Source organism: Molothrus ater, chromosome 1 (genome assembly GCF_012460135.2).
Source record: "Molothrus ater isolate BHLD 08-10-18 breed brown headed cowbird chromosome 1, BPBGC_Mater_1.1, whole genome shotgun sequence".
Classification (NCBI taxonomy): domain Eukaryota; kingdom Metazoa; phylum Chordata; class Aves; order Passeriformes; family Icteridae; genus Molothrus; species Molothrus ater.
In genome coordinates this window covers 121,576,559-121,720,737 of record NC_050478.2, presented here as the reverse complement: position 1 = coordinate 121,720,737, position 144,179 = coordinate 121,576,559, and the positions used below count along the sequence as shown (strand labels likewise).

Genomic DNA, 144,179 nt, shown 5'->3' with positions numbered 1-144,179 from the left:
TATTCTCAGATTGGCTATCTCAGAGCTTTGATTATGTTTGAAAGCATCACCTTGTTCCTTCAGACAAAATCAATGCTCAAAAAATAAATTATCATCTGCATTTACTTTGGGGTCTTTTCCAAATGCCATTTTAAGGTTTCTACTCCCAAATGACTGCTGCTGCTACTGCATGCTATTTGAATATTACTAGTTCTTGCTTGCTATTACTAAGAATAAAAATTAAATATTTTGCATAACAAAAGTGTTCTCAGTAGTAAGACAGAATTTCATTACCTACAAAATTAAAGATAATAAAAAGAAATATTTCAGGATGAGTTAGAACTTTGAAACAAGTTCTGATCAGTTGATTTCCCAGGCATACCTCAAAAATACAGCAATCAAGGAATAAAACACTCCAGGCAGTGCATACTGGTATGATTACTGCATGCCTCATGTGGTTCTCTAAAACTTACAGTTTTGAACTTGAACCACCCAAGAAGAAGAATTACTCCATCAGCATTGCCTGGGAAGTCAGCATGCTGTTGGGGAGAAACTAAAACATACCTATTGTATGCATTCAGTTATAAGCAGCTTATGAAATATTACTTTCTGTTTTCTTTTTTTTTTTGAAGAGATGTAATAAAACCATAAAACACACATTTTATGCGTGTAAAACTAGACAATGATTAGGGCACAGTGGTTTGAAATTACCTGTTTAAAGAAATAAAGAGCTAATCAGGAAGACATTGAATGTCCAGCATGGGACTCTAATGTGAGAGATCACTCTAATGTACTCCAACTGTGAGCTAATTGCAATTTCCAACAGAACAAGCCTGAGTTGGACTCAGTTCAGGAAAGGAGAGCTCTCTCTGGAGTGTACCTGAACTCCTGCTTAGTCTTGAGCAGAAAAACAGGTCTCCAATCTTTCCAAGAATGAAATTTAAAGCTCTGTTACATGACAGGACTTCAAATGGCAACAAACATTTGTGTTTGTGGTATGAGGCCATACTTGCTTTCAGAGCCTTTACTCTCAGTGCTTTGACTTTTAGATTAGAGGAGAAAGGAATTCTGATAGGATAGAAAGAAGGAGAGACACGACAAAGCTTAGAAAACCCCTGCTGACCTCCAGGATCATCTCCAGATTGCTCTGGGCACTTCCAGCTGCTCTTGTCTGATCTTAGTTCTCAACAGCTGTAGGGAGTAGAACACAAGATACTTCATGTGCAAATACAGGTGCAAATATGAAAGTAAAGAGTCACTTGAGAAAATTGAGTAAAAGTCATTTGTCTCAGAGTCAAATAGTTCTTGATAGCATTTGGTACAACTGCATTAAATTAGAAGTAGTGCAACAAATGCAACAGCAAAAATACCAGGCCCTTCTTATTCACCAGAACCTATCAATTTAATAAAATAATAGAAAAATGGCAATGGCCCCTGCAAATCTCTTTTCATAGTGGGTTGATAAAAGTTGAATAAAGACTTTGCTGAATTAAACTCAGCCATCAAGTGACAAAAGCTATGCTGGCCTCTCCAGGATTATCAGCATTGCTTGGTTTTCTATTCTCTTTGGCGCAAATTACAGTCTACTTCAATCTGCAATTATTTTCCACATGATGAGCGTCAAAAAAAAAAAAAACAAAGTGATATAAATCAATTAGATATTGGCATAAAAAGAAATCTTCAACATCTTAATATTTATTAAATTTGCACTCTAAGCAGGAAATTGGAGTCATATGAAAAAGAAAGTGAGAGTCATGGAAGCTAAGAACCTTGTTCAGCCTCCACATCCCTAGACAACTTGTTCCAATGTTTGACAACCATTTTGGTTAATAACTAATACCCTACCTAAACCTCCCCTGGCACAACTTTGCAGTATTTCTTCCCATCTTCTCACTTGTTACCTGGGATCCCCACCCTGGCTACAACCTCCTGTCAGGCAGTTGTAGAGAGAGGTCTCTCGTGAGCCTCCTTTTCTCCAGACTAAATAATCACATCTCCCTCAACCACCCCTTGTAAGACTTGTGCTCCAGACCCTCCACCAGTTCTGTTTCCCTTCTCTGGACAGGCTCCAGCACCTCAAAGTCTTTTTCTGTAGTGAGGAGCCCAGAACTGAACACAGTCCTTGAGGTGTGGCCTCACCAGTACTGAGCACAAGGAATGACCTTTGCCTGTTCCTGCTGGCCATACCATTGCTGATATAGGCCAGGGATGCCATTGGCCTTCTTGGCCACCTGGGCTCAGCTGGATCATGTTCAGCTGCTGTTGACCAGCACCCTCAGGTCCTTTTCCACTGGGCAGCTTTTCAGCCACTCTGTCCCCAGCCTGTAGCACTGCCTTGGCTTGTTGTGACCCAAGTGCAGGACACAGCACTTAACCTTGTTGAACCTCTTATAATTGGCCTTGGCCCATTGATCAGCCCATCTAGACCCTTCTGGTGCTCCAGCAGACCTCCACTCCTACCAAAATTTAAGTGGATATTAACTCCATTCACCACCACCCTCTGGACTCAGACATCCAGCCAGTTTTTTATCTAGCAAACTGCACCTTTCCGAGCCATGAGCAGCCATTTTCTCAAGGAGAATGCTCAGGACAATGATGTTTCCCTAAAGTCCAGGTGAACAACACCCACAGCCTTTCCTTCACTCACTTGTCATAGAAGCAGATCAGGTTGGTCAGGTAGGACCTGACCTTCATAAACACAGACTGACTAGTGCCAGTCCCTTGTCCTGTATGTGCCATGTGATGACACTCAAGATAATTTGCTCTGTTATCTTCCTTGGCATTAGGGTCAGACTGACAGTGCCCTGGATCTTCATTCTTGTAGATGAGCATTACATTTGCTTTCTGTCACCTGGGATCTCGCCAGTTAGCCAGGTCCAATGACAAATTATTGCCTTTTTTAAAATTTTACCTTAATAGAGGAATGTTAGACAAATCAATTTGCAGCAGACTGATTTGGAGGAAAGGATTAAATTTTTTCATCATTTTTAAAGTTTTTTAAATACTGTCTAAGCAAGCCAAGACATGTCACAACAAAATAGCTAAATGCCAGATTTCAGGCTATTTGTATCTCACCTGTACCATGCTAACCTTGAACTACCTGCTCAGGACCACAGCCAAGGATGCGGGGATAAGGATTAAAGGATGTGTACAGGGCCAACAAAAGGGTTTATTTTTTATAGTTGTATTGTTCACAACATTACAAGTGTGGGTCCTACCTAGGATTCTCATGCTTTCATGTAACTCTGGATAGAGAGGGGCATATTTGTATTTCCCTTCCTTCTTCATCAAATTAAAGATTCTAGCCTCTACAGCTCTGTGCAGTCACTTTTTTAATTTTTCACGCAATGAAACTCTGCATCATATTAATTATATCCATATTCATGCTTCCTTTGATCCTAGGATACAAGATTAACAGGTATATCAGAGAACGGGCAACAACTTGAATTAATCAGCAACATACAAAAGAATGAAATTCAAGGCTGTTTCAAATAAGCCAATTACTATAAATTATCACACAGGTTAACATTAGGCACAAATAAATAAGGAATCACATTCAACCGGTCCATAGGCATGATCATCAGAAAATGGACAAGCCATGTTATGGCTCTTGTGAGTTATGGCTCTTATGAGTTCAAATGAATGTTGGTATGTGTCCTGTTAAACCATTTTCTTTGGTAGCATTCACATGCATGAACCACAAAAAGACTGATGTAAGTGCAGTGATGGTACATCCAAATTGCATTTCCTCCTGGGAGACTGCAATCTGTTACTGATGATCTGTTGAGAAAATCTGCCATCACCAGCATGGTAGTTTCATCAGAGGACAGGACACAAAGGGACATGCAGTTCTGCAGAACATTTCATTAAATGAGAAGAGAATAACAGAAGTTTCAAGGTGTTCTGAAAAGGATAAATTAGTGAGAATTCTGATGCAAACACTGTGTGGATTGACAAATGCACTAGTCAAAAACGTCCTCAGCTCACCCCGATCATATTAGGTACTCTGGTTTCACAAGTAAGAAAGCCTGTTGGAGAAACAGCTGGACTGTTCTTACTCCATCTGACTCTCACTTTTTTATCATAAGACTCCACCACCAGGTTCAGTTACCACATTTCAGTGAAATAAAGTGCCTCAGATGAGCTGCCAGAACAGGCCAGGAGCAACTTTCAAACTCTATCTTGCAGCAGTTAATTGTGTTCACTGGAACATCTTGATTACAGAATCACAGAACATTCTGAGTTGGAAAGGACCCACAAAGACCATCTCCTAAATGAATGGCCCATACAGGAATCGAGCCCACAACCTTGGCACAATTAGCATCATGCTCTGACCAACTGAGCAGATCTTCATCACAGTTTGAGGGCATTTTTTAGCTTGCATTTATGATGGGCTGGGAACACTACCCAAAATGGGTGCTGCCATTCAGCTGATGAGATATGCAAGCACTCTAACTTCATCCAGTTTGAGTCCTGGAAGCTCTAGGACACAAACATCACTTAGTTTAAAAAACCCCAGCAAATAGTGATTACTGAACTCAAAGGTTATAGGAAAAGATTATAAATGGAAAGCAAAACCAGAGGAAATCTCAATATGTATGTGAAGCAAGAGTACTACGAGCAAAAAAAAAAAGTGCATTCAGACTATTTATTTTTTGTACAGCAGCATACCAAGGAGATTCCCACTTCCACATCTCAGATGAAGGATGCTGAACTAGTTGCAACATCAGCAAAATAGAGAATAGAAAGAAGAATACTTTTCTCAGGGGTAAAGTAAGCCTTCTGTGCAGTAGATATATATTTTAAATGAAACAAACAATGAGGCCCTAGACAGGATTATAGTGGCCTAGGTGTAAAAAAGGCTGAGTTACACATTGGTCCTGCTATGGAGAGATTTTAGGAAACTGCAAACTCCAGCACACAATCCCTTAGTCTGTATGTAGGTACAGACTGTAAACATGTCAACAATGAATTAAGAAATTGACTGAGAAAATCCCCCATCTGTTGTTTCTTTTTTCTTCACCTTTATTTCCTTAGATGCTACAAGATTATAAAGTTGCAAGTCTTTTGCTGCAAGGAATTTAATCAAAATTCAGGTTTGAAATCATTTAGCTTCTCTATCATCATCTTGCAATTACTCTGTTTAATCCATACTATGTTAACTAAGCACAGATGTTTCCCTTGGCTCATCAGTGATTCTTCCTGAACTTATGTTCCTCTTCAGAGGAGCTGAACCCTTCCTGGAAAGCAGAGCACAATTTCCATTTATCATGTTTCTCTCCAAGAAAGTGTTGCTGTTGATAAGTATCAGAGAACTTGACTGTTCAAACACCACATGTTCCTGCACTTTGCTCTGAAATTATGTTTTTCTAAACCAAAGCTTGGTTTCATTGATGATAACTTCAATTCAAAAAGATGATCTAAACTGTCAAAGATTGCATGACAAAGATAAGTATTTTATAGCTTCTTGTGGCATCTTTCAGGATGGGATCTTAGACCTTAAACCATTTATGCTTACTTAAACTTTACCCTTCTATGAGGGAACAAACACCTTAAAGATGAATAAGTGAAGACAAAAAACATTTACTGTCCATGAGATATGTGCAGCTTGAAAAGAAAATCAGTGAGATTGTGACAATTTGAGGAAAAATATCTCTTTTAAATGTGTAAGCCTGACCTCGAAGCATTTAGCAAGACTATTTAATTCCTAACATATTTTATTTTAATCACACACTGGTTTCAACCCATAAATAGTCAACATCCAGCTTGAGAAAAGGATTTCTTAAAAAGTATTCTTAAAATAAATGCACCACTTGCAGTCTCACTTGTTTGCCTCAATCTTTGGTTAATCAGAGGAAGACAAAGGATTCTTCAGACTAAAAAAGAAAACATGGAAGAAAAAAATTGAAGAATTTTTTGTAGTCACCCATATCAATTCCAAACTGGCTTTTCCCCATGTTACCTTATATTTTTGATATATTGATATATTTCTTATAAATTTACATATCCTCACAAAACGTACAGAAAGTACAAGTGAAATAATTTTTCAATTTAACAGCAAGAGCTGATCATTAATGAGCCTTTCCCTTATGAGCAGTCAAGTCTATCATTAACTATCTCTAAGGCAATAGAAGTACTCAGTTTGTTGCCAGCTGTTGGTGTTACTTGCTATCAAGTTGACTAATGAGAATCAAGCACAAATAAATTCACTCCAGCACTGGAAAATAACAAGAGTGATATCTTTCTTTTCCTTTAAATAAGATACATCAATGAGAAAAAGAAGGGGAAAAAAAGGAAAGGGAGATTTGAAAAAGGGAGAAAAGTTTGAAATACAAACTAACATTATTCTCACATGTCATGGCAGAAATAATTACTACAGCACTGCAATTGTATTTTCTTACACCAGAATACAGTGGGAGAGCATGTTGGCAATTTGTGATAGGGAATGCATTCTTAAATTTCTACTTAAAATCCACACGTCATTCCATTCTTACTGGCAGAAAATGGGATAAAGGCAATACATACTGACAAAACAAGGTCATGCCACACTAGTGTATTTTCCAAAGGAAGAAGGAAGTTGCACTTTATAAAAAAGCATATCTTGGCTTTTGTTAGTTATTTGTTAGTTATAATGCTAACATTCAGGCATGAAGAAATACAATACAGTGAAATTATTATAGGTTACATTAACTTGTTCAAGCTGTCATGAGAAAATAGAACATGTATGGGTTTGTTTGCAAGGACTTAAGGTATCACCCACAAAATAAAGAAGAAACCATTTCCTTATAAACAACATAGGAGCTGATTGCTTCAGCTGGCAGCTGCAGGTGGGATTAGAGAAAATTTAGTCTCAAACTAGTGTAAAGGAATGTCAGCTCTCTACTGAGAACGGAACTTGTAGCTACTGTCTGAAAACCTGATTAATCAGCCTGTTAAATGATTCTATAGTTTGCAAAGAGTTCTTAGAAAATCCTCTCTGGTGAAAGAGTAAGATGAGGTGATCCTTTGACACTAGATTAAAATAATGTGCGTGAATTCAACTGGCCATATAAATTCAGTTTTCCTAGTGAAAATCTGGGCTAACTTCACTGAGTTTTGGAAAGTTACACTCACATAACCAAAAGCTGCTGGCTGCCTACCTATGACTTAGGAGGCATGTCATAAGGAGGAAAGCAATCCATTATTTTTATCTGTCACTGACATCATAAACCATAGGCTTCAACTCATAGCAGAGACTAGTTTAAAATTTCACTTTATTAGTAGAAACAAATAACAAATACTCAATTGCCAATATTAATGTGGACTTTTTTATCTACAAGGGATCTATTTCACAATAGGGGTTCATTAAAGAACCCATTTTCAGCTTTGTCCAGTCCAGTCTTAAAAGAAGGGTCCTCAAAGCTTCTGTCTCTTCAGGGTCTCTCAAGGAGTATATCTTTATGTACCAGGTTTTTACTGCTCCTGAAAAAGGAATTTGCAGTTTTATTATTAGTAGCCCAACTTTCCATTCTTATATAATATATCAATTAAGGCACTTGATATAAAACTTGCAGCTATGTCTTTTGGCTGAGTTCCTGCTTAGAGCCCAAAGGCCCTCAAAAGGAGAGACATACTTCTCTGAAGTAACTTTCCGTATTTGAAGTTGCTGTCAACACATGTTGAAGTTTTTTTTCCACTGCTTTTTCCCTAGCAAGTGTGAAGGGCCTTAAAGCCATCAAGTGGAAGACTCAAAACAAACAAAAGTAGAGAGTTCATACACTAAATGTGTAAGTTACAAAACTGCTTAACGCAGGATAGTGACAGCCAGAAGTGTACATAGGGATAAAAAGGCACTGACATGTACATGCACAAGAATTTCACAAGGGGTATTAAACACAGAAACCATTTCTGCCTCAGAAAATCCCTGTGCCACAAGCCATTGTCAGCTGGGACCTTTCTCAGAGCAATTTTCATTGCATCATTTCTCTAATCTTATCTTTTTTTCTAGACATGTGCTTGAGACCATTGCTCAAGACAAGAGAGTGACCTAATACAGCCTCAGTTCGCTGATGTCCATTGGCTTTTCACATAAAAAGCATAAAATGGGATTTAAAACAACAAATACTAGAACAGATGCTTAAGTCATGGCCTGCTTCTCCTCTCTTCCCAAGACTTATCTGTTCTGTACATCAAGTGAGATAGCTTCTAAGTCCAGACTCCTCAGTTTCTGGGCTTTCTTTCCTTGGAAGGAGTTAAGAGGGAGGTCAAGCCCTCTTCTCTCTTGGTTATGTAACTGTCTTTAAATGTTTACCAAGATATGGCTTATCTCTGGCAGTTTTTTCTTCATTTGGTCTTCTTACAGCCCAGTGTTTAACTAAACAAAGAGCCCAACAGTCATCCCAACGGTCATGTCAATACAGTGTATTCATTAACTACTTTTCCAGCTCCTCATCCATCACTGTGGTTCCTAGAGCTTGACCTGGACATGGAAGTCATTGCCTTTAAGGACAAGCATCTGTGTGGTTTCATGCTCATTCAACGGAGTGGGTTTGAAGTGATGATAAGCACAGCTGGGCTTATTTAAATGTGGAAGATTCTAATCTAAAACACACTTCAAATAAGCAGGTTCAGATCTTCATTTTTCAGAAGTGCAATTAACTACTGAAAATGGGCTAGCAAAGGAAGAAAGAGACTGTCTGTTTCCTGGGAACTTTATGGCTAGTTAGATGGGAATGGTTCAGTCAAACATTTGAGATACAAATGTTATTTGTATCACAGGAGGAAAGGGATGAAGGGGTAAGATGACTGATGCATTATGCTTTACCACAGGGGACATTGAAATGATCCATTCTGGCCTAAATAAAATATTTTGATTTTAAAATCATGTTAGTATAATGTAACAACAATATGTGAGATTTCTAAGTGTATTTTTCTTGCACTAGGGAGTTGCATATGATGAAACAGAATGAAAAAAGCTTTTTTTTTTTTTTTTCATTTTACTGTAAGTGGAAACAGCATTTGCACCCGCAACACTGCTCAATACTTGCTCTTTAAACTTTCACATGAGGCAGGAGATCATCCTTCCTCAGCTAAGGGAGTGCTCCAGTACAACCCAACTAGAACTAACTGCACTGGAGTGGGCAGGAGCAGGGACACAGCTCCATATCCCAGTCACTGGTGTCTTCCAGGCACCCAAGACTGGACTGGACTGGGGAAGGGACAAGTCATGTGCCAATTAGCAGAAAAATTTGACGAGAAAGGGTTAGAAATCCACAGGGAGTAAAAAACTGAAAATGGCACCGTGTACATAATAAATAGAGCATAATGGAAATAGAGGCAAAAGTTGGGTTCTAATAGTAGGTTATGAGATTTATTTAGATGTCACTAAAATGAAATATGATTTTTTTCCTTTTGAGGAGAAGGATTATGTGTGTTTGTTCTACAAAGCAAAAAGAAATCAAAATTTACACACTCATCAAAGCATAGTATCCAAAGGAATTCCAACCCAAAGACTATTTTCTTACTTTCTACTATTAAATATATCATATTTTTTCTAAAACTGTGAAAAAACAAATACTTCACATTTCCATAGTGGAAAATACTTAATGTGAATAGGTCCTTGAAGTGCAATCTAGTTCAATGGCAGATATTCCAAAACAGTCATATATTGAAAAATATATTTATACCTACTCTGTAATGAAGTACAGATAATAAATGTGCTTTACTTCTGTATTTTATTAAATCTTAAGTATTCATAGATGAAGCCATGCTGTGCAGATTTCTCATTACAAAAATACCTTTTAGGGAAAAGCATTTTTCCTGTGTACAGCCAAGAGGGAATGTCTTGGCACAGCAAAAGAACTGGAGAAGCATTAATTTTCTATTCGTCCATACACTTAACAGTGATAGCTGTTTTCTGACAATGAGTTCCTTGCCAGACATGCCTCTTCTTGTGAGTCTGACCTGTGCTTTTTAACCCATTGCACTAAATTCAATCCTGAGCAAAGCTCACAGGCCTGAGCATTGACATGTTGGGCTTTGATTTACTTGCTCTGAGGGCAGAATTTCTGATCCATTGACCCAAACAATGCTCCCCACCGAAGTGAGAAACAGCCTGGTGCACTCTGGCCAGTTCCAGGTCAGCATGCATGACACCAGGGCAGTGGAGACTGGGACAAGGTGACTGACCCTCAGCTGGTGTGTCACTGCATCTGTTGTGCCACTGGCTGCAGGGATTCAGCACACAAGTCACAAGGCACCATGTCTGCAGAAAGAGAAAGCCCTGGCCAGAAACACATCTACAGCCTTCTCCTGCAGAGCTCTGTTGTGCTGATGACAGTCACGCAGGAGTGTCCCTGTCCCAGCCTTGGTGGCCTGCTGCCACAGTTCCCTTAGGGGTGTCCATATCCTCCCCCACAGCAGCACTCCATTCTGATTCCAAAAGACACCTGCTGAGGGGCCCATGGGCTCCTCCAGCTGCCCTAAGTTGTGGCGCACACCGGGGCGTTCATGCCAGTCCCAGAACCATCTGTGGCTGGCACAGGGCAGTTCACGGCCCCCAGAGCCTCCTGCTGCCCACACCCTGCCAATCATGGCCAGCAAAGCATCTGTAAAATGGCCAAACTGAAGAGCAAAAGAAAAGTGACCCTTTCTTAATGGCGGGATCAAGCAAAGGAGCGTGGTTGTGCCGTGATCACCCAGCTCAGGGACATGGATCTCCCATGGTCACCCAGCTCCTGCTGTATTTATGAAGGGACTCTCCTCAGCCTGTTCTTCAAGACTCCAGAGCAGTTCAGGCTTATTCAGTGGTCCCAGCTGATGCCCCATGGCCTCAGGAGGGATTACTGAGAAGAAGTATTAATGGGTTTTGATAATCTGGAAATTAATTACAAAGTAATATAATTTATTGCTAAACTAGGACTGAAACTATGTGGTCGTGGCTGGTATACAGTACTCCGAGGCTGCCAATGTCACTGACACATGATATCATCTTCTGGGCCAGAGGGAAGCTTTCAAAAGTAGACTCAGAAACTACAATTTTTATTTTAATAATTCATCACAGTTTTCTTCATGGTCAAGAATGCCTTGTGTGAATGATCACATTGTGGGGATAATTAGAACAATATGAAATAAATGGGATGAGTAAATGTGTTTTTCTAACAAAAATCAGAGTTGAACAAGGAATACTCTTTTTTGACTGGGTTTCTACATACAGCAAGGGTGTTTATTGCAGTACAAATGGCTTGTGATTCAACCTTAATTTACGTTTCTGGCTGGATCATACTCTGTATCAACAGGAATTATAGTTTTAATACCAGTCCTGTATTTAATTCCAAAACTGGTGGAGTTGTGTGTTTGTTTACATATTTTGATCCAAGATAAAATCTCAATGACAGTAAATAAACAGTGTCATGAAATCACTATTTATTTATCACTGCTAAGAGAATTCATTTGTGTTGAACTGTTTTTCTAAAAGGGTTTTTAAGGGTTTTGTGGGTTGCTTTTATTTTGTTTTCTGTTGGTTTCTTTTTTTTCTTTTACAAGTATTTTAACCTTATTACCATGTTACTGAAAATGCTGGCTTTGCAGTGAATACTGCTCTCACTTGTGTACTCCTGTGACTTTTAGTTAGTAAACACACTTTGAAAATAAGTGTTCCAAGTACTGGTATTTGCTTACAATCTCACCTTTGGAGAAAATATTTATTGGGGTAGGGCATCCTGTGGAAATTTTCTTTTCTCCTTCTGCAAAATATATCATTTTAATAGTTTTAGTCTACTATTTTGTTCTGCTATTTTTATAGGGCAATTATTGCATATAGATACATGATGGAATATACACCAGGAAGAAGGAAAACTTGCTTAAACTGTAACAACATTAGTGATACCCAAGAACAACTGGGTACAACTGAGCTATGAAATTTGGAAATAACCTTAGTTTCAAAATCTTAACCATCAGAAAACCAAGGTTATGCTTATTTTTGCAATAAATAATAGAGGGCAAAAAGACAAATTTATTTTAAGACACAAACTGGCAGAAAATTTTGACAACAGATGAGTTTTCTTGGAGGAGGAGGAGATGATTTTACGGGATAAATGAAACAGGTTTCTTCCATGGTAGCAGTTTCCAAACTAACCTGTACAAAGAGCCAAGACTTTTCTGAATATGAACTGGGAGGCCTTGTTTTTAAGCCCTTATATCTTCAATCTCCACAACTGAGTATGAAATAGACTTTTACAAAGGCTTGTAAAAAGGAGGGCGGAAGACATAAGTTTCACAATGACACAAAGATGGGAATTTAAGGAGGCATAATTCAGTAGTTTCATAGTCTATGCTATGTTTTCCCTGGATATGAAGGTAGGAAAAAGAGGAGTTCAACAGAGCTAAGAATGCCTTAAACAGCCTGTGCTAAGGATATAAACTATTGTAATGAGAAAGAAGAAAAAAATGCACCAAGATCACTCCAGGCAGATCAAAAGCTCTCGAATGTCTTCAAAATACAAGGAAGCATCCAAATAAGGCCAAACTGCCACCAGTATTAACTAATAGTGTAAGGATTTAGGCCCAATTCATGGAATAAAATATCTCTTGCTCTTGTTAGTTATGTCAAAGGTTATCAGAAGATAGTTTTAGTTGAAATTATGAAGCAGGGGCTATTCATTCATTCTGCTCGGTTCTGCTTTTTCTGTTAAAGGTAGCAAAGAGAAGTTTTTAAGGAGCCATACCTTCTATTCCTCTGCATACACCAAATCATTCAGACTGCAGAAATTAAAGGAAAAATAGTGTATCATATGTAAAAATTCTCTGTTTTAAACATGACCATTAAGGTTCATATTCTAACAGAGGGACTACCATTTGGAAAATCATCTAGTGTTTTCTTAAAGATACTTAGGCAAACAGTGTGGAGTCACTGACACTTGAGAAAATTATGCAAATGTCTTACCCAAACACTGTTGACCATAAGCCATGTATTTGTACTGAGCTCCTTTCAATAAAGCACAGTGACCACACTTCATCAGCAGAAATTCAAGTGTAGGCAAGTAAACTCCCTAAACATTTGGCATGTCTGAGCTAGAAAGGAAAATTCCACTAGTTGCACTCACCTGAAATTTAGCTGTCTCACAAGTTATACAAAGTAAAATAAATAGCACCTGTAGGAGCTTACTGACCTTTCCTCCAGCTTGAGGAAGGAGTCAATTTATGTTCCCAAACAGCTAACTATCTCTTCTGGTGCTTGGGGATTTTTCAATCTATCCTATGTTCAATATTTCTTTGAAAGTGCAGAAGTGAAAATTTTTAAAGTACAAACTAGAGAAGTAAGCATTTGCACTCCTGTAGAGTCTTCCACCAGGTGATGATCTGGGACAATGGTAGAATGACTGAAATACTATTGCTAAGTATTTTAAAATACTTCCTAATCAGACCACTTAAATGACTTGAGTAAGACCCACTGATAAAAAAATTTACAATTGTTTCCCAGTGAATCACCTGGCAAAGGTTTAATATTAAGATTTTCTGAATATGAGAGTCAAAAGATAAACCACAAAAATGTTAGTGCAACTATAAAAGAAATAAAATTTTCCATAATGTGAAAACTTTCACACTTTCTGTGTGAAGTGAAACATCTCCTTCTGGGTAAGGAGATCACCCATCTACCGATCCCTGCCTTACTGTGCTCTCTCAGATATGCCCATATAAGCAATTGGTTTAAGGAATTTTACATTTGTAAATAACCTGATTCTAAACCTTATCTGTCTAAATAGACCACATTAGATATGTGGTCCATATATGTGGACATCAACTGTGGACCTGATTCAGATGTCCTAACTTCCCACAGTCTTACTGAGTCAGATGAGAGCTGTAAGTTCTCACAGGTTTTAAGACATAAACTCATTAATTCTAACAGGCAGTCTCAAACAGACCATTGTATTACAGATGAAGTATTCATGATACTAAATGTATCTCTGTAATTTAATGTCTGAAAAATTGCCATTTTCTTTTGCAGATTACCTCACAAAACTTGTAGTTATAAATATAAGTGGTGGAATTGGAGCCTACAGTGTTGAAATAAGTCAAAAAATATGCATATGTTTTCCTCGTGGAAAGCTAGTCAGTACCAAAACTATCTGTTGCATCAATTATAGCTGATGCCGAGCAGCTACTATTACTAAAACCATGCTTCAGAGCACATAAAGCTTGATAAATTCTTTGCTTTCTTGAGCTCAGCAAGCAAGGTGGCCATGAAGGCCAATGGCATCCTGGCCTGTATCAAAAATAGTGATGCCAGCAGGACCAGAGCAGTGATCATCCCTTTGTATTTGGAACTGGTGAGGCCACACCTTAAATATTGTGTGGAGTTTGGGGTCACTCACTACAAGAAAGGCATTGAGGTGCAGGAGCGTGTCCAGAGAAGGGCAATGAAGCTGGTGGAAGGTCTGGAGGACAAGTCTTACAAGGAGCAGCTGCAGTTGTTTAGCCTGGAGAAAAGGAGTCTCAGGGAGGACCTAAAACTACCTGAAAGGCAGTGCTAACAAAGCAAGATGGGGGTCAGTCTCTTCTCCCAAGTAATAAGTGATAGGACAAGAGAAAATGGCCTCAAGTTCCACTGGGGAGCTTCTTGGGCTATTGGGAAAAACTTTTTCATTGAAGGAGTAGTCAAGAACTGGAGCAGACCGCCCAGGGAAGGGCTGAGTCACCATCCCTGGGAGTATTTAAATATGTATAGGTGTTAAACTCAGGGACATGGCCTGGTGGTGGACTTGGCAGTGCTGGTTTAACAGCTGGATTCGATGATCTTAAAGGTCTTTTCCAACCTAAACGATTCTACCTAAACTTTACACAAAGTGTCTACAGCCAGCAGGAGCCTGAGGAGCGGCAGGTTATACAGCAAACAGCCCAGATTAGAACCAGTCCTGTACAAACAAACATGAGATGAAGGACTGCAGTGTAGGAGAACAAAACTACTTTTGAGGCAAGGTCGTGTGGTGAGATTAATTATAATACATGAAAAAACATAAAATTTGGTAATACCTAATAAATTGTTAATGGAGGCAAACAGGGAAATTACTGCTATCTTGAATTAGTGTTTTCAGCTGTAACTGAAGTACAGAATCTCTAGTTAAACAGAATCATTATGGAATGAGTCAATGAACCAGGTAATAATAATGCTTGTCTCCTCACATATTTCATCCCCAGCAGAGGTGTTCAGATAAACTGTCATGCACAGAAAGCAAAGTCTCTACTCCTTCATCAACAGGCAACATCTTGTGATTGCATTTCCTTCTCAACACCAATGTACACATTGAAGTTTAGCACTTTATCATGCTTGGGCTTATTTTTTAATTAAAAGCCAAACTAACAAAACCAAATGAAGCATAAACCTTAGGATATCAGTATATTTTAATATAATATCCCATTTATATTTCTATATAAAATTGTATTTATATATAGAAATATATATATAGATATCTTTATGTAATTATATATCTATTCCCTCCTCTCACCAAGAGGTCCTTTCTGAGTCTCCATTACTACCTTCCCTGTCCCTTTTCTCTCCCATAAAATCATGGTGCTGAAGCAGGTCAGTGTGAAGCGTGAGGCTAAAGACCACATTTCAGAATTAATTCTTGATGAGAGCAGAGTATGAATATGATTTTCTTCACAAATACATCTTCATTTTCCATACAAATTTAAGAAAAACTTTTCCCTGATTCCAGAACTCCCTGTGTAAGTTTTCTCCAATACATTACCCCTGGACTAACAACTGGTACAGTCATTCATAATGTGTCAACACCAAGGTACTCTCTAAATCCAAGTTAGACAGAGATGCTAGGAACACATTTGACATCTATCTGCAACCAGCTTGAGGGACTTCTGAGTTCAATCGTAGCCACTTCTTGCATTGGGTTTGAAGCTTGGTTTGCTTCTCCTCCCACTTGTCACAGAGGGCTGTTGGATTGCAATGAGCCTCTTTCAGCTGCTGCTGGACTTCCACTTCTGTGGGTTGCTGTGGGTGTGGAACTGCAGCCTCAGCCAATGTAGCCAATGTTGCTGTTCTGCCAGCCACTTTGGGAGTATTTCCATCTCTTACTTTGTATGAAAAAGACACTGTTAATTTCTTATTACACACAAGAGGCAGAATTCTTATCCAATATGCTTTACCTAAGAAAATTAAATAAGCAGAGTTGGTTTTTGTATATTATATATATATATGTATGTATGTATGCATAAAAGAGAAGTATGTTATCTTTTTATTTGCTGGAGCTTCCTTGTATCACAGTTACAATTGGCAGTTAGCAACAGAAAAATTAAGTCAGCTATAGATTTTTGGTTCTCTTTCAAATCCAAAGAATAAAAAAATTTATGATGCTGTTCTGGAATCAGTCCTAAACATACATTCTTGGACTTGTTTTAAAAGAATTCTTTATTCCAAAAATAACTCCATATTCCAAAAATTTTGACTCAGTATATACTGCCCATATTAAAAGCTTACACAGCTTTTAATATATTAAGTTATGCATATTTCCTTTGCTTCAGAAAGATACCGTACAGCTTTCATTGTCTCTTAACAAATAGGTTGATTAAAACAAAACTTGTCAAGGCAAAGTTGTAAAATGTGATTCATGGCATAATGACTTTAAAATCAAATTCAGATCCCATGTAAGTAGATGCACCACTACATTTTTCATAGCAATGACTCATTCCAGTTCTGAATTTGGCTCTCTGTTAGAAACTGAAATCTTGATACCTCCATTACTGCAACATCAGCCAATTTTGTTTCCTCTGTAAATTTTAGTAGATTCTGTGTTTTAGAGCTGTCTTTAATTCAGAACAATAGAAAGGTGCACAAATTCTTAAGGTGCAAAACTTGGACAAAGAGCATCTGGCACAGACTTCCTGTGAGATCTTTGTCTCTGGAAGTATTTCTGTTTGAAGACCTAAAAATTCAAACAATAGGTCTTTCTATTTTTACTGCCTCTGACTCTGGGATGCAATCCAGACCTCTAATTTGAATTTTTCTAGTTTGGTGTCTAGGCTTGTGTAAAGGTGTTTGAGGAGAGTTACATAGTTCAAAACATATGCTTTCACAGTACCTGTCTGAACAGTGATCCAACTTAAATATCTGTATCAGGAAGCTGGCTTCACTATGTATTCAACTGAGACAGATATTTCTTTTTCCTTTCATTGATTTCAGTTGTACAGTTGAAGTGAGTTACAACAGTATGTCCTCAGAAGCAGCAATCCAAAAGCCTCTCTCCACCTGCAGAAAAGCCACCCAGAGCTTAGATCACAAGTCACACTGATGGAACTTCTCTGGACAGTTTTTCCTTGGTTTCATTTAGGCTCCAGAGTCTGCAATTCCTTCCTTTCCCCAAACCTGTGTTATGTACCTAAAGACATCCTTTCCAAGACCTTTATATTTGCCAGCTCCTTCTGGCTTTTAAACATAACTGGCAGAGGAAGCTGTGTGGCAGGCCCTGCTCTCCATCAAGATGCTGAGTGACTGACAGTCTCAGCCTCCACATGTCCAAACTACCTTTTGTCAAAGGAATGGCCTCTGATTTCTGAAAACGCAGATGTGATTTGCGCTGAGAAAGACGGAGCCTGACTCTGCAACCTACTGCACAGGGCCTGTATCTATGAGGGAGGAATTTTTGTCTCTACCACCGTTTTACCTATTTCCAATACCAAGTGAGGGAGAAGGACTCCACTTTCTGTAAGGTGAATGCCTCAGCCAGCAGGTGACAGAAGCAGTGGTCCCCTCCCATCTGGTCTGGCCCTATGAATGCTCTGTTTTCTGCTGCTTACAGAAACACAGGCATCATCTGCTTAAACAAGTTAGGCAACCTTTCTGAAACAAGCCTTAAATAAGCAATTTTCAGGATGGCAATTGTTTCTCAACAGCTAAAGCTTTCTATTCAGTCCAAATGCAGTAGCATTCACATTCTGATCTGGATGATCAGCTAACATGAAGCAACAAATATGTTTGTGTATATTCTCAAGTCCCTACAGTCATGATGTAACCAATGTTTTCAAATACCCTTATAATGCTATCAGAGTAAATAAGGAAAAGGGAACACATCTCCTCATGGCAGGGGAGTTGGAACTAGATGCTCTTTAAAGTTCCTTGCGACCCAAAATTTTGTATGATTCTACAATTACATGGCTTTTTCATAATTTTACCTTTATAAATGAAAATTTATTTTATAAAGGCAAGTAATACTGTAAAATACATAATTCTCAATTAGCCACTTTTAGCAAATGAAATATGAAAGGGATAAATAGAGATACTATAGTGTATATGTTTATACAATAATAATATATATTAGTATATATCAAGTAGATTCATACTGACTTATGTTATTTTGTGTTAGCTTACACAATACACTTTTATATAATTATTTATGAGTGTTTAAAACTGTAGTAAATACTAATGCTGATGTAAAACACAGAAAGAGTTAGACCTTCAGCTCTGCAAATTCCAACAGATTCGTCCCCCAACGCTAAGCTTATCCACAGCCTAAATATTTTATGGTGCAACATTTTTAACTTCACATTAAATTAAGCATCATGATTGTAACTTAGAAAGGAAAACAGAAATAAAAAGGCTATTGAAGTATTGTATGAGTGTGTTAACAGTATTGTAAGAACTCTGGCTTCTGGAATTTCCTGAGTTTTGAGTGCCTGACTTTATGACTTGGTACTGCACCAAAACTAAAACTTTCTTTGTAAAGAAAAGAGGCAACAAAACCCAGCATATTTTCTTTGGGATTTTTCTACATGCTTTTGACTTCCTCAGTACATCTTATAAATTGCCTAAGCACAACCTTACACTTCTGTCTAACATTGGCTAAACAGAGAGATAAGAAGGAGGCCTCAGCAAACAATAATCTGTCATACACCATATTGCAGAGCACAGTGCTCTCCAGCTAGCTAGACCCACTACTTTTCACCTACTTTCCATCTGCTGCTCTCTCTAATCCTCATGCATTAGGGCATGCCAGTCTGCTCTCTAAATCTTGCACCTTGCTCCTATAAAATTCAGACTTAAGTAAAAAATGCCTTTAAAAATGTGACATGCAAAAGTGGATGTATGGCTTTGTGAATCTGGACAAGGAATTTATACTTACTGAACTTACCTTTGTATTCACTGTTGCCTCTTCTCTGTTTAGACATAAGCTTTCCACTGCAAGAGCTCTGTGCACACTTCTGATTAATGCTAGAGCATAAGGCCACTTCAAAGTTGGTGCACAGACTACAGTGTCATAATCTCCTGACACTCAAACCCTACCAGCTGTCTACTTATCCTAGCAGCTTCCCTGACTTTCAAAATACTGAGAGGCAATGCACACAAGCCTCACTTACTGATATTTATTCCTCTGCTTAACAAGGAAGGAGGCCCAATATAGACTCCTACAGTGCAAGAAAAAAAAGGGGGGCCTTAGCTCATGGCGAGACTAATACACATTTAGTCTCACCAAGGACAATGTCAGTGTGAACACAGCTTATGTGCTTGCCATGCACCTTACAGAAAGGAGTCCCAGCTGCTGCAGCTCAACAATGAATCAGGAACACACCCAGAAGTCAGGCGGGGTTGGATTTTTGGATTTTTTCTTTTAATGGATTAATAGAAAGTAAAAAACCTGCTTGCCCTCCTCATATTTTTAATTTTTTTTTAACTTTATCAAATAGCTTCTGTTGGACCTTATAGATATATACAGCTCAGACAGACAACCAAAGAAAATGTCATTGTTACTTGCTGTTTCCATATATATCCAAATCAATCTTTAAACTGGTTTAAAACTGTTCAAGGGCTTCTCTCCTTGAATAGCATCGGAGTCCTTACAGCAATACTGTGTAATTCTCAAATGTGCTTTGTTTTATAGCCACAGAAGATATAAACCAGACTAGAATGTGGCCTTAGAATCAATGTTTATTGTGTGGGTCCTACATAAAGATATTAAATATATCTGATGCATGATATGAGAGCAAATAGTAAATGTAAAATAGAAGATTGCTTCAGTACCCAATCAAAATAGTATCCAGAGCTACCAGAAAGAAAAAAAGCTAGGTTGAAAAGAAATTTTGCAAGCACAAAAGCTATCTTGCACAAAGAGCCAAATGCAGCATGTGTGCTTCTAAATCTCATCCTATTTTCAGGAATTTAATCATGGATAAGCCTTTTGCTGCCACCTGTACAGAAATCAATGCACAGAGTACTTCAGGGCAGTGAAAATAAGTAGGATACCAAACAGCTGAACTCACAGACATGAATCAAACTAGAGATCCAAACTTTTCCGCAATAAAAGTTTCATCCATGCTCATTCTTGCAGATGCAAGTTTAATTCTTGTTTAGTAACATTCATTTTTAGGTGAAATATTATTTCAACTTTGGCCTCTCATTTACCCAGTATAGAAACTACACAAGCATAAGTGGCAGGTGTCGGAAAACAAACCTGTGGTAGAACCACGCAGCTGTTTCCAGAGCTCTGGAGAGACTGCTAGTGCACTGAGGGTGCTCACAGCCCTCTTATGCTGAGATCACAAACTTTTTCTCTGTGAAAAGTAGTTCTCCTGCCTCAGAGGCATGCCAGAGCAGAGTCCTGGAGGACCACTGACATCTGGTGGCCACTTCACTCTAAAGAAGACAAAGTCATATATATTTAATTTTACTGTGACTTGATCAAATTACATTTTACAGGTGGTCTGACAGAAATACATGCCAGGGAAGCATTAAGTTACAGGTCTTACTCTGTCTTTATTAACTTAGTGGAATTTGATAGCTACAAGTAAATGCAGATGAACTGCAATACACAAACAACAAACTCAGTTAAGCTGCCAGTACATTAATAGTATTGTTGGATTAAACCCACTCTAGAGATAATAAATCTTTTCCAAATAGAGCACATTTAATTCAACAAGTTCTTGAGAACCACTGGATCATGAAATAGAATTATATAAAACTATCTTTTTTACAAATAAAAAAGCACATTGTCTCCTAGGTAAGATGTTTCTTATTACTGAAAAGGAGTAATGAGATTTAGGTCTACTTTTGCTAGACAACTAGCACAATATTAATTAATAAGCAGGAGTATCCAATAATTTTATCCATATTGATATGTGTAGATGGTGAGCCTGCCCAGCCAGATACTGCCTCAGTTCTCTCCAGCAAACTTGAGATGATCTTCTTGACACTTAAATGCAATTGTGCAGAGAGACCACACCCACCAGCACTGGACCTAAAATGTACTTAGGCCTGTTAGCACTGATTTTTGATAGGCAAACACTTAAAGCTATGCTTTCTTTGTGGCATCTATGTACAACTTGTAAACAAAACTCGGAGGCTTTCAAACATTCATCAAGCATACAAAAGTTTTATGAAACTGTCATGAGAATTTTCAGCCCTTCCCAAATGCTTTTTTGATGCAAAATGATTAAAAGTCTACCTTCAGGTAAATGTACATTTCTTATTGAAATGGGAGCTCAGTTCAAAACTAATAAAACTCACAGCATCTATTGAGTAAGAAGGAAGTAATCAAATTGTTTTTCTACACCTTTCCTCCATGCTACAATAGGGCAGTTTTGCAAAAAATCAGCAGTACAAATTGTCTCAAAACTTTCTGTATTTTTCACTTACCATCAACATGACCCCATCCATAAGTAAACAGATTGCTAAATTACAGCTTTACCTTCAATCTAGGCTACCTAACCAGACTGATAAATAGTGAACTATTTTTAATTACTTATACAAAAAGGCATTGCTTTGCGTATGTTTTCTAGTTGGCTGTGGCACGTTGTGGGCAAGCATTTTATACAGACATGTGCAATTGCTAATGCTGCCAAAAAGTGTGCAAAAAATAGCCAGTGCTCAGAGTGAAACACGGTACACAGGACACTCACATGGAGGCAACCGTATCAAGCCACCCCAAAGAAAGCAGCAAATGTGCACCAAGAGTGTTTGATTTGATTATGCCAGAATTTGAGGTTGAGCCCAAAAGGCTTTCAAAGGACAAGTGTCAGGGGTTTTGCTTCCATTTGTATTTCAGCAAAATTGTAGTATCTGTTGTCCAGTGATGCCTCTGGAGAATTTCTCTTGCATGGCACACAAAACCACTGATGTTCTTACCTGCTTCAGGTCTTTTCCTGAACTGCTGCATGAACATACACTGACAAAAGTGGCTTTACAAGATTATTTTTAACACATTCCTAAAGGTCCAACTGCAAATTAGCAGACAATAATCAGTACAGAGAAACTTGGTCCTGTACACAACAGGCACAATGTTCCAATTAAATCTTACTCTGAGCATTTAAAGTAAGAGCTATTTTCAGTATTTTAACAATGCTGGTTTCTTTACAATAATGCATTTCATCTACAGTGAAAAGCTGTCACATTGCTGCATATCTATTAAATAACAGCATTTTAATTAGGTCAGCTACTGGGTATAGGAGACAATAACCACTTTAACAAAGCACTGTCACAGTTATAGGCTCTTGGCTGAAAAGTACGTCTCTTCTTTCCTTTGTCATCCTCCCAACAAATATTTTTGAAAAATATCTCAGCATTGCCAACCCAATTAAACAGCAGCAGGAGATGATTACTCTGTGGCAATGTTCTAATTTGCAGACATAATCGTTCTTCTACATTTATATTTATTGAAGATATTTTCCTGGGGGCAGAGATGCCCTCCACTCACCACCAGGGACAGAGAAAGTCTAAAAATAGTTTTGCCTGGTTCTAATCGATAGCACCATGTTGGCAAATCTCTTCCGAAGACAGAGGAAAGCAAGGTAACCCAGCCCTGCCAGCATGCTGACCAGCAGGGTGGAGCCAAGAACCCTGGGAGCCCTCTTCTTGGCCACACGGAATGCTGTTGGCAGGACAGCTGAGATTAATATATTGTTGACGTGTCCCAAAACTTTGTAAAATGCTTTTCTCTTCACGACACGCTCATAATAAGCTTCCAAGTTGGGCCGCTTTCCATTTCCCCAGTTTCTTCTTGCTAATCCCAGAAACTTCAGGCGATGTAATGTGACAGCAAGTGACACATCTGCCAGACTGAAGAAATCACCACAGAGCCAAGGCTGATTTCCATCTTCTAAGCAGAGATAAAACATAAAGCATTAGGAACTAATGGAATATAAGCACATTTAGTTTAGTTGCTACTTCAAAGTAGCATCTAATAAAGAGCAACGACACTTCAGCTAAAATATTACTTTAATCAATAAATATTTTACTAATTCCTGTCCACTCTTTGCACAATCTTGTAAAGTCTTAGGCTCAGCAGCCTGACCTACATTTGTTAAGGAAAAAAAAAGATCCACATTCCAGGTTCATAAATCAAAACCCACAGTAAACACTTATTTTGCTCAACTAGATTTCTCAAATCTGGATTAAATTAAACAGGATTGGAAAGGAGGAAAGCAGTTTAGCTTTTACTGAAAAGCTACCACTTGTCTGAAGAATTTATCTTGCCTGTGTCACTCAGCTCAATGGCATTCACTCAAGAACTAACTCCAGCTAGCTTGTTGGAGGCTTTCAAGTCAAAAAGAAATGGATCAGATGACTGACTTGCACCAAACATATCAGCTCATTGAGATGACAGAATCTGTCTACCTGACCCTCTTTTGTGTCTCTTTGACCCCAAATCATGGGGGTTTTACACTGAGATGTTTGAGAAATGACTAATATTCATACTGCTCACCACTAGTCAGGAGCACAGATGGAGACCCCAGGTACCCTCTCCAGTCAAAGGAAAGAGGTGAATCTTCCTGGGATGGCTCAGAGCAGGCACTGCCAGGCAGCATCACACTTCACTGTCAGTGATCTGAACCACCACCACCTGAAAGGGCTCACATGTACTGACTATACCAAGAGCTTTTGAAACCCAGGATATGAAACTTGATAGCCAGCACAGCTATCATAGCTGCCAGCAAAGTACTCTGCTCTAGCCTAGATCTCAAATAGAGAGGACTATGCTGTTCCTGTCTCATTTGTAGCTTTTGCAGTTCGTCCCACACAGCAGGCATGGAAAAATGCTGGCATGAACACTCAGCAGCACCTCTCTGGAAACAGAGAAATTTTGCAATCTCCTTTCCAACACATTTTCCACTAGAGAAAAGCAACAGCTTGGCACAAAGTTGGTACCAGTCCATTTTGACTGGTTACACAGGTCTGGAAGAAAGGCCTCTGTAGAAAAGGAGCGTATCCTAGGTTGCTGAAAGGATACCTGGGAATTCATCCAGTGCATTAAATAAGATGATGGAAAAGACCAACAAATCTATCCTGCGTGAAAGAAAGATGCCTGCAGTGGCAGCAGTAGCAGTTGAGGGATTCAAGAAATTGCAAGAGAAGCAGGATCTCTGAGTTTTACTAGAATGTGGAGAAGTACAGACCACAAACCTCCAAAGTGGGACTACCTCAGACAAAATTCCAAGAGGCAATAGTCCCATGTTTCACAAAATCCAGCAATCCCAGAAGCTTTCATAAGCTCATCAATACTGCACCAGTTGACTCCTTGGAAAGGCTACTTAGCAGAGAAAGGAAAGGGCTTGCTGGAAATGGTGGCAGACATAGTTTGCTGAACAAAATCCTTCCATCCTTTATGAGTTAAAATATTTTCTGTGACTCTTTCACTGTTGAGTCAGTAGAAAATTTAATCTGGATTTTCAACTGCTGGTTCAAACCTACAGTTGTCATAGCAATCAGTAGTTATTACAACAGCTATTTATAGAGCCAAATGCAAAAAGTTATTGATTTGAGCAGATGCAGTTGATATTGACTGATGCTTCATGCAGTTTCCAGTGAAGTCAGGGGAAGGACTCCTACTAGCACCACTAGGAGTTGAACCACACTGAGAAAAAGAAGAAGGCTAATCCCATTTAAACAGAATTTAGGATGCTGACATGGTTAAGTGCCTGTGGGTATAGATCAGGGGGAAGGTCAGCATTGCAGATGTCCTTGCAGGAGTGTGTTACAGACCTGCTAGCCACCATGAAGAGGCAGATGATGCACTCTACAGGAGGCTGGCAGAAGTCTCTCAATTTCCAGCCCTTGTACTTGTGGGGACTTCAGCCTGCCAGATGCCAGCTGAAAATACAACATAGTGGAGAGGGGGCAGTCTAGGTGATTCCTGGAGTGTGTGGAGGAAAACTTACTCTCAACTGGAGAAGAACTCATGGGTGATGTGGTGGTCAGTGGCCATCTTGGGCCACAGTAACCATGAAATGATGGAGTTTTCAGTTCTGGGTGAAGTAAGGAAAGGCACCAGCAGAACTGCCACCTTGGATCTCTGCCAGGCAGACTTTGGACTGCTTAGGAGTTTGATTGACAGAGTTCCTTGGGAGTCAGTTCTGAAAGGCAAAGTCGTACAGGAAGGACAGGCAAGATTTAAGGAGGAATTCTTAACGGTACAGCAACAGATTGTCCTCATATGCTCTCAGGGACAAAGACCAGTGTGGGTAAACAGGGAGCTTAGGCTGGAACTCAGGGTAAAAAGGACTGTGTCTCACCTGTGGAAGGAAGGGGATAACTACAAGGATGCCATGAGATTATGCAGGAGAAAATCAGAAAGCCAAACGAACTTAATTTGGCACTGCAGTTAAAGACAACAAAAACAGTTTCAGTAAATACACTGGCAGCAAAAGGAGGGCTAAGGATTCTCAACCCTTTGCTGGATGAAAGGGAAAACATAATAGGGATAAGGAAAAGGCTGAAGTACTTAATGCCTTCTTTGTCACAGTCTTTAACATTAAAACCCATGGTCCTCAGGCTTTCCAGCTCCCAGAGCTGGAAGTTGTTGACTGGGACCTGAGTGAAACACCTACAACCCAGGAGAAAATGGTTAGCAACCTGTCATGTCATTTAGATATTCAGAAGTCTATGGGTCAAGATGGGATGTGCCCAAGAGTAAGACAAGAGCTGCCAAAACCTTGCCAATTATTTCAATCATTTACCAGCAATTCTGGTTAACCACAGAAATCTCTGTTGCCTGGAAATTAGCAAATGTCATACCCATCTACAAGAATGGTCAAGACCCAGGAAACTGCAGACCTGTCATCCAGACCTTGGTACTGGGAAACATCATGGAGCAGATTGTCCTGAGTGTCACTACATGGCATGTGCAAGACAACCAGGGGAACAGGCCCAGCCAGCATGAGTTTACAAAGGCAGGTCTTGTTTGGCCAACCTGACCTCCTTCCATGACCAGTGACATGTTTACTGGATGAGGGAAAGGCTGTGCATGTTATCTAAATAAAGATTTTGACCTGTCTCCCAGAGCATTCTCCTGGGCAAACTGGCTTGGGTGGGTGCATTCTTCATTGACTGAAAAACTGGCTGGATGTCCAAGGCCCAGGGAGTGGTGGTAAATGGAGTGACATCCAGTTGGTGGCTGGTCACTGGTGGAGTTCCCCAGGGCTCTGTATTTGGGCCAGAACTTTCTAACAGAATGAGAGGAAATGGCCCTAAGTTGAGCCAGAAGAGGTTCAGATTAGATATTAGAAATGTTTTTCACTGAGAGTGGTCAGGCATTGGAATATGTTGCCCAGGGCAGCAGACAGCAGGATATGGTTAGGTGTGGTTATGATGGTGCTGGGTTGACAGTCAGACTAGATCATCTTGAAAGTCTCTTGCAACATTGATGATTCTATGATTGTGTGAATAATTTGACTTTCATTTGGGTGGAAGCAGGTAAACAGGACTTCTTTCCAAGAGGGTGAGAGAAGAGGGTTGCCTAATGATTAAAGCAATTATTCAGATTGCTTATTCTGCATATACCACAAATATCAGCAGAGTATCTGCCCAAGATTATAATAAACCTGTGTTAGACATTAGGGTTGTGATCATTATAGTGAACTGAAGCCTACACCTATAACATCAACATTCTGTAGTAAATTTTTTTCTGATTTTGTTGATAAAAATACTAAAAAAATGTACAGCTAATTATACTAATTTTCCTGAAAATGTGATCAAGCACTCTCATGAGACAGTGAGAACTCACTGACTGAAACAGAAAAGTAAGCTAGTATTTAAAACAGTATTGATCCCTTCTGTGATGTATAGATAAATGCATACTAAAAGTATCAAATCCAACACATTAAAAATTGCTTTATAATGGTGCTGTCAACAAGTTTACCCAGTATCCTCAAACAGAAATATTAACAGGATTTAGCAAAAAAAATTCCTTACCTGGTGTTTCCTCATTTCGCCGCTGCAATTCAGTCTCAACCTGATCCAAAACTTTTTCCAGTTCATCCAATATTTTCTTTAGGTATTTTATATTATCATGATCCAGCAGTTTAGACTAAATAAACATACAGGTTAGTGTTTAATCATTGTACAGAGTTTATACTTTTATCAGAGAAGCTTATATTTAGGATAATACACAGTGTTTGTTCATAAACTGTGATCATTTTCTCCACATAGTCAGATGGATACTACATGGATGCTGGTGACAATTCAGAAAACAGAAGAAAACTTTAGAGATACCAGATATTAAGGTTTGCCTACCCCTGCAGGGTGCGCAACAGCCCAACACCAGCACTGATGTGTACTTACCTTTGAAGTCAGTGGGACCAGTCCAGTACTTCAGCACACACTTGAAGTGTGTAGCTGATCTGAGGACAGACTGTTTCATGCCTTGAAGGGTTAAACCACTGCATGACATTACTGGTAATGACAAGTGAAACAAATGTTTATATTATGACCAAAAAATCTAACACTAACAAGCTCATAATAAAGGGGCCCATACAAAGGGGTTTCTTACCTTAAGGCGCTTCTGTTTTGCTATATAGGCATCTTGAAGGTCTGGATTTTCTTCTGCAAGTTTCTTCAATTCTGATTCTGTGTTACTTATTTGGCCTAATTTAAAAATATTTTAAAAAAGAAGAAAAAAAAACCACAAAGGCAGACAAAAAAAGGAATGACAAATATTAGATATCCAAACATACTCATAATTCAATCCACAGGAACTGATCGATAGCCTGTGTACAAATATCATACCAAGGAAATCGGAAGTGCTGCTTCAATACAGCAACTACACTAGGTTGGGATTTAAATACATCACATTTTGGAAAACTTGAATGCTTTTTAAACTGACCCACCACACCTTCAGCTCATCAGTTGTGACAGAGCTGGTAGGCCCACACTGAGATTTCTTGTCACTGTAGGCCATAGGCATAATTTCACAGCAAAAGCCTAAATGCCACTGAATATGGAGCCAAGGTGTTTTCATTTAGCTAAAACCTGATGCCAGAGTCTGTGATCCTTTTGGAAATGTTCTTCAAGAACTGCCTGCATGTCCTAGAAGAACATGATTTAAAGAAGGAATGATGTGAAAAATTTAAGTTAATTTTACTGATTTCTACTATGCGTGTATAGCCTTTTCCTTAAAATGGGGCTTTACTTGAAAATGCCATACTCATAAACCAAAAATACCAAAAGACAGTGATTTATAAATCTTCTAAAAATAAGTATTTCTAATCACAAACCGAGAACAAAAGAATAATTATAGAGCATGAATCACCTCTCACTTGTACTTGATAATAAAGTTTAGTTACAATTAAGTCTAATAAATTAAACTGATAAAAATTCTTTCTAGAGAATAACAAACTCACTTTTTTATATTCATTTCAACATGACTGTGAAAGCCATCCTTCAATACAGTGTATGAAGAAATTGAAGGATGTACTCATACAACTAAAATTTTACATATGCATTTAATTACTTACTTGGATTTGGTATGCATGAACATAATACACAACCGGCTCATGCCTTATTATATCTAGCAGTCTGAAAATAAAGGTGTTTCAAGCTGAAAATGAAACCATCTCCAACCAGGAGAAGTTTGCACATGGAAAGGAATTGTTAAGAAACATCTACAGGCTTTTCAAAAAAATGTTTCAAATCAAAAAATTAGGCTATGCTTTAAGCATGAAAAGATAAGAAAATATCCCAAGTTAGATAAGCAATAATCTTAGCTCTGCCAGTATGGACATGTGCAAACTGAGAACAATTTACATGAACTAGAAGCTTGAGAAGAATACATACAGCAAGAAAAGCAGAGGACAATGTTGTAAAGTGAACTGTAATAAAAGCACTGATTATTACCATGTGAAAACAGAAAAACTACCCATAATGCCTATGAGTAAAGCACAATTGTTCAATAAACAGTTAGCATCCACATTTGGGGAAAAAAAAAAAATTAAAACCACCAAACGAGACAATGCACTGATTAAGAGAATAATTCATGTTCTTGGACAAGGGGAAGTGGCTTTAAACTGAAGGAAGTAGATTTAGATTAGATATGAAGGTGAAATTCTTTCCTGTGAGGGTGGTGAGGCACTGGAACAGATTGCCCAGAGAAACTGTGGACTCCCTATCCCTGGAAGTGTCCAAGGCCAGGCTGGATGGGGCTTGGAACAGGCTGATCTAGAGGAAGATGTTGAAACTGGGTGATCTTTAAGGTCCCTTCCAACCTAGGCCATTCTATGATTTCATGATCCTGTGATTCTATGTTACTTCAGGAACATCAACCATGCAACAATATGGAAAATGAACTGCCTGCCTTCACTTGTAACAACATAATAGTGTGTTACCAGAAATTTTAAGGAAGAGGATAAGACATTTTGTTGGAAATATTATTTCACAAGCTAACACAATATTACTATTTATGATATCATGGACTTACTAATAGTATAGATGTATTACATTTCAAAGACTCTGCAGTATTTGACGTTGTTCTACAGAGCATTCTAAAGCATCATACAAAAAAAAAAGAATCAACACTATATAAACCACTGATGTTGACAAAAAAAAATCAGAGATCCCAGAATGTAATAGTAAACAGGGAATCATCATCCAGCCATGCTGTCAGGAGTTGATACTTGTCCTGGAACTACTTAGTCTTTTGTAATACATTGAAGGAAGCATAAAGGTACCAATTAAAAGGTAGCTGTGGTACAAAAAATTATCTCCACAGACACCTCAAAAACAACATTTCCTCTTTCCCATTTCCAAATCCCAACAGAATACACAATCAATAAAAAGTATATGCACAAATCGTCAAGGACTGCAACTGAAATAAACTGTGCTCGGTATTTTGTATTTAAGGTGGACTTAAGGAAGAAGATGACTGTAATGCAGCAACCTACTAAGTCAGAGACATTCAGAGCTACACCAGTACATACTACGGATTCTGCTGGTAGCATAGGCTGGAATCATGGAGTCCACTGTTAACTCAGGGTGCAGGATGCAGCCATGTGTGTAGGCATCCATAGGCAAGGAATCTAAAAGCTCCCTGTAGTGCTGCACCCTTGGATAATACATGCTCCCCTCTTCTGGCATTAATCTTGGTACTTCCTCTGCAAAACAAAGTTAAAAAGAAAGTTAAGAAAAGAAGAATCATCTAATTGACCAAAGTTCATTCAGTCATGACCAGCTGGGACAGGTGACACAGCCACAGGTAAGAAATCTTCACTTGTTCCCCAGCATAACTCAGTGGTGTGATTGCAGCACAGAGAAATGTATATTTGTAGCTCATTTTAAATGTTTTATAATTCAATTATAAATGGATGCAAATGCAGCAACCCACACAAACATGTATTTAAGAGGCTTTCAAATCAGAAAACCACACTCAGCTCTGTTATGTACATCTAGGAATGCATGACCATGACATTCAACCCTATAATGCTCTCACAGCTGGGGACAGCTGAGATTGCAGGAAATTGTTATGGCTGAAATGTTACTGCTCCTGCAATGGTGTAAAAATTACAGCACAGGAATCCTGCACAAAGCGTGGCTGGAAGTATTCCTGCACATCAATGAGTTTTACCCTATCCTTGATCTACCTAGGCCCCAACTCCTTTTTTGACTAAAAGACAGCCCAAATCATGTCCACTCAACATTGAAGTTTTCTTCATGCCTCAGAAATCGCAGTGCTAAATCCCTGGAATACAAAATGCTGCCATCTTCACACCTATCAAAAAAACAGCTCTTCATTTCCTTCAAAAATTGAGGCAGGTTTCTTTGTTGGTGTTTGGTTTTTTGAGGTTTTTTAACAGTACAGGCACAAAGAACTTCAAAACCCTGCACATTATCACTTCGGAGGCTTCTCTTCCTGCTCTTTTACCTCTTAATTCCATTTTGTCACACCAGGGTCAGTGCAGCATGGTGCTGCTGCCATTTCTGGCCTCTCCATCCTTCCTGAAGGGCTAAGGAGGACAGTGGTAGGTTTTACTTATAAAGCTTCACTCATGAAGGTGCTGGAAAGCCTTCAGCTCATTTTAGAGGAACATGTTTTCAACCCAAACTGCTAGCTATTAAGAGAGCCTGTTTACTTGTGAGACTATAAACATATTCTGCCCCGAACGGAGAGTCCTGCAGTGACACAGAGCTGCCCCCAGCATTGCTGCAGCCTCCGGGGTGAGGGGAAGAGCCACACACTGAAATGCCCGTGGGATTACCATCTACAAACGTCGCTTCAAGGTAATCAATAATCTGTGTTGCCTCACAAATGACGTTTTCCCCATGGATCAGGACGGGTACTTCTCCAGAGGAGCTCAAGCGCATGAACCACGGCTCATTGTGCTCGCTCAGGGGCAGGTTCACATCGCGCTCTTCGCATTTCAGCGCCTTCTCGGCTATTGCCAGCCGCACCTGGAACGGCACCACCGGGGTCACCCGGGCAGCACGCCCGCCCGGGCGGCATCCCCGCCCGGCCCGCATCCCCGCCCGGCCCGCATCCCCGTCCGGCCAGCATCCCTGCCCGGACAGCATCCCCGCCCGGCCGGCATCCCTGCCCGGGCACCATCCCTGCCCGGACAGCATCCCCGCCCGGCCGGCATCCCTGCCCGGGCACCGTCCCTGCCCGGACAGCATCCCTGCCCGGGCACCATCCCTGCCCGGCCAGCATCCCTGCCCGGGCACCATCCCTGCCCGGGCACCATCCCCGCCCGGCCAGCATCCCCGCCCGGGCACCATCCCTGCCCGGGCACCATCCCCGCCCGGCCGCTCTCCAGCCCCGCCTCGGCGCACCCACGGCCGCCCCCCTCCATCCTCCATCCTCCATCTCTCCATCCCTCCATCCCCCACCCCTCCATCCTCCACCCCTCCCGCCCCGGGGCCACGGCGGGCGCGCAGGGGCTATGGGCACGGCGGGAAGCGGCGATCCAGGGCCCGGCTCCCTCGCCCACCCCTCACCTTCTGCGAAGAGAAGGACTGCGTCCAGTGGTACAGCACCAGCGGCGCCATGCCCGGCTCGGCTCGGCTCGGCCCGGCTGGGCCCGGCTCGGCCCACGGCGCCAGGCGGGGCAGGAGGCAGCGCGGAGCGGCGGCCGTGCCCGCCCCACGCCGATCCGCTCTTGGAAATTACCCGAAGGGGATGCCCGGGGGATGCGGGGGACAGCCCTCACTGCTCGAAGGACAGCCCTTCCGAAGGGGAAACCGCCTGCAAAGCCGTCTGCAGCATCCCCTAAGGAAGCGCAGGAAGATGGATGCGCAAGTAGGGAAGGTCACATGGCAGGATTTAGCCTTTTATATTTATTTGGGTTTGTTTTGTTTTGTTTTTCTTTTGGTTTTTTGTTGTTTGTTTTTTTTTTTTAACCAGTGCTTCCAGTATGAATTTCAGCATTTCAACATCGGCAACACGTGCCTGAGGAAAAAAAATTAAAAAAAAAAAAATAAAAATTACCGTAAATCATCCTGAATTGAACCCCGCGGGCAAAATGAGTCTATTGCAAAATGAGTCATAGCAAGAAGGAACAAAGCTTTTTAATAACTTCTTTTGCTTCCAGATGTGTTCTTTCAATCTAAAGAGAGAAAGTTTCTTAATTATTTTTTTCCTAGACAAAATTAGAAAATCTAACCATTTTGCAGGGTTTTTTTTATTTTCCCTGTGTGAAGCAAGGTCCTTTCTGAAAAGCATTTGATAACAAACAATGGCTTACATCATCAGGAAATGCCTCCTCTGTATCTTACACTGGAGATAGTTTAGAAATGCAATTGCTGATAGTACCATTAGACACTACCAGCAACAGCAGGCTGCTCCAGGTAAGCCTGATAACTCAGTCCCACGTGCCATTTCTATATAAGAGATGAACCTCATGATGAGTATCTTAGAGACCTGAAAATAGTATATTGAGAGCTGTAACACAATAACAAGAACATCAAGGGAAATTTTTACTAATGTCAAGCAAAGGAATGGATTTAAGTCACTGAGACAAGGTATTGGACAAATCTTATAAATAAAAAGGAAAGAAACAAAAAGCCCTGTGCTGATCATGGGAGTGGGCACAAGGGCAGGCCCATACCTTCCTCAGAGACCACTCCCTACTCCCTGCTCACAAGCCAAAATAATCTCTTCAGAAGGTCATTCATGGTGAGAGGCTTCTCACAAATCCCAGCTGATAACAATCTGTTACTGATGGTAAATCCCACATTTGGGGGAATTTAATTGTTATTCTTCAAAAAGTTAGAGAATGTGCTTAGAACTGACACCAAGAATGCAGTTGATGGCATTATGGCTGGATTAACTTCTCTTTAAGATACATGTCTAAGGTAAGAGTGATGGAATATCCTTTCATGCACAAGGGCTTTAACCTGTGACTCACCAATACATGGGAATTCTCACAGATCCCTGCCTAGGCTGCTGTACAGCTGTTCCTCACTGCTAGATCTTACAGTAACTCAAGGGGAAAAACTGGGGAACTGGGTTTTTTTTAAATTTACATGAACTAGGTTTTGCTTTTTTTTTCCCTTCATTTTGCCTTTAAATCAAAATGTTGTGTAGTCATTTTGTCAATTACCATATAGACCACTACCCTGCTTCTCTTAGTACAGCTAATTAATTTCATACCACACATGGACTACTGTGTTTGAGTTACATTGTGTTACCTGGTTTAAAGGTCTAGAAAGGCAAGGAAATGTATCTATCTTATAACACAATAAAGAAAGAAGGACTGAGCAGCTGCAATCATATACAGGTGATCCTTCTTCCTAACCTAGTCACTCATATTGCTATGAAATACAGGAAGGATACTGACCAGCTGGAGCGGGTCCAGAGGGACAGATGATTAGGGGGATGGAGCACCTCTCCTATGAGGAAATGGTAGAAGGATTAGGATTGTTCTCCCTGGAACAAAGAAGGCTCACAGCTTGCCAAATTGTGGCCTTCAGTACCTGAAGGGAGCCTACAGAAAAGACTAAGAGGGACTTTTTACAAAAGCATGTAGTGACAGGACAAGGGGGAATGGCTTCAAACCGAAAAGAGCGTAGGTTTAGGATAAGATTCTTTACTGTGAGGGTGGTGAGGCACTGGAATAGGTTGCCCAGAGAAGCTGGGAACTCTCCATCCCAAGAAATGTTAAGGCCAGATTGGAAGTGGCTCTGAACAACCTGGTCTAGTGAAGGTGTCCCTGCCCACGGCAGAGGTGTTGGAAGTGGATGATCTTTAAGGTCCCTTCCACCCTAAGCCATTCTATGATTCCCTGATAAATCCCACCCGATGTCCATGTTAATAGTCCTGGTTCCGCTGAAGGAGGGGGTGCCGGCGGCTGGGATCCCTCCAGCCCGACACGGCTGTTCCCACGGCTGACCACACGAGGCCTCCCTTTTCCAAAACACGGCGCATAGAACCTTCCTTCTTCCAGAGATGAAGAAAAAGGGACGAATGATTCCTTTCTCTTCAGAACCAGCACCTATCCATCCACCTATGTTTGCCCCTCCACCTTCTCATACCCACAGAAAAGCAAGCAAAAGGGCCAGATCATGAAAAAGCTCACCACAACCTGGAACACCTTGTTCCACAGGCATTTACTCAAGGCTTTACCCAAGTGAAAGAAGAGTCTCCTTAAGGCATGTTTAATTTGTGCCATAAATACACTAGCAGCACAAATGCAAATCTGACTGGCATCTTGGCAGCTTGTGGCTTCAAGCAGACCCCTAGCTCTGTGTGATAAATAATTTTTCCTACCACACTGATGTTCTTGCCCTGTTTCTCTGCATGGCCTCTCTTGGGCCTTTTTTAGCATCCTATACATGTTTACAAAAATATATGTATATATGCATGCCCCTCTACAAGTTTTTTTAATGCGCATATTTTTACATCATGGAAATAAACTAACATTTACAGCTAATGCTAAAAATAAAGAGCATTTTGATAAACAGTTATATAAAATGGGTGAAAGATCTGGAAATCAGTATTCTGGTAATCAGTTTTCTTCTTTACTTCACCTTTCACTCCATGTTATTAACAGGAAACACATAGGTCAGATGTGTCATTAAAGTAATATTTATGCAAGTTAAAAAACAACTTTTTTTTTTTCTTATCAGATCAATTCATTATGCATATTGAAACCCAAATGTATTAGACTACAGGAGGGAAAAAAAAAATCTTTTTTATTTTTCCTTTTCTATGCAGCCAGAGCCATTATAGCTGAAAATTAGCTGGATTCTGTTTATGAATCATTAGCAGATGCATTGGTTCTGTTCCAAACGCAGAACCAGCCTAATTGACAGTGTTGCAGGAGTTAATACTCGTTGGGAAAGTAAGGGCAGGTTCTGTTCTGGACCTTCTGTCATCAGTGGTTATTGAACTAAATTCCACTGGCAGATGCTGCTTTACTGGTGGTGATATGAGTCGAAACAACATAGCACTGAACTCAGGTACACAGCTGAGACTTAATACTGGCACAAGAATGCACAAGAACTTTCTTTAACATGACTGAAAAATTAGATATGCAACTCTTTAGAAAGAGTGAGAGCAGCATTATGTCTTGATAGTCACAGCTGAGACTATCTGTGCCCTAACTTAACTGTATATAAAACCATAGAGCGATGGCAATTGTAGATAGCTGATTCATGTTCTCAGGAAATATAATTTGTCAGTTACCATTTTACATCCAACAAAATCAACTTATAATAGAATTTATTTAGTCACTTTCAAAGTTACTTAACACATCATATTAGGTTTTTTTTAGGGATTTCACCACAAAATTCTGCCAAATTTTCCCTAAATATATAGTATTCCTGTTCCATGCAGGAGTTTCGTATGTAAATGCTTCAGAAATACTGTTTAATAATTAATTTTTATATAACATTTTTAGAATTTTTATAGTAAGCCTATTTCAAAAGAGTTATTAGTGATTTTGATGTAACAAATATATTAATTGTTCTAATGATATATAAATCTCAACAGTTTTGATTATTGCAATGAATTTTCCTGAAGTATTAGGCTTTTAATGCACACACAGAAAGAGATTTAATATATTTTCATAAGGTGAAAAAAATGCAGATTCTTAGACTTAAACCTTAAAATCTAGGTATTAACATTAAAGATGTATTGAGTCTATCCCTTCTCAAGCTTTTATGTAAACAGCATCTTTACTATAAATTCTAACATATCAGCCAAATTCAAACAATTTAAAACTTTTTTTTATACTTGCCCATGTTTGTTGTCTCCGTGCACATGTGTAATATGCTGGCTCACAAAATTGGATCATTACCAAGCTTTTAGGAACAATTCTGTGTCATCACTTCACATGTTTCTTCTTCCCTCACACTAATTTAGATGAGTAACCCAAAACAGTGAAAACCTTGTACTCCTGTGCATACCATCCAGGTGTTGATTTTTATTCTGGTTTTAATCTAACAGTGATGACATTTTGTTTGCACAGCACTGTCTGGCACAGTGGCTTTTGGCTGCCCATTAAAATTCACATATTACCAGAACACAAACAATGAATATAAGAAATATTCCAGCTTCCAGCTATTATTGCCTGTGGCCAAACCCAGAGTGCACAACTTTGACCTTGTAAAATAGATTGGACAGATGCTGAAGCAAAGTCCACCAAAGTTAGAGAGGTGATTTGTACTTGCTTCAGTGGGTCCTGTACCAGCTCTTAGAACAGTTCAAATTCTATTACACTGTAAAATATAAATATTCAGTAACTGGATGATACCCAAAGACAGAAAACCTTAAGAAAATCTAAGGAGTTAAATACAATTTTGTACAATATCATTTGAAGTCTTGTGGTATTTTCCATTTTTTGACTGGAAAACATTTTTTAAAATCTTTCCTGAAAAATTATAGAAATCAGATTCTTTCCATACCTTAAACAAACCCAAACTTTAATAATTTTCAAAAATTTCTAAAAAAACTTGTTAAACTTTCTATTGGAAATGTGAAGACTTTGATAAATTATTTAGTAAGTAAGTTTAAACATTTAATATTTTTCCAGCAAACTGCTCAGAAAAATAGCTTTAGGATGCTTTAAAGCATAATCATGTACTTCCCCACCTTGTGATTGACAAGTAAAAAAATAGAGGCCAATAAGGAAGATCCATTTCTTTAAACAACATTAATCAGGGTGACAACATAGAAATATAGCTCTTATTTAAATAAGGAAATTCTTGTTTCTTCAGCCTTAGTTCTTGCTATTTGCTCATTAAATTTGCGCAAGCTGGACTAAAACAGTAACACACAAAATACTTCAATTAGACTCCTTGAAATCTCACTTCACGTCAGACACCTGTGCTAGACAGAAGTAAAAAAAAAAAAAAAAAAGGTGTTTTGAAAAGCTTAGATCATCATCTGTCCCAGAGCACCCTGCACCAGCACAGCAGCAGGGATGGAGGCTGTTCTGTCCTGGGCCATCATGGGCTCCACACCACCACAGGAAAATCATGGTCACAAGTGCTCATGCTGGGGTGGGAGCCGTAAGTGTGTGTAGAATATTTTCTCTTGGTAAGACTTTTTTCCCCTCCATCTAAATCACATAATTTATGCATCACTATTGCATTGTGTTTTCAAATTATAGTACAGCAGAAACAACAAGGAAATTGTGGTCAATTATGATCCATCAATTTACAGTACATTTACTGAATTTTGAAAACTAATTAATTCTTATATCTTGAAATAAAAGAACAGCAGACTATAAAACAGCTGATTAAATTCACTATCAAATAGCATGCAAACATAACATTCACCTAACTCCTCTCAATAAGCAAGACCCTCATTTGCTAAAGTAAAAATAGGACAAGATACAGTTTTGGGCAGCAATAGATCTGGGCACTGAATCACTGTCTATGTTCTTTTGGCACTGACTGAAACATGCTGGCATGATTTTTTCTCAACTGCATAACGTCACTCACAAATAGAGAACAAATACCAGAGCTACTGCTCTGAAAACACACTTCCCCTATCACATTTAAAGAAATCCCAAATAGATTTTCTTCAGAAAAACAGAGGTAGGATATTAGTGCCAGCTGAAGGCAGGAATATTTGCAATTTAGCATTTATTGAGTTATCTGGAGAGAGAGAAAAAAAAAAGCACTATACAGAGAGAGGGATGAATTTAAATCCCGTGTGTGTAACTGATACAAATGAAAGTATGAAGTTGTCCCTGTGCCCTGTGCGAGCTCAGGGGAGAAGTGAGGGCAGCAGGCGATGGTATGTGTCTGAAATAACAAACCCTCTCCACTAACACCCCAGCTAATGCACCGCTGCGGGGGCAAAGCCAGAGGAGAGAAGCTGCAGAAGCTGAAACGAGCTTTTCAAATTTTACAGAGACGTGCAAACTGGTGGGGGGTGGAGGAAGACATGGAGCCTTGGCTTAATTCCTGTAGTGTCCCGTCAAGTGCATGGGGCAGAACACAAAGGCAGAAGTTGACCTGTATGTTACAGTCCTCAGAGAAAAATACAAACATTATAAAAGCACAGCAGTTACATTAACTTGAGTCAATATGAACAGAGCTTTGGGACCAGGCGGTAAGAATATTCTTTTGGCCCAGCGGGATAATCTGTCTTTTCAAGATGAAGAAATTGACAGGGTTTAATTCTTGGCCTTGAATAATGAAAATTTTGCCTCTAACATGCTAGATAGGCCACTGCCACAGACCTTCAGGGCTATCTAAATTCATTTCAATATACTGCACAAAGTGAGAAATAACTGAAACTGGAAAAAAATTTTTAATCTCAGCTTCTCTCTGATTTCGCTTTACAAGATACTTTAATTCCAGTTTTGACATTGTGTGTGACCCAAGACAGTTGAACAAAGAGCTATTTTTCAGTTCACCTTTCCTCCTCTACAAAAGCTTCATGCTTTAGCAGTTCTAAGTCACTGGAAACAAGCTAACACAAAACGGGAGTTTTAACAAGTACAGGGTTCATATCTTGGAACAGTGTTTTCATACTGTGATTAAATTTGTATTCCCCCTAAACTGCGTTTTGTTTGAACTCCATGCCTTGTGATCCCGTTTCCTCCCGTTTTCTTGATGTCAGCTACTTCAGTGCTGGCAGAAGATCCCTCTGAACTGCAGCTGCATTTGTAAATGTTTCATCAAAGGCCTGAAGGTCTGGTAAGCAGCAGAGCCGGTGGGTGCTACGAATGTGATCTGGGTCTATCTCGGGGAGGAACAGCATGACCGTATTTACTGCCGATGCTATTCTGGGGGCTGGATGACGTGCGTCTCCCCTCTGCCTGAGCAACACTTGCCCGTTCGTCTTTCAACACTCACTCCCAGCATGACAGGATGAAATAAAACAAAATTTACTGGTAGCGAGCGTACTTGCATATTGAAGACTTCCATTCTAACAACTTCATGCACACACATGTAGTCTTATTGAAATAATCATGTTAAAGATTTTGTACTCTAGGTAGATACAATTTTAGGTTCCATTTAAAAAAATAAAACCATAAGAAGATAAAGAAAAGTATTACCTCATAAAATAATTCAAATTATTATGGGGGCACAAGCTTATTTGTCCCCATAAATGAACTCCTAACTCAGGACGTGGCAACACAGTAGCTCCAGCTCTACACAACACTTCCAAATGTGGACAGCAGCTGTGTATCCCAAAAACTGTGAAAATAGGGGGGAAAATACTGTATTTGTTAAAACAATTGTGCAATTTTTTAAGCAATCGTGCACCTCTTCCAAAATCAGGCAAATAGTTTATAAACTGAAACTCACTCAATAGCCTGCAGAATGAGCCAGGCACTTCCAGTCATTGATTAAACCCGACCTATCTGTGCTAGACTTTGTAAGAGAAAGGAGGAAAAAATTTAAAAACCCAAACAAGTGAAAAACACGACAAAATTTCTGATTAAAATAACATGCACATTTTTCACACTTTTAAAGGGTTATCATTTTGTCTATATTTTTTTAAATCTAGAAACATGCCACTGACACCAAATGGCAGAGAAAAGATCACATTTCCTTTTTTTTTTTCTATTAAACCTATACAAATAATTTTCAGCAGTAGAACTGGAGAATCACAAAGCTGCATGATGCCAGATTCATTCCCTTTCTGGTTACTGAAATTTAAGGTAAGAACATCCTGACATCATAAATTTTCAAAATTGGCTGAAATTTTTTAAATATTTCATTTGGCTCAATTTTGAAAATATGCAACCAGCTGGTAAAAATAAAATATGATTTAAAGTTTCGTTAGACTTAGTTTGAGAACCTGCAGTCTCAAACTTAGATAAAACCAAAACTATATCCCTTTACAAGTGAAGACAAAACTGCAACCCTCAGCTTCTAACTTTAGCATGTTGTATCACAGAAATAGTCCTCCAGCTCTATTAAATTTTTGTTTTCAGGGCAGAACTTCTTATAAGCAAAAACAGCAGATAGATAACTGTGGGTGAATTAACATAATTTTTGCAATATTATCACATGAAATAAGGGAATTTCAAAATCAATTTTTCTTCTCAAATCGGCTGAAAAAAAACTTTGTACCTAACATAAAAAAATACTTTGTACCTAACAGAATGAAATACCATGCGGGTTAATGACAAATTTTTAAATTAACAACCTAAAATAGAAACTAAGGTGATCTCCACAATGGTGATTTTAGGCACACCTACAAGTGAACAATTTAGTGATGAATACATGCCCAACTAAACACAAATTATTATTCTGTAAGTCAATTACATTTATTATACATTCAGACATAAGAGAACATCATATAATTGTTTTTCAAGTACATTGTGTTATTAGGAACACATACATTCCCTGACTAGAGCAGACACTGTCCGAGATATTTTTATATTCTGCAGAAATCTTAGACTAAATTCCACCATTACATACTTAATACAAAGTATAGGTGATTTACAAAAACTCAAATAATGGATAATTTTTCATAAAGGACCTTTTGTACAAGATCATAAGCTTCTACATAAAAAGGATTTTACTTACTATGACAACCACAGTTTCTAAAGGATGATATTTTGATAAAAATCAAAGTACATACAAAAGTACATACAAAAAAATCTAAGTACATACAAAGATAAAAAATCTGGTTTAGACTCCACCTAGAGAAAAAAAAGAAGAAAAGATTACCTTTGAACAAAACTTAAGGCTTAAAATCCTCCAAATCACACAGTTTGTTTTTAGGAAAAAAATACTGCAAACACTAATTTATCCAATGTCTATCTTGTACTTGCCAGAAACACTCAACACAGATATACATAACTTATTCACATGCAGAGCAGCAAACACAGAATCACGTGAATTCACCAAGAGCATAAAAACTGTTCTGCACCTGCACAACACAGAGACAGACATTCAAAATTCTGCATTGTTGGTTGTGTCTTCCAAAGTGCAGAATCTATTCTTTAAGTGAAATTTCAGTGGACAAATAGAAAACCATTTTACAGCAAGAAAGCCAGTTTTCAAGATGCAGGGGGGGTCGATACTGTAATCCACACAGGGAAAGGGTTTCTTCATCATATAAAAACATCATGACATTATGTTATAAACAATGAAATGGCCAAAAGAAGAGGAGCAAATGAAGAATAAATGAAATCTCATACCAGCTGGGAGGTTTAATTAATTGGTTAGGCTGATTATGATGCACTCACCCTTGCTATATTCTTTTATATAAACTTAAATATCAAAATACATTAAGGTATTTGACTTGAATGTTAGCTGTGGTGAGAAAAATTTTCTTCCCTGGGACAAATATTCCTGAAGAAGCAGAAGAAACTTATCAACAGGGTGCACTTCTCAAGTCAGGCATAACAAGCATCTGTTTGTCTTTTACTGTTTTATCAAAAATCAGTTAGAGTAAGCCGCATTATCCTCACCAAAGTTTAAGCAGATTGAGGGAGTGGCTTTCTATTAATGGTCTTTGCAGCACAGCCTGCTTAGCCCTATGGTAATGTCCTCTAAAGCTCAATTCCTCCATTGCAGACTTTGTTAATGGAAACATATCTCAAAAGTGACTATACTGTGCCCAAAATATCCATATTACATTCAGTATCAAGCAAAACCCTCAGCTTTTGCACCTCTGGTAGCATTTGTCTTGTTTTCTCCATCTAAATTGAAAAAAAAAAAAAACAAACAAGATAAAAAACCCCAAAACCAAAACAACCACCAACAGACCCAGAACAGTGTCATATTTAGAATGACAATGACAATGATTGTCAATTAATTTTGCAAATAGATTCACTCAGAAGAACCAATTATCTGAGGTATAAGAAGCACCAACACCAATTCATTGGTGAAATGCAACAGTTGTTTGTTCTGATCCAGTACAGCAAAACAGGAGTGTGACATCAGCCAGAACCTTCAAAAGGTCTTTTAAAATTAGAAATATCATATCTAATTGCTATTTTAACATTAATTTATCACCACTCAATTACAAAAAAAATTCATTTTTATAAGAAAAAAAAACAAAGAAATTCATAGGACATCCTGTGTTAAGACAAGATTAGGTATGAGTGCAGACAGACATACAGACTCATCCCTATGTCTGATAAAATCTGCCTGATAAAATCAAGGCAGATCATAAGGAACTGCAAGCTCCAGGGCGTAGCTGAAGAACTGTGGTCCCTATGGAAGCTGGGATGGGTGCCTTCTTTCAGGTGCACTACCATTGCAAAGGTCTCCTGGTGTGACCTGCAGAGCTCTGGTCTCCTTCACTCGAGTCACATGAGACAGAAACACTGCAGAGCTGTCTGTCTGGTGAAGGAATTCTCTTTACCAGAGCTCTCTGAAGGTCTGTAATCACTGGTGATGAAAATGCTAACTAATAAAGGAGGACTTTCAATTAATAAGCGGCCTAAAACATGGCAAAAAGCCTAGATTTCTGGGAAGATATAAGTGGTATATAACTCTCAATAGAGGTATTCAGAAAAATAGCACCATGGTGAGCAGGAAGGCCACAGAACTGTTTTTTCCTAAGGTATTAAAGCAGCATGTATGAAAATTATTTAATTCACTAGCTAATTTACATGAAAATTACCAGAGAAATTAAGATCTCAAAAGAATGTTATTCCTACAACTTAAAAATAGCAAAGCCACAAAGTACACATCCAGGCAGAAGAGAGACGCTTTGCACATCACTAACAAATAAACATTAAACAACCCCAATTCCTACCTGATGTGAGAGTTAATATGAATCCTCCAAACAATTAGAAAAGCCTCAATCAGGTTTTGGTCCTCCTCAGGCGCCTTGAAAATCTGTAGGACATGGCAATGCAGGACTCAAGAGCTTTGGGTGCTGCTGCTAAATCGTCACAGCCCAGAAAAGGGTGAACATGGGGGGGGACTTCAACAACCGAGGGACCTGTTGGGAAGGTCCTACAGGATCATTACAGTACAGAATCATAAAATGGCTTGGGTTGGAAGGGTCCTTAAAAGACCACCCAGTTGCAGCCTCCCTGCCATGGGGAGAGGCACCTTCCACTAGGCCAGGTTGCTCAGAGCCACTTCCAACCTGGCCTTGAACATTTCAGAGGATGGGGAGTCCACAGCTCCTCTGGGCAACCTGTTCCAGTGCCTCACCAACCTCACAGTAAAGAATTTCTTCCTTTATCTAACTTAAACCTACTTTCTTTCAGTTTGAAGCCATTCCCCCTTGTCCTGTCAATACATACTCTAAGATAGTGTCCATGTTTCTTGTAGCCTTCCTTCAGGTACTGGAAGGCCATTGTACACAGAAAAGTTTTGTTACTGAGCAGATAAGTGACTACATCAAATCTGAAATATCTACTTTTTTTTAATCAACAGTGGGCAAACTGACTGGAAGTGCAAGACTGAGGGCAACTTGGGTGAAAGATTGTGGGGGAAATGTTATTTGTAATTCCTAGAAAAAGAGAATGGAATTACAAATAAACAAGGTGAACAGCCAGCTTTTCTGTATGCTTTGAATTGCATTAGGGCAATTGTTTGCATAGATGTTCTGCAAACAGAGCAAAGGATTCAGCTTTAGGAGCAAAATAAAAATAAATCTTTTTGCTGGATTATTTTTAAGCTGGATTGGTTTCGTGTTCCAAATCACAGCTCACTGAAGAAACAGTTGTGCTGGCAGCACAGAGGGTTGGGGGCATGAGAATATCTCAAGCCAATGTCTGGCCAAGACAGCCAAGACTGCCCTGTAAAAAAGACAAACTTAAGATTTGCTCTCTACTAGGCTTTATTTTATTATAAATTCCAAAGAGAGAAATCTGTAAATATAATGTGAATATAATGTGAAAATAGTGTGAAGGGCATAAACAGAAACTACCTCGATGAAAAGGAAAAATAAGATGAGTATCATAAGATAAACTTGACTAAATTGAGAGCTCTTCAAGGATCCCGAAACACTAGAAGAAGTATACACAAGTAAAAAGTAGGTCAGATTACTAAAGAATGAATTTTAGGGAAGAGTGCAAATATGTAGGGGCAAAATCAGAAAGGCCAAATCACAGAATGAGCCTTAGTTAGGAACAGAAAAGGAAACTGAGACAGCCCTAGAGGAGAAGGAGGACGGCGAAGGGAAGGGCTGTGCCACTGCTCAGTGGGGAGAAAAAGCTTTCAGCCACACCTGTGAGATAAAGCAAAGTGCTAAAAGCTTTTCTGTTTTAGCCTTCACTAAAAAAGATACTGTGTATTTTGACTTCAGCAAAGCTGCTGCTGTTTGTTAAACATTATCTATGTAAAGCTGTAAGAGAGTACACATTGTTTATAGCTATTAAGTAATGGTTATTAATTATTAAGTCCCAAGCCTGAAGGATGTATGAAATGCTAAATTTGTACCAAATGCCTTAATATTCAATACCTTCATGAATAACTTTGATCTTGGAAAAGTTCAGTTATTGCACATGCAAATGTGCAAACTGTTAAAAACCTGTGAGGAACTGCAATGTGGAATTAAAACTGAATATTAACTTAATTTAGGAATGTAATTTCAAAGGGGAAAAAAAGAGTGTGCTGGTGAAAGCCCGCTAAGTGAAATTCAACTTCACTAATAGAAAGTGGGAAGCAACTAGTTAAGCAGTATTCCATGGGAAAGGATTAGGACAACAGCAAATCACGAACTGAAGATGCATTTTGACACATCATCCTGTTGTATGGAGGAGAACAGAACCACCATCCTGCTGATTCCTGGCACCAGTGTAAAAAGACTAATGTCTTTTGGGAGTCACACAGAATTATTCTATTTTAATATGACACAGTATTAGCCAAATAGTGTGGTTTGTATTTGAAATCGGACTTCAGCAACTAATAACATAACATAATTAGATAAAGTCCAGACAACAGCAACTGTGACAATCATGAGGTCTACAAGAAAATAATGCATCACAGAGCCTCCTTAGGCTAAAGAAGAATACTCAAACAAGACTAGACAAGCAATCTTCAGAACTGGGAATTTACTCCAAAGAGAAATCCATAAACCTTTCTCATCCTCCTCAAGGAAGCTGCACAATTCCTATCACCATTTAGGAAAAATTTACTTGGGATAAATCTGATTTTCTAGATATCTTCCTATAATAATAACCTATATAATGTGAATGCTAATTTAGGGTAATCACTGATACAACATTTTTCCTTATATCAAGTCTTATAAAATAAAACACTTTTGGAGTTGTTTTTTTTTTTTTCTTTATAAATGGACTGAGGTATAGTGATCCACTCATTTTTGTTCTGTAGATATATATATATATAAAGACCCCAAACCAACCAACAACAGAACTCCAAATGTTGACAAGATCCAGGAACACTATATCATATTTTCCCACTATAATAGAATATTTTAATATCTTTAAACTTAAAAAAAAAAAATCAACACTTTGTGCCTTATTTGCATAGACAGTTCTGTTACTGTTACTGTTAAAATCACTTCAGAGATGAAGGTGTTCAACATAAATGCTGCATTTCCTTAAAAAAATAAACTGCATTTTTATTTCTAATCTAATTCAGTTGCTTGGAACAATGCTGAAAATAGAAGTCTGGGTACAGAACATACTCATCCTGTTTTCAAGTTAGAAGAGGATCTGTATTTTTGTTTTTTATAAGCTTTATCAGCACTCTTGCAATGAAAATAATAACTGTATTCACTCAGTAAGCATAATATCTCTGGAATTAAATATACTGCCTTACTGGCTAGGTCCCAGCTTCAACTGAGAGGTAGAACTGACACTGATACACCTAGGAGAGCAGATTCATAACACAGCGTTGCTCCAATATTATAGCAGATTTTTTTAAAAAAATTCCTCTAGAATTACTGCTTCAGTATTTACACTAACTTATATGGATTTACAGTGTATAAGGAAAAAGTGTTATGTTCCTGTTCTAGAAGTCAGACAAAATTATTTTTGTTAAAGTTATACAGAACTATGTTTAAAAACTTTAACATAGACTCCAAACACAAAACTTGGAAAAAAATTGTGTCTGCTCCTACAGAGCCAGAAAAGACCTATTTGCCTTTGAAATCTCTACACTGTGATTTTTGTACTACCTTTACTTCTGTATTTCTGCCTCCCACACAGCAGTTATGTGTGTGAACTCCAATACAACATGTGAAGCGTGGAGCTCATCAGTGAAACATCCTGCCTCCCTTATGCAAAACACTTGAGAACAGACTTCAGAGCTTTGCTTTATTTGAGCACAGATATCTTGCAGATGTTTAATTTAAAGCTCATGTGTAGTCCCACTGAAGTAAATGGGATTACTAAAGTACTTAAAGTAATTCCCTGCTGAATCGGGTTTTTAAGAGTAAGAATAAATGTGCCTAATTTTTATTCATGCATCAGATATCTATAGACTAATAGTTTAAACTCAGCAGTTGTGTATCCAATTAGTATTAGATGTCTGGAGTTAGTGTGTCTTCACCTGCTGCACCTACCATCCCTACAGCGAGGACCTTTTTAAATATAACCCTGCAGCACAGTTTTTGCATACATACCATGTCATCAGGCACTCAGGTTTTGCATACATATAATGTCATCAGACCTAGTGCTGTGATGACTTTTTGTAAATAATAAATTAACTGCACCTGGCCCTTGTATTTTTTGAGTGTTACATGCATGAAAGATTTCTGAAAAGAACTCCTGTAATGTAGATTAAAAAAGTAGTGGAATTAATTCCATTTACTTTGGACAAAAGAGCAACACATTCATACTCATAACTGCTTACTTCCTGCATCGATGGAGCTGTAGAATAATTTTAAATTTAATTCTGGGAAGAAGGAAAGGAAACAAAATCTGTGGATCCAAGGTATTTAACATATACATGCTAAAGGTTGAATATGAGCATTACTTACACTGTGGCCAGAAGCAGATATGATGTGGCCTGAACTAAAGTTGAGGCTTGTCAATGCAAAATCCGCCAGCAAAAAAAGAAATCCCAACCAAAAAAACAAATAATAAATCTACAGCTTCATCAGCAATGAGACACCTGTGGCTTCTTACATCATCAGACCTGGCTAAGTGATGCTGGGAGTTCTCTGCAAAGCACTTCTATTCTCACATCTATAAAAATGTATCCCCTGCTGAAAGTATAAGAGAAGGCTGGCAGTGATGAATTCATCTTGTCATCAAGCATCAAGTTCATTTAAACTGATCACCTCATTCAAATAAGCACACCTGGAAATATCAACCACATGCAAAATTACCACTGATTTTAGCATCATTTGCAGGTCACTGAAAAAGGACCCACTGACACGCATGTGATAACAAAAGAAAAATAATATGATTCCTTCCTGAAATTTTCACTGTTCATCTCTGGCCCACTTGATCTTGTTGGTTCAGCTCATCTAGGTTTAAAACCTGGAAAATTTAAACCAAAGGCAGACACCTATTTAATTTTTGCAATGGTACAACATCCTCTACTGTACACATGTAAGAACTTAAGGCAGCCTCAATTAGCTATAGGTTTGGGATACCCTAAGAGACAGAACATCAACAGCTTTAGGGATAAACAATTCATCACTAAGTAACAGTACAGTAACACATCAGGGGTGCAATTACCCAAGTCTTTACAACAGCAAATCCAGTTATTCACCAATACTGAGCCAAAAGTGATACCCAGCTTGGCAAAGGACTTGCACAACCATGATTATTGTCTAGGCTATTGGGCAAAGGGACACAGCTGGTCCTTCAAAGAGACAGCTCAGACCCACAGAGCAGCTGGGCAATAATGTCCCATTCCCTCACCAGACCCACCTCTTCCACTGCTGAGGTGCAGCAGTGTTGTCTGGATTTCCTAATCCATTTTCACACCCCACCTCTGCTCCACTCTGTGCTGGTTGCAGCTGCGCACAAGGCACAGAATTGCTGTCCAAGGCAATTCTGGCTTTACACCTCATTTATGCACACTGCACCCAGAAACACCATGCAAAGCAAGAGTAGCCCTATAACAAACATACCCAGTGCTCAGCAGCTCCAGTTCAATCATGACAACTTCAAAAAAGTCTACTCATACAATAATATGCACTTATGAACAGGCAACATCAATGCCTAGAAAATTTTACACCAGTATCCCCTATCAGGCATGATGATCTCCAACAGGTGGTTCCCCAAACCATATAAAGAGTTTCACTCTTCCGTAATTCTGTTCAAACATTACAGGGCTTTATCTTCTGTCAGAAGAAAGGAAACAGGAGATAAATTAATAGAGTGAAAATAGTAAACTCCTCAAAGCACATGTGTTGTCAGCACTACTGTTTCCATTTTTCTTGAGGAAGAAATCCAAGACATGTAGGGCATAAAACTCAGTAAGCTTAAGCAATACTCAAAGAATACTGCGCTGTATCTTCTTCAGAAATCCCACCCACTGCAACATTTTCAGACTTCCCCTCCATTCTCAATAACAGCTTTCCAAAAAGACCATGTTGCAGTGAAGGTCTGTCCTTAACTCCAGCACACTTCCTAGCCTTGTCCAATGATACGTGGAAGACTGCATGTCTGTGTTAGAGAAACATTTTTGTCTGGTTTTCTACACTTCTGGGCTCAAAGGGGCATTGAAAACTTCTCCATCTTCTTGTGAAAAGGCACAAGTCTTTGACTGTGTCTTTTTCTCTTTGTATGTATGTGTCCAAATGTGTTGCACTGACTTCCAACTCCACATGTTCAAGCAGAACTAGAAATCCTCTTACAGCACAGAAAGAAGGCTTTGAAGCACACACTTCTTATTGTGACAGGAGACAGCAGTATCAGTTATGGTGCCCAATCCTCCCCTAGAAAGAGCAGAAATACTTTGGCACTAAACTGTGTAAATGTGGCATAGAAATGTACACAGAAAACTGTGTAAAGCACAAAGTTTGAAAATTCATTCAAGTATGTTTAGTATGTGCAATACTTAATTTTCACTTAGGTTTAAGTCAAAACTCCTTCCATTTCAGCTGAATTTTGTAGATTTCTGAAGCGTAACTGTTTCAATTTCTAAAGTCTTGAATTCAAATCTTGCACTTGCAATTATATTTCTGCTTTTATTCATCACTACTAACATAGCCATTGTTATTTCTCTGCTTTTCCAAATAAGCTGTGTCCAGATAGTACCATGACCCACGATTAACAAATATGATTCATGCTTCTAACAAAATCCCCATTGAAGAGGAACGTTTTCTTTCATATTTCAGTCCTGGTCTGTAACTGTGAAGGAACAAAAAGCTAGGACACCGTGACAGCAGCTCTCAATCCCTTCCCTGCTATTCTCTCTGCACTTTCTACGCTTATGTGTTTCTCCTGTCATTTGCCCTTACAATTTTTTATCTGATTATCAAATATCTGGCAAAGAAGTACTTGGCAGGATTTAGAGCTCTTCAGTCGCCTGATGACCGCGCAGCTGATGGCATAATGAGAGGCTCCTAATGAAGTTCCCAGCCGTGATGTCCCTGAAAGGCCTCGATACCACCCACGTTCTTTTCGCCCCGTATTTCTCCACCCGTGGAACTTGGTGGTCTCCACACATGATTTGGAAAAGGGACAAAACACAACTCAGTTGTGCTCCTCATGCACAATTTCGGCTTAAACGTCGTCTTCAAGCTCAGGGCAAGTAAGAAATAAAAAAGAAAAAACCAAAACCGAAACAAAGAATCACAAGTAGCACTCGGAAGCCCTCTGGTTTTGCCTACTTGTTGCAGGTGCTAGCAGGTGTAGCAGCAACCTGCCCGGGAGCCCGAGGGGCGGGCAGCGCCGAGGCGAGGCGAGGCGGGGCACGGAGCCACCTCCGCCCTCCGGGCATCGCGGGGGCTCCGGCCCGGCCCGGCCCGGCCTGCGCGCTCCCGGCTCGCCCCGCCCCGGGCCGCGCGCGCCCCCGACCAGCGGGGGGCAGCTTTTCCCGGGAGCAGAAGGCACACGGAGACCTCCCCGCGAGAGAGCGAGCGGGTGAAGGCGGCTGCTCCCGCGGGCGCGGCCCCAGCCCCAGCCCGCCCCAGGGGCGCGCACCTGCCCCGCGGCAGCGGCGCGGCCACACCGGGGGCGGGCCCGGGCGGGAGCGGAGGGGCGGGCGGGGAGGAGCGGGGGGCGGGCGCCGCTCGCCGCCGCGGGGCTGCGGCTGGGCTGGGCGCGGGTGGCCGGCCGGCGGAGCGCTCGCAGTCGCGGGGAACGCCGGGGCTGTCGGTCGGGCGGCGGGCGGGAAGGGAAGGCAAGGCAAGGCAGGGCAGGCGGAGCAGGGAAGGGAGCGGAAGGCGGGCGGGAGGCGGCGGCGGCGCCGCGCTCGCCCCGCTGCCCTGGATGACGGGCGGCCGGTTCGACTTCGACGATGGCGGCACCTACTGCGGCGGCTGGGAGGACGGGAAAGCCCACGGGCACGGCATTTGCACCGGGCCCAAGGGGCAGGGCGAGTATGCCGGCTCCTGGTCCCACGGCTTCGAGGTGGCGGGCGGCTACACCTGGCCCAGCGGCAACACCTACCTGGGCTACTGGGCGCAGGGCAAGCGCCACGGGCTGGGCGTGGAGACGAAGGGCAGGTGGATGTACCGCGGCGAGTGGTCTCACGGTTTCAAGGGGCGCTACGGGGTGCGGCAGAGCCTCAGCACGCCGGCCCGCTACGAGGGCACCTGGAGCAACGGGCTGCAGGACGGATACGGCGTGGAGACCTACGGGGACGGAGGTGGGCGCCGGCGGGGGGCGCCCCGCGCGCGGCGGCGCCGGGGGGCGGGCGGGAAGGGGGGTGGGGGGTGCGCGCCTGCGTGGGCGCGCCGCGGGAAGGGCCCCTCCTTCCAGCCCCGCGCTCTCACCGCCGCCCTCACACCGGGGGCGCTTCTCTTGCTCCTGCCCGCGGCCGTGCGCCTTTCCCGGCGCCCTTCGCTCGGCGCCCCCGAGGCTCCGCTGGCGGCCGGGGAGCGCCACAGGTGCCTGGCGGCCGCCCCGCCCCACTCTGTGAGGAGCCGCCTGGCCCAGGCTGCGCTCCGAGCGCGCTGAGCTGTCCGGGCTCAGCGCTTTCTCCCGGCCAGCTGGTAGACATCCGCATTACGGCCGCCTGCAGACGGCTTTCCTTTCTCCCCGCCGAGGCGGCTCACGGGCTCCCTGCCCGAAGTGGCGATGGCCGGGTGGCCGCGCCCGGCTTGGGGAGCGAGCGAGGCGGGCGAGCCCCGGCAGCTTAACCCCTGAGCGCCGCGTTCGTGCGGGAACGGCAGGAACTTGTTCTAATAGCGCCCTTGTGCCCCGCTGATATGCGGGCTTTGTGCGCTCGATGCGCTCGGCTTGTAAACAGGAGGCTGGAGCTAATGGAGTGGGGACGCAGCTCGCGTAAAATCAATGAAACTTGGGTCCACCCTCATGTAATAACTCCCGTTTTTACAAAAATACGGGGTAGTTTAAAGCATCCTGCTCAAAGCAGGAGGTGTACAGTGCACTCACGCAGACCTGCCTCTCACACCCTTCCCCCGGCAAAGCCAATGTCCCATGGCTGAGCCTCACCGCGGTGGGCGTGCGGAGCGGCCGCGGCGATCCGCCCTCCGCTGAAGTCGGGAGCGGTCAAGTCAGGGTTCAGCGAGGTTAACGAGGGCCGGAGCTCACTTACAGTTCTTGTACCTCTGTCACTTCTTGCTCCGCACGATGAATAAGCCTGATACTCTTTAATTCAGCCTTTGCTGGTGTAATGTCATTGGCTTCGCTGGAAGTGCCACCTGCAACTTCTGCAGAGTTGTTCTTCAGCTAGGAGCAAGGGAGCGGGTTTGGTCTGTTCTAACAGGAGGAAAAACGGGTCTCAGTTTTAGGACTAGACAGTCGCTTTGATTTTTTGACAGAAATGCTGGTTGCTTCAGCGTTCAGAAGCATGTTCAGTTAACAGGCAGGTAATAGAATTTACCAAAATCAGAAGTACTGTTCACGTGATGTGACTAAAGGACTAACCCATGTATCAGCTCTCAACTGATGCTTTTGCTGGTTTCTTCTAGGAATTTTGTCACATCATCTCTGGTCAAACTTTCAGGAGAATGGGTATTTTTGTATTAAGCAGAAAATTAGATATTTGCAGTTGGGCTCCTATTTTTTTCTTTTCCAAAATAGAAAATGTAGCAAGTTGGTAAGATTCAGTTCCTTCAGACAAGGAAGTGTGCAGTGGGTTTTCTACCTTTCTGTCTCCTTGTTTAGAGATATTTGTAGCTGTCCAAAAATTGTTTCCTGGTGTGGAAATTTGTGATAATCAAAGACAGCTATGTTTTTGGATTAATAAAAACAACAACAAAAAAAAAAAAAAACCACCAAAATCAAAGTATGGAAGAGATCAGAATTTCAATTTCTCTTTCATCGCACAATGCACTTTTCAATTTTTATTATATTTGTTTTGGCTAAATACAAGCAGTGGCTTTCCTTTTTTTCCTCCCTTCCCTTTTGGAAAAGTAAATTGCCATTCCATTAAATCTTCTAGAAAATATTTTCTTAAAATAAAATTGATTTTATCCTTTTTTCTTTAGGCTTCTTGCAGCTTTTTAGAAAAGTCTTATATAGAATTGGTTATTGGAGATAAATTCTCTCAATATTTAGACTTGGAACAACATGTGAAGGATCCAGTTCACACTGTTAGCTGGAATCTGTTGTCATGACTCCAGTCTTTTGCATGTTGCAGCTCATACGAACAGAGGGTGTGAAGTCCCATTGATTTTAATGAAAGTACTCATGAATGAAGCAGAGCAGTACGTCATAGATGTTTGCAGATGTGCTTTTGTTTTCATGCTCTGGGAACAATAGATGTATTTGCACACCAGAGCAACATCTGAAATGGGTTTATAAGGAAACCAGATTTACACATGTATCTTTAACATAATTTAAAACAGTTGCAGGAAAGCTCTCTCTTCATGAATACCAGTGTAGAGAAATTACTCATTAGACTATGCCAACTGCCAGTTTATTTTCAAACTCACTATAATGCAGATTTCTTTGCTGCTAGCTTTTTCTGTGTTTTGGTTTGGTTTGGGTTTTTTTTTTGTATATCCCCAGTACATTGCTTTAAAGTGTATTGGTGGATTGGTGGTATTATGAGATGTCATTGAAGGAGGGAAAAGGAAAATGAGCATTGTCAGTGTTCCTCAGTTTTTGCACACAACACTTTTCATGACATGAGTAATACGTGTCATGCTGTGTTTAGATGCTTAAAATTGTCACTCAGTCAAATCTCTGAGGAAAACACTGTGAATTATAAACCATGATGCCTCATTCATTGCATGTGATTACATTGGGCTTTCAAGTGGCCCATCTATCTGTCCCCTGCAGCAATCTGGATTTTTGTGCCTCCTTTAAACTCCCTAGGTTTTGTTAATCTGTGTGAAGATGCCAAACCTACCGGAGGAGTGACTGTGGCCTTATTTGAAACTTCAGTATGTCTAAATTGGTTATTTATGGTCATTCCAACAACAGGAAAAACCAATTGCATGTTGTCATTCCACAAAGGGAGATCAGGGGAAAAAAGCACCCTGAAGCAAAGGTCACATATGCTCATTGATTTCTGAGAGGTCTTCTTTCTAGGTCTACACTTAGTTAACATTTGAGTGAGAAAAGCATGCAAAAATCTTAATGTAACAACAACTTTTTTAAACCACAGAATATCTGAGTAAAGGATAAGAGCAAGCAGAGTAGTTAAACTCCCAGGTTTTTTCACAGTGTAGTTTTAAATTTTAGCTGCGAGTGGGCAATGGCATTTACAGCTGTAAGATGTGCCAAGGGTGTTTTAGAAGGGATGGCACACTGTAACTAAGGAAACAGATTATGAAATTATATCTTAGAACAACTTGCCAACAAAAAGAAAAGGAAAAAAATACACTTTCTAATAGCTCCCAGGCTTAAAATATGAACACCTTTCCAGGAGAACCAATTAAACACCAGATGGATGGTCAGCAGTTGTGGCTAAATGTTTCTTCAGTTACAAAGGATAGCAAGCCCAGCTTTTGAAAAATTAGTGCTAAACAATGTTACTATTTTATGGTCAAATACAGTTTTAAGTTATCTTGGTAACTGCAGTTTTAATAAAAATTTTAATAATTGACTTTTAGAGGAACTGCTTTGAATAGTCAACTATGGTATAAGGTGAAACAGAATGTGGTGTGTTTGTTGATGTATCGTTCCTGTTTATCTCTAGCTAGAGAGATAGGTAAATACTGCATATGTTTTCATCTTCATATATGGGAAAAGCTTTTTCATCATGTCTTATACATTGTTGTGTTTAGTTATATTGCAGTATTGACATGTCTTGCTTGTTTAAAGATTTCTAAAATTCAATGAATAAGGTGATGCAGTTCAAGTCTGATATAGTCAGTCAAATTACTGTACAAGGTTCTTGTATTTACATTCTGGACACTGCTCTCCGTATTTCATTAAAATACTTTTCCTTTAAAATGTGAGTTGAAAAACCAAGGAAAATGAGTTGGCTTTTTAGCATTAGTATCAGAAGCGTTTCCATTGAGACATCTGTAATAATAGAAATCATAAGAGTTACCTGCTACACTGCATAAAATTCAGCCTAAATATCTCATACTTTTTAAGGATGAAATGAGTACGAATCTTCCATTTTCTTTTTTACTATTTTCTCTTTAGAAGAAGCTGGCATTGATTTTATTTCCCCAGTAGAAAGGAAAATTGGACTGGTGGATAGCAGCACATTAATTGTTCTTGTTTTAATACCCTTAAGGGCAGCTGCAAACACTTCCCTTCCTTCTAGAGTAGTGAAAAATACAAGTCCTTAATTAAGTATTTTTGAGCTTTTCATTAAACACATGTTTATTAATTAAAATATTAGTAAGAAAAAGATGCTGACCTTTTATTCTTCTTTAAAATTCTGTACTGAAATAGTAGATTATGCTTGAAGTCTGATGTTGTAAGCAGCATGGAGAGCCATAATTATGAGATGCTACTCTAATGTAATATTGTGGTATAATCAAAATTAGACTTAGATTTATTATTTCAAAATTAAATTAACTAGTGCAGAACAATAAAGGGGTTATAATATGTAGCAATAAGTGTATGTAGCCAGATTCTTAGTTCCAGCACATCATTACAGATCCCAGAATAATTAGGGACAAAATGAACTAATTTGTGCTCATAAAATATTAATGTATTTCCAGGAATTTTCTGTTTAACAAAACAAAAATTAGATTGTGGCTGTATATTTGCAGTATTTACAGAACATGTCATACCAGTGCTTTGTGCTCATGTTTCTATTTGTTCTTCCCCATATGCTGAGTTTTTTAAAATAATCATGTTCCTAGATTCAGCACCCTTACAACCAGTGCAGTAGTAGGTATCCAGGATACAGAGAATGAGAAAGAAACTAAGAAAGTTATTTGTTTGTGTCAGCAGCCATCTGTTAAAAACCTTCCACTTGGTAGAATTTTCTACCAACACGAAATAGTTACGTTTTGGAACCTATCTAGTATTATATAATAGTGAAAACAGACTTAGCAAATTTAATTGTGTGTTAACACTGAAATACACATTAGCAGAAGAGGTAATGAGTAAGGCAGTACTTGATAAATGGTGGACACGTACACAACCAAACCAGTATGTGTATATGGTAGAGATTGAATCTCAAAGCAAATTAATCTTGGATCTACATCTTTAACTGCAGGTACTGCATAAATATTTTCACAAAAATTTTATCAATCACTAAATTTGACATTTGATATTTAGTTCTCTGAATAGTTAATAGATGCTCCAATTGAAGTAGATCAAAATTTTAAAAAATAATTAAAGATTACTTATTCTCTGAAAAAATATTCAAAGTAGCTTTAAAAAAAAAAAAACAACCCAGCACTAGGTGAGTGAGCAACTTCATTTTGAGGAGCTTAAAGTAGTTTAAAGGGAATTAGAGTAAAATTACATCACAGAATAAGTTATCTTCTACTTGCTAGTTACGGTATCCATGCAACCTTCCTTTGGAGCCTCTGGTAGAAATGGCCTTCAGAGAGCAGACACTGGAAAGTGTCAAAATGAAAATGCCGTTCAAAAATACAAGAAGAACAATTACTGTAGTAATCTGATAAAGGTGGGGTTTAGCTCCAGTGCAACTTTGCATGGCATCCATGACTTTTCATACCGGGTACCATCTTCCCTCCTTACATTGCTGTTTAAAACTTTTTACAAGAGTAGTTGTGATTAAATGTTTGCTAGAACATTGTGCAGTACTGTGTTACTGCCTTGCCTTTCTTATACACTGCAGAACAAAAGAAAGGCAAAAAAAAGGGCTAAAGAATTCATGCTTTTGATCCCTCTGTCGGAACATAAGGCAGAATGCAGTGCATATTTATGTGCTGGGGATACTAGAAAGTGTTCGTATGAAGAGTTCATAAAGAGAAAGGAGTCCTAAGGTTTTGCTCTTTGATTCAAATCCACACAAAAAATTTAAAAATATTTAATTTTACAATGGAGGTTTATGACAGTGGATCCAAAAGCCCATCTGCAGACCATCTGTCAAATAGCTCCTGACAAGGAGAGGTCTATAGTCACCTTAAACCCACGATAACAGAATGGTTACTTTTCCTACTTGCTCTTTCTGTGGGCAGCTGGGCACAAGAGCTGTAAGTGTCTGGCTCTCTCCCTTCTCAGCTGACTACATATAATGTGTCTCTGTTTCTGCTGGCCACCTTCCTATCAGTCCACCTTAAAAAAATGTTGAGGGAGTCCTGCTTTAGAAATTTCTCTCAATTTTTTCCCCTGAACAGATCCATTAAAAAAAATGCTTATTATTATAGTTACTGTGTCTTAGTTACCAAAATAAATCAGCTGCGAAAGTGAAGGATTTGCTTCAAAATAATTTACAAGAAAAACATGTAACAAAAGTTTTATCTGTCTGTGTCGTGTGCATCTCTTCTTACCAAAATCAGAGCTTACAGTGTAGTGTTGCCTGTAGCATATTGGATGGAGTGGGCTAGGTCTTCTACAGCTTCCTAAATTTAACTTCTTATTACTTTGAAAGGTACGTACCAGGGGCAGTGGACAGGAGGGATGAGACATGGATACGGTGTACGTCAGAGTGTACCCTATGGCATGGCCACTGTGATCCGTTCACCTCTGCGAACATCTCTGGCGTCACTTCGAAGTGAGCAGAGCAATGGCACTGTTCTGCATGACGTCACTTCAGACAGTCCGGCTGGAACAAGAGGAGGATTTGTGCTCAATTTTCACAGTGATCCAGAAGCCATGGGCATTAAGAAGAAAGGAGGCTTATTCAGAAGAGGATCCCTTCTTGGTAGTATAAAACTTAGAAAATCGGAGTCTAGGTCATCGATATCTAGCAAACGGAGCTCTGTAAGGAGCGATGCTGCTATGAGCAGGATTAGTTCTAGTGATGCCAACTCTACTATTAGTTTTGGAGATGGTGACTGTGATTATAGCCCCCTGGAAGACCATGTTGATGCTACCACTACAGAAGCCTACATGGGTGAATGGAAGAACGACAAGCGCAGCGGTTTTGGTATCAGTGAGCGATCAAATGGTATGAAATATGAAGGAGAGTGGCTGAATAACAGGAGGCATGGATATGGATGTACCATGTTTCCAGATGGCACCAAAGAAGAGGGAAAGTACAAAAATAACATTTTGGTCCGTGGAATAAGAAAGCAACTTATACCAATACGAAACACAAAAACTAGAGAAAAGGTGGATAGAGCAATAGAGGGTGCACAGCGAGCAGCTGCCATGGCAAGAACCAAAGTGGAAATTGCAACCTCAAGGTAAGTTATCAAATTGAAGGTTGTAAACCTTTGTGGTAGTGAGCACTTGAGCACCTCTCAGTTTCATGTGTGTAGCTCTGTTGACTTTAGTGGCATTATGCATATGGAACTTAGAGCTTCAACTGGTTTGAGTAAAGAGTTGGTGTTTGTTCTGTAATATACTGTAAAAGTAAATTTCCATTCTTGATATATTTCTGCTTTCTCTCAAGAGCTGCTGCATTATGCCTTTAAAGCTGTTTGGAAAATAAAATTGGTGAGAAATGTAATGAATTATTTGGGGGAGATGAGGTAAAGTTTTAATCTTTTCCCATAACCATGCTCCAGTTATACTTACTGTATTGCCAATTCTTTTGGTAGCATCTGAAACTGACTGAAGTTGCCCGTTTGGGAATAGGCATCTTAAGATGCATCTCTTTGTCTGAGAAACTCTTGGTAGGAACAGCCTAAGAATAATGGTCAAGGATGTTGTGCTTAGAGGCTGCTGATTTGGTTGCCAGGGCAGTATCTGCCAAAAGAGTTCTTCATGAGGACTCTTCCATTTTGGAGCATGCTTCTCCTCAGCTCATCTGATCATACAACCACCACCTGAAATAGGGGTAGTCAGCTTCTCCCTCTGCCTCTGCCAAATGTTTGAGATGGGAGAAGTGTGTGGGTGTTGGTAGTGGAGGAAAGTCATTTTCACTTTCAACTGCTAACCAACAACCAAGCAAAGTTTCTTGAAATGGAATTGTTACAAATTAAATCAGTGCAAACAATTTTAATTGGTTATATTCTTAAGTTTGAGAACTCTTTAAAAAGCTATTTCATTTTTATTGCCTTCCAGTAAGTTTCTGTGGCAGTTTCTCTATTGATGGCTTTAGTTTGTTTCCTCAGGCAGGCTTTTCTTGAAATATGCTTTGAATAAAAAAAAAGAGTCCAGAATGTGCATGAAAGAAAATCTTCATGCTATTTTAGAAAGAGGATGTCACATTACTCTTTGAGCTGAACAACTGATTCCTAATTTAGTGTGGTCACTAGTGTGTCCCCAGTGACTACCCTTTTCCTGACAGTCATAAGAAGTACAGAAAATAAAAAAAACTGCTTAAGTAGGAGAGCTTGAATATATAAAATGCTCATAGCAAGAAGTAGTTGAGACACTAAGATGAAGAATGTAGCATACCATTAAAGGATTTTTCTGATAACTGGTCATGTAAGTAACTAAAGGGTGGCATATATTTGGTTACTTCTATAAATATATGTAAGGCATTATATGACAGCATACTGTATTAGTAAGGCAGGTCAGTAATACCTAACTTTAAGAAAGTACTGGATCCCATTCATGTTCTGTCAGTACATAATAAGCCCTAGTTTTTTAAAAAAATAGGTGGGATGTATAGTAAGGGGGAGTCACCCCTTTGAGTCTGTATAAAGCTATTAAAAAGCTGTCATCTGAGACCATTACATTGCAAGGCACAGTGAATGCACTTCCTCTTCAAGAAGTGTCTCTGAAGTGTTTTGTTTGCTTTTCCTTCCCTTTGATTTTTAGGTGGAGGACAGAGTTCAAATTGCATCTTTTGGAACAATTCACCAAAACAATGTTGATTTCTTGAAAATATGTTTTTGAAAGTGCAGTAGACGTTGTAGTGCAGCTGTGACCAGGGGCAGTCTCTCCCTTTGGTTTCTGAGCTAAAAATCTCTCTGAAACACTCCCATGACTACCAGGATAGACAGCAAGATGGCAGATTCAGGTGTTCTCTCTTTTTAGTAGCCGTTGCACCAACTGTACTGGCACTGATTCAAAGGCCAAGAGACCTGACACCAAGCTGGGCAACATCAGGCATGAAGATAATATTAACTTCACTTCTAAGGGCATGTTGGGCTCCCCTAGTAAGAATGGCAAGACCTTTCCTATCTTGCAAATTTCAGAGTTGTTTTGAGTATGTACCAGTATTTGAGCAAGGCCATGAGCACTGGTGTACTAAAGAACTGTCTTTACCAAGTTTTTACCAAACTGATATATTAATAGTATAATAATTCTTTGGACCATAGCATTCTTGCAACGTCTTCCTAGATGAATATGAGGATGGTGGTCCTGTCTGTTTCCCGACAATTACTACTGCACAAAAAAGTCTAGTCTGCCTTCTGTAATTTCTCTAGTGTGTAATAAATACAAAGGTGGTTCTGCCCATATGGCATCACCTCACTGCACAGTGGCCTTCTGTGTTTCAGACTGGACAGATGTCACCAGCACTGTGTGCTTGCTGTTGATTTCCATTCCATTAGTTGAAGAACTCACTAGATACGCCTTTTCTCACACCAAAACCATCGAACCAAAGTGCTAGAAAATCCTTACTCTCATCCACATACCTTCCTTTTCAGTGCAGCTTGGAGTTGCTATTCTTCCTGCATACAGGAAGAATATTCCCAAAATGTTTGTTCAGCCAAATGGAAACAGACCATACTCCTCTTCATAGCTCCCTGCTGGTCCTGACAGGCTTGGCTGGTAGTTTGACCTGTGACAGATGTCCACACAGTCTTCAACGAGACCAACCACTGTTTTGCTTTATAATCCCAATGTCTTTTTATGTCTGAAAGTCATCTCTAGTAATCTGTGTAATCTTCCTTTGTCTAAAGTGGCAGTTTTGTACACAAAGGAAAATATAAAAGTTGGGATAAGTAGTGCTTGTCTGAACCTGAATTTACATTGGCTCTCCTGACTTAGCCTTTGGGTTTTTGAGGTATTTGTACTGAGATGTTTTGAAAATTACAACAGCATTTCTCAAAAGATAGCAAATTGCAACATTATGTGATGTATAAAAAGCTGCTGTATCAGGAAAATTATTACTAGCTTCTACTACACAGATGTGTATTCAAAACAGATTAGAAATTAGCAATGAATAAAAATTCTTTTAAAATTACAGTTCAACTTAATAGATTTGATTGTGTACTAGTTTTACCAGCTGTATTTAAGGAAAAAATGTTTTGGCATAAATATAAAAATCCCAGAATTTGAGAAACTTCAAAATTATGCTCATTACTTTCCCTTTTCAAAACTTCTAAGGTGCCTTTTAAAAATATCATTATTATGGGGAGTATTAATTCAAATTCATCTTTAATGCATTGTGCTAAAAGCAGTCAGGTTTATATGCCTTATTTGAGGTCCTCCTGTCTAAGAGGAGAAGCTGCTTTCCAGAAATGTTTGATTCTTCTCTATACATGTGAAGTGCTTTTAATGCTGGAAGATGTATGTTTGGAAGAGCCTTTTGGATGATATTAAAAAGCCCCTATGTACAAGAGTCAAGTGGAAACTCATTTTGAGGATATCATGTAATTCTCACTGTAGGGATTTTGAACTTCTTTTCATCACTGTCATGTGTCTCATTCAAAGGAGATATCCCTCTGCAGTTTGATGTAAACTGGAATCACATTAGAGCACTTCTTTCCTAGTAAGAAAATTACTTAAGTTTTCATTATTCTGTATTATATTAACTTTGCCTTCATCAATACTTATGTACAATATAACACTGTATTGTTTCTGGAATTCATTTTCAGAGTTTGAACATAAACTTACCTTATAATACTCAGTGTGACTGGGTGTTTTTAAAATACATCAGTCCTCTAAGTAAATGTGAGGCAGTGGAAGCAGAAGGAATGATGTTTGTTTACTAACAACCCTTCATGTTCCATATTCTTTCAGAAAAGTCAATTTTCTGCATTCAGAATTGAGCGTTCTGAGCCAGGCCTTTTTCTTTTTTTTTTTTTCCTTTTAAATATTTTCTAGCTAATTCTCCCCTTAAAAGATATTTTCCTCTAAGTGTTGACTCTCTGAGGAAGAACAAACTTTGCAAGGACACAGAGACACAGAGGGACATGATAAAAATATAGTAAGGGTAAGAAATATGAACCAGAAGGTTGTGTATGAAGGAAAAGAGAGAAAGAAATCAAAAGAGAAAAATATTTCCTTGTTGATACTTTCCTTACATTTCATTGATCTTTCAGGTCATAAAACAGATTCAAGAATTAAAACTTCTTGTTCTTTCTCCTTTTCACAAGAGCGAAATACTTTTAATTAGTTGGAAGTTTTGAGTGAGTTTTAAGTGAAGTGTATGTATTGTCATAGTATGCCATAAGAACTTGTGTCCACCTTAAAAGCAATATTGTAACGGGCTCTCATTACAGGAGCACCTGAGATTTGGTGAAGCATAATGGTTCCTTTGTGTTAGGCACTGCACAAACAAATTATGCTGTCTGGAGACCTTGCAGTCTGGGAAAATGGCAGTGCCCAACAGATGAAAAGAAGCTGGCAAAAGACTGGGTCAGAGAACAAGATAACAGTAAAATCAATATCTTGCTACTAATAATATGCAGCAGTTCCTCCTTGTTAATTAGCTGTCTGTGCTCAGACAGCAGTGACTAGCAAGCCTCTAGTCACTCTAGTGCTCTTTTTAAGTGGAGCACTGAAGAGGGATTAACTGGCATCTTCTGCAGTGATTTCTTTTTCAGAGCAGCTTTTTTAGACAGCTCAATTTTATTTTTAACATGTTTGCGTCCAAGTCCACAGATGCTAGAGCTAAATTTCAGCTTTTATTTTTTTAATAGAAACTGCTGAAACTCTGCTTGTGATCCTGTCTCACAACCAGGCGAACTGCTTTGTTCTGCATGGCTCCCAAGGAGTCTTGAGTTGTTAGAAGTGGATGCAGGAGGAAGGTGCAGCAGGATCAACTTGGTAGTGGAGACCCAGAATAACTATTTTGTTTGGGAGTGAACCCACCTTCCCAACATGGACTTTGTTTGGGACCCTGCTATCCCTTGCTGTCATCGTGGCCTGGAGCCAGTAGTGACTTGTGTGATGTCCAGTGCTAGGATGAGTCAGAGAACTCCAGTTTACCCTGAGTCCTGGCCTGGTGCTGCCCCAGCCTAGGCTTGGGCACTTAGCATTGCCTTCAAGTTGCTGGGCAGCACCTCTGGCTCAGCTGTCCACCCCAGAGCACCCATGTCCACAGTACAGCAGTTACTTAAGAACCCACTGCTTACATTTTTCATAACCTTGATTCAGAGTAAGCTTCACCATGCTGTGTTGCATGGTGGGGTCACATGGAGCATGTGGAAGTCTCAGGAAGCAGTACTAGGTGGTTTACTAGGCAGCTCCTTTGTTGTGTTCATTGCCTTGTGTGACCAGTGTGCTCAGCTTGACCTGAACAAACTGTGATTTCTAGGGAGAGCTGAAATGACACGCATGTGATAGTACAGTTTGTGTCCACACTAGAAGGCAGCTGCCCATCATTCCAAGCAGCATTGAATTATTTGTGCCACACACAGCTTTCCATGAGGGATTTAGCTGACTCTACCACTCTCACTTTACTCAAGAAACTAAACTGGACACTTGCAAGCCTGGTGCCTCACACGCCTTGGAGATGCTTTACTTATTATAGCTGAAATATGAACATTGTGTTTAGGAATAGGATCCAGCAAATACCAAAGGTATTTATATAAGACTGCTTGCTTCAGTACAAAAAGCTGCCTGAGGTTCAAAATGAAATCACTTTGAATCATTTTGCTACATAGTTTGTTTGAAGATAACAAGTGAAATGCTGTGGTAAATCTTAAAATAGGTCTTGAACTACTATAGATAGTAATTTTAAAGTTAATTCTGCATTCTTTATAGAAAACCATATGTTCTTTGAATCCTGTGGGAGTTACACCACTAACTTCATTGGGGCACATATTCCCTCAGATTTCACTAACAACTCATTGGTAAAAGAATATAATCTTGGACTATTCCTCAGTTATTTGCTGGGGAATGAATAATACAGCTGTTTGAAATATACAAATCGTATAAACATCATTACACAGATTTTTTTTTTTACTTTCTTAGTATTTAATGCACCAAGATTACGTGGCTGAAAATATGCGAAATTAGTCCTGTACCATATCTCAGTTTGAAATTTTAGAAGTATTTAGTATTTAATTTTATCTAGTATTTAGTTTTTTATCACATACCTATATCCAAATATACCTACCTACAGCCATAAACTTAATAGGACTTTAAGTTTTTTTAAAGCAGTTCTGGTGCGTATCCAGTCTTACCTTGTGTTTGTATTAGATACAGAATTGTTCCTTGAGAGTAGCTTTTCTAAATTGTTTAAAATCAGGAGATTGCTAGTGTAAGATTGGAAATATTCAGTGCTTTCAGAACATAAATGAAACAATGCTGCACCACTGCTTTTAAAATAACCTTCTAAGAAAGCCTTTTCTGCTGTACAAACATTCTTGAAATATATTCTTTTTTTCAGATGATAAGGGGGGTTTTCCCCAATTTCCAGAACACTTAATTGAGAAGCAGAGATGATTTTTGCAGTAGTAGCCCAGCAGATGTACGTGACAACATTAAGGCTTTTTTTAATGGTACTGGGATAGACAAAGAGACTAATATTTTTTTGTAGTCACAGAAGATGAGTTGTTAGGCAGAGTCTCCCCTTATTTTTTATATAGCATGTCAGTTTTGATCTGTATTACAACAATTGTTCAAAAGCTAAGCTGCAAATAGCATCTGTCTTTACTGACTTGTAGGAGAGTTTCCGTGATGGAAATAAATACGAATTAAAGTAACAAAATAGAACATTCCCAGCTTATTTCTTCAAAGAGATAAGAAAACTTGCCATCATCTAACTGTAACATTGTCAAAGAGTATTCTGTAGAGTAGCATGTTTCTCACTAAACAACTACAGCAGAAAAATACTCATTTAAACTATTAATTCATGCCCCCTACATTGATCTAATTCTATATTTTCCTAATAACAATTGATTCATTTTCTCAAAACTGGTGTAGTTCAATGAGTGGTGCTGTTTGTTTGAATACTAATGGATCAGTGATACATATTATGACTTTTCTTCATGTTTCTGATGATTAATACATTTTTCTGCTTTACGTATGTAACATATTTCAGTACATGCTTCTGTACACTGACCTGCATTCTTTCGCTTATCTCACTATGATCTTCTTCTTTCAGTACTCCTAAATTTGTGCTTTGTTTTTCTGCTTTGTTTGTTCTTCTGCAGTTTTTTGCTCTCATTGTCTGTGGAGGTGGAGGCAAAATCTCTTTGTGGCTAGGGTCCAGGAATAAATTTCTCCACTAAAGTTTGCCTCCCTCAAACCCATGTCAGCGTTTAACATCTGAAACAACCTATTGATTATTCCTGTTGTCCTCTCAAGATTTACTATTCCCAGATCTGCTGAATAGCGGTAGCAGTCTCCCAAGAGCTCATTCCCAAGGTCACCTTAAAGCCACTCATAAATAAAGTTGGGGTTGTTCTGCTTTACACATCACTCTTACACTTAAATTGAACTTCATTCGCCGTTAAGAGCGATCAGTGAGTTTTGTGCAGCCCTTCGTTGCAGTTGTGCCTCAGACTTCTCTGATGCTGCCATTCACAAATTCAGTCACTTGGCTGTTCAAGCTTTTCCTTGGCATTTAAGAATAACATGAGTTCTCAGCCCTGAGCCCTTATGGGTGTCCAGCACTAAACCACAGCTGGGAGAACCAGTCATTTAGTCTGTCCTAGTATGTTCTGTTTCTGAATTAATTTTTTGTTCACTTAAGCACTTCTTCTTTCTCTTGATTTTTTTAATCTTTATTTCCAGACTTTTTGGTGACAAATGCTATACTTTGGGTTTACTACATTAAAAGTAAGGATTGATGAGAAGTGATGGTATTACTGTTTTGCATTTAAAAGTCAGAAATTTCCTTCTAGTATCTGACTAAAATGAAATCGGTTAAATGTGAATTTTCAGCTCTTTTGTTCTAGGAGATTAAGAAGACAGGTATCTACATCTCTTTTCTCTTACTACACTGAATCAGGTGGGTAAGGCTTGTTTAGTTGCCTTATTGCTATAATGCAGCACTTCCACTTTGTGTTTGCCTCAGGTGTTACTGGCATATATAAAAAGAGGCAGAGGTCATTTTGCTGCTGCCTTAGCTTTCCTTTCTGGCTTTGGGGTGAATAATTTCAAAGATATTTTTTCTCTGAATTTTTAGACTACTTCATAAATAAAGGTGTTGGATCATGACACTCTTAGTTCTGCAGAAGAACTCAAAATCCAAATGTGGAAACAGGCAAGACCCAAAAGATTGTCACTGTTGAGGTGGCCTGTGGGCAGATATGAGCGTGCTGGTTAAAAACTTGATTTCCAAAGGGAAAAGAAAGAAGACCAAGAAATCTGGGTGACCACTAAACTGAAGTGACTTCCTAGGATGTGGCTGTGTGTGTGTGCACACATGTGTCTGTGTGTTCTGCCCAAGTTCACTTTTCAAGCTCTTTCACTTGCAGGAATTTGTGATGTCAGTTGTATAAGCCTCTTAGGAATATCCTAAAAACAAAGAATATAGTGCCAAGTGCTAAGATACAAAATGTATTTCAGGAAAAATAAGGGAATCATCCCTAAAAGTGCATAAAAGACGTGTAGATGTGATACTTAGGGACTTGGTTTAGTGGTGGACTTGACAGTGGTGGATTAATCTTTGGAGTTGATGATCTTTGGTTTTTCATGTTTTAAATGTTTCTAAATTTATTACCATTCACAACATCATTTTGTGCTTCAGAGAAGAGTTCAGTTTTGGAAATCACAGATTAGCAATAAAGGTTGGAATGGCATCACTTCCATAAAAATCAACAGAACAGCTAAGTTGGTGACTTACTGTGATATTCAGAAATGTTTGATTTCTGCAGATCTGTTGAAGTATTAGTGGTTTCTGGTGAAGAGGCTTTCTCTTTATTCCAGTGGTGACTAGATTGCTTGTGCAAAACTTAACTCACCTTGAGAGGTCTAATGTTGCCCAGCATTCACAATTTCTTAAAGGTGCAATGTACGGGTATAAATATTGTTTTATATTCTCAGTTGATAATGAAATATGAGAAAAAAATCATCATGATATGTTCCAATCCCAAGCACTGTTTGATAGTATAGGCCATATCGGTGAAGAGTGCCATTTTATTTCCTAATTCAGAGTTTATACCTGTTCCAGAAATTTATTTTAAGACAGAAATGGGACAGATAAAAATTAGTGTATATTTTGTATTTTTAAAATTTAGACCACCTGCAAGAGATGTAGTTATAGTATTTGCTCATAATTGAGCATTATACAACCACTTGTTACCAGGAGAAGTCACTAAACATTTTCACCTCAATGTCTTTGACTGTGACATGCACAAATATGATGCATTTCTGGTGAAAAAATTGTTGATGGAGCTCTGAGGGTGAACCTTTTTTAGCAGAAGGATTAAAGTACATAGCATTTAGCTTTTAGCTTTGCTGGGTTGATGAACAATAAATGCAGAGATCAATTAGTCAAAATTGTAGTTCTGAATAAATTTACCAAGGAGTTTGGGCTAAATCTTATTTGATGTTTTCTTCAAATTTTAGTTGATCAGGGTATGCTTTGAATGGCTTTTAACAGTTCACTTGTTAGTTCCATCTTTGTAATGTAACAGATACTTGATTTGAATTCATTTGCTCCTTACACATGTGGTTAGATCATTATGAAAGTGATCATGAAGTCTGTGTAGCAGTTAAGTTGTGAGTTACCTGCTTGAGAGGTGACGTGCTGCATAACATGAGGAACTTTGGCTGCAGACCTCCATGGTGAGTGAGCAATGTGAAGGAGCTGGTGTCTCTTTCAGGAAGGTCTGCATACAGTACAGAGAGACCATCAGAGGTCTCACACACTTGTCTGCACACCTAGATTTCTCCTGTTCCTAACAAGGATGAAGCCAGACTGGAATTCTTTCAGTATAGAATACTATTACATTTTGGACATTAAAAGTCCTCAGAAATGTTGAATTGTGCCCTGGTATTTGAGTAGGGGTTGCACAAGACTTGGGTCTGTGAAATGCATGAGCTCATTTCCTCTTAACGAAAGTTCTCCCATTTATTTGCTATTTCACAACATATTTAATCAGCTCTTTGTAACAATGAAGGCATTTTTGGTTGATGGTTCAAAGAACATACTGACTGGGTCTTCATAGGTCAGTCTGAAAAAACTCAGCTTAAACTATCTTCAGAAGCCCTGCCTGCTTGTTCAAGGTCCCTGAAAATTTAAGAACACTGTTCTTCTTTTAGTGTATCTAATGTGATACTTAAAAAGATACTTTTTTTGAAAAATATGACTAATTTCCCTGGAATTTGCTGGTACATGAAAATGTAGTTTTGGGCAGATGTATAACCTAGCTCTGCTTAATCCATTCAAGAAAATAGTTCTGGTTTTGCAGAAGAAATTCACTTTGCAGAATTAGGGTGACAGTTTCCTCTTGGATTTTCTGCTTTTATATGCTCACTGTTAAACTTAAAACCATTTCCTATCTCTCTGACTGTGACCGTGTTCACAGGGGTTCTTGGATGAGGGAAGAGATGAGAATGTTGACTCCATGTTCAGAAGGCTTGATTTATTATTTTATTATATATATATATATATATTACATTATAACTTTACTAAAAAGAAATAGGAAAGGAAAAGGTTTTCTCAGAAGCTAACTAGCTAAGAATAGAAAACAAAGAACGATAACAAAGGCAGCTCTCGCGGACTCTGTCCGAGATAGCTCGGTCTTTGATTAGCCATTAATTATAAACATCCAAGATGAGCTAATCACAGGTAGACCTGTTGCATTCCACAGCAGCAGATAACCATTGTTTACATTCTGTCTCTGAGGCTTCTTAGCTTCTCAGTAGGAAAAATCCTAAAGAAAAGATTTTTAGTGAAAAGATGTCTGCGACATCTGACTCTGAAACCATTTATTGTCTTTTCATTAGTGAAACTAATTCACACCTTTGCATCTTTTTCTCTGTTCTTTGACACTGAGTTGTCTCATTTTGCAAGTAGCAGTTTCAAGGGAGGCAGAAATTGAGCCTGCTGAGGTGCAAGTCCGCTGAGGAAACATTTTGTGCACAACTTCAACACGTCCGTCTCTTAATAAATGAAACTTTGAAGTGGATTGGGACCTTTTAACATTAAGTCTGCTGTAGTTTGTTACACTAAGGAGTGGTTTAACATCTTTTTTCAAGAATATTTGCTGTTTATAAAAATACTTTTGTTGTCCTTTTCCCATATTTTCAGATTAAATATGCTTTGTTTCTCTCAAGATTAATATGAAATAGAATGTAAGGGGAAATTTTTCTTTTCTGTTGTTTTTGAAAAAATTCTCTTCTAGAAAAGATAGAAGTTTCTTCAGGTTTCCCAGACAGCATAAACTATGTACCACCCAGAAATTGTCTATACACTTAATTTTCTATTTGTTTGATTCTCTTGAGGTGTCACCAGCTGGTTTTCCATTATAAGATTCCTATTTGAAGTGTTTCTGTGAAAGTTTTCATTCTTTGTTTTGGTTTTCTCTTTAATTACTTATATGTAAGTGTCACCCATTCCCAATCCTTCTTTAGGAATGGATGCTGTTAAAAATAACTTGAGATAATTTTTTATTTTCTAGAAGATGCAAATTACTTGTCAATATCCTCCTGTTTTGACCCTGTTATTGCTATCAGTGTAATGCATTTTCTTCTCTTGGAAAGAAATGCATTAGATGGATTAGCAAAGCACTAAAAATATCTTTGCTTAACCACCAAATTATATAACCATCCGATTTCTGTTGTCTGCTGGTCTCACGCTGTGGTACAGTTTAGAAATCTACATTTTACAATCTACATCAAGTGAAAAAAGTTTTTGATTAACATCAGATCTTCTTTCAGAGTATCAAATATCTCTTTTTTTAATACATCATTCTTTATTCAAAAAGTAGGGTTTACTGAAAGCTTTTGATAACTCTACTCACTCAAAATTTGACAATGATGCTACTTTTACACCATATATTTCTTCTATTTTTTGATCACTCTAGGGTGGTATGTCTGATATTTGCTTTGGGTCTGTTGCTTGTTTTGGCAGAGGGGTATTTTTAAATGAATAGTAATTTAGATCAGATGCCCTGCTTAGGGCCATGGTACTCTGAAATAGGAAGAATAGCTTTTCTAGAAAGTTCTTTATGTACACGAGAGAAAATTTGATCACCATGACCTGGTTTAAAACTAAATGTCACCTTTTTCTGCACTTGCTGTATCATGTATAATAAAGGGTTTTCCAAAGCTAATCTATCTCAGAGACCCCTGTAAGGAGAGAACAAGACTGAAATTATTAATCTTCCCTTACATGAATTAAATGTTTGTAATATTTCCAGTATTTTTTTCTAAATTTACTGTGAAGATCTAAAGTGATTTATCTTTTAGTTTGCTATAGCAGTATTTGACTGTACAAGTAGGACTATAGTAAATCGATGCTGTAACTCAGTTTGCAGCAGTGAGTGAAGAAAAAAGAGGCTCAATTTAAACCTGTAGATAAATAACTGAAATGCTCATCATAAATGTTTGTGATGAGATTACTTTGTTTGATGGCAGTATTTTATTTCTCTGTGTCCAGAAGATCATGTTGTATTGCAGTGGAGCTGTTGCCTGTGGTCAGGTTCCTTGCAAAAGGGCTGAAAGTGTTTGTTCCTTGTAAATGTGACAAGACAAGTCCCCTTGTATCCTAAGGTCAACCAAGTGTCACCTTAGTCTGCAGTTACATCCTTTCCTGCTGTTTGTTTTTCTATTGTGTAACTTTAATTGAAAAGAAAAAAACTTGAATGCATGAAAAAAGGAAATGATGCCATCAGAGGAATCACTTTACATCTAAGGGAAAAGACTCCACGTATAATCAGCTGTCTAAAGGGCATGAGAACATCCTGAAAGGTAATTGGGCACCTCTTTTTGAAGTACTCTGATATATCCCATTAACTTGTTCAATGTTGCTCAGAAACAGTTTTTATAGACAGAGGCACATTACAGTGCCTTTGTTCAGGGCCAAAAGCTGCAGTGTACAGCATCATCTTAAAGCTGGTGCTGTTCATGTGTTGCTTCTGGAAGGGTACCTACACAATGGGTTCAGACTTCTCATGACCTGTTTTTTTGTGTTCTCACCCATGATGTTCTTTACAACTGAGTGGGAGAAATGTATGGCTTTTTCAGGTCCCTCTCTGAATGACTTCATACCTGCAGTAATTTTTCTTGTCGAGTATGAATAGAGATCTGAAGATGGTACCAGTTGTTTCTGATGGCACAACTTAATACTGCACTTTAATATATTTTTACTCCATTCAGGCTGGAATATTTGTCTCCACATGTTCCATCTCATCTTTTAAGTTGCATAGACTCTAGGGCCTTTTTATCATCTATGTTTTAAATCACTGAAATGGTGGAACTTAGTCTACTTGTGATCATGCAATTATTAGGAAAATGTATTCACTAATAATAAGAGGAGCAATGAAAAGATGAATTCCTGTAGAGGTTCTTTGGAATGCTGTTGTTCTTTTTCATTTCAATAATACTGTCTTTATAAGCATTCTGCTGGTAAGAAGAAACATGTTTGTTTGGGATTTTTTTCTCCCACTTTTACCCATGACTTACCAGGAAAGAAATTACAGATTTCTAGTATTCAAGTGTGTAGTTTCTTCTCAAAAAGAAGTAATTGGCCATGGCCCATGGATGTTGTGATGTATGCAGTTGCTTCTAGCCACTAGAGAGAATGGTATGGAGGCATCGTTTTGGTCTCTTCTGTCTTTCTGCTACTAAAATATAGCTTAATATTTATGCCAAAAAATAGGCACAGATTTTATAACAAAAGCCCACAAACATAGATAAAAGCATTATGTTGAATATAGTGAAAAAAGCAGGAACTTAAAGAGTGAGCATATTACAGTGGAAGCCTTACATTCTTCAGCAGCAAGAACAAGGAAAGATTGGCATTATTCAGATTATGGTATTTCAGAGTGAAAGCAGGAGGGTTTTAGCAGGGGGGATCCTTGCATACATAGGAGTGTATTCATAACATTAATATGAGAAAATAATTTTCTTATTAAATTGATTTGAAGTAGACAACCAGAAGGACAATAATATTGTGGGATTTTAATAGGAAAATAGGCAAATGCTTTCATATTATAACTAGAAATAGCCTACCCTTCCATGACCCTGAAGGATACTTTAAAGTGTGTTTTATTAATCCTAGAGGGTAGTTATGAAATAAAGTTTTAGTGAGACTATAGTAGTAATGTAAGGTGTTTGGTTTTTATTGCACCTGCCACTCTGAAGGAATGAGGTGACATTTCATGCTCTGATCAGCAACCCCTCATAGCTGTTACTTGGCAAATTCTGAAATGAAGAGAAGCTGTAAAGGAGCATGTGGCTTGCTGCTCAGTAGATAAAGGGAGAAAATTGGTCAAGACTTGAAAACATTCACCTTACTACTTAAATAATTGCTGTGGTGTTACTTTCTTTAGGAGCAGAGAAAACATCCCTTTCTAATCAAAGAGCAGACAAATGGCTTGTAGTCCATTTGCTTTGGACTTTACTTACTCCTGTTGCTTTGGAGGATAAAAGTGTGAGCTGATTGTAGCTTTTAATTTATCCTTTACTTAGGCTGCTGGTGAAATACAAAATGTTGACCATGCTGACATCAACAGCAGAACTCCCACTGGTTCCAGTGATAGCAGGGTATCACTGATGGAACGATGCTCTTTGTGAGCTGCATGTTTTGTGGGAGTCACAGGCAGTTACAAGGCCAAAGTCAAGATACTGGAAGTTCCCAGATGGACCAGGAAGGAATAATCAAATACAGAGACAGTTCAGTTACCACTGAAGGAAACTTTTAGATTCTCAGTATGCTGTCCACTTCTCCTAATTTCCAGAAAAACTGAAATTCAATTCTTTTATGAATTCCAGAGGAACTAATGGTACCTTCTGAGATTTAGTCTTTACCCTTTGCAAATAATGAAGCTTCTGTAATGAATCCATATGTCACATACATTCTGTCTGCTGTTACTCATGCTGAATGCTGTTCTGCATACTGTCCTCAAAACCTGAGATTTGAGTATGGTACAGCTCAATATGAATAGGGGTGACAGAATTTATTCTAGAAAGACATGTCAGCTCACTTGCTGAGGAAATCCATATTTCTGGAAATCAGGTGAAAGTTTGCTCTGAAAAGTAACTGGTTTGTGCTTTATTGCTCTACTAGTGAATCTGATTTCTGCATTTACATACATGTAAGAAGTACTGCTAACAGATTACATGGTTTGCAGTAGCTGATTATAGAGGTTACTGCTTCTTTATTCTTTTTGTAGTATAGCTTCTTCTGTGTTGGAAATATCCCCAGTGTACTAGCTAACCAGGTAAAGGCATTTCTTATGTGAGTGAGTTTTAATCCTGATTTGTTTTCCTCAGCTTTACTTGCTCAGCCCCTGTTCTGGAAGGTCATCTAGGCAGTCAGTGATGCCAAACTTCCCTGGCTAGATGCTTGTGTCATTTACCTCGTGGCAGGGAGAGAGCTAGGTGGGTTATTGCATGTGCAATGCATTAGAGGCTTCCAAGGAGAAGAGGGTGTTGAAGCCATTCAGACAGCTGGCTCCTGGCTGTGCTTTTCCCCAAAGGATCTTTAGAAGCGGGTGTGGAATGTGCTGTGAAATTCTGGTAGAGTCAGCCAGACAGCCCTGTGGTAGAGGCAGCAGCTCTGGGAAGGATAATGATCAGGAGTGGGCTGCTATTGCTTCCAGAATAATTGAGTTGGTGATCCACCTGTGCTGCTCCTCCCTCGGTATTTGTCCTATCAAAAGCCAGCCCTGGGTGTGGTGAATTGTCCTAGTGAGGTGCATGTGCTCCCAGGCCACAGGCAGGGCATTCATCCAATGGATCTGAACAACAGAACTTGGTTATGTGGGTTTGCTTTCCAAGCATGACATAAACTTTAGTGTGACCTTTCAGCAAGAGTTAGTTACAGTGGGGTGCCATGTTAGAAATACCTGACCTGGGAGCAACTGCTCCTTTTGGTTTGTATGAAGGAGAGCCAGAGGGATGTGGTGAGTGTATAAGCACAGGCTTTTGTTGTATGTCCAGCTTGTGCACCAGCTCTCTGTGCGTACCAAGAAAAGTGCAGCCTAGTCCAGATGATCTGCTCTAAAGATAAAATCTGATGTAGACTAGTGTTCATCTGCAGCATTGAAAGCCATATTGCCTTCTCTAAAGAAAAGCAGGATATTAACTGAGTGTTTTAGCTAACATAATTAATGGCACTATACAATGCAGAGTGAGTTTTCATAGAATATATTGTGATTGTTCTAAAGGAATATATGTGACATTGAATGGGCCTCCTGTATTCAAGAGCTGACCTTTTGGCAGTAGCAGTGAGATAATATACAGCAGAATCTTGTTAATTCACACTAATGACTTAAAAGACCTATCACAGATTACTTGATTTTACAACTTAGCAAGTAAGTGAAACATGATGACAAAACTTCAGGGATGCACACTTTAGCAGTATGTGCTCTGCTAATTTACCTCTATAGTAGCAGTTATGTTGTAAATATATTTGTATTAGATGAGTTAATGGACAGTACTGCTATTAATTAGAGCAGTGATGATTTCCTGAAATGACACTGTAGTACAGCAGCTATTATTAAATTGTTTCAGTGAAACAGGACTAATCTACTAGTTCTGCAAGTGTGAGGCCACTGAAATGGTTCTGAAAGTAACAGATGTTAGCTTTTAATATTAATAAAAATGTTTTCTCCTCATATGTGTCATGTCATTTAGAATAAAAGTAACTAAAGTTACTTGGGAAAAGAGTTATCCTATCACAGTAATAGTATACAGGTATATATGTAAATAAAAAATTCATAATTTTTTTTTATTTTCAGGTTGAATTACTTCTAGAGCCCTAAGCCTATTTTAGCCTATGCTCATTCTTAAAATAGTAATTCCCAAATGATGGGCTCATGAAACATCACATATGTTCCAGTAAATTTCTTAGTCTTCAAAATACAGAGTAAATGTCTCCATTATAAGAAAGTCTGCATTTTTTTCTGGCCATTCTATTTCAGTCTACGTCGTGTTCCCCATTAAGTATGACAAAGAATGCAGTTTTGTTACTGACAGTGTATTCTGAAATGAGAAAATAAGACTTTTTCAGTTGGCCTTAGAAAAGGACACAAAGCCATTTAATATTTGTTATGCTCTGAGTGAATGAAGGAGCTGAAGTCTGTATTGGAATCATCATATGCACTTGTTACTGTGCATTGGTGTGTCAGCAGAGAAGTCTGACTAAATAAGGCAATGCATGAGTAGAGCTTATCAGTGTTTGACAGGAGTACAGTCCACTAACAGCTGATACAGTAGCCCATCTTTTCTGTGCTATCATCCTCTCTCTACATGGCACACAGATGTACATTTATCATCTGCTTGGCTGCTGATAGTGCTCAAAACAGCCCTCCACCTTTTCTTTTTAGTTAGTGTATGCTCAAAGTAATACAAGTGAGCTAAAACCCTTAGAAAGCCAAATTTTTTTTTTATTTATATAAAAACGTATGTGAAGTTGTCAGCTTTCAAACTTTAGAGAAGTACACTGTGCCTTCTGCTTCTTCTCCCACCAGGTAGTGTAGAGTATTGTGAATATTGTTTGATAATATAAATAAAAACTTCAGGAAACTTCATGCATTTTTGTGCCCCTATGGTACTACTGGGCACTAAGCAATGCTTGTATAAATTATCCATAACTTCATGAAAGCAAGTCCTGACTGATGGTGCCTTCTTCACTCAGAGGGTCTGGTACTGCTCAAATGAGTTTCTAAGCTCCCAGGTCTTTTTGGGAATAGTATTGCACTTTGAATGTTCGTAGGTGCTTTTAAAAAAACATCTAGAGTAACCCTTAACACTGTTTCAGTATCATTTTTTCCATTATGCTGAGCTTGGTTGTCAGACTTTGTCCCTGTATCGTGCAAGAGTTTGGCATCTGACAATTTTATCCATAAAATTACTAGGCCCATAAATGCATTTTAAGATTTGTTAGCACCTTGCCTGCTACAGAGTGTCCCAAAAGAATCAAACTGGTGAACTGCAAATGTGCTTTGATACTGGGTGGGGGTGTAAATGTTTTTGCCTGTGTGGCCTTTTTCTAAGGGATTTCTGAAAAATATCAGACATTAATATCTTATTCTGTACTATAAAGACAGGTCAGTGATTTGGGAATTCCTCCTTTTCTTGCAAATTCAAGTAATTAAACTGCAAGGCCAAGTCTGTTGAATTTCTGGCAAAAGTTTCTGTTAAAAAGGTGATCAATACTTTTTTTATCAAGCATGAAAAACCCTCTTTATTTCTCTATGGTACACTTTTTTGTTCTCCTACTGACTGTCTTCTCAAGTCAAGCAAAAAGGGATGGATGGATGGATGGATGGATGGATGGATGGATGGATGGATGGATGGATATATGGATATATGGATATATGGATGGATATATGGATGGATGGATATATGGATGGATATATGGATGGATGGATGGATGGACTGTCATCTTTATTTGTGTCACTGATTTGAGTCTTTTCTCATTAATCCCTTTACACCTGCCTATCAAAGGTGTGCCCAAATTGCTTTTTGCATATTCGGGTAAAAGTAGTCTTGATAAATTAGTTACTCTGATGTTACTGTAAATGGGAAACAGGATTTATAAACTTCTGCTTATAAAATCAGATCCAGTGAACTTCTACCTTTTTGCCATTATTTGTATGTACTCTCTGCCACCCAGTACTCTACTTTGGCAGCTCAATATCTTGCTTATTTGTTCTTCCATATTCCTCCATTTCTGGTTTCCTGTTTTGAGAGCAGCATCATCAGTATTCACCCTCCCCCCCCCCCTTGTCCTCCTCTGTACAGGAAGCTTGCTGAGGAATGGAGAGTGCTTGGCATGACCTTGAGAGCATTCTGAAGGTTCCAGGTTTGTTTTGTGGGAACTTCACGTTCTGTTTAAGTGTTTGACATACTGTATGCAAGAGAAAGACTAAAATTCCCATAACAGTTTAGGAAAGAGTTTTCTGGTAACAGTCCTGGGAAAGCATAACAGATAAATCTGAAAAGAAAGACAGTGAGGCTTTTTGTTCTGATGTGTTCTTCCTGCTGTCTCTTCCCTAAGCTTGGAATGAAGAATCAGGTTTCTTTCCTTCAAGATTTACTTTCCAGTCAGAACAAAGAAGGGACTTGCAATTCTGCCATGTGGAGAATGCTTACCTCTTGTACTTTCTATCAGGATATGTGCTTGAAGTACTAGTTTCTTGCACACCACTTAGTGTCACAGAAATACAATGTGCCATTTCCTAATCAGGAACTTGTAAATCCTATTGGCCCAGCAAGCACTCTTCCAAAGTTGGTTGTTTTCAAAATGTCTTTTCTTCTTGCCCAGTGCGATGTTTTAGAAACCCAAACCCTGCAATTTTAGCTGACATCCATCTTCTTCAGTTCAGTAAGCTGCCTTAAATGCCCTAATGTGAGTTCACACATCAGTAGCGTTGCTGTATGCAATATGTGTAACAGAGATGTCATTCTGTGCTCTGAGTCCATCTCTGATAATGGTCCTGGGAGAATAAGCAGTTCATTGGGATGTTTGCCAGTAGAGCACGTTGGGAGGGTTCACAGGAGATGCACAGTGTAATGGACTGTTTGCCATGTGTGTAATAGCTCCCCTCCAAAATAAGAGACTTCTGCAGTGCAAGTAAGGACACTTTCAGGCTGCCTTTTTGGCACTTTCCTGCTGTGCCCAAAATACTCCATTAGTTTTCTGGAGTGTGTCTATCATACACCTGTGTGATCTGTATGGAAAGAAATATGATGTGTCCAGAGAAATAGAGAAGCTGTATAGCCCTGATTTTAAGTGCTGTGACAAGCATAATAAAGCTTATATTCCATATTATGCAGACAAGCAAAATAAAGCTATTAAAATTTTGTAGTCATTCAGGGCTACTTTATTTTGAGGAATTTTATTAATTACTTTCATCTTTTAAATTTTAGAAAATGCATTTTGAAAATACTTTAATTGTTGTAGTCATACTAATTGTGCAGACTTACAATTTCATGTTTTCTGGTTCTTTTAACATACTTACTCTTTATAAATATATTATTATGTTTTCCTAGCACACAAATTTAATGAAGTATGTATCAGTTAAAAAAAGCTTGAAGCAGTCCAGAGCTCTACAAAACAGTCCTCGTAGCACCTGAATATACTTCTATATCACAGCAAGTGTTTGGCAAGCTGTACTACTATATTATGTATTATTAATTTATATTATCGTGGAAACGAAATGTTGATAAATAATGAACTTGAACTTCTAGGGAATAACTCATTCAATAGCAGTCTTTTAAACTGCTAAATGAGGTGACATGATCAGCCTTTGTAGAAGTTTAGTTAATGTCTACACTAGTTAAGAAATGCATCAGCTTGGGCTATGGGCTCATTACAAATTTTTAGCCAGTGTGTTTCATGGTAGGTGTGTTTGGCATACATCAAAAACTCATAGAGCTTAAATTTAGTGTATTTTAGACATGTATTCTCTCTAGTTTTATGCTGAACAGTAACTCAGAAAACAAGTGCCTCTGAGAAGGGAGTTTAGTTATCAGAGATGGTCAACCAGACCCCACTCACACTATTGTATTTTCTTTGTAATAATTACTTCAGGTTTAAACAAATATTTACACTAAAAAGCCAAATGCATATATTGGAAAATATCCATGAATTATTTAATCTTTAAAAAAAAAATCAACTTTCAGGACTTCTGCTGGGAAGTTTAGAATTTGAAACTTAGTGGCAGAGAAGGATGGCCATAAAATTACAGTTTTTAACTGTGGAAAGACATTTTTATATTGAGATGAAACACTTAACTTTGCTATGATGAGACTATATTTTCAACATCTTATTAAAGTTTATTCTGTACTTTTATACGGTTACTGTATAACTGTGTAACTTCCAGTAAGCTGTAAATTTCAGCTTTTCTTGGGAGATTCTAACTTTATTGTTCATTAACTATGATTTAGCTTTTGGATCACATTATATGTTAACGAAGTGAAGTCCCACATGTGTAATAGATAATCCATTCAGAATTTCCTTCATTACATTGCAGTGTTTACTGCTCATCCTGCAACTCCAGAAGCAGAGTCTATGATACACAGATGTGACTTCATCTTCTTAAAATGAGTATTTTGAAGGCTTTCATTCTGAAATTTATTTTAAAAAATTGATTTATACTTTTGAAACATTAGTTCACATTCCTTTATAGTTTTGGTTAGAACAAATAAATAAGTTTTATAGGAAATAAATCTCTTTCAATACGTTTTACCAGCTACTCATGGACAATATTAGAATCATAGGATGGTTTGGGTTGGAATGGACCTTAATGATCATGTAGTTCCAACCCACATGCCATGGACAGGGAGATCTTCCACTAGACCAGGTTGCTCAGAGCTCCCTTCAGCCTGGCCTTGAACACTTTGAGGGACAGGACATCCACAGACCTTCCCTGTTCCACTGCTTCACCATCCTCTGAGTAGAGAATTTCTTCCTGATAGTTAATCTAAATCTGCTCTCTTTCAGTTTAAAGCCATTCCCCCTTATCCTATCACTCTCTGCCAGTATACAAAGTCTCTCTTCCTCCTTTTTATAAGCCTCCTTAAAGGTACTGGGAGGCCACAATGGGGTTTCCACAAAACCTTCTCTTTTCCAGGTTGAAGAGCCACAGCTCTCTCAGCCTGTCTTTGTAGGAAAGGTGCTCCAGCCCTCTGATGGTTTTTGTGATCCATTATTGTCTCTAATGAAACTTCTAAGCTCTTGATGGATGCAGTTTTCAGCTTGTAAGTTCAAACTCTGGTTTGTGGCACCAAAGGATTTCTCCTAGGTGACCAAGTGCTACTTTGTCTAACTAGACCAAGGACCTGACATTTCCTGCTGCATGTATTGAAAGCTATAGTAAAGGAGAGGGACAAGTCCTGAGTGTATAGTCTGTGTAATAAAGAGGCTGAGATCTGTTTTCTATATGTAAATGTGTACTTTTCTGAACGTGAAATTGCTCCAAATCTGTGGTGACTTGTTATTATTTTCTCCTACAAACTGCCATAATTTGAAATATTTTGTCTGTTTCTGCTCAAGCTGAAATTAGCAGAAGAAATCTCATTGTTTTTGTGATAAAAATATCAAACGTCTATAATTATTTGTCTTCCTTGGTATAGTTGATACTGAGGGGTGAACATTCCGGTATTTTCTGTAAGGACTTTAAAGGGAAATCATTAAGAAACTTGAGTAGTTCTTTGAAATGTATGTGGGAGAGGTAATCTCTGTGAAGAACCTATTCCTCCTAAGAGAAAGAGCAGTCTTCTCCTTCGCTATGAAAAGTATGTGAGGTTTGTAAGGGTTGTCTGTAATGTGCTAATATGAAGAGGTACTTTTTCTCTCCTATGCTCAAGTTACAGTATGCTAAGCAAATATTTATTAACAGACCTTTAGGAGGCTGTGCAATGTCAGCAACTGCACTCGACACATCCTGGGTAACTAGGAAGCTCAGTTGCTTCCTGCCTCTCTCACAAATACCACCGTAGTTGCCTCATTGTATCCCAACACCATACATTAGCTCTTTGCTACACTCCCAGCAAATAAACTGTACTTATAGATACTGATATTCATAATCTGCCCCTTATTGCTAATTCTTTCCCTGTGTCTCTGGGAATTTTTTTAGCACTTTAACAACCACGGCACCATCTCGTAGCTAGGCTTCACAGAAGCACAGAACACCCTGGGTTGGAAGGGACCAGAAAGATCGAGTCCAACTCCTGGCCCTGCATAGGACAGCCACAAGAGTTCTGACTGCATTGCCCAAACACTTCTTGAACTCTTGTTGAGCTCAGTGTTTGACTGCTTCCCTGGGGAGCCTGCTCCAGTGCCCAGCCTTTTCCTAACATCCACCATAAACCTCCCCTTACACAACTGCAGGCCATTCCCTTAGGTCCTGTCACTGGTCACCACAGAGAAGATCAGTGTCTGTCCCTCCTCTTTCCCTCACAAGGAAGCTGTAGACTGCAGTGAGGTCTCCCCTCAGTCTCCTCTTTGCCAGGCTGAACAGACCTAGGGACTTGTGGCTGTGTTACTTGCTGATGGGTTTTGGCTAATCATGTAACAAATTACTGTGGGGGTTTTTTGCTTCTCTGCCCTGGTATTTCACACAAATGCAGCATTTTATTTATAATTATTTATTTACCATGGTTTTATCTATAATATAGTGTGTTTGAGAATAATCTTTCCTTTATGAAGCCTTACTGCCTTACCTGTCTGTTGTGGTCCCTTTCAGTCTTGGTGTGTGGTGGCTTGCTATGTTACAGGCTGTCTCGGTTGTTGAGGTTTTAAATAACCAGGGTAACTGAAGAGATGCTTGCTTTTGTTTTCCCGGAATTTTTAATTTTCAGGGATTCATTGCATTGTCATTCTATGTTTCTGTCACTATTTCTGTTGGCTTATTTGTAGACCCTGGTAAGATGGGTACAGCAATGTGCACCTGTTCCTCTAAATCTTTCTCCTCTTTTGCATCTTGTCCTTTCTTGAAAATGCAGGGTGAGAAGGGGTGAAGGAAAGAAGATCTGCCGAAGGAATTTCTCTTTCAGTGTTGTATTTCACTTTCAAGTTTTTACCTTTGTCGCTGTAAGATCATGTGCCGAAGTCTTGGCGATGCAAAAGCCAGAAGTTGTTAAGAATATACTTGAGAGTGGGGGTGACCATTCAGCCTGTCTGCAGCTGCCTCCTCAGTGTCCTTGAACAACAGGGCTTAGGAGTAGGCTGAAGGGATTGTCTTGCCAATAGCAGCCCTCCCCTGGCTCCCAAGGGTTCTCAGACACAGCTGGGAGTGGGTAGGGATTTACTGGGTGGAAATAATGCGGATGGGAAACATCAGACTGGATGAAATACACATTCTGCAGTGACAGTCTCTGTCTGTCTAGCAGTGTAGTGGAGTGAGGAGCCACTACTGCCAGGTGCCTTGGTGACATGGTCCCTGCCCTGCCGCGGTGGGGCATTTAGACGCCATTACTCCATGGCAGACGCAGTTACTTAGCAGCAATAGGAGAGCGGGGAAAGCATTTTTCTCTGCTTTTCCATTCCCTGATTTCCTGAGTATCAAGTGGTGGGCAGCAGGTTGTTGCCAAGCAGGAAGGAGCTTGCATCTGCACACACAGAGGAGGCCCTGCTGTGTCCTTAGGCCAAGTGCCATGCCATGCCTCAACTGTGCCTGTGCTGATCTGCCCAAAACCAGGAATGGGCTTCAGGCATAAGTAATGTGGTGTGTTTATTCTGGAAGATCTCAGCTATTATGCTGCAGCCATATCTATATCTACGGTTCAGGATATTTGAGTGCTGTGGCAGATAATGACTTATTTGCATGCGGTTTTTGTGTGACAGCGTGAGCACTGTTGATCCCTTTTCCCTGGGGCTGCTTTTATGCAGCCCTGCTACTGACACTCATGAGTGCTTTATGTTGGCTCTTTTATGTAGTGGTTTTTGTAGTGTTTTCTTCAGCTTTTGGAAGTGATTAAACCCTTTGTACATTAATATCTCCTTTATGTTTCTGACATAGTACTGCTAGCTAGCTTTTTTTTTTTTCTGCTTTCTCTTAAGGCACTTTGATCATCAGGACTAGTCTGGCACCTCCTTCTTGTAGGGAGAGTGCTTTAAGAAGTCCTTTATCATTTTTGCTGTTCTTGGCTGCATCATTCCTGACTCTTCTGAGCTGTCTTCAGAGTAATTAACCAACTCTGCACAGATTTGCATTCTCCTGTAACTGAATTTAGACTTTTACATCCTGTGTGTTGTAGGTAAAATTTAAAGACTTGTTTTTCCACTTTTGGATCATTTTTAGGTAAAGCTTTTTCTGTCAAAAGCTTTACTGTTCTGCACACACCCTCTGGTATGTAGGTAGTACAGATTTAAACTGGAAGCAGGCACCCACAATTCATGTTTCACACTTCCTGAGTTGGTGTCCTAATTATCAGCAGAGACACAAAGGATGTGCGGGACTGCAAACTCTGCCTTTGGCAGTGTTTTCTGAATACTGACCATAAGCCACTCCTCTGTATTTAAATGCATGAATTTAGAGCTTAAATTCTTGAAAATTGTTATGGCCTGAAACTCATTATCACAGAGCTGCAGAAGTACAGATGAAAGGATGTATTTTGAAGATGTCTCTAAGAATTTCCTTTAGGCAAGTTGAATTTTCCTAGTGTTTCAAGTGCTGCCCAGTACCTAATCTATACATCAGATTCTCCTCCATTCATTGTGAGAGTATGTAAGTGTTATTTCTAAGTATTAGGATTTTTACTCCTCGTATCTAAACACAGCAGTGTTGAGCTTCATAATGCTTTGCTTCTGATCCTGTGCAGTGTACAATGAGAGCAGTTTAAATATCCCTTTTACCATGGCACTTTGAGAATAAAGTGTGCATGCTGCAGAGATGGGGTATAAGGAGGAAGTAAAATAATGGGTGGGTGAATGAACTTTGTGCCTGCCTCAAAAGCTGAGTACCCAACACAGCTAATGAACACTCCAGTGTCATTCAGTTTGTCTTCAATGGCTGCTGAACAATTCATTGCTCACTGAATGAATGAGCAAGGAAAAACAGTTTTCATCTTAATATATCTGAACAGCGTGGACAATATTGAAGATGACTGAGGTAAACTTCAAGGTGAGGCAAGTTATAGGTGTTGAGGGGTTCTTGTGTGCATGGAGAGGAGTGGTGGAGCAGACACAGGAAAAACAGTTAAAGTGTATTTCATTTATATACATTCTTTCTATATCACATGACAAATAAAGAAGGGTAGGAAAGCACATTTAAATCATATTTTTTAAATTATCCAGAGCAGTAATAGATAATGTTATATATACATATGCAGTCTGTATTTCTTCTAACAAAAAGATTTATTTTAAAATAAGTTGATAATATAATTCAGGTTTTCTTGTAATATGTGAACATTGCTAAAATCAAGCCATTTATATTTTTGATTTGCTACTTCACTGGAATGTTTTATTCCTCATTGAGACAAGCTTTTCCATGACAGCTTATGTTACTAAGGAGAATTTTTAATTAAAACCATCATTATATTTTTTCTGGTACTGATTTTCTTGTCTTTGCCAATAGGACTGACATATGATCCTGAATATAATGCTGTAGTACTATATAATACAATTTTCACTTTATTTTTTACTGAAAGAACAGAATAAGTCACTGAACTTGAGAATTTTGAACCAATCCTGTTTACATGTGCAAGTAGGAAGGAATGATGCCCCCTTCCCCCTTCATTGTTAAGTGGTAAATTGTTGCTATGGTGATCATTCTTTCCATCTCATCAGCTATAACCTGGTTTTCCACATCAACTGAATAGCTTCAAGCAATGCATGATCTTTATTTTTTTATATATATCAGTTAATATTGTTTTGCTACATAGTTGTTGTCTTGGGACTTAATGTCAGCAAGATGCAGTGAATGTAAGCAAGATAGTTCTAATTTTGTTGTGCATAAATCTGTGTAGTCATTAAAAGAATCTTCATGTAGCTGCCAAGAAGTTTTAAGCAGATTTATGAAAGGAAGCTTATTTTTGGTGTGTACAGCTGATTATTTTCCTTTCATTATTTCAGAGTCTATAGGCTTCTGTAGTAAATATGTGGAAAATCTGGTAAATCTCTGTATAATGTCTCAGTTAAGCAATATGTTGTTTGTTACCTAAGGTGATGGAAACAGGATAGTTGTAGTTTTAGTAAAATTTCACATAGCAGTTTTGTTTTCTTTCAGTGAGAATTGGTACATATGGTTTAAGTGCAGAGAGATGCCTGCATTGTAGTGAGAGTAAGCCAGGTTATCTGTTGCAGAGTCACCAGAGGTAAAAATGGATTAATATGGTCTGTATGGGGTCTTATGCATATACACAGCAGATTTGTGTCAAGAGAAAGGGCAGAATGAGCATGTGGCCCATCACAATATTGCCTTGAAGCCAGATGTGCCTTCCCTTATCACCAGCACCATGTTTTTCAGGAATTGGGCAAGCTTTATGTTATGGCAAGCTTTGGAGCCATAAGTAGGACACTGGTGTATAGAATGATAAACATGGATCTTAGAATAACTTCTGTGAACTTAAGTTAATGCTTTTAAAAGACTGTTTGTCTAAACTTACTTAGGTATTGTTCATTACAGTCAGTCTTCCCTTTTCTTTTAAGATGTTCAGCCCTTAAAAATATAACCATATTGTGTCCTGCATTGCTGGACAGCATATGAACAACTCTTGTGTTTCTGATTTTACTCATGTTCTAGATTTTGGTGGAATTTTTTTGGTTTTAGGGGTTTTTTTTTGGTGCAGACTTTTTCCTCAACTTCTCATCTGCATCGCTTGTGCCTGTTTTAAGTTGTGTGTCAATAAAGCAGCAAGATCATATCTTCTCTCAAATGAAATTTTACATTTATTACTGGGTTTAAGGTCCACAAGAGGCCCTGAACAACAGAGAAGTATTTGAGTATGTAATATCCTGTAAAATGATTCTTAATTATCTTATATGAAAATGCAAGTAGAATCTTGGTTTCTGTCCTAGTGATCTTTTTGGCTTCTCTATAGGAAAGAGTGTTTTTCATGTCTCAAAATACTGTGCTGCCATAGGCAAATTTCTATGAGATGTTCCTGACCTAAATTTGCAGTAAGGGATGTTTTGCTAAAGAATGTCAAAGACTGTCTTTCAGTAGATCAGCCTCTTAAAGGATATGGTGAGAGTTATAGTATAAACATAAATGCTCTACCTATGGAGGCAAACTAGGAACTGGATTGATATTCCAAGTAAGCAGGGTATCTGTGCCCACTCTAAGTCTGGAGGACAGTGTCTTGAATTACTGAATTGCTTAGATCTTTTGGAGGTATTTACTGCATGACTCCTAAAGTATTAATCCTTTGGCCAAAACACTGTTCACTAAGTAGCCTGAGAGAAAGTGTGCCATGGAAGGGAGGAATGCCATATTTCCTTCCAGCTGCAGAGGATGAGAAGTAAGTTACTGAGAAAGTATATTGTACAGTTGCCTGAGCCAAAACAGCCATTACAGGCTTCTTGCAGTTACTGTTTTGCTTCGCCTGATTTTATTAAGTAGTGTCATATTTTAGTTTGTGAATCTGCTCACCTTCGTTTCATGAGCTACCTCATTCCCTCACCAGTATAATAGTGCAAACTGAGCACCTGTAAAAGAATATACCCTGTGAGGTACAAAGTCCTTTCACATATTTCACAATCACACAGATAGACCAGAGAAAGGCTTTGTCGTCATGTACCCATCCTTTTTTTTTTTTTTTTTTTTTTTTTTGTTGACAGAGAGATGCAAACAAACCAGGATTTGGAGCAAAAACTGGGGAAAGAGATGCAGCTGCTTCATGTTTTGTTGTTGCATTTTCTGGGGTAGTGTTTCCTACAAAGCCAGAAATAATTCTTCTCCGAACAGGAGCTGAATGACCCAAGACTCAGTAGCCCCCAGAGCCAAAAAAATAGCTGAGTATTCTTTATACCAATCCCTTTTATTTGCTTTAGCTTCTCACTTCCTTATTTCTTTCTTGAAGCCTGTGGTTTCAAGTATGTTTTAGCCTGCAGTACCCGGAACCAGTACCGGGAATCAGCAGCAAACATGAGACACAGGCTGATCCGAGTTCAGGAATGGCTGGCTGAGACTGGGGGAAGAAAAGATGGTTCCTTTCAGCTGTGCTTTTCCTTAGATTTAAGCATACATGGAACTATAGCCTTGTTTTACCTCATTTTTTTTAGCTACACAGTCCCTTAAAGGGATCTAGTGTTTTCCTTTGTTGTATGAGTGTAATCTGGAATTTGATGACCTGGAAAAAATGTATTCAGGCAAAATGCCAGCCAGAGAAGAGAATCCTCTGAACAGTAGGACTGTGCACATGGGACCTAGTATTTCTTTCTATATTATTTCCCTTTAAAGCAATAGCAGGGTGTGTTTTAATGCTTCAGTTGCTATTGTTTCTAAAACCATGTACATGTTTTTATAGTATAAGATTAGTTCACTTAAACACAAATATAATTTAAAATCAAAACAAACTCATATTTGCCACATCAAAGGCCATAAGATAACTGAACCTCATTCCTCTCAAATTGTGAAAGTGAGCACAGGTTGCCCTCTTTATTCTTGGTAAATTCTGTTTGTTTTCTGTAGGCAATATGCTCTTTATTTTGCCATTCATTAATTCAAATTCAAATTCTCATGGATATAGTGGTGAATAGACTTTGGGGCTGTGATATGTAAAGATTATTTCTAACCTATTTCTTGGTGGCATTGAAATAGATTAGAAAATATGGCTACAATAGTTAACAAGTTCCATATATTAATTTATTATCCATATCATTATATATTATCCATATGTTAATTTAATGTCTGTGCAGAAAAATTAAAAATTTTTTAAATTACTAATTTGATCACTTTAAGCATAAATGTGCTCACAAGGAGATTGTTCTTTCATTGCCACCCATGTAAGTAAAGATAGAGAAGCTGTTGGTGCTTGGCAGTCTGTTTCTGTAGGTTGAAATGTATAGCGTCAAACAGCTTAAGCTAGAAATTTTGGTGTTTAAAAAAAAAAAATCAACACAAAAACCACCACCATCGCCACCTAAAAAATCCCCAAACATACACAAAAACCTATTTCCCACTGGACCCTTGTCAAGAATTGAATTTTTTCCTTTACCCTGAGTGTTAAGTATGCAGTGTTCTGTTTGAGTGGATGTAGCACAACTCCAGAATTCAGAGACTGTTCTTAATGCTTTTCTTGCCTCCATAATTCACAAGGATAAGAACAAAAATGGCCCATATCAAAGATCATATGGCTACTAAGGAATTTTCTAAGGTCTATCATTTTTTTAGATTTATTGGTAAAATTAATCAAAAGGCTACAGTTTTCTGATTTGTACTTTTTATTTGCTTCATATGCACCTAGTTTCTCTCTCAGATACTTTCATTTCTGCTGTTTGTCCCCATGTATAGCAGTTAGCTGCTTTCACAGTTTAATTGTTGCTAAGCATGTTTTGTTTCCTTACTAACCTGTTTGTCTTCTTGCCTTTTAGCATTTCTGATCTCTGACACAAGCCTGACACTGTTAAGAGGCAAATAGCATTGTTCAGGGAACTTGCTTAAACAACATATGCTTTGTTCCTTTTAAGCACTCTGAAAAAACGTCGTCTGAAGGATAACAGAGAGAAAAATTGTCAGATCTTTCCTAAATATTTTTATCTGAAATGAGTGGTACTGCTTCTGTGTTCCACAGCCTTTCATCACAGCAAATTGCGAGAGAGAAACATTATTTTTTCCATACAAAAAGCATTATAATAAGGGAAAGAAAAAAGTGTTTTATTTAAAAAAAGAAATGTGATTTGGAGTCAGTAAATCAACAGACAACACCAATGCAGAGATTGTTTTCCTTACTAAATTATTTTTTTAGCTGTGTAAAATTTCCTATATATAAAATACTCTGGAATAACTATGTATAGTTCATTCATGCACTTTCAGAATAACAGTGCCTTTTCCTAGTGTGTTTTGAAAATGCTTGATGCAGAGAAGGCAGTTGGCTTCATTATTTGCTCAAATTAATTGTTACATTTTACAATGAAAACAAACCTTATTCTGAAATAATTTTCAGATGTAGGAAAGAAGACCACTCAAGGGAGTAGAAGGGTAGCATTAGTACTGATTATTAGGCATTATACCATATTGATTGATCCAAATGACATACTTTTTTTACTTCAGTTTAGTTCAAGGACAGGTGGATATCAAATATCTCTTTAAAAAAATTAAAAAGTAAGGGTATTTAAGTTTCTGGATTCCAAAGTTTGCTTTTTCAAAGTTTCTAAAGCTTGTGTTAGATGTAATTCATACTCTTTAATTCAGATATACTGTAGGAGGAAAAGTAATTAGCTGGAGGTGGACTCTTCTTTGCTTAATTATCCCATCTCCAACAGGGCTAAATTCAGCTCTGACATACTCTGGCAAAAATCTCATTCACACAGTAGAAATACTGCAGTACATCCTGCTCCAGTCTCACCAGATGGCACTTCTTCTTCAGGTGTGTGTCACTGTAGGCACATACACACCTCAGCCAGGTCAGACAGTGGGAGCTGTCAGTTGGCTTTGAATAGCTGCTGATTTTCTGAACCTACATCCATCTTAGCCCCGTTATAGTTCCATGTAGAATAGCTAAGTACAAGGTGTGTAAAGCTTCCAAGTAGAAGGATAGCATAGAAGGGGCCTTATTTCCCTCTCACTATGAGAAAATGTGATGGATATTGAAAATGCTTGTTATCAACCCAAAGGTTCCCAAAACCTTCCAGAACATACAGAATCATGACTCTGCCCTGATCTATTATTCCCTGATTCAAATCCCCCCAGTTAGATAGTCATAAACTTTAAATTTAGTCTGCCTTTCAATTAACATACACTTCCTGCACAATAAAAGGTCAACAGTTCTTCTGCTAGGGAAACTGCATGTTCAGATGTTCTGTATGTCTGTCCTTATCTGCTGTAATTCACAGAATGTGAGGTTGATGGCTGAAACTGTCTTCTGCAGCAGCTCATGGCCTCATCAAACCCTAAGCAAGCTCCAGCATTTCGATTGCAAGCAATTACTGTCCATTAAGTACACCACTGAGAGGACTAATACCCAACTGCCAGAGCAAAATGTCACAGAATAATAAAGAGTTAGCAACATACTGATGCCCTTACACCCTGCTGAGGTACAAAAATTTCAGAATGACAGTACCACTGATGCTTCCAGCATGGACATCAGTAGCCATAGTTACTGCAGCATGGGTAACTCATCATTGATCCCAGTTAAAGGAGACAGATCCACTTAATCTGGTCCATCACTGAATTGGAGACAGCAGCTAGCCCAAATAAAAATTGTAGTACCAAGCGCACTTTATATATATACAAGAGGTTTGGTTCTCTGGGCTTTGCCCTCCCCACTGAACAGGAACTCTTCCCCTGTGCTGAGTTTTCTACCCAACCCCAGCTTTTTTGGCACCTTGTAAGAGTGTCTTGTGAGTGTTTCTCAGGATTGATTGAAAGTGGGCAATTTAGCCATCAACTGCTGTTTCACTTTTTCCACTGTCTTTTAAGAATTGGTCTGCACCAATGAGAGACAACAGTCTTACCCTGTCATCTTCTGAGGGCTTTACCATTGAGGAATGTGTGTGTAGAAGAATTGGGTCTCGTGACACATCATTAATGAGTGTGGAGATTCAGAAGACTGAGGCATACATGGACAGTTAGCATCAGGGAAGTCATGTAAACTTCTTATTCATGCAGGGTTATCTTCCATACGAATGGGTGACTGCTAGATTCAGTGAAAACAGTGTAGTAGGCATGAGCCAAAGAGATGAAATTTGTAGAGCAAGGCAATAAAAAAGAGCTTGAATATTTTTAGAGTGACTCCAGTTGAGCCTCCTAAGTGGTGTTAGAGGCATTCTGACAAGCAGAGGCCTCTAAGAACAAGGACCCCAAATAACTTGACCTTTCTGTGTAGAAACTGTACTTCAGCTTTGCTACAGCTCTTTGGCTGACTGCTTAGTCTTGCAGGCAGGAAATCACCATTTCATGTAGGGTGGGAAGACACCTTGTTCACATGACAGAAGAGAGCTCAGTTTTGGTGAAACAGAAGGTCCAGCATTAGCCAAGTACCTTTGCAGGAAGACATGGACACATTGGATATCCTGACCATTTTTCATAAAACTGTGTAGCTTCAGGTGCTCTGGAGGAAGTGGGACCTTTTTAGAGCATGGAGATTTGGTACTGTGGACTCACTGAAAGAACTGGGATCTCTCCCCCTGGGCAGTGGAGGAGCAACACACCCTCCCTAACCTGGACTGTAAAGTTAGCAAAACAATTGTCCCAGCACTGCAAACATTATTACAAATGTTTCTGTGTTGCTGCTGTGGGAGTCAGCTTTCCATGTTCTTTGGCAGTATTCTTGTTTCTGGGGTAACCTGATAGATTGAACAAAAAATCATGTAACTCTTTTTAACCAACACTAGAAAATACAGGCTCTCAGACCCCATCTTGCCCCGTTCCCTCAAGACTAATTGTTAGGATCTCAGATGGCTGGGTCTTTAAATGCCATTTTTCCTGACTAATCCATTCAGTTTCAATTTTCCATGCTAAAATCAGTTTTCTTTTCCTACTCCAAAGACTTTTTTTTTCTCTGTGAAGTCTTTCTCAAACAAAATTGACCCTTTTGTTTCATGTAAGATCTCTAGATGAGGGTCCTGCTTTCTTGGCACTGGAATCTGTCTTTTCTCAAGGTAGATAAGAAAGATAATTTCTTTCCTCTCCAAAGAAAAATCCAAAGTTCTCCCTATGCGGTCTCACTTGTAGGCTGGTAATGCCTAATTTTATCATACCATGTTGAAAGTGTAAGATTAATGCTTTTTTTCTGGCATTTTTACAGAGGTAGTGCAGGATATGTCTGAAATTATCAATAAAGGATGCTGCATCTAGATCTTTCCCATGATGCTCAAACTCTCTATAAAACATATGATGTGTTTCAAATAAGAAACTCACTTCTGGTTTTGCCCAGTCAGCTAGGTGATAAGAGAGAAATACAGTGCAGTGATACGTGATACAGTGTAACCTGTATGTTTTCTGTCCAGATATTACAGAGTTGAGCAGCACTGCCATTTAAATTGTTATTCAAATCTTTTAAAAGTGAATAAAAGATACTGTTTTTTTCTGCAGTGAGGGCTTTCCTAACAAAATTAGAGAAAGGTTGAGTTTTTGCACGTATAAACTCTGATCAAAGTACATGAAGATCCTATGCCTAAGAAGTCCTAAAAGCTTTCTTTGTATGTCTGCCCATTCTGTGGAAAGCCAGGCTTGATTGTCAGGTAGAAATCTAGCTCCCATACTGACCCTTTAAAAAGAGGCCATTTTTATCATATTTTCTCAGTATTTGAATACTGAAACCAGGGTGCTCCTAGTAGAAATGTCTGTCATTATAGAAAAAGTAGTTTGCAAGATTTTGTAGCTGCATACTTGCATAAGAGGTAGAAAAAGAAACTGCCAAAAGCAAATTTCTGCCTCTGCTGAAGGATCTCTTCATAACTGCTGGCAAACTAACCCATTGCAGTAGTTCAGCAAGTGTTCTAAGCACTGGAGTTTGTAGCTAAAGTTTGGTTCATTTCAGGAGGACTTCCACTGCACATCTATCTCACAGACAGTGAAAATGTTATTTATTTACTTATTTAACAAGATTGCAGAGTAAGTCTCTCCTTGTTAAAAAATGGTTTCACCTTTCCAATGAGAGATTATATTCCATGTGCATCCACTTGCTGCTGGAGCACGCTCGTGCCAGAGCAGCAAGACTGCTACGTGGAACACACCCTCACATTTTGTTCAATAGTGGCAGCTAAGCATAACATGAGGTCATATTCCATGTTCAGTAGACATGCACTGCATCAGTAGATCTAGCTGGAATTCTGACATTTGTTGAGGGAGAAATTTTTATTACTGTTATTATTTTGCTAATTACATAAAATGGGTTAATCTCTGATATACCTTGTACTGATCATACTGAATTATCAAATTCTCCAAGAAAGCATGTGTTCATTTTCCCTGCCCTTCCAGTGGCTCTTAAAGTATGTCCTCCATTCCTCCTTTAAGCCCCCAGCAATGCAGGCTTCAGCAGAAGATCTGAGGCATGACTGAAGCCTTCCCAGTTGATGACCTTTATATTTCCCCCTGGGACTCATAAAATAAGATATATATTCAGGTGAAGGTGGATCAGTACAGGCTCTAGGAAGGACCATCTTGGTGTACAACCTGACAAAATAAGTTGTTGTTTTGGTGATTTAACCCAGGGACAACAAAGGTACAGGAAAATCTTAAAGCAGATTTCCAGTACCCAGAAGGGGCCTACAGGAAAGGTGGGGAGGAACATTTTACCAGTGAGTGTAGTGATAAGACAGAGGGTTTCAAATGGAAGGTTTATGTAGGGTAGTTTTGGGGTAGATTCAGATTATGTATTTAAAAGAAATTCTTTACTGTGAGGGCGGTCAGATGATGGAACAGGTGGCTCAGAGAAGTTATGGATGCCCCATCCCTGGAAGTGTCCAAGGTGAGGCTGGATGGGGCTTTGAGGAGCCTGGTCCGGTGGAAGGTGACCCTGGCCATGGCAGGGGGTTGAAGCTGGATGATTTTTAAGGTCTCTTCCAACCCAAACCCATCTATGATTCTGTGATCCTAGGATAATTCATCCAGCCCACAGGGTTATTCCAGGACACTGCTTTCCTAGGATTTATCAGCCCTTTCCCTGCCAAGATACATGCCCTTGACATGGTGAGGCTCCTTTAATGTCCTCAAGAAAAGTAGCAGGTGCAAATATTTTCCTGTCACTCCCTGGTGTTTAGACCCTTGCAGTTACCACTGGCTGTCAGCAGCATGAATTGCTGTAGTAGCAGCACTTACTGCTGTACTGTTATTTATTGAAGACACAACAAGTGCAGGACTTAGATGGGTGTGTATTTTGCCATGGCCAAAACTTTTGGGAAACACTGCCGTGTGTGTACAGCACCACTATTCAGTGCAGATAGAGCAGGTCTGGTGCTTTTGGCAAGCCTTGGTGGCCCTGCTGTGCAAAAGGGAGCAACATGTGGCCCTTCTCTGATGCTCTTAAAAGCTCAAATACCTGCAGTTTAGAAAGGTGGCTTTACTAAGAGACTTGTGTTTGAGGCTCAGGAATTGTTTGCCAATCCTGATCTCAAGATTGGGCCTCAGTAGGAAGAGCTTTTTGGTGGGACAGGGAGCACATGGTATTGCCTGATAGAAGATTCTTGTCTTACCAGCTGCTCCAGTGTCACAGTTGTGTCAGTGAAATCCATCAATCTTTAGATAGTCTTGGAAAGTCTGATAAATCTGTGCTTGTGTGAAGAGAGGTCAAAGAGATATTAGGACTGATTATTTTGGGATTTGCTTTCTTTTTCGTGGCATGCAGTAGTGTTTACACTAAAATTCTGCTATTAGTGACTCAGAGAAGTAAGAGCTTGCTTTTCAGAGGAGGCTGGAATAAAATGTCAGGGCTCCAGACAAGGCCTGTGGTAAGAAGGAAAAGAAAAAAAAAAAAAGGAGCAAAGGAGCAAATAGACCATGATCAGCTCTGTTCAGAGGGTCTAAAACAGTAGACTTTCATAAGTCTGCAGTAAGTTGTTGCTCTCATGAATGGTTACTGCTAAATATGTAATACAACAACAAATCCTCAACTTTACTGTGTAGATCTGCCTGACTTCAGCTGAACAAAGAAGTCAAGGACTGCTCTAAGCAGGAACAAATAAGCTGCTGTGAACTCTCAGCAGTCTCTGGATGCCACAAAAGCCTTCTGGACCTGTAGGCAAGATCATCAGCCCTATGTGAACCAGAACAGAGAAACATTCCTGGGTTTTTAATTTTTCTGGTAGCTGACAGGACATGTATGGTGGCTGTTTATTCAAAGCTATATTGGCAGCATTATGGATAACTACAGAGAGTAAACATATGCATAGATGTTTGTTGGAGGGGGATATGTATATGAGAGAAGACTATTTTAAAGCTGTTAACTGCATTTGTCATAAACTCAGGTTTTGCATTTCCTTCATGCTGGAGATAGCAAAACCTGTGAAATAGCTGTCAGCTGCCCTGTGTCTGAAATGATCTGGTGTTATTTTCAATCTGCAGTGCTCTTGAGTTAAGAGGAATTACATGTTTACAGATGGAAGGATCATCAAAGGCTTTCCTCTGCTTGTTTAACCTGTTTGGTTTCTTGATGTTTAATATATAATGTGAACAGCCTGATTCATATCTGTTAGCCTGGAGAAAAGGCAAATTACTTACAACCATCCCTACACTTGAGTACTTGTCTTTCATGGAGAGCTTAGGCCCTTTTTAATTAAGCTGCTCAATTGTAATATATGTGTGCTTTCTGTTATTCACATATTCCTGTGAATTTTGTAACAGTTATCTTTAAATAACTGAAAAAGGAAGAACTTATTCCAGAGTGGCTTGCTAGACATTTTTCTATCAATGCTTTTCTTCTGGACATCTGGCACCTAATCAGGGAACAGAAACGAACCATGCGAAGAAAGATAAGCCCAATTTAGTTTTGGCTCTTAGATTGCTAAGGACACAAGAAAGTAAATTTAAACACAGTTAATGCCTTTAAAAGGCTGAGAGTTTTACACTAGATTTTAATGCCCAAAGATTTTTAAAAGCTGTTAAAAAAAAAAAACTGTAACATTGCCACAGATTATTTGAATTCATGGCAATATGTTTGTCATTTAAATAGTTTCATTACACCACATTTTTTTTTTAGTTACAAGTGCATAAATGCCACTGTTATATCTCATAAAAATTTATTTTGTTCATAACTATGTTCTAGGCAGTATTTTCATTTTGTATTATTTTCTAGACAATTTTGTGCAATGCACGAAGCTCTTCTATGTTTATTCTATGGTCAGTCTATCCTTTCTGTTCTCATTTGTTATGAAGATTTTAATTTCATAATATTACTTTATTTTGAGAAAATGTAAGCAAATGTGTGTGCTGAAGCTTTTGTAAGGGAGAAAACCAAATAAGCACCAAGACACTAAGCATGTACTAAAACTGCAATCTAATAAATACAGACTGCCAAAGTCACTTAGAAGAAGCATGAAGCATGCTCCTAGAAGTACTCATGATTGGGGAGTTTATCATGCACTTTTTGAAGCCAGTAGACCCCACAGAATTTTAACTAATTTTTCACATTTTCCCTCTCATTTCTGGGAATGTAGTTTTCATGCAACAAGTGTGTTGCAAGTTACATATTTTTTAATTTTCAGAGAGATCAGATGTTGGTCTGTTGGTCTTATATTACACATGCTACTCTCCAAAAGCTTTGGTATTCTTTGCTAAAATATCTCTAACACTGTGGACTTATTTTTCCTTGAAATTTAAAAAAAATTTAAAAAAAAGAACGCATCAACTCTGTATAAGGGAGAGATTAAGGAATACAGACATTGTAATGGATGACATCTGACATAGTTTTCCTAAGTTTACTGATTAATAGAGCTTCCAAAGGTTTTCTAACGAGAACTATTCTAACAAAAAAAAAGTCTAAATAATGACATTTGATATCATATTTTCTGATTTTTTTAAAGTAATTTATAGTGGTAACAATCAGTAGAACACTGAAAACCATAATGTTTTGAAAGGAAAAAAACAGTCAGTTTGTATACAAAAGAAAATCCCAATCTCCTCTTGCAAGCTTTTCTTACTTTTCATCTAGTTGTATCCCTGGAACAATGTTACTGCTTTCTTATACTTAAGAGTGTAGAACAGCTTCCAGGTATTGGTACTGATGATAGCAGTCATCATACTTAACGTTTTATTTTATTTGTCCCAGATGGAGAACAGTTAAAAACAAAATCAATCTATGGTGGGGGGAAGTGCAATGCACTAAACATACCTTAAAAATTATCTAACAAGTGATCACAGTGGTCCATGCATTCCTATTTCCTTGAGTAGAATTGCCTTTACTGTGCAGAATCATTATTACATTAACTTCTTCTTTTCATGAAGCTTGTATCCTATGATGAAGGGAGGAGAAACATATTTATCTCCTTTTTGTTTTTCTTCACTTAACCATGTCATCAGGAGCAGCTGAAGCTCAAGTGGTTATCTTTTTTCATGCTTCCAGTTAGATTCAGAAACTCTCTTCAGCCAAACAATATAATTTGCTTTAGTGATTGGAAACAGCAAATTGTGTGCAGCTATTCCCTTATCCCTTTCAAAAAATAGTCCCTTCCTGTCTGCAGGAATTAATATTATGGGATCAGGGAACTGGAAGAAAATACTGCTCACTAAGGAGGCTTGGTAGTAAAATAGAATAATAATACAGTCTCTCCTATAAAGTAAGATAGAGAAATACACATCAAGATCTATGTGACAAAAAAAAAATACTGTCAATGACTCACCATTGGCAAAAATGGGGGAAAACCCCCAATGAGCATAGTACACAAAAGTGTATTTTGTCCAAAGTGTAAATTTTCCCACAGGAAGACTTGCATTCTGCTTGAAGGAATGGTGCTGATCTTGATGAAATTGAGGACTGTGCCATCTGTAATATATAGTGAGGTGGGTGTCAGTCTTTTCTCACAGGTAACAAGCAGTAAGACAAGAGGAAACAACCTCAGGCTATGACAGGGAGGTATAGATTAGATACTAGGAAGAATTCTTTCACCTAAAGGTTGCCAGCCATTGGAAGAGGCTGCTCAGGGATGTGGCTGAGTCACTATCCCTGGTGGTATTTAAAGGACTTCTGGATGTGGGGCACTCAGAGATGTGGTTTAGTGGCAGATTTGGAAGTCCTTGGTTAATGGTTGGAGTTGATGGTCTTAAATGTGTTTTCCTGCCTAAATGATTCTATGATTTCTGTGGTGCCAGTGCTATAGTCAGGTAAATCAATATGAAAGCAAAACTCATTCATTCAAACTACTGACAGAGTAATTCAAGTACCATCACATGAAGAGCCATCTCCTTTTTACAGCAGCAGAGTATCTGGTGTGCATATAAATAATGCTAGGCTAGTGGGACACCTGAAGTTAAAGAGAGTGCCACGTAAAGCAGCCTCTCTAGTGATGCTAACAGCAATTCAAAAAAACTTTGTAAATTCAGACATCTGCATGTGAGTCTTTTTCCAAACACGTGACCAAGAGTGAGGGCCTGAAAGACAGACTAGGAAGATTGAACTAATTTATGTCAATTGTTGAAAGTGGATTTTCAGAAATACATTCTTTTGAGGCTGCTGTCCTTCATTGACCTAAAAAATCTTTCTGAACCACTGTTTATATGTGACTAGAATTACAGAAGTGAGTACCTTGAGTTGCTGAGCTGTTCTGGGTTTATTGATATGGACCCTAAAGGTCTGAAGGAGAATACAAATATGTTCTAAATATTGGCATAAGAAGGCAGCTGATTCCTCAGCAAGCACATAGATTGATGTTTGCCATATTTATAGGCACAGCAGGGCACGTGTAAATATGCCTACAAACATGCTGACCACTGCAGGAGTCTGACATTTGTACAGTTCAGAGGTCCAGACTGAAAAAGTTTCTTATTTTAATGGAGTAAGATGGGTGTCTCCAAGGAGCTGATTAGAGCCCTTATGTCAGCTGTGTGAAATACCTAATGTAAACAGTCCCCAAATCAACTAATCTCACTTCCTGTAAACAAAAATCTATGTAATTCTTTTCTCAGAAAATGGATTAAAGAGCACTTTTATTACAGTGCCTAATATCATTGCAAAGGCTTGGAAATATCCATCGTTTTCTCTCTAAAATACACCCAAAAGATTTCAAGGTTGACTGCCAAATTCAGCTTCTAACCATGGGAGCAGTTATGTCTTTATCTGAAGCACTTTCCTTCCCCATTATGTCTTCCCCATATTCCACTGTCAGATACCTGGCTGTACACCTTGCTAAGTGGCTTCTCAGTGGTTTTTTTTTCAATGATGAGTAGATAGGAGGATCAAGAAGTGTAAGTCAAAAAGCTTGTCTTTTTAGATCCACAGTTATTATGTGGTCCTGACATTACTTTTTCCTTCTTGGGATGGGGATGAGCTGGGCATTGTTCCCTTAGTGGTTTTATGGGTGCTGGATTATGCAGTACAGCAAAAACAAATTCCTTGGTTTATACTCGATTTTTGTCTCTAAATGTATCAAGTGTACATTAACACTTCCTTTTGCAGCAGTGTGTGGGACCAGCCAGCAGGGTGTCATCTGCTTTTGTGCTGCTTTCCATGACCTTCTCCAATACTGGCTAGATTTTTGTTTCCCAGTGGTTTGTTTTGGTACACTTAAACACAGTGAGGTTTGGAGCTGCTATGATTGAACTTCATGTTGCAGTAAACTGTAGATTACAGTAACTTTAGGTTACAGTAAATTGTCTTGAGGGTTTTTCAGAAGTCAGAAGTTGTGTAACTTGCCAGCTCTACCACAGTATGTTTTAGCTTGTATTGAGACATTCTAAAAGTGAAATATTAAATAATTCTGGAACAAGAAACTAGCTCCTAAGGTAAAAAGCATGTGGTCAGCCATTTTCTTTGATGTTTTCTGCATTAAGCTTTGAAATGTGTCACAGTTAGCTTTTAATCTATTCTGATGTACTTCACTAATTGCATGTAATCTATGCTATTGTTTGAATACATTGCCATAGGGTACAAAATCAGAAAACTTAAAAAAATTAGTCCAAGTATGTTAAATCAAGGCAAACAAGATAAGGTGTAGGACCCATAATATTTACATGTATATGAAGTGTTTGGCAAAATACTTTGTTAAAGTATGATGTCTGGCACAATACACTGTTAGCCTATAAATCTCTGTGGACATAGACCCAATTTATTTATGCTGTTATTTAAGCCTAAAACTGACATCTAGTTTACCAGTCATTAGCCCTAGGTTTGTTTTCAAGTACTGAAAATAAGTCGGCTGCTTGCCAAGTGTAAGGAATTTCCTCAGTTCTTCAGGCATTACTTACTAAAGGTTAGTATTTTTGAAGTTCCTCTGAGTAAGGACTGAAAAATAGAGAAATTTATTTAGGCTGGGAAGGAGGAGTTTTAAGCAGCAAAATCCATTAGGTAAGGTGATACAGATTGATGTGCCAGCAGTGTTTGCTTAATAGACCTGCTCATGATTTACTACATCAGACTTCACTGGTAGTACCAAGCTAGTCCAGTTAGTGACTGAAGTCACTTCATAAAGAAGCAGTGGCTGGTTGAGATTAAAAATCAGTAAAGCTCAAAGGAGATTGATAAAGTAAAGTTAGCTGAGGGCATATATCTCATTTTGTTAATTCAATCTGGAGTTTAAGATTGCTTTAAATTACTTACTGACGTGAAGATCTTGTATTGCATTATCTATTAGTCAGTCTTTTTCCTCTTTCAGTTTCTCCCAGACACCCCCATTTCTTGCTGGTGTTCAGCAAGTGACCTACCCTCACTTCTAAGCTATCACAGCAATGAGTTGCTGAGCTTTATGAAGCCAGGAGCTCTTAGGTAGCTCTACATAGTCATGCAAGTATGTATTTTTAATTCTGCCATAGCAGAATATTGGTTTTCACCCAGTATTATCACTGAAAGAAGCTAAGAATGACTACAGCACTTGATAAATGCCAGTCTCTCCCTTGCAATGTTAAAAAATGCATAGATGTTCTATATATATTAAACATTCATTCCTGATATATAATATGAGGAGAATATAGAAATAAAATGGGGGCAAGGAAAAAATTCATCTAGCAAAGAACTTCCCTTGAAGTCTTTCTCACCGGTTCATTTTACCTGGAAATGCTATGGATCTCTGTACCAATTTTACCAACACTTGATTTTGCAGATTGTAAGTTTTTCTCTGACAGATAGAAACAAATGTGAAGATGTTGGAAAGTTTTATACTTGGGAAAAAGCCCCAAGACAATACTCTCTGTTTCCTAGAACAAGCACTGCATTTTAGAATTTAGGAAGGTAGGATTCTTTTTAGAGAATTCCAGGTTCAAGAAGGATGGTAATTGGCAACATTACATACACAATATATAATGTTACACAGATAAACCTGATACCTGTCATTAATAAAAAATATCTCTTGAGAACTTCATGTAGGTTTGGCCATTACTGATATTTTTATTCTTACAATACAGAAATCTGTTAATTTAACATTGTAAATATTATTAGTTTAGGATAATGTGATAGGAGCATAATTATGTGTCATATACTTGGCAAATGGAAAGCAGAATTATTTTTACAATTTTAAGAAATAGAAAGCAAGCTCCTGGAAAGCTTTATGCTGGATTCAGTGTGTTTAATAAAATCTGAAGAAAGAAACAAAGTAAACATATGCTGCTTACATTTTTAGTTGACTCTGAATGAGGCAGCATTACAAGTGCGTTGAAGGATACCATGGAAATACAAAATAATCTGGAGGGTAATGGACAGTTCTAAATGGGTTTTAAATTTAGATAAACATTACATAATGCATTCCAGACACATGGCATTATATATAAGCATTGTTGCTGCAGAAGGGGAGATAATATTGTTTAAGCTCTTCAAACCTCAGCACTCCTCCTTCAAGTTATTTTTCATACATGAATAGATAGAAATCTGACCATAGTATTGCTGAAAGAGGGAGCTGCTTGTAAGAAGCCTCTGGCTCTGTGTTTACAATTTTTGAGTGTAGTTAATATGATGTGTTCCTGTTTACCTACCCAGTGAAACACAGAAAAGAAAGACATCAGTGGTGATACCAGTTGTCCCACAGTCTAGAAAAACTAGGCTTCTCTAAAAATCAGACCCTGGTATGCAGTGTCTCAGGTTTTCAGTCAGGCATTGGTCCCTGAGCCCTCACTCACTGATCACAGAGACTGGTGCTATCTGTGTCTGGTACCTACCAGGTGTCAGATATATTGGCATCTACCAGGTATCTACAGGGACTCCACATGATGCCATGTGGTACTAGGACTCCCCAGGAGCTATAGCTACAAATTCTTTTTAATGTAAGTACAGTTTGATTCCTGCTACAGATACAACTTAATTTGAAGCCCCTGTCTCTGTTAAATTTACCATCTCTGTGCATTCATTAGTGAGGTGTTAGATTGTCCCTCTAAATATTAATTGATTTTGGTAAATACTTTATTTTTGTATTCATTTGAAAGCTTTCAAGCATGTGTTTGTCACATCATGTTGAATATTAATGATAGTCCTGATACTTTCCAGGAGAAATGCACATATAACCACACAGTAATTAGAAAGTTACTAGTATGTATTAGGTAGTACAGTTGCTGAGAAATCAGTTTTTTACAAAGAGCCGCCTATTCACTTCAAATAAAAAAATCCTTAAAGGTCCTTTGCTATGAATTAGAATGCAGCATTGCAAAGCAGGTTACTTATCTTTCTGTACTGTTTTGCAGTCTGTGGATTGCTGCCTTCTTTCGTGCATAATTTCTATTTTGCTGCTGAAACATGAGCTCAATCCTTCCTGGAAAAAAACCTACCGCAGTCTTTTTCTTGGCTGGGGATAGGAAAGGAGACCTTTTTTTTTTTAAGTTTTGCTTTCAAGAGTTCTCATAAAGATCTCTTGTTGTAGCAAAGGACATAGAGTTCCCTGGAGGAAAAAAACAGCTCTCAAGTAGGTAGTGGTCCTTCAGTTGTGGGTCATTTTGACGTGATATATCATAGACTTAAATTTCTATGAATAATTGCTGAGAGCAAACAAAACTTGTTTACCCCCAAAATGAAAGGTAAAGAAACTTTTCCAAAACTGTAGGAAGCATAAATGGAGCAAATGGATTCTATTTCTGCTTGGATAGTTCTTCTTTACAAACATTGTCATTCAAAACTTAAATATTTCTCCATAGTTTCTGATAATACTAGTCTGATAGTGTGCAGGTCAGTTCAAGGCAGAATAAAACAAGTACAGACAAAATGTAATATCAAGCAGCAGTAATTGTAAGCAAGTCATCTGGAAAACATACAGGCAGATCAAATGTGGAGGTCAGAATAAAAAAAAAAAAACAGGGAAATAAATAGCAACAGAACAATTATTTGAGTCTGACACTTAGAATTAAGCATGCAAGAAGTTAAATTTTATCTAAGTATGCAGTTGCAAATGGAGATGATAAAACACGTTGCTGAAGTTAGCCAGAGAAGCAGCCAAATGCCAAGGTGATAAATAGCAAACAATTGCACGGAGCTAAGAGCCTGCATTTGGGGCAGGGCACGGAGCTCCTCTTCTGTGCAGGAGGATCAGCTCTGCCACTTTCCCCGTTTCTTGTCACTTTTGTCGCCGCTCATGAGCGGTGAGGAGGCTGTCAGGAAAGTGTCTCAGCACAGCCATGTGCACACTCTTCAGTCTGGCTGTCAAAGGCCTGCTCAGGAGCATAAACATGTTCTTGTGCCCTGCCCTGCGGTGCTGGCCTCAGCACTGAGCTCTGCTCCCGTGTGTCACTGCTGGGACATGCCTTGGCAGTGCTCACTCCTGTTCTGCTCTGCTGGAGCTCCTCACTGGGAGTACAAAAGGGGCAGAATAGCAGGAAGTGTGAGTTGAAAAAAGAGGTGTGAGATAAGGCAGCCAAGGAAAGCTGTGCTCATTTACCTTCTGTTCCTTTGGCTTCCTCCTGTTGTGACCTGCTCTGCCCAGCTTCATGTGACAAAGTTTCACTGGCTTCTTACTCATGTCACCACTTAATTCCTTAACTAATTGATACTGTACTTTTCATCAGAATGTCTGTTTTGCTTCCTGTATATAACAATATAGAAAATTCATAGGCATCAATCAATAAATAAATGTATTATCCTGGCAGTATGTTTTACTGGTGCTGGTTGATTGGTATATTAGATTTTAAAATGTCTGTCTTAGTGGTAGCAATAGTATTAGACTATTTTTATATGGGAGTCGTCTGGTTGTTCTTTCATCACAAAAAGATGACCAGTGTCTAGTTTATCTATGAGCAGACTACATTATTGTCTCACAAAACAATGTCCCAGTGCTAGGACTGCTTCATTAGGTTTATGCTACATAGACATAATTATGCAGGAGCTAAGAATAGCTCATCTAATTGAAAATAATGATTCTAGAGAAAGAACGGGTTTGATTACTGTTACTAAGCAGGCACATACCATGCACCCATTCATGAACTGCACAGAACACATATGGGATTATACAGCGTATTTGTTTTTATTAACAGTTTCTTTCCCCCCATCCTGAGTACAGAGCAAAGGTGTTACAATTCATTTGCTCATTATCTTTTTTCTCACAGACCTAGGGGGATCTTCAAGAAGGTAGCATAAGATAATATTTATCCAGTAAATTATGACTAGCTAAGCTTTGAAAGAACATCCAACATTTATCCCCACACACATTTTAGGGAGGATGTAACTTAAATAAATCTTCTCCAGGCACCACAGATGAAACTGTCTATGTGGTTTTTTTTATGTCTGTGTTTGTACTAGTACCCTATGGGATTAAACATCCTTTTAGAAATGCAAAGTCTGCCGTACTGTTAATCTCTCAATGCTCATTCTGGTTAATGCTAACGTTTAATTCTTCTTTTATCTAAAACACAGAGAACCCTTCATTATGTCTTGAAAATAAAACTGAATTTTTACAGTGAAGTTGTTAGAAATTTTCATTTATTTAATTGCTACTCATTGCTATTACCAGGCACATGGGATAAAATTTGATGCTATTGTCCTGTTAATTAAGTCTTTTCTTACTTCTGTGTCAGTTTTCTATTAGAATGTTATGAGAAAAGTGATGAGATCACGAAATTTAATGTTTTTTGGTTTAAAAATGTTATTAATATCTTTAGAGCCTCAAAATATTCTGCTGGTTTGCCATGTTTAGCTTCCCCTCTATTCTAACCAGCCATTTCATAGCTCTAGGCTATGTGCTGATGCGGTAGAGGCACAGAGAGATCACTACCATCAGGAATTTTTAAACAGATGACTGTTTGGAAAATGAAGTGGAGAGGGAAGATGGGACATGCAATGATGTAAACCTGCAGTAACACAACTATCAGTTTGCAGTCTGGAACCAGAGGCCTTCGCAGAAGCTGTTCTTGAAGGTTTTTGAGAAATAGCAAAAAGAAAAAAGAGGAAGCAGAGTGCAGATTACTTTACCAAAGTATTCCATACTGTTGTCTTGACTTCAGAAAAGTTGCCTTTTCAGACTGTTTTTGGATTTGAAATTCAGAGAGTTACAAGAATTTAGGACAGTTAAGTTCCCATTTCTACAAAAGCCTATTGAAATGTTAAACACATTTTCCAGGCTATTCCTTACCAACATGATCTGATTATGGAAGACATTTCCTATTTTTTGGGCTAATATACTTGAATTTTGCCCTTCAGAAATTTCCACATGGCACCCAGCACTGACCCAGCATTAGCTTTGAAATGTGGTAAAGGTGGTAACATTCCTCAGTTCCTTTGAGCACCATGTGTCCTGAACTCCCAGAATCCTGTTTAGGAGTCAGTCCGGTGGCCAGTCTGACCTTCTGTGCACTTCTGTACACATTCTGGTAACATGTAAATAAACCCTAATCCTGTGTTTCTGTCAGATACTATTCTTTCCCTCTCTTTAGGAATTTTAATTACAAGCTTGGGCTGTAAATTGTGTTCCTGCAAATAAATGGGATCCACGGATGAATAGGACTGAAGAGCTGAGAGGAATAGTGATTGATCCTGAAATACTTCCCTGATTTGCAGTTCCTCACAACAATTTGTCTAAGAGTGCCCTGTACAGGATAGTGTATGATGGCTGGGGTTCTTTGCTCTCACATGCTTGATGCACCTGATGCAAGATCCTCTGCATATAAACTCTTTTCTGCTTTGTACAGAACCGCACACGCAAGAGCTAAAGCTGATGCTGCGGATCAGGCTGCTCAGGCTGCTCGCCAGGAATGTGATATTGCAAGAGCAGTTGCCAGAGAACTTTCACCAAATTTCTACCAACCAGGTAATTGTAGATTGGGGTTTTATGGGGCTATTTGTTTTATAGCAGTGAAAACATTTTGTGTTAACTTCAAGTGTTGATTCCATCTTGAATGTTGTCTTTTATACAGAAGTAAGTCATGTGTATGTCATGAAGAGTGCACATTGTTCAAGGAGATTTTGTTCTCTGTTTTTAATAATTTGGTGACTATTTCTTTGTACGAAAACAGTTGAGTGTTGAAAAGTCAGTATCAAGCATATAACTTTGCCTCAGATTAATAGTTTATTCAGGACAGTATCAAAGACTTAAGCAATGATAAATCAACAGAAATTTGGATTCATTCTATAGTGTGTTTATTAGTGGGAAGATCTATAGGTTTTTTACTGTCCAGTAGAATTCCTGACAGTCTTGGTTAGCGAAGGTCTAAATTTTGGAGAATATTTTACCATTAGACATACATAACCTGCAAGTGAAGCTTCCTCTGTTATGCCTGGGGTGCTCTGTAGAACATTAGTTCTATATTCACAGTGGCATAGAATTAGGTCTGTCCCACCTACATCAGCATTGCAGCCCGTTTTCATCTGTCACAGGCTTTGGAAAGTTGCTGCAGGAAGAAGCAAACTTGGTTTTGCATTGTTTTTCTGTTGTCTTTCCATGAGGTTCATATTTCTGTGTACTGCTCTTTAGCTTAAAATTGGATAGATGAAATGGAACTCCATTTGCCAGTTTAATGTCTTTTCATGTCTGCCCTTTCTTTCACCTGTCAAATTGAGTTGAGTCATATCTTGTTATTACTTCTCAAGGATCTGCCTGTACTCGCATGCTAATAGAGATGATAGCTCTGAGATTCATTTTCACTTACTGTCATTTTCTGCTCATCCTTGTTTCAGACACAAACTTACTTAAATGCACCCATATAGTGAATGCAGGCTATAATGACCCAAAAAAGCAAAGAACAGCATTCTGCAACATTTTCTAATAACGCACCTATTTACTTCAATTTTTAGTTCAAGTGGTCACTATATATAACTTGTTACTAAATCCTTACTGTCAGTTACCTTAGAGAATGCTTGATTTCTTCTTTATTCCGAAGTATTTAGTTGTAGAGAGAGAATGTGTTTTGGGGTTGGGTGCATTGAGGACCTCTTTTTGTATTAATTTAGTGCCTAAGTCAAGGAGTATTCACCTGATTGGAATTTTCATTCCCTTTACCAGTCTTGCAGACTTTCTTTGTACACATCCTGATATAAATTCATCTTTTCTGAACGTGGCAGTCTAGAACTGTTGGCAAAACTCAACAGAACTATTTCCAGTAGTAAGAATTTACTAGCTTTAAAACAGTATAAATATGTACTTTTCACTGTTGGGAATGACCTCAGTACTACCTCTCCTGTGCATTTATATTATTGGCCCATATTTACTGCTATCATAGTCAAGTCGTTTTCATTATTTCATTATTCATTATTTCATTATTTCATTATTTCATTCTCCACCAGCTGAAGAAATCCCAGTTTACAGCAGCAGACCATCTTGCCATTCATAAGTTAAGAAGTTATAACCTTAGCCACACAAATAATTGAAGCATTTGGAAAGAAACTACTAAAAAGCTGCCAAACCCTTCAAATAAAGCAATTACGAGAGTACTTGAGTGAAAATGCCAACATCTGACAGTGTGAAATTTGACACCAAGAAATCACCCAGATCAAGAAGGTGTCTTTTTACTCCCTGCCACAGGAATTGAAGTAGCATTGCTGACAGATCAGCTGAGATATGGGAGAGAAGGTGTGGGATCTTATTTTCCTCTCATTTGAAACTTTTATTCTATTTACAAAAGAGGAGAGTTTGTATCTCGTCCTCAAGTGAAGCTGGATATGTGTGCAATGACACAGCCAAGCATTTCTCAAAGTTTACTTACTCTGTTCTCTGTGTGGAAATATCTCTTGGTTAGCTAGCTCCTAGCAAAAGATAAATATGTTTTCTGGACTCCAAATTTTGAATTCTCTAATTTTTCCCAAGATAGTTAAATACAGCATATTTCTATACATTTGAAAAAAAAAATCTCCTCCCATTATGCAAACAACTTTTAAATACCAAGGTGTTAACTAAATCTCAGTTATCCCAAATAAACTCCTGCAGCTTCACAAATCATTGTGATGATTTCAAGTACTGCCATGCCTGAGATGTTTTCCAGGCTTGGTGTATGTGATACTTTTCTCAGATGCACTTTTTCTGTGTGGTACCAGTTAACCCACTCACTTGTACACATACTTGTTTGTTTAAGCATTTCCAAGAGTCATACCAAGAGTAACTGGACAGTGTTACTGTTAGCTTTTGTCATTTATGGTAATAAAATAGATAACTATTTCCAAGTATTTACGTTCACTCACACAAACAGAAGTAAATATCTGCTTTTCATATAGCATTTTTTCATGTATTTGAATGAAGAGAAGGTAACTGTTATTGCTTCCTAATAGCACTTCTTGGTTTTCTTTTGTTGCTTGAGCTTTTTATTTTTACAGTATCTGTAAGTGCTGCTAAAAGGTATCAGTAAGTGTTCTCTCTCATTCTCTGAAACTATAGTTAAGTGAACCTTTCCATTGTACCAAATAGTCTTGAAAATAGATTATGATGAGAAAGTGTAATTTTTCTCTTCTTTCTTTAACTGTTTAGTAGGGTAGGTAAGCATGCTATCAGCAGTAAATATATGTAGCATATCAACAAGCCTCTTGAAACAGAGACAAAAAGAAGTGAAATACAAATACCTCTCTCTAAATAACAGAAGCATTCTTTTCTGTCTTAATGAGTGATCTCTTAATGAGTGATCTCTTAATTACTTGTAGCCTAAAACCATTTCAATATTTGAAAACCTTTTGATAAAGCTCTTAAATTTCAGGTTCTTAAAAAGCAACTTTCTGGGGCATATAGCCTAATATTACACACAAATTATAATTACAGTGAATATTCATTATTCATTGTACCATGGCAGTTCATACTTCCCAAATCCTTTCTCTCATATTTCACCTTTATGTTCATTAAGGCATTCATCAGAAGCTGCCAAGAGGCTCTACCTTTGTAGTGTAGTTTAAAAGGAGACTCAGAGGAGACCAAAGCAGTAGGAAGTAAAGTAGCATCCAGCAGGTAAGAATAATAATGAGGTACCATAGAAATCTTGAGATTCAGCTCTCCCAGTGATTGATTGCCTTACTATTTGCATATAAGGAAAGCCAAGTATGATTGAAAGGCCAGAGCCATAGTGTAAGGACTCACAAGGTTGCACAGAGCTGTTTTCCCTGAGTTTGTTCATGCTGTTCTCAGGCAAGAAGACCCTGCTTCTACTTTTGCTGTAGCAGATATTTGGCTAGTCATTAATAATTAGGAGGATGTGTGTCTTTGCAGAGCCCTAAACACAAGGCTCTACATTTTGTAGATTTAACAAATGTTGTACTCTTTTTAGAGACCGTACTTTTCTGGCCTTTTTATCAAGAAATAAATTCTGAGAAATCCCAGCTCTGACCTGTTTATTTTCTCCAGGCATCACTAAACTCGTGGATGTGTCAAAAGAGAGCACACCAGGACAGGAAACAAATGAAACCTGAGTCATAGCCTCATTCAGGGGAGTCATCCAGGGACAGTTTGAGATTTGTCTTCACTTAGAGAAAAAATAAGTGCTTTTTTGTGTCTCTTGTAGAACTTAGAGAAGAACAAATGACTGATGGGAATACTGTATCAAAGATGTAACAGAAAAGAAAGGTTTTTGATACTCAGTGAAAAGGGGGAGTATTGTTCTAACCTTGCAAAAGGTTAGTGGATGCTTTGACTGACACATTCATTCTAAATTCTCAGGCTGTCTTTAGGATGTGGTCTTGTAAACACGCTATCAGGAGGTAAACTGAAGTATGGACTTGCACAGATTAGACAGCTAAGCCATAATTGTCTGTGTGCATATATATCCTGCAGCAAATGGATACTGCTCTTTCATTCAGTTTGAATGAATAACATTTGATTAAATGAAAGAAGGGTACAACCACTTTGCTGCAGGGTAAGAGCAGTCTGGGCACTTTACCACAGAGCAGTTAAGGTCTGGAAATTCAGATCTGAATTGTTTTCTGGCAGATTAGTTGTCAGGCCAGCCAGCTGCCAGATGAACATACATGGGTCACCAAAACAATTCATTCAGCCTTTGACCTCCTAAACAAGGCATGAGAGAAATCAAGGAGCAGTTTATAAATTAAAGCTGTCCAAGTTTAGAGATGGACAGAATTTCTTTAGGGGAAATATATGAGCAAAGACTTCCTAATGATAAGAGTAAGAATTTGGCAAGGTTTACTAGTATATTTTACTATAAGATTTGGCTACTGTTAAAGCTTCAATATTAACATGCTGAACATTACTAGTTTCAGAAATAAGCATTTTAAGTTTATTACAGGGCAATTTGTAATGGCCACTAATGCCTCAAAGAGGAACCGTGGTTTACATTCTCTTTTGACCGGTGGTAGATATCTGTAGCTTAAGGAAAAAAACATCCTTCCCATCTTCCTCTTTTCTGCCATCACCACCTCCTCGAGTTCTCAAAATGCAAACTCCATATGGACAGGAAAGAGAGATTTCTGGCTGATGCTAATTAACTGGAATGTACTGGCTAAATGCATGTGTGCCAGACCAGATAGTTTTATTTCAAAAGCCAATTACAATGAGCATTTTGCCTGATAAAGTTACCAGCCATTCCATCAGTTTGTGCCTTAAAGCATACGGAAGCTCTTTCATTATTCTTAGTCATACAAGAGCCTGTTCATTTTCTGAATTTATTCTACATATGATTTCATCATCCTCACAGATCTGTTACTAGGTTTCTTGCTGTGCCATTTTTTCTCTACAATTTATTGCTTCTATCCTCTTTCTACAGAACTCTGGAGAAGGCAGAGCCTGTAGATGTATCCTAATGCACTTCTGTTGTATCCAGAAATCAAAGAAAGAAGGTGCATTGAAAGAAAAAGTGCCAGTTTCAAGCTTTATTCTTGTTCTCCCCTTTCTTTTTATAAGTCATGTCATACCAGTCTTCACAGCATGACTTCCAGATTTATCACCTGTCTCAGCAAGTCCTGGGTACAGATGCCCCCACCCTTCTTTCCACATTTTTCCTCTTGCCCAGGGTGAGGGCCATCCAGCTTGCTGGGAGTCTGTCCTGCTGCACTGCCTGACACACCTGCTGGCTCAACCCACTCCTCAGTGTTCCTGCAATGCATCTGGGACAGGAGAGCCTGCTTGGGAGAAGGCAAAGCAAAGGGAGTTTGCAGAGGCATAGCCTTAATTATTCAGGATGCTTTCTCAGTCTCTCAAAGATACTTTTGAGTCACATAATCAAATTATTTGCTTAGGAAAAAATATGCCTTATTAGTTTTGAGCAAATAAACTTTTAAAACTAATAACAGAGAACCAGTTTCCGGTAGAAAGATAAAGCTGTCACAATCACTATAATTTTCACAGACTTGCATAAGTAGTGAGCTAGGTGATTTGCATCCAGATGAAATTCATGGTAGCTTAGTAAAGGCTGCAGGATCTGACTATGAAACTAGTTGAAGCCTGGACTAACTTCAGTGCTGTGTTGCTATCTCAGAATAACTTTTCATATTCTAGCCTGGGTGTACATATCTAATCTGGCACTATGGGAGTGTTAGTTACAGGTGTAGTCTGAGAGAAAGAGGTGAGTGCTCCCTTTCTCCTGTTAAAAATTGTTCATTTGCTCTGAAAAAGAACCATTCCTTCCAGGACACTGTTGGCCTGCTCCAGTGAATTTCTATATTGGTCTGTCATGGTGTCCAGCCAAGGACAAGATGAAGTAGGGTCTATCACATGGGAGTATTATCACAGTGTCAAAATTTCCATTATAAATCCTATTTATAACCGTGTCATAAATATTTGTTCCATGTTGAAATTCAGCTAACAAAGAACTGAGAACTTTACTTACAGTGCTAATTTTCAGTTGAGTATGGTGATCTATTTTGAAAGGATTTTATTATACTAGTGGAGATTTAAATTATGTTTAAAAGGTTAGGTTTCTCCTGTTACACTTTTAACATGTGATGTTGGCCATTAGAGAAAAATAATCTTTGCAGCTGCATTCTGTGTTTGTCAAGGCCACAGAAATAGATGGGTAATGTAGATGCCCTTTTATTCCAAGAAAGTGTGCAAAATTTAAGACTTACTTAAAATTAGAGAGAATCTAGGGAGATGCCCAAAAAGTATTACAGACCTGAATAATGTAGAATAATGTTCAGTGTGATTCATCAGAATCTCAACGTGGTAGACCATGTTGAGAATTTGGAGGAGATGAAGATTTCTGCCTATTAGTTCAGTAATAGTGATTCATTCAGATTATTGTCTGAGCAGGAGTAAAACCTGGAACTGAAACACAGCCAGCATGGAATTGGTATTTTTTGTATGGTGAAATTAAACAGGATGAAAATTGTAAAAGAAAGGTAGAGAGTCCAAGAACAGAATAATTGGAGGTTATTTTCCTTGAAAGTATGGTTTAAAAATGAAAGAAAAATATGGATGAATTAAAAGGATAAATCACAAATGTTAACAGGTGAGACTTGTTCCAGAAGAGGAGAATGGTTGCCTGTGTCAAAAGAGGGTAGTAGTGTAGTGCTGATACTGAAATGTGGCTAAGAAAATCACAGAGGTTCCTCAAAAAGTATCAGATGAAGAGCAGAAAGTATTTTGCCAGGGGCAGTTGCCAAACTGAAGAGTATGGGATAGATTTGGAGGAGAGAGCAGTAAATGGATATTGCAAACTTAGACTTTAGAAATGAAAACTTAAAGCACTAATGGGAAGGGGAAGAAATGACACTGTGTGAGGTCAGAATGGTAAGTGGCATGGTAAGTGGGGTTTCTCTTAAAGTACAAAAGAATGAGAACATATTGGAAAGAAGCAAGATTTGGATGAAAGACTAAGCAGCTCATATACCCTCGTTTTAGCAGAATTAAATTGATTGTTGTGTTTCTCCAGTTCTGTCATTTGCAGTGCAGCAGTCACTCCAGGCTCTTACACTTTGCAATTAATTTCAATGCTAGATACAAGAAATTAATTTTGCTGGAAGTGTGGTACAGCTTAATGAGTACTGGTTTTGAAAAATATTGGATTAACCCTCAACCCTCCAAGAAAATTCATAAAGCCATATATTTCAAAAGCAGTAAATTTCAAATCTCTTTATTTTACTCCTGTTCATAATTTCCAGTGTATTTTCTAGAAATACAAGGTGATAAAGGAGACTTCTAAAAAAATTAAGTCTGACATCATATCATATAATCATTAATCCCTTAGAATTATCTGGAGTTTTAATTTTAGATAGTAATGCATCTCTAGATCTGTAGAATCAGTGGAGTCTGAAGCTGTCTAGTTTTTCCATGTTATTTCACCTATCTGTATATTCAAAATTAATGTTGGTTGGTTGTTTGCTGGCACACATGTATTTACTGTCTTTCCGGTTTTGAGACTTTTTGGAAGATATTCCAGAGGCATAAGAAATGTTGACATCTACAACCCAAGCCCTGAGTGCATATCCTAGGCTCTGCTTTTTTCTGTAGTGGAAGAACAGAAGGGTGTTCTCAGAAAAACAGGCACTGTCTCTTTATGAAATAAGGATTTTAAAAGAGGTAAAGATTAAAAGGGCTTTGGCAAAAAATTCACTTGTTTATTGAATTTACTGGAAAACAGTTCTTAAGACAGGCTGACAGACTTGGCCAGTTGGACAGCAGACATGAACCTGCTCCTGTTAAGGTCAGTTGCCAAAGTCCCATGGAGCAGGATGATAGCCATGCACTTGAAATGTGATAAGAGAAGTAGCTAATACCCTTCCAGGCTGTATATACAGAAGCACGTCATGGAGAATGGTCCCTTCTCTGCATGATCCCAGTGACAGACACAGAGTCTGAAATACTGTGTAGAACGTTGGGGATCATCATGTCAGAAAGATCTGGACCTGCTGGGAGAAATGTAAAGAAGTGTGAATTCTAGTGAGTAAAGACAGTTATTATGCCACATTAACAGTCTCTCTCTATATTTAAAATTCATCTTCCAGAGAAGATGCACTTGCAATGAGAATAGGATTACAGCCTTTCACTTCTGCCCATCCTTTAAGAGCTTAAAAAAATCCTACTTTTGCAGTTAACAGCTGCCCCAGTGCAGTTCAGATGAAGTAAAGTAGTCTCTAGGTTTTCTGTGAAAAAGCTAAAATTTTACCTTCTGAGTTATCGCCTGTTAAACAGCCTGCAGGCTTAGAAGCATTCAAGTAGATTATAGTGCATGTGTTATTTGGCTGGGATCATTCACATTAAATACAATGTCTACATATTATCTACCCTGGAAAAATGAAGCCTGTCCTAGATACAGGAGTCATATGCATCACCATGTAATCTTGAAGATATTTTTTGAAGTTCTGTCAGTATTCATCAACAGAAAGGCTGGGTAAGTAAAGCAAGCCATAATTAAGATTGCTGGTCACGGGCAGTTTCTGTGTCCATAAGCTGATGTGCCAGTGAGGTGTTAGAGATACTTGTGCAGCACTCATAGTGCCCTCTACCAGGTAAGATAAATTTGTTGCATTTTTCAGATGGTATTGAATCCAGAAGTATAAAGGCTTACAGACTGCTATGCAGATACAGTTAGGAAATGTTGCCCTGTTTTGGAAATACCACAGCTACTTCAGTCACCTGCTAAAGCAGTTACAGGAATGGAGCAGAGATTGGGTACATAAGAATAAATTAATAGGTGCTGATGCCAGGCAGTTTTTGAAATTCATTAGTGTGTATGTGTCTGCACTTTAATGATGCATTTATAAACCATTAGAGGAAGAAAATCTTTTTTTTAGGGATTCTTTTATCTTTAATGATTCTTTAGTTATTGGTTAATACAAAAGAGCAAATTACAAAAACACTGCTTAGGTTCTGAATGCAGGTGTGTTAATGGTAGGGTAACTCAAATTAATTTCAGATTGGAGGAACTGACATGGAGAGAAGAGGCAGTCTGGTTTTTGTACCAGTAGGAATTGCATTAATATCTGTTTCATCGTCCTACTGCTAGACTCACAAGTTTGTGATGTTACCTATGATGTGAATTGTTTGGCTGAAGTCCATTTCCTTTTCTGTTGCCATTGCTGTTGCTGGCAGCTCAAGTGTGCTTGAGTTGACGTTGTGATACTTTCCAAAAGCATTGTGAGATAACACGGTGTCATATGCTTTTCAACAAATACCTGTGCAAAATGCAGAGACACTGGCAGTAAAGTAGTCAGGTCACACCAAGAACTGTATTGTGCTGTGTAAATATCACAGCAGAGTAAACACAGAGGCATAAAAACTTGGGTTTGGCCAAAGTCTGTGTGTGTGTGTGTCTCTGTACGTGGGGCTAGTAAATAAGTAACTCAAGGCTTTTGATCTCCGTCTAGTCCATGTCAAGGAAGCATTTGGTGGGGGTTTTGAGAAGGCTGTGTCATTTTCATTGATGTCACAGTCAGGAAAATAAAGCATTGGCAGATATTTTAAATATGGTAGATAGATATTCTAGCAAAACTATGCAGAAGTTGTTCGGGATACTGCACAAAACTGTTCCCTGAGCAGGTATAAAGTAGCAACCTTGATGTGCAAGAATTTTGTGGTTTGGGTTCTTCTGAACAAGATACTTAATAAGCAATTTCTACCAGCGAATACTTTCTGTAGGTCCTTATCTTTACTTAGCAAGAAGGAAAATTTGCATTTCCATTTGCTTTGAACCCTGCTTGTATTCAGTGATGCTAGCTTTTAAAGTTAGTCCTAGGTGGACTAGGACTCCTTGGGAAGATATTCTGACTTTTACATTGCTGGATGATGATGTGGCTTTGTCAGGTTGTGGCAATAGTAAAATATCACCTTATATTCTATCTCTTTGTCATATGTTTCAGTCATGTTGGTAGCTCATGGTTTCAAAGACAGGAGGCTGCCAGATCAAATCAGAACAATTCCATAAACTAAACACATGTAGGCATCAATCTCCATGATGCTCGTGGATTTAGTGAGTAGCTGTTGGCACATGCTAGCTGCAGTCTTGCCTCTAGTCCAGCATGACAAGGAAGACCACCAGGAATACTGCTAAAGGAAGCAGCAATGCTAGCAACAGAATGAGAAGCCCTGAAAGTGTAAGCTGGAGAAAACTTCGGCAAAGGGAAGGTATCTTCAAAGAGGGAGGAGTAGGAAATGCGGATTTGCAATTAAGAGTGAATTAAGAAATATCCTAAATAATAAACATTATATTTTGGAGTAATTTTTGGATTGTGAAAAAAAATGGACTCCTCTCCCTCTTGCTTGCATTGTAGTAGTTTGCTTTCCTAGGCCACCGTGATACTTCCATGCTGGTATATTAAGTCCAGGGGGGAAAAAAAAAATAATTTTAAGGCAGCCAAATGGAGTTTTAAAATTGATTCAGGAAAGATTTTTTTATTTGTCCTTAGCTAGGGGAGCTGCTTAATAGCATTTAAAATGCTGGTCATACCTCAAACACTGGAACAGGCTTTTCTAGAGAGGTGATTGATGCCTCAGGATTGTCAGTGTTCTAGAGGTATTTGGACAATGCCCTTAGTAACAGGCTTTAACTTTTGCTCAGCTCTGAATTAGTCAGTGACTTGGACAAGATGATTGTTCTAAGTCCCTTTCGACTGAAATGTCCTGTTCTATTCTACTCATACCTAAGTCAAGCAGAGCTGTTCTCTCAGAGCCCTCTTGCTCTTTAAGCACCTTGCCTTAAATCCTTTCATTTCTCTGGCAATAATTTTTAATTTCCAGACCTATTCAGTCCCAGTTCAGTCTATCAAACATTACTAAAAACATAACCATATCTCTGCTGCAGTGAGTTCATCAACACATTTTGCACATGGCATTGCCCAGCCCTCCATTCAGTTGGGCTGAATTCAAGCCAGCAGCCTAGCACTTAACAGGTTTTTTTTTGTTCCCTGTTACCAGTATAACCACCAGAAAATTAAGAACAAAACAGAGGAAGTACTAATGATATTAATTATAGTTCTTCTCCCTCCTTTCATATCTCCCCAATGAAGAAATAATAATAAACCCTACATTTCTAAAATTTACTGAATATAGTTATTTGCACTTCCATAATGACTCACTGAATCATTTATTTTAAGAGATTGATAATTGATTATTTATATTTCTTCACCTACATTTACCATCCTGAGGAATTCTTTTATACTGGATGTCCTATCCTTAGAAAGCCTAACATAAGGAAGAAAGGTCCTATATTAATTGATCTTCTGATTGATCACTTGGCTTTTCACAGTTTTATTAAGTTCATCAGAATAGCAAAGCAGTGTTACTGTGAGAGCATACCTATTGTTGCTGACAGTGGCATATTAGAAAACCATCAAAAACATCAGAAGATAAACCAAATTGTTTTCACTGGCTTATTTCATGAACAGTATCTATCAACCTGCAGTGCCAACACTAAAGTATACACTTTCTTTTTTTAGTACAGTTCCTTTAAATACAAAAGTCTTAAGCTTTTGCTTCAACCATCTCATGCTCTGGATTTGTATTAGGGTATAATCTGCAGTAAGAAACTTATTTGTCATTTATTATTTCCTTCTCTCTTTGAATGTTGATTTGGTAGATCAGCTCTCAGCTTTTTCAGCAAGAAGACATTTGTGGTAGGCAACAAACTTATGGCCAAAGTGCTGGGTGGAGTTTTCTTTACTCAGGAGACTTACACTCCATTCCTAGTTTTGACAAAGGCTTTCTCAGCACCTTTAAGTTTGTCAAAGATTTAGAAAAGCTTTAAGCATGTTGGTACTTTATTCACAGCTGAGCACTAAATTCAGAAAGGTTATTCAGATGAAACATGTGCTTTGGGTCATTATTTCCTGTTGGGTTAGCTTCCCCTTCACTAAAATGGGCTATTGGTATAAGCTTTAGTTTTGTACTTCTAGACTGTGAACTTTTCAGATCAGGAATTCTCTTCTTTTTTTGTACAAGTGTTGAGTAGTTCAGTAAAAAGAGGCCTCTAATCTTGGAAGGTTTGCATATAGACTGCAGTGTTCTGAGTGAGCAAGTAACTTTGATGGTGTCACCATTACCCCACAGACAGTTGTTAAACATTACAGTGAAAATGGAGCATCCTTCCACTAACAGTTCATACATGTGAACAAAATTAGGAGGTGAGTTATGTGCTTCACATTTGGAATTTATCTATAAGCACAACATGAATTTTCTCATAATGATGAAATTATAGTATTGTTTCTTATTTGGATTACTCTTTATAGACCTATTTGTTAACTTTCTATGTGGCACTAAAGATAGGTTACATCACATAACATGTACCAGAAATAAGCATATGTTTATCTAATAAGTACTTCCAACATACCTTGAAATTGAATCACATCACTCAGCATCAATAGTACTTTAAATATTATATTCTTAAAAGAATGTTCCGGAGCCTGCATTAGTGGCATTACAGTCTTCTTTTGCTTTCAGTTGATAAAAAAAAATTGCAATATGAAATGCTTATTTTTCCTGAATTGGTAAGCATGGTAAGATATTTAAAAAATCACTGATGCAATTTCATGTATGCCTTTTCCCTCACTATCTTAGATGTGTTCTACCATCCCTCTCAAGCTTCGGCTTTCATTCTGATCTGATGAGGCACAAGGTCTCTTCTCAGCCTTCTTGGGAAGCAGTGGCTGCATTTACAGTGTCCTGCAAGATGACATTTTCAGATGCTCCTTGAGCCACAATCCTGCCACAGCCCTATGCTGCCAATACGTGTGCCTCACTAGGCCATGGGGGAAAGCATGTGGCTGTCACCTCCTTAAAAATGCTGTGGCAGAACCAGGGCATCCTTCTCTTCTCATTTACAGGGCTGGCCGTGCTGTCACATCACTTACTGGAGCCCTTCCAGGAGGAAGGACATATTACATAAGAAATTCACAAGAAATCCTAGATTTAGAGCAACCATGAGTGCATCTTCAACCAAAGCAAAGCTTCCCTCACCCCACAGCCATCACTGAAATGCTGTTCAAGCTGACCATCAGGCTGTGTGAGATTCTGTGCACACATCCACACAGTCCTTTGGCTTTCAGAGGCTATTCTCCCCAAATACTGGCTAACTCACACTTCAGTGGTGCCATCCAGTTGCTGGCATCACAACAGGTGTGTGAGCCAAAACCACCCTGTGGCTGACCTTGACTGAGTAAAGGAGCATCAGTTTTGATCCAATGGTAGCACAGCCAGCATGTCACCATGAGAAAACACACAAGTTCATCTTAGCTTGGTTAGATAACACTTCTTGGTTCTACATTCCAGACCAGGTTCTCCTTAGGCATTCAGATGTATCATATCTAGATCTACTGCTTGCTTGAACTGCAGACTGAAGAACCAGAGTGCCGTGTTTATTTCCTGGTCAGATAATGCCACTTTACCCTCAAATTCTATTCTCTTCCTCATTAAGATCAGCCAGCTAAGAAATGTTACCCGAAAGGATGTAAGTGACTCTTGGCCCTTGGTTCTTTAAACTTGTGCTGTAGATTGCTCTTATGATGAAGGACTCCCTTACCCATGTCTGTAGAGTCATGTCTTTAACAAAGGGGACAAGTTAAATCCTGGCAGCTCTTAGTTCTTGGAAGGAGTGGGAGCTGAGTTCTTGCTGCTTGGAGTCAGTGGTTGGGACAGGTGCACAATCCAATTGTATTGGATACAGTGAACAGATGTTTAAAAAGGATTTGGACAATCTCCAAAGGGAACTTCAGCAAAGGGCCAAGAATTTCAGTGTTGGAAAGACTTGCCTGACAAGACTGGAGGCAAGGGATGTATCTCTAATATCCATATGTGATGTTCTGGGGGTGGGAGGGAGGGCTGCTGTGCTGTGTTAAGGCAATGGCTGAATGTCTGGTCAGACACCCTCAGATGTTACCTGGATGCAGCATTCTCTGGTGGAGCTCAGTGTCAGATAGCATCAAATATTTCCAAATACCCAGTGAAAGTGTGGCATTGTTAGCCTGTTGAAACTTAACTTCTTTGGAAAGCTCCAGATTATATTTTTATTTTGCTTTTAAGTTTTTTACTCTTCACTCCACCAGTCTCTTGGTGAGACATGGGCAGCTGAGACCATGGGTTCCCTTCTGTTTTCAAAAATTCCAATAGCTTGGAGGTCTCTTGATGAGAGGGATTTTCTCTGGCCAACTTTGGGAGGCTTTTAGTTGGTTGCAGGAAGGGGTGGAGAGGAATGACATTTCTGAAGTAATTTCTGATGTCATTTTCTGATGTTTTCCTTATGAAAGTGTCTTCAGTTTGTGAAGTGCTGTCAGATATTAGTAAAAGTCAAGTCTTTACATAAATGAGGCAGTGCAGAGCTGTCACAGTATGTGAATTTTCAGAATTTAGGCAGCATTGTAGGACTTAAGAGATGGTGTTCCAATTAGATGCTTTAGCCACAGCAGTCATAAAGAGCAAGCTAATGTGAATATGGTCTGTCCATAATGAATAATCATTGCAATTTGACAGCTCTGTGGCTTGGGCTTAAAGATTAGTCAGAGCTCTTTTAGGTATCCTTTTTTCTTTACACCCCTAATTATATCCAATGTGAAAAGATATAAAAAATAAAGTTTATGCATGTTAAACCCTTCAGCATTACCTTATGTATCTCAGCAAAGATGGAAGGAAATCCCTGACACGATGGAGAATTTTTTGAATGGCGATCATACCTGTAACTTTATATATGGAAACTCTTAATTTGTGTTGTGCTGGCTTTCCCTTTTACCAGGAAGATTATAAAAAGCTGTGAATCAAGCCTCTAGTTCTCTCTCTCTGTGCAGGCTTAACTCCTCAAAACTTCCTCCTCAAATGTCATTTGAGAACAAATCCTGGCTTGTCTGTGTCTAGCCTTCTTTCTTAACAGCTGCCTGTTTCCACCCCTGGTTTTCAGATATGGCAAAAATGTTTCCTGCTCAAAAGACCTTGCATGCCGAGTAATTCTTCTTCTCAGCAATGCTTACTTACCAGATGACTCAGTAACTTCCAAAAGCTTCATGCTGCTCTTCCTTCCTCTCATCTTCGCACTGCGTAGATATGCATATGCTTCTGGCATCTGTAAAAACACTGTATCTGCCTAGCACAGTTAGAGCCTCCTCTAAACTCAAAAGCAGAAAAATGTGTGCAGACATTCTTCTCTGGGCACAGAATTTCTCTATGACTTAAAGCACAGATAAGGCTCACTTAGAGAAGGGTAAAGAAATCAAAGGAAAGTTGTGGTGCTAGCAAAGACAGAAGTGAGGAAACAAGTTGCAATGCATTTTTCAGAAGCCATTGTTGAAAATACAGGAAGATTGTCAGCAGTTCTTCGATCACAGAGCTCCCCAACTTCTGACTTTTTAGGGAAACTGATCCTGAAATCTGAAATGTGACCTCTAGGATGTAAAGCAGAAAACATTGCCTACAGTGCATACAGATTTACCCCAATTTTGTTTCTTCAGCAGTGTTTGCTGAGGTCTTACCATTAAACAATTAAATCTGAGAACCAAAACTTGGAGCAGAGCATGTCAGCCAGTTTCTGTTTATGTTAACAGCTGTACAGACATGCACTTTGATGAGTCCTAGTAATGAACTTGCATGGGGGTGTTTAGCTAGAATTTGGGGAGAGGATGTTCTTCACACTTGCTATTCTGTGAGTATTTTCCTGGTGAATGTAAAAGAATTTGTATTCCTGCCTTCTAAGCAGGAATTGTATTAGTGACTTGAGTGGTTAACCTGGGTCTTCATGTGGGAGTGATTGGTTCTGGAAGACAAAGCCAGCATTAAGAGTTTAAGGCACTTACATGTGTATGTAAAACAAGCTGACATTCACCCAAAGGGGGAAAAAAGTGATTGAAGCTCTTTTTCCTGTAGCTTATAAGAACAGAAGAGACATTTCATTCTCATGGTTAACTATCTACATATCAAACAGGTACTCTGATCATGAGAAGTTAAATCAGTGGGGGTAATTAAGCAAAACATACCTCAAAACTTGCCTCTCAGAAAAGGAATGGTAGGTGATGTAAGGTTAGACAATCTTCAGTCACTCAGACTTCACTCAAGAGCAGTTTACATACTGTGGCCCTTTTAAAAGCTGAAGATGTAGAGTGACTGAGCCAAGTTAGTAAGTAGTTCCAGCAATTACCAAAAAACTACAGTAATTCCTGTGTCTGAGCAATTTGGAGTAAATCACTGTGGATGTCAATGAACTGTTGGTAACATATACCCCTGCCTGCATTTTAGCAAGGCAGTACATCCCAGTGCAATAGTTTCATTGTGAACTTTGTTTTGATCTTAGTATTTCTGTTACACTATTTTTCAGGCCCTGATTATATCAAACAAAAATTTCAAGAAGGAATGGATGCAAAAGAAAAATCTGAAGAAAAAGGTCAGGAAAAACCACCCTCCCCAAAAGAGTCACCTCACTTTTATCGAAAAGGTACTACACCCCCTCGAACCCCAGAAGCAAGCCCAAGAAATAGTCCTCCTCTCTCTTCTGATACTTCTCCTTCAAAACAACTGAAAAGGCAAAGCTCCACTTCTGGAGCAAGACTCAGTCAAGAAAAAAAGCTTTTAGCAACTGAGAATATAACACCCACAACTAACAAGCCTTTATATTCAAAAGCACCAGTGAAGGAGGAAGCAGCTGGGAAACACCAGCCAAAGTTCTCAGCCCAGCACAATGCCAGCAGCACAGAGAATGGGGAGCTGCATGGTCACTACCATGGCTATTATGTAAAAACAAATCCAACAGCGCTTCCACAGGAGCTCAGGGAAGAAGATGAATATGCCAACCCTTCACCATCAGCACTTGCACGGATACCACCCTCTCAGAAGCCAAGTCCTGCTAGATCTGGGGGTAAGCCAGATGCCAAAGAAAACAAGCCTGACATAAAAATTAAGAAACCAGAATTTGCTGCACCAAAGAACCCAGCTAATAATGAGTCCCATTCAGCAATGGAGAAAGAAGTAGGAAACAGCTCGGTAAGTACTACAAGAAACATTTTCACTTTCACTGCCCTTGTGCCTCCAAGTGCTGAGCTTTGCAATCTAAGTAAGCACTGTCAAATCTTCATCTGGATACAGTCTGCTAGCTAACACATGCTTCACCTGGAGTGAGGAAGAAATATTCCAATCTGGAATGAGCAAAGGAATTCTTAAAATACCCTTTCAGATCAGTGTGACTCTTAATTTCATTATTATTTAAAAATAATAAAATTATCAATAGCTATGCAGAACAGGAGCGATGACTAACAGCATTTCTATTTCATGTTAGAAGAAAAAGCCAGGTATGAAATTCAGAATCTCTGATGATGTTTCCGTGATTTTTGGGCTATGAGAAACTCAGGAAAGCATTAGTTTTGCATACTAAAGTTAGCCTTTAGTGAATGAAGAGTTCTAGGTAAAAGTCATAATGTTTCTCTTTTACAAGCATTGTTTCTTTGAGTCATTTTTGGTGGTACTCTACAGAACAAACAGTGTGTCATTATTGATGGGATAAACAGAATGACCCATTTAAAGAGATCCAGATTGCCTAGTACCAATTGCGTGCAAAACACTTGAATAATTGACATCAGACTTCATTAATAATAAATCTAGATAATAAAGAGGAAGAGTAATTTCCCATCAACATGAATTGGAAGTGATCTTGTCAAACAAGTTTGGCATCTTCAGGTGTGGGAAAAGAATCATCATCTCAATCAAGAAGGTCACTTGATTTGCTTTTACATGGTCATGTGTTCTGACAAGGAGAACGGAGTAATGCAAAGGCTAAATGTCACATTAAAAGAATTTTTTTAAACTGGCTGATGGTTCTCAAAAAGTAATTAGAAAACCATCAGTTGTTTGATAATATTCTGGTGAGGTCATTCTTACATTAATTCTGTTACTCTGATCACATTCTTGTAAATGACATACAAAAGGGCATGAGAGTATTGTCCATGAAGTTTATAGAAGACACAGAGACCAGGAGAGTGGTCTATAATGAAGGCAAATACAAGCTCATACAAATCAACTGCTGAGAAGGCTGAAAGTATAATTATCCATGGCAGCACAGCAAAATATAATATTGTATATGAAAGACAATTTCTAGAGCCTGGCACTGTTGGATCAGAACTGAAAAAGGTTGGTGGATCAGGAGCAAGAGAGGAAACTGAACATGAGCTCCCAGTCTGCTGTTGTTGTACAGAAATGCTAATATAATCCTTAGATTTATCAACAGAAAAGATTAAGCAAGAGTACATGGGAGTCTCTTCGATTTGCTTTTGGCACAGGTGCAACCACTTCTGGGATAAAATAGTGTCTGTAAATCAGGGATTTAAAATCAAAAAAAAACCTTGAGGGGAAGTCACACAAAGAACTGCAAGAATGATTAAAACATATCTTACAACGAAAAATTCAAGGCAGAAAAACCCCTGATGTACTAAATCTGTAAGTGTGTTTTATAAAACAGTTTCCCAGGCTAACAAGCAAATGTGTCAGAAGATCCAACAGCTAAAGATTCAGATAAAAGTCTTGTTTTAAGTTGATTTTAAGGATCTTGATTAAATGTGCCATCAGTTTTCAGATGCCAGGGTTTTGGAGCCATCACTGTGTAGTTTGATAATGAACATTTTGCCAAGATGATATTCTCTAGTTCTGCTTGAAGCTTTTATTCTGTTTTGTGCGGATCAAAGTAAATGTTCACAGAGGTTTTGTAATCTGCAAATCTGTATTACAGCTGATATCAGCCCTTTAACCTTTCAAATCTCACAGATATTACTCCTATGTAGGGTAACACAAAGCTGACAGGCTTGTAAATGTTGAGTGAGCATCTACAATTTTTAAGCTGAATTGGAATTGTTTTTTAGCTCTGGTGAAAATAAGTCACTAGAAATAGTCCTTATTTTTCCTTCATTCCAAATAATATTTTGTAGCTGAGGGTGGCTTCATCTTAACAAGTAAGCTATCTGAACAGCAGTTTATTTACCTTCTAGAATAATCAGGATAAGGACCATGAACCTACAGCCTGTTATCACAAAAGGTGTAAAAATGATGAGATATTTTGCATTAGCTACTGTTTGTTCACTGATACTGCAGTTGCATCTGTGTGCTCCACTCTAGGTCACTCTACTTCATTTATAGCATCCTAACTGCATTATTCTCATTGCCAGCATTCCAGTATGGAAGGAAGGTAGATTTTAGGAATTCATTTTTACTGTAACAGTAGCTTAAGATGTATGTAGATGTATGTGGGTGTTTTTCAAAGATTCTAGTCTTCTATATGTGTTTGTAAATTTGCCCTTATAGACTAAATTTCCTACATGCTTATTTCTTCAAAATGCTGAGAGTAAAAATACTAAACTGATTAAAGCAAAAAAGAGTGGCCTACTGGCCCAGCAGTCTGAGGGAGAAACAGTACAGAATGACTGTTAACTTTGCTAGAGACTTCTAATTTTCAGCATCACCTTTCAGCTTCAGAAAAACAGTAGCCTGTTCTGCAGTGCTCCTGGAGTGAGCTCAACAGTGTTGGAATTAAGCAGTGAATAAGTTAAGAGAGCACAGTTACTGAGGAGAAGCCAGATTCATGGAATCATAGAATAGTTTGGGTTGGAAGGGACCTTGAAAGATCATCTAGCTTCACAACTCTTCTGCCAAGGGCAGGGACACATTCTACTAGACCAGGTTGTTCAGAACCCCATCCAGCCTGGTCTTGAACATTTTCAGGGATGAGGCATCCACAGCACCTCTGGGCAACCTGTGCCAGTGCTTCACCACCATCACAGTAAAGAATTTCTTCATAATATTTAATCTAAACTTAATCTTTTCTAGTTTAAATCCCTTTTCCCTCTTCCTAATTAATGTACTTCTCCTTATCTCAGATGTTTCTGAATGTTGAGAGACTTCAGAATTCTAGAGTTGCATTGGGGAATTATTTTATTTTAGTAAGAAACTGCAATTGCTTTTTAGTCATTCTGACATACGATTTTGTTATGCTTTGAAAGTAAGTCTGCCTTAGATCCTCCATAAAAGTTCTAAAATGTATTTGTTAAGGAATATAAAGAGAAAAGAACTCTCACTCTCATGAAAAGAGAATGATAAAACATGGTTTTGGAATGCAAAAAAATGAATCTATTAACATTTACCAAGCACTTTTGTTAGATTATCTGAAAGTGCTCTATAAAATTGTTCTATGCTTTTTCCAGGTTTCCAATGATAATGCATTAAGAGCACAGATACAGAAGGGAAGATTTTCAATTCTTCCTTCTCTGTGTCTAAATCAAAGCCATTTCTCATATCTGAATGAAACATCAGCTTTCATTTGGATTAAGAACTTTAAATGACTTAATTTGCAGCAAAGCTTGTAGCAGCTTGTTTTAGTTTTCAAATTCAGGTTTCATACTTTTTGTGAATGTTACATCCTCAAGAATGCCTTTGAGTATCATCTGTGCAATAAGTTAGTTATAGGAACAGTCTTGATTCTCTAGATATCCCCATTCCTGGCATTATACTTTAAAAATATCAGCACATACTTCTCATGCCACACATTTAAGTGTGTTTCTCTGTTTACTTATTCCCTGATATTCAAAAATCAAAGTTTTAAATTATTCTGGAACTCATAAGAGTCACAGTTTTATCGAGGTGAAATCCTGCATAAAGCACTATGACAAAGTCACCTGTCATTTCTGAGAGATAAATCATCCCTCTTTCACTGAGAATGAGGCTCCTTTACATTACCTTAAATTTAGCACAGTGTGAAGTGTTCACAGAGACCCTTGACCACAAACCAGTACTGTTGTTTCTGACTGCTCATTAGCAGCTTCTAGCCCCAGTTTCAGCTTATACACTGTTGTTCCACTTTGAATATGAGCTGATCAGAGATTCTCTTGGATTTAAGTGAAAAATAGGATTGAATTTCACAAAACACTATTGTAGCGTACATTCATGAATACACGTTTTGTCTTGTCTGATATGTGTCCATGTGCTGCCATAGGACAAGTAACAAGCCTGGGCTCAAGTGTTTTACTAAACTGTATTTTTTTTTTCATTTGGCAGGTAGCAAAGATTTTCAAACACACAGTGTTTAGCCTGGTTTTTACCTGAATGTTACCCAGTGATTCTACTCCCATCTTTTTGTTCGATTCTCATCTTTTCGTTCACCTAACATCCATTTAGTAAGGGCTGAAAATACCATGATGTTTGAAAAATAGATCAGTATTTGCCTGATCCTAAAAAAACCTCTGAGCAAGAACTTTAGGCTAAATTTAATGAACATTCCTAATGCATTGGAATTACTAGCCTAGTCTTTTATTTCCTGGAACTACATTTTAGGAAAATAACTTTTTTTCTTCCCCAGATGAAAACTAATCATATGGTTGTACTTTGAACTACATAAATGTCTAACTTACAAGAAGCTGAAAGGGTAAATTCAAGCAGGACTGAAGGTTTTCTACTACAGCTTCTTTAGTAAGAACAGCACCTGTTCTAGTCACTCTAGGACTGTTCAAACTAATTTTGGCTTTTGCTATTTTTAGCCCTTGTGGGACACTAAAGTCTTACTTGTAGTATTTGTCTTAAAGCATTAGATGCTTATTTCAAAGGTGTCTCCAAAACAGGTGGTAGTTCATTGCATAATAACTGTGTGCTTCATAAATGTTGTTTGATCATGTTTTAGTGTATCAGGAAATCCTGCTTTTGGCTGAAAGGTATAGTTATCAGAAGGTGAAACCTAAGGCACATAGCAGGTCAAAGAATATGAGCTTTACTTCTTTGTATAAAGAGATAATCTTTATAATATTTCATTATCATAAAGGGATAACATATTTTTCTATGATCTTCATGTGAACTCAACAGCCCAGTTCTTAAGCTGTCACTTGCTTCTGTTTTGTAGATGATTCTTGATTCAGAGCATAGCCCCTGAGGTTTTTAGCCTAATTTTTCTAATTTTATTGTGGTGAGATTGTTACACCTAACCTAGCTGACAGATGCATCAAAAGAGAAGTCACTTTCCCCTCCAACAAGCTTAATTACCTGAGACTGTGCACTAATGATACTGAGCTGCCATTAGAGCTGCAGTGCCAATTTGGCAATCAGCAAAAATCTGTCTTGCACCTACCAGGATTCTGTTCCATGATGTATTTCAGGTAATTAACAAGTGCTTGACTCCTCTGAAGACACCATAGGTTCCAATTTTTTTTTTCAGTTGCAATAAATCAATATGATTTTCATAGATGTTATTTTCAAATATGCAAAGTACTAGATGGCCAAAACCTGAAAAATTTTAATGGTACTTGGCAACGATCTTCACAGTTCCTTGCAATTCCTGGAGCAGTATAACTGTAAAATCTTTAGGTGGGATTCCAGCCTATAAAGGAACCATTGACCTGATTTGAATCACATGGGCAATCCCTATTAGAATCATAGGATTATGGAACCATAGAGTGTTTGGCTTGAAAGGGACATGTAAAGACTGTCTGGTTCCAACCCCTGTGCCATGGGCAGAGACACCTTCCACTAGACCAGGTTGCTCAAAACCCCATCCAGCCCTTCCAGTCATGGGGCAACCACAGCTTCTCTGGGCAACCTGTTCCAGTGCTAACACCAGAAAGAAAGATGTTGAACTGACATCTTAGTGGAAATGAATAGTGTAATGAAATCACACTTCTGTAGAGAGCAAGGCTGCTCACAGTGCTGTGGTAACCATATCTGGAGCTGTGCTTTATTTTATGGCTGTTCTCTGCCCCTGAGCATCTCGTATGCTTTGGCACATGGTGAGTCACTTCCACTGAGAAGGAAGGAACATGGTTCCACTTCTGTTCTGTGACCTGATGGTTGAAACACACCACTGGTAAGTGGGAGCTTGTTATTCAAAATCACTTGGACTAAGGTGTCATTAAACCTGGTCTTCAATTTCCTAGTGAATATTTTAAACATTCTGCCATTAAGCAAAATGTGGGTGCTACTGCCAATCCCATTACCCCTATGGCATAAATTAATTGGCATTCTGATAATCTCAGTCACTGAATTTGAACATGTGCTTCTCAGCATGTGAACAGACACCTCTGAGTTGGTGCAAAGGGAACTTGATGGCTGTTATGGATAGAGATGCTGATGAGGTTTAGGCTCACCAGAGATTTAAGCAGTACCTGACGCAATGTGTTTTGTGACTTACTCAACATCTGGCCTGCCATCTAAACCACTGTGTAAAGCTGCGTTCTGACTAAAGGTGTTCAATGAGACTGTTTCAGGAGACCATGTGATATAATAATGACACAAGTACTATTCCATAGCTTCCCACTTACACTGTTGCAGCGAATTACTAATAGTAATTTCTTACACCTTAGCATTCCAGAAATTACATAGATGTTAGCATTATGTAGTCATGAAGCATAATGAACTTCTCCAAGGCATGCCTCATGTGAAAAGTGAAAACACTGAATCATTTCTCATTCAATATATACCTTCAAGTGATTCTTGTGTAGCTCACAAGATAGTTTTCTGCACAGATTTTCTAATGGGCTTCATGATTTGTGATTTAGGAAAGTATTGTCTAAATTAAAAATTTCTGCTTACAGTGCAACTGTAAAATAAAAAGAGTATTAAAATCTTTGTAAAATCATGTTGTAGTAAATATGATATGTTAAGGGCAGAAGACAATTGAAAAGTTCTCATATTTTCAAGTTGATCATTAGAAAGCATCCATTTAAAAAATAAAAAATATTCAAAATTGCTAAAAATAATTAAAAACCATTCTCTGGCTTCACAGAAATACTAAAATGGTGTAATGATTTAAACTTTCTAGCTAATTTTAGCTCTAGCTAGGAATGGAAGGAGTTTTTTGACTCTTCAGTTCTTCAGTGCATTAGTCTTTAAGATAAGTGTCTAAGTGGATCAATACAAGTTTAATTTTGCAGCCGCAAAATGCATTTTAATCTGTGTCATGGTTTGACACTGGCACAATGCCAGTGCCCCCATGAAGATACCTTCTCCCTGGTTTCTGCTGTGAGATGTGACCAGGAATAAGCAAAGCAGGCTCCTACTTAGGGAAAAAAGAACCAGAACTTTATTAACTACTCTACAACTACAGATAAAAAGGAACACACACACAGGGAAAATGAAAACCTCACAAATGCATTTCCTCCTCCCCCCACCAAATTTCCAACACAATACATTTATTCCTCAAATCACCAACTCTCGGTCCAGCAGCACCTTTTAGACAATCAATCCTCAGTTCATCAAGAGGAGAGGAGTCCTTCTTGTACCATGGGCTTCCCCTGGAAACACAGCTGAAGCCTCGTGTGTTTCCGTGTCACTCGTGGCACTGCCCGGAGTACATCTGCCATCGTGACCTCTTCCTTTTCATGTCCAGTGCTCTCACCACTGAACACGGACCAGAACTGCTTCTAGGGTTGTCTTTTTAAGGATGCTCTGTCCCGATCCAAAAAAGGCACAGTCTCTCCTTTGGGACACCTGTCCCCACAATCTCTCCTTTGGGACACCTGTCCCCCCCATATTTTTTCACCCCCTGGGGCCGAGGGGCATCAGCACTGAACCCTCTTGGTTCTGTGGCCATTGCCTCCCCCTAGAATGCAGTCTCTGTGTCACAAGGAACATGGGTCTGTCCATGGCTGTACAAAAAGAGTCCAGCAAAAGCTACTCCATCATCTCTTCCCACTAGGATTCTTCTCTACTCTTCTACTATCTCTCGCTCACCCAGACCTCTCTCACACTTGCACATTTCCTTCCTCATCTTCCACTCTATCTTCTAGGAGAGGTCAATGTTCTGTAAAGTTCTCATTCTCCAAAAAGGGGTTAAAAGCTCCTACAAGTGGCCGGCTGAACCCCCCCCTTCTTCTCCGTCCCAGCCGTGCTGCCGGCGCAGGCCCATGTTTATCCCGTTTCAAGGTTACAGTCCCAGGCAGCGGCTCTTTCTCTCTCTCTCTCTGTCTCTCAGGGGGGGCTGCCCGATGGCTCCCGGTGTCTCTCTCTCTCTCTCTTCCACCCTTCCACCCCCGGGCTCAGGCCTACCTCTCTCGGCCACATGGCTTTCCCCTCCCCCTGCCCAGCCAGCAGCTGGGCCGGGGGAGAGACCCGAACTCTTTCCTGACGGAAACCCAAAAGGACCCTCCCAGGGGAGAGCCCTGCTTTTAACCCCGTGTTCTCAGAGGCGTGTCCATGTCCCAATGGCCAGGTTAAATGCCAATATTAAAGCCTGAATATCCATTGGCCCAAAACACAGCATCCCAAAAAACACATTTCCTGTCAAACCACCACAATCTGTAATGGAAACAGGTTTGTTAGTGCAATGGTAAGTAAATTTTCTTTTCTATTTGGGTTATCAAAGAAGTGTATTCTTTCTCTAAAGCATCTTTGTTATATCTGTTTGGAAATGGGTTGGAACTGAAAAAGGAACCCTCTGTAAGGATGAAGAGCAGCACTCTGGCTTTCCTAAAGTAGTTCACATTCTTTGTTTTGCTTTATTTTAAGCTGACCCCTTTTTTTGTGTTGATGGATTTGTTTTCATTTGTTGATGCAGTTGTATTTGTCGGGTGGCCTAATCTCGGTGTGATTAGGAACAGAGAAGTAATGTACTCTCACCTGTATTTATCCAGCTCATTTTTACACAGGTGATATTTATCTTACCTGAATATCAAGGGTGGTGGCTGTGTTTCAGCAGCAGGGTCTGTTTCCTTCAGACCAAGATCAAAACCTATAGAAATTGTGAAGTCGGGTCTTGTTCATTGCTGTGCCTATGTGGGAGGTTGCATTAATTCTAATATCTTTATTTTATTTTCAGGGCCCTAACTCAGTCATGATCGCCCTGGTAATGCTGTTGAATATTGGTTTAGCCATTCTTTTTGTCCATTTTCTAACTTGATTGGAATTAGGAAAGGTAAGAAAGGTCTCACTTTCATATTAAATCACCGTATCCACCCCACCTTAAAAAATAAAGATTTAATTTCTTCACATACTTTTAACGTTCCCCACTTTAATTTTAGCTATGCCTGAATGTGATTCAACATAGTTATTTAATATTGTAACTGTTTTGACCCTTCAGTGAAGTCATGACAACTAGTGGTGTTAGCCCACAGTTCTCTGCAGTTGTGTCATCAGCCTTTTAAATGGCACCTGTCATACTCAGACACAGGGAAGGAGGCTTGGAATTAGGATGGGACGCAAGAGAGATGAAACTTGGAAAATTCAGCCAGGGGCCCAGATCAGTTTCTCTGCTGGTGGCTCGTGGCTTTGGGGTCCTCTGAAAGCTGAAGCAAGCAGCCATGTTGGAAAACAAACAAAATAATCTGCTGAAGCAGCCCCGCCAGTGAAGCGCGTTGGCTTGTCCATCTGTTCCAGCAGAGTGTGACTAAAGTGGAAATGTACGGAGCTGCACTTTTTGTTGATGGAAGTTAACAGCTGCCTTACTATTTTACCGTCTGATGTTTTTAGTGGGGAGATGGGAAAACGACTGCCAGAGGAATGTGGTCAGAGGATTCTGTTGCTGTGGAAGTGATTCCAGCGTTCACTCCTATCTCATTAGAAGAAATAGTTAGCAACATCAGTCACCAGTCTTATTCCATTACCTGCTGCTTTTAACATCTCCTGCAGTGTTCTGGGAGATCGAATTTCATTTGCCTGTGCATGATTCTGTTCATTTGTTGTTTATGAAATTTGATGTATAGCCATAAGTAGTGTTTAGTCCAACCTGGAGAAAGCTACCAGTTCTGCCTAGCAGCCGAAGCCTAAAATCAAATATATTTTCATAGTCCAGGAATAAAATTCTTTAATTCATTCTCTTAAACCTGAAGAGTCATTTTGCATGAAGGTTCAGTAAATAATACACCATTACTGCAACACTTAAAGATACTGCTATCTTCCTTAAAATGCTCAAATACTTATGCAAATACCAAGCAAAATTTTTCATAATCAAAAAAAAAGAAAATCTTACATTGGTAGAAGTACATTCTAAACAGGGTATAGAATATCAAAATAACCCAAGAAAGGTGAGATTTAGGGTTTGCATGTTGACTTTTTTTTCTTCTTAATTTTGGTGCTGTGGTAATTGGTGATTTAAATTATTATGTTGCAACACTGAGGTATTTTGACAGCAGTTAAAGTCTTGTCTGGGTGCACATTAATGCCAATGACAGTTAGCTAATGCTCATAATAAATAATAACTTTAAAAATGCTAGATTTGTGTTGAATACATTCAGGTAGAGCATTTAAAAATGTTAAGTGACTGTTTATCGATTTGATGCCTTCAGTGTCTTTAAAGTCCACTTATAATTTTACCTCAGCATTAAAAAAGCCTCAAAATTTTTCATTTGGAAAGTTTGTCTTAAGTAGTTTTATAGCCCTTTGTTCAAACGAGGTGATCACGTTTCTTTTTATGTGCCATTATACTGTAATTATTGTACCCTATCTTAATGAAATGCATGCTTATTTATTGAAGATATGTGGTGTGATCATTTGGCAAGCAAACATTTTAATTTAAAGCTGCAAAAAGCAAAGGGCTTGTATTACAGTTTATTTTATCTCTATTAGAGAATCTTTCATACAGTATAGTTTTTGAACCTGTTTGTAAACTTTCTAAGTTTTTGCATGTTTTAATGGGCAACATTCTTAAAAAATACATTAGCTATTTTTTGATGCAGCCTAGTAAAGTACCATAGGTATGGACTGAATGTTGTGCAGCGAAGCAGCTCCGAGCAGGGCAGTAACACCGTGGTGTTTTTTACAGAAGTATGTTGAGAATCCTGTGTTTTGGCCAGTGTGGATAAAGAAGAAAGCAGAAAGAGAGCAAATGAAAATAAAACTTGTATATTTATTTTTAAATAAAATAAAACAGCAAAGTTTTAATTGTGTTTTAAATTTAGGAAAATAATTTTTAAATAAGAACAAAATTTTAAAAGTTACTGTGTAAGCGTTGAATTAATGGATGAAATGTTCCATCCCACTGTTAAATCACCCCCTGTCTCCTTACGTGGAGAGGTAATTTTGTAACTGACATATTTAATTCCTATTAAATGTTTATTTAAAATACTTTATGCTCTGGAAATAATGGGTAACAAAGCTTATGAAAAATGTTTATAAATTTAAGTAAGCATGTTAGTACCATTTATAAATATGTATGATTTATAAGCTTTTTTAAAACAAAGCTCAAACAAATTGTTGGTATTTTTCTAAAATGTGCACAGTTGTATTTTACATGAGAGGCTATTTATAATTGGTTGTTATACTGTACACTACATTTTGGACAGCACAATGAAGCCTGCCAATGTACTTAAAAATGTCATTTTGTCTATTTAAAGTTTCTTGCTGTCAAAGAATGAACTCTTTATCTATGAGTTTCTCTATTTATAATTCTTGACCCAAAATGTACAATGTACAGTTTTCACAACTGTATTTGCTCTAATAAAAATAAGTTGGTTATTAATAGAGTTTCAGACTACTTTTTCCTGTTTATGAATTACTTTGTTCACTCTTTGGAAGCAATTTTTTCTAACTAATCAAATAAACAGGAGTGAAGCAGGAAAATGGGTGAAATTCTAGTCCCTTTGATATAATTGTGAGTTACTGTTTTCAACAAAAGTGATTCTGGGAAACAATTAAAAATAAATTAAAACTAAAGAAGTCAAGCTTCCCTTTGTGTCTTCTTTTATCTTCCAATATAGGATTTTGTGTCTTTATAAGTGTAGTGTCTTAAATACCCTCCCACTACAAGATGGTTTGATTAATTTTGTTTTAATTTGTGAGTAACAGGTCCATTAACAGCTGCTCTTGTAGGGGAATTAATTTTTTTGGGCCTCACTACTCAGGATCTTCACAGATTCAAAATTAACATGAAGTTTGTGAGCCAATATTTACACAAAGAAAATGTCCTTTGCCCTTTGTCTTAAAACCACAATATTTGCTGAACTACTCAATCAGCTGCAAATTTTATTTTCCATGATTCCAGTTCATACTAGTAGCCAACTGTGCTGAAATCCTAAGGTTTAGTTGAAGAGGAGAGCAATTTTTATTTGTAGTTCTATTTAATGGAAATATATTTTTAGGAAGTCATCATTTCTCTTGTCTTGTTCTTTAAAGTAATTCTATGAACATGAAGCTTACCTTTAAGAATTTTTATTTTCTGCAGAATACCTGCTCCCTAAAGAAAATCTTTGGCTCTTTAAGGAGAGAAAAATGCATTCTCAAGAAAAATGAACAGAAATAACTTTAATACCAGAAAATTTTCAAGTCAGCTTCAGTGAGATGATTCTTCTCTCACATTTGTGATCCACAGTGTATATGTTCAGAAATGACAGTAAAGTGCCCATGAAATGTTTCTTAAGGTGTATGAACATGATAATATACTCAGACATATAAAAATCTGAACAGCAACAAGCAAAAGATGTGCACAGAAATAGAAGAAGAAAACTCTCATAATTTTCAAGTCATTTCCCATCTGAGATGTTTTTACCAGTGGTTTTTGTTACAAATGCTGTTACGTGGTCACACGTCTGCTGTGCCTAAAGAAAGCAAACCCATGGACACACAGTACAACTTAATGCTTCAACATTTGCTCCAGCATGAAAAATTTCACCCTGCTTCCAGCAAGGAAAGCTTTTCTCAGGCAAAGTAGTTTCTCCTGGCACAGTTGTGTGTTTGCCCACAGGTGCCAGTAAGCAGTGAGCTCTGTCACCCTCAAATCTGAGATCTGGCTTCTTGGACAGCTCCATTTATCCAGTTAAACCATAGGTAATGTACAGTGCACACAGACAGCAAGTGAGCAAGGGTGAGGTGCCAGTGGCTGAAGAAAAAAAGAGAATCTGTCCAAGCCTTTAAGAACTTTCTTTACTTAGTGTGTATATATATGTATTAGTAGTATATATGTATGTATATATATATGTAATATATATATATATACATACATATACATATATATATGTAATAGTTTGCCTTTCCATCAGAAAAGCAAGAAGGAACATGAAGAGTTCCAGAGGAATTGCAGGCATTTGCTTTCCAAAAGGAGGAGTTAATTTTGAAAGTAAAAATTTTGAGACATGGCTACAACTTGCCTTTCAGCTACAGATGGATGTTTAAAAAACCATAAATATACAGCCTGGTACTGACTTTAAAAGAAGCAAACACCTCTTTATGAGAGTTAAATTAAAAACCTTGAAATATTTATCTACATAACTTTTAATGATGTTCTGTGATTACATATTTATTAAATTCTCTGTTAAGATACACAAAATGAAAAGATTCTGATAATAACATAGATGCAAGGATAAAAGCCTGGAGAATTCAGCACATGCTGAGCCTCACTAACAGGCTTAGTTGTTATTCATAAAACATGGTTGTGAATTGTATCTGAATGGTTTTACTCATAGCTCATTTGAACTGTTTAGTCGGGGGAGACGGTTCTACAGGCCATTCTCCTATGGAAATGTAATTCAGTAAACAAAGCAAATTAAGAGAAGGGAGATTAAATAAGCCTTTCAAATTAAGTAGTCTTCTCATTCTCTCATTTAATATTCACAGAAACAGCCAAAAATAGAAATTATGTTAAGTCTGAGCAAGAAGCTGTGTAAGCCAGTGTGCTATAGCTGAGCCATCTACAGTATCCATCTCTGGTTCTTTTCCTACTCCACATAGAAACTGCAAACTAAGAAACATTACACCTCCCACCATTGTAGGAGGTAAATACAATTGCCATACTCAACATTTTTAAGAAAAACAGTCTATAATGTCTGTGGCTATAAACTAGAAGGAATAAAGCCACTTCCTCTATCTGAACAGTTTATGTTGTGACCGTGACTGTAACAGCAGAACAAATTCCTCACCCCCCTAAAACCAATAGCAAAAATAAAGCTGGTAGCAGAATTTGATAACAGTCTCTCATGCTTCTTCCTTTTATTTGCTACGAAGAGAGGATGGGGGAAGAACAGGGGACAGACAGCTTTTTTTAACCCGATAATCTGAATTTCATCATGCCAGTATGTGCTTGCTTCACTAATGCTTTTCACAATCAGTTGGGACTGGTTATCTAGGAGGTTTTAGGTACAAACTGACAGTATATTGAATGTCATTTCTTCAAGAGGGTTTTGAGTTTCTCTCAGTCATGAAAAAAAGAACATGATTTCCCTTACCACCAGCAAAAATGGGTTTGGTGGTACTTTCACTGTGCCATCACTGTTTTTCTAATTATCTTCTGTCCTTCACTGCCCACCCACCTCCCAGTTCTGACAAATTCAACTTAATCAGTTTTGCCCTGCAGGTGGACATTGCCCCAAGACTTCAGCTGCTCACTCCAGAAATTTGTGTTTTCTGTGGGCCACTTGTTCAGTGTTTTTAGCTCTCTGTGGCTGTGCAGCCCATCTCTCCTGCAGCTTGCCCCACAGCAAACTGCACGTGTCATATCACAGTTTCCATTGGGTCCATTCTCTGCATACTGTCAATGCTGTTTTATGCAACTGTATTATAATTTCAAATCTACTCTCATTGTCTCCAGTGTCAGGACAGTGATTTAAATACAGTGTGTGGGAACTGAAAAGAAAAATACTGAAAGTGATGTCATACACAGAGATTTCTGGTGGCTCTTTGGAATTCGTAGAAACCAGGGTAATGCTGACATTTTTAGGAAAAAAATCTGGTATCAGCTGGGTTAGGAACTCCTCTACAAATTCCCGCAGTAAGATTGGGGAAAAGATTGACCATGTAGCTGAAGCTGATTCTCAAATCAAAAGAACAAGGAGTCTGAGGGTTGTAATTTCCTGGGATGGTGCAGTAGGATGATTTCTGGACCTGATATAGATATATGTGGATTTTTGGACAGAATAAAATACATCCTGTGTTGGAAATCTGGGGTTGCTCTCCTGCTTGAGCTTACATCTGTCTTCTTCCATGTCTTACTCTGATTAATCAAGCAGCTCTGCAGAAGTTGGGTCACATATATTTAGACAAGGACTGGATTTTGCGTTCATAAGTGCCTTCAATACTAATTAAGTAAAGAGCAATAAATGATAGATGAATCATAGGCTTTAAGCCATGAGCTTTGAGCTCTGCATTTTTTAATGTTGATTTCTCCAAACTGGAAGAAAATACAGAATACAGTCAAAGAGTAGAATTTCAGGTGTTGTCTTTCACAATAAAAGTGATCACAACAGTACCTGAATTCCTTTGAGATAATACATTAATGTGAGAAAGAAATGTGTCTTTCTCAACTTTACTGAACAGTCTGGTTCACTGTATAGCAGCTTGACAGAGACACTGTATTAGACCACTAAACACAGATACTGACCATAAGTTTTGAGAATGGCTGCCTATATTTGATGCTTTAAGTTCTAATTTTCATATTTCTCAGATTCTGTGTTGCCTAGGTTTGTAGCTCTGAGCTTCATATTGTCAGTAAGCTCTCTTCACAAGGTGATTCGACAAAACAGTCCTTTTCCAGCTTGAGACCAAGGACAACCCTTCTGAGCTTCAGGTACAAAAGCATAAACAACGAAGAACTGAGGGGAGCAAACAAGAAGGATGGGGCTTCATAACCTAAAGCTATAACTGGACAATTAACTCCAATATGGGCCAGAACTTACTTACAAAATTGTGAGACCTTTAGACCAGTCGTCCATTTTGTGACCATTTTGGGTCCATCTTGGGTGTAGCCCTGGCCGGACTCTTGTAGTGCCCAAGGTGGATCCATTGAGGCCTTCTAATAAATACCTACTTTATTCTCTTAGCTCTGTGTAGCCTGTGTTCCAGGTCAGCCTCTCAAGGCATCATATTTATGTTTCTTCATCTACACCTGATTATCTAAACTTAAACTTTTCCCAACTTCTGAACACCCCATGGTTAGTATTCAGACATTTTGGGAAGACAGAAAGGGGGAAGTCAGATGTTACACTGAAAGCTGCAGTCTATGAAAATGTTAAATCTGGCCTACAAAATGTGCCAAAAGTTGAAAGCATTTAGGTCTGGAGTTTGAGTCAGTCATTGGAGCTACAGGCTCTGATTTTGGGATTTCAGTCAGAATCCAAATCTGGATCTGATTCCTAAGGAATAGAAGTGAAATACGTGAACCAGGAGTGCTGTTAAAGAAGGGGCTGGAGAGAGAAGGAGTTACTTAAAATCAAGCTGCTCTAACTCTGGGTTAATTAAACCATTACATTCTGTACTTTTGGAACAATGTCATTAACTTTATTTAACATAGCAATTTTACTATATTCAGGACATGTTCCACAGAATACCTCAGTAAGCATCATCATTCAAGGTAATGGCTCTTAATTACTTACCCAGTTTTAGCTGCAGAGTACTTTTATCATGTAATACCACCAAGTCTTCAGAAATAAACTGCCTTCCATTTAGTCACGACAGCTCAGTTCTAGATTTCGTTGAGGCCACTGACGAGAAAGTCGCTGAAGGATGGGATCGGCTACCATGGAAACAGTGAAGACAGAAGAGCACCAGCAGCATTTCACAGGGGCTAAGACTAAAAAAGACATTCTGCAAAGAGAAGGTAATTGAAAGACATTTACATCACAGCGGATGGCTTCCGTGCATTCCTGCCGTTCCAAGACAACACATTCCTGGCATAGGCTGCAACAAGCCTCCACATGCACCAATGATATACAGCAGAACAGGCATTGTTAGAAAGATTGGAAATTAATCTTTAGGGACAAGGAGGTACAGACATGTTGAAATCTAAAGCAGAAGAAAAGAGGAAAGCATGGGGGAAAGGAAGAAAGGGGGAAGGAGAAGCTATGAGGAACCTGTATTTGCTGAAAGGAAGGGGAAGAGATTGTTTATAGGGAAAAAATACTAAGGAAATGGAAAATATTGGACCATGGCATTTGTTAGATGGAAATATGAATGGGATAGAAGACTGAGAAGTCACCATAGTCACCATCCTCAGCACTCAAACAGCTGCTCTAGAAATCTGCTTGCCAAGCCCACGGGGATTAGGAAAAAAATGGATGGACTTAAATTGCATAAAAATTGTCATCCAAGTTAAAGAAAAATTTTCTAATTATAAGAATAATATCTTTGAATTAGATTACCACAGGAATGAGAATATTTATTTAATGTTCACTCTGAACAAGATTACAGATTGGAAGACTGCTGAATGTTTGTTAATGGCCTATTTTCTGTGATTCTATGATAATTATTATGGAATGTGAAGATTAGAGAGAGGTCTGGTGAGAAGGAACTGGGGAACAAGAAAATGAGTTCTTTACTTACAGAAGAAACTTAAATGAGAGTGTACTACAGGAATAAAGTAGGAGGATGTTTGGACAAGGCAGATGGGAGGAACAAGAAAACGTGAGTGATGGAGAGTGAAGAAGAGTGTTGGGTTTGCCAGAAGGCATGCAAGAGCAAAGGGAATAAATGGGCAAAGCCCACAAATGCAGGGTTGCAATGCAGGAAGGAATACAGGTGGGAAGTGAGCTGGGAAGCCTTAGGCAGTCCTGCAAGAACAGCACACTGAAGCACAGCAAAAACAGCTTGGGAGACAAAGACATAAAGCAACAGCAAGGAAGCATCAGGTGTTCAGCCACACCACAGGTGTCCATCGTTTTCTCAGCTGAAGATGTTCAGTGGACTTTTGATACAATTTTTAAATTGTGGGAGTAATTGAAGTTATCAGGAAGCCTCCTTTTAATAATTAAATGTTCAGGGAAACATCTGTGTCCAAAATCTGCAAAAAACAACAGCTTGCTGTTACAGCAGGCTGGCTTGAGTTCCACTGAAAAGAGTTAGTATGCAGACATGGTAGCAGTGCATTCTATTACCTCCTTGTGTAAAATTTCTCCAAGAAGAGTACTTTATACAATGGGAGTTTCCTGCTCTTCATAAAGATGTGATAAAGCAAACAAACAAAAAATTTAACCACTGCATAATCATTCTAGCTATTTGAAAGGAACCTTGATGCAAATCTGCAGGTTTATGTCTCTGAACATCTCAGACTTCAGTGATCTCAGACTACAGAAATGTTGTTGGTATTTACAGTGATTCGCTGCTGTACCAAATGTTGCATATGCTCCATAGACTGTGGTGTTGTGAGTCACACAAATTACGTAACATTTGGAAATACATTCAGTCATCTGCTTGCTACAGAAATATTGCTAACAGATTCTTCACTCTCTTTTATCTCTACAGTCTTTATCACCCTTGTTAAATGTTATTTTCATGCAACTTCCTCAAGGGGAGATGACTCAGTGAGAGAGTAAACGATAATGCTCCATTGACACCAGTGGCCATATGTGCTGGTAATCAGGTGCTGCCATCCCCTCCTCCCTGACACAGCTAGCACTTGCATTGGGGTTTTATTGTATCCAGAGTGCTGTTCCTTACTACATGTTAGTGCAAATGTCACCAGCAACAGGGTGAGAACATAACCAGTGAAAGGCACAATCAGTAATGCAGCCCTCCTTCCAAAGAAATAGCAGTTCTCTGAAGCATCAGCATTGCCTCCTGACCACACACCTCCTGGCCTTTCTCCTGCCTGACCATGCTGAGAGGAAAGATGGGCTTTTCCCTAAAGGTGAACAAATGTAGGGTCAAGGAGAACGTTTAGCCACAGACCCCTTCTAGTAAACCAGATTTCTCTCAATCTCCTCTGATTACCTGAGTGCTAATTAGCCATGTCCTCAAAAGGCTTTGTGGGCACCTGCACACCTTTGAGGATTTAGGGCTTCATCCAAGTCCCACCTCCTTCATGGAAGGTGGGGTTGGATAGCAGGGCGTTGGAGTTTGTTGGGGTTTTTGCATGCATGCTCAGGCATGCACTTGTTGTTGTCTGGTGTCCATCCTTCTCAGGCAACAAGAAACAGCAGATCTGCTGTTTTCTGCCAGTAACTGGTCATTTCTCCCCATCAAGCAGCCTGAAGGCAGCAGAGACATTTCAGAGACTCAGCGTAGACACGTGAACTTCATCCTTTACCCTCGAGACTAAACACTTCTGTAGTCCATTGCTGCCAGACAGGTAAAAACACAGGATGCATAGAGCATATAGACAGCTGTAAAGTTTACCATTAATGCTTCTGGCCACTTGTACAAACATCTTTTTAAATTATTTTAAGCATCGGGGCAGGTTTTTTGGTTGCATAAATTGCAGGTCTTCAGTGATTGGCATAAAAAATGTCAATCACAGGCTTTGGCTGCCAGAAATAGGGACTGCTAAATGTTCAGATAGGTGAGATGTCATCTTGTGAAGAAAAAAAAGCAGAAAGAAAAATATTTTCAATTCACCTCATGACTAGTAGCTAATTGGTTGACATTTCAAAACCCTGTGTTCACACATCTCACATTCTTCACACTAAATGAGAGAGACTGAAAACACTGAAGAAAATGTATTTTCAGGCAGAGGAAGCATCACTTGAATTTATTTTGGATGGAAATGAAAAGTGCTTTTTGGTCATATTTATGAGTCCAAGAACCTCAAAGCCCATTTTGTACAGCAGAATTATGTACACAGGGGCCGAGGCTGCGTTTCAAGGCTGGCCAGACGGGCTGCACACAAACACCCTACTGAGGACACCCTCTGTGTGGGCACAAGGCTTCTTTCAGTTCACTCACTGGACAGCATTCCAGCTGCCAGCCAGCTGTAGGTGCAAGCTTTAGGGCAGAGGAGTGGCGATGTGACCCACAGCTGGGAAGCTGGAGCACCCTGGGCTGGGGCAGGGGCCTCCTGACACCTCCACTGCCCCCAGCAGCCCTGGGTCTGGAGCACTGCCTGTGTCCTGGAGAGGGCAGTGGTGAATGATGGTGCCGACAGGAGACCTGCACAGACCTTGCCTGGCTCCTACAGCCCCCCAGAGCTTGGTGCTTGCAGCACCGTGCCATTCATTAATGGTTTGAACGTCACAGCCAGAACCAGTTGTTGCATCTAGGCACCTACAGGGTATTTTCAGTATTCCAGAAATGCCTCTGTCAAAGCCCTCTTGAAGTACTGTGAAAAGACTGGTGACCAAGTAAAATAAATTGGGAAGAGAGCATAAAAAGTTGCCACTTGGAAGACAAAAACAGAAACAAGAGGCGCTTCCGTCCTTACAGTTCGTGCACGTGATGCAGGAATAAGGCTGGCAGCCAAAACTGCCTCATTGTGCCTATCAAGTGTCCCTGTGTTGGGAGGGAATGTCCTGAGGAGCTGGCTGGCCACTGACATTTGGAAAATGAATGAATTGTGCTTGCCAGGTGCTTGAGAACAACATTTGGCATGAAATAACTGGCATGACATGAGTTTGAAGGCAGTGTTTTATTTCCTATTCTTCTAGACCTCCCCATTTGTATCAAGAGACTGAACAGGAACCCATTTCAGAGGGCATCAAAGATTCCAAGGGGATGGTTACTGATATATTTGCAATATATCAATTTTATTAAGATATTTAACTAGAGTATGATTACATTTGGGATAATATCCCAAACAATAACAGCAGTGGAGACCTGAAATGGATCTGGAATGCCTGCTGTGGAGACACTAGGAAAAGTCAAGGTAAGAAAATGTGAAAATAACTCTGTTATTTCCAGGATTTATGGAAAAGGTGAACAAATTTTGCAGATCTGATCTACCACTGCTGTTTATAGACCTGCTTTAACTAGGAACAGGGTGAGCCCTGCTCTCTGCCACCCTTTCTTCCTTTTGTGTTTTGTTGTTTGTCTTTGTTTTTGTTTTTTTTTAATGCCACTCCAACTAACTTTAATACTTTGTATAGCAGAGGTAATCAAAGTCAAGCAAAGATCAGACTCCAGAATAACCTTTGAATCCTTAGTGTTCAGTGTCTTACAGAAGATACTTTGTTCCTGGAAGCCACAAGTGCTGCTCATGGCACATTTACAGTAGACAGACCATTTTAACCTACCTTTCTTGCATTACTCAAGTCACATAAGGTAGAAAGTTAATATATGAATGGTAATGGTGATTAATCTGTGTCTTTTATAAACTGTAGGAAATTCAATGGCAATTAACAAAGTTGCTGTATAGCTGGAGAGGAGCTCTTTTAAGCTGATTTGCTTTCTTACAAGCAAAATTACTTGAAGGAATCTTGACTGGCAACTTTAGATGAATGATGCAGGTAGAAAAGCCAGGCCAGAAACATGAGCTACCTATTTCCTCCCAACATGCTAATGTCTGCCTGTCCCAAATGAGTTTTTCCATATTCTTCAGAGATTCACACAATTTGGCCCTTTGGTCTTCAAACAAAGGGGAATCAGCAATCCAAATTGTAGCATTTTATGAATGAATATGTAAGAGTTTACACTGATTTTCCTTTTTAATGCTGAGAAGCAAATTTCAGTCAGGACACGGGTACAAAATGTGCTGCACTGTCACAGCTCCAGAGGCAGCAGAAGGGCTCCATAGTGAACATTCACACCATTCAGCCCAGGAGACTTCAAAGGTCTAAATCGTCATCCTGCTTTCAAATCAGTGCTTTAAAGTTTACAAATGGTAGTCTTA

At 38.9% G+C, this 144,179-nt stretch overlaps 2 protein-coding genes across 5 annotated transcripts; one reads left to right on the top strand and one right to left on the bottom strand.

Moving 5' to 3' along the window:
* Nucleotides 1-20,696: 20,696 nt before the first annotated feature.
* GDAP1 (ganglioside induced differentiation associated protein 1) lies at nucleotides 20,697-32,435 on the bottom strand. The gene is made up of 6 exons (XM_036403560.2): nucleotides 32,156-32,435; nucleotides 31,420-31,612; nucleotides 30,145-30,318; nucleotides 27,723-27,817; nucleotides 27,146-27,260; nucleotides 20,697-23,054 (listed from the first exon to the last, which is right to left on the bottom strand). The coding sequence occupies exons 1-6, from the start codon at nucleotides 32,204-32,206 to the stop codon at nucleotides 22,672-22,674; spliced, it is 1,011 nt and encodes a 336-aa protein (XP_036259453.1). The 5' UTR covers nucleotides 32,207-32,435; the 3' UTR covers nucleotides 20,697-22,671.
* An 18,309-nt stretch (nucleotides 32,436-50,744) lies between these two features.
* On the top strand, nucleotides 50,745-134,374 carry JPH1 (junctophilin 1). 4 transcript variants are annotated; one of them, XM_036403291.2, is made up of 6 exons: nucleotides 50,745-51,277; nucleotides 57,575-58,331; nucleotides 105,630-105,748; nucleotides 122,088-122,749; nucleotides 131,541-131,636; nucleotides 132,191-134,374. In XM_036403291.2, exons 1-5 carry the CDS (start codon nucleotides 50,899-50,901, stop codon nucleotides 131,619-131,621), a joined length of 1,998 nt encoding a protein of 665 aa, XP_036259184.1. In that variant the 5' UTR covers nucleotides 50,745-50,898; the 3' UTR covers nucleotides 131,622-131,636; nucleotides 132,191-134,374. The 4 variants fall into 4 exon arrangements, with proteins under 4 accessions (XP_036259184.1, XP_036259166.1, XP_036259176.1 ...); XM_036403273.2 differs by having other exon boundaries at nucleotides 131,802-134,374; XM_036403283.2 differs by having other exon boundaries at nucleotides 131,743-134,374.
* Nucleotides 134,375-144,179: the final 9,805 nt, after the last annotated feature.

Excerpts from the sequence above, each read along its gene's own strand:
- JPH1 (XM_036403291.2), top strand. The coding sequence starts at position 50,899 with ATGACGGGCGGCCGGTTCGACTTCGACGATGGCGGCACCTACTGCGGC. Across the intron at positions 105,749-122,087 it reads ACCAAATTTCTACCAACCAG|GCCCTGATTATATCAAACAA; the intron begins GTAATTGTAGAT and ends ACTATTTTTCAG. Across the intron at positions 122,750-131,540 it reads AAGAAGTAGGAAACAGCTCG|GGCCCTAACTCAGTCATGAT; the intron begins GTAAGTACTACA and ends TTTTATTTTCAG.
- GDAP1 (XM_036403560.2), bottom strand. The coding sequence starts at position 32,206 with ATGGCGCCGCTGGTGCTGTACCACTGGACGCAGTCCTTCTCTTCGCAG. Across the intron at positions 30,319-31,419 it reads TGAAGCGACGTTTGTAGATG|AGGAAGTACCAAGATTAATG; the intron begins GTAATCCCACGG and ends TTTGTTTTGCAG. Across the intron at positions 27,818-30,144 it reads TGCTACCAGCAGAATCCGTA|GCCAAATAAGTAACACAGAA; the intron begins GTATGTACTGGT and ends TTTTTAAATTAG.